Source organism: Amia ocellicauda, chromosome 12, assembly GCF_036373705.1.
Source record: "Amia ocellicauda isolate fAmiCal2 chromosome 12, fAmiCal2.hap1, whole genome shotgun sequence".
NCBI classification, from domain to species: Eukaryota; Metazoa; Chordata; class Actinopteri; order Amiiformes; family Amiidae; genus Amia; species Amia ocellicauda.
Genome location: NC_089861.1, coordinates 27,428,529 through 27,550,424, shown reverse-complemented (window position 1 = coordinate 27,550,424; position 121,896 = coordinate 27,428,529). Strand labels below are relative to the sequence as shown.

Sequence of the window (121,896 nt, the reverse complement as noted above, 5' to 3'; positions counted from 1 at the left end):
GTCCAATGCATTTAAAATTAAATCCAAGACGGACAATGTATTTGACAAAAGAATATAACAAAACGAAACCAAAAAACCCCTAAACAATTAGTGATTTAAAAACAACTAAATCTTTAAAAACAATTAAGATTCATTTTTAAAATCGTTTTAAAAACAATCATCCATAAAATAGTTAAAAGATCTTGGACTCGGGCTCCAGCAGGGGGAGATGACCGTCCCCAGAGGTGGGTCCCATCATGGGATCCTGAGCTCCCCCAGATCTTGTATATGCCAGTTCTTATAGGCTTCCTCCTTGCCCCTCTGATGGACCTCCAGATTGACGTAGTCCCTCACAAGCACCATGCCCCGCTGCGCGATGACAATCGGGTCCAGCTCCTGCTTATTGAATAGACAGATGTTCCGTCCCTCCCACAGGGCCTGCTTCACTGCGCAGACGACACGCCACCAGCACCTCAGGGTGGAAGATGTTAATCCCCTGGCAGGACCATATAAGATCTGCTGGGCGGTCGCCCGCGCAGGAACGGCAAACCTGTGGAAGCCGCCCTCCTGCAGTACCATGCCAGTCCACCAGAGCACTAGGCAAGAGAGGGAGAGGTACCCTTACCCTGCTGCTGTATAGGGTGGGGTTGGACTAAAGCACCCACCGCTGCTGTCAGTCAATCACGCCCTCACGCTTTGGAGGAGAAATCACAAAATACAAGGGGCTTAAATGGATTTCAGAAAATAATCACTTAACATTTTCAGGGGGGCTGAGATGGTCTAGAATCGCCAATGGTCAGAAAGTGCCAGTCATGAGTAGATCAGACTGGGGCGGTAAGAAAAAAAGAAGGATCCTCACTCCCAGGACACACAGACCCACCCAGACTTGGGCTGCTCCACCCCAGCACCCTCCCCCCACCGCCTCAGAGGATGCTGCAGGTGAGGGTTAGGAAGCGTCTAAGATAGTACCTGCTATTGGGGCCACAGCAGCTCCAGGACAGTCAGCATTGGGCTCAGCCTACCCGAGAAGAGGGGAAGAGAATATCAAGTTAAAATTCAGAGTGAACTCTCCAGGCCACCGTGTCCCCTCTGGCAGGATTATTTTATCCAAGTGGCAAACCAGATATCCCAGTATAAACACATAATGACCCTGGGCTCTGCACTGTCAGTTATTTTCTCTCTCAGCACTAGTTCTAAGATGAACGAGATTCCAATAGAAAATCATCATGTGTGCAGAGCCCCCCCACCCACTGCCCAGTCTCTACAGAGAGACTAACAATTTCAGGCTCCAGCACGATTACCTGCCCCACAGACCACAATACAATCCACCCCCACACAAGACCCATGCACTCTCTCAGGGACTAGCTGGTGAGTTTACCATCACAAAGCTGCCCTCCTGCAGTACCATGCCAGTCCACCAGAGCACTAGGCAAGAGAGGGAGAGGTACCCTTACCCTGCTGCTGTATAGGGTGGGGTTGGACTAAAGCACCCCCTCACTGGTATTTAGTCTCAAAAGTTCAAGCCTTTTCACAGCAATTCACAATGAGCTAGATAGCTTCATCACTGGACTGTGCACCCCCCCCCCTCCCCCCAGAAATACTGCCATCAACTGTACAAGATGGCACCAACCAGCCTACCCCCATTAAGTGTTGAATGCATCTGAAGAAACCCACCTCATACACGGGGCAGCTTCCCCTCTTTTATTTTAAAAATAAAAGCCAAAACCAGTCATCTATGCCCCCAACCATGTCTCCACAGTCTGATCAGCGCTTTGGGGACTTCAGTTGCAATGAGACAAATCTGCCATCCACAAGAGTAATGGGCCGACACCTAGATCATCCTTTCAAACTGGACATGGAGCAGGAACGCACCCCATCCTTCAAACAGAAACCCCAACCCAGAGGCTCTATTGGGCGGTTCCTCCGATTTAATTTTAAAAACACGACCAACCAAGGTCTACCAGCCTACCTGCTCTATTCCCATGGAATCAACACCTGCAGCATCAGGACCCCTCATGGCACAGTCATCCCAGGAGAATGCCCGTGTAAAAGGCAAGTCCAGTTTAGCTCTGAACACCATATCTACAGCACCATTCCCAGGATGACATCTGCCCCAATACAGCTACAATCACAACTCCCCCCCCCCCCCCAGCACTGGAGTGTCAGATGCCATCGTTTCAGATTAAATGTATGCATCAGAGATCAGGCATATGCTTGTCTTTGGTATAAATTCATCATCAACGCTTCACACTCCACCTGTGGTACCGGCCCGTCTGCTCAGAATCTGGCAAAGGAGTTTCTTAAAGAGCAGATTTGGCAAGAGAGAGTTCAGTGTTCGTCAGCACAGCACTGTAGGGACCTTTTGCAAACGGGATTAAATAATGATTAATTTTCTAATGGGAAAGAATTTGTTCTTGGGGAGGTTTGGTAGAATTGTGAATTTGGCAGGTTAACGAGTGGTGGATTAACAAGAGTGAACCTGTAGATATTAAACAGCAGCAGCTTCAGACTGCTCAGTACATTATCCTCGGCTAGCTGCAATAGTCCATTATGGACTGTGTGTTTCTTGTAGTACGTGCGTGTATGTTACACTCTCAATTGATAAGAGATTTCTCCAAACTAAGGTCTATGCTCTCAAAACAATTAACACAGCCATCTGATCCCTTGACATAGTAAGCAGAGCTAACAGTAACTTTATGCTGGGTTTTCACACAAATTACAAAAGATGCACATAGCATGTCCCCCCCAAACACAAACAAAACTCTACATGAAGTTCAACTTTCAGTTCAAATTTGCCATCTTGTCAGATTCACATGGCATGTGCTCAATTGCCATCAAATTGGTTAGTACAGCACACAAAACAGGAAGTGCAATTTGCTCAATTGTTCACACAGCAAATCAACACTTTGCGATGTATAAAATAAGTCCCTCCATGAAATCCCTAGAGCCTGAACAAAACAATGGAAGAGCCCGGAGAAAGTTGGAAGACGAGGTGCAAGAATGAGAGGAGCTAGTGTTGGTGGGGAAGGAAGAGGGCACAGAAGAAGGATATCAAATGAGTTGAGAGCAACTAATTGACCAGGTCTTCAACCATGGATTGGTCAGCATGCCACGGTCAACGTCCCTTGTCAACGTGGAGGCAACATTACCATCTGTGCTGCAATCTCGAATGGGGTAGTGGCCAACAATGCCATCTTGGGGCCATACAATACAGCAAGAGATCAGAGACCAACTTGTGCCCCCTTAGTCATTTCTGATGAGCGGGGGGCTGCAATACTACAGTCACAAAATATTTTTGCAGCAACGCACGTCAGTCTTGTAACGGTAATCTGCATTCTTGTACTATGTGACACTTATTAATGGGATCAAAAGAAATAGTTTTATTGTTTAAAAGTATTTTACATTACAAATAAAAACAATTCAAATTTTTAATACTTATGATTAAAAACTTTTTAAAATCAATTCTTAAAATCACTTAACATTTTTAAAATCTTTGTGATTTAACAAGAACAAAAAAAACTTACCTTTAAATAAACAAGTCAAATACATTGATAATAACTGAAAATGCACTGGACAAAATAAAAAAACAATTAAAAAGGTAAAAATAAAAAACAAACAAAAAGGTCCAATGCATTTAAAATTAAATCCAAAAAGGACAATGTATTTGACAAAAAAAAATAGAACAAAACTAAACCAAAAAAACCCTAAACAATTAGTGTTTTAAAAACAACTAAATCTTTAAAAACAGTTTAAAATTCATTCTTAAAAGTCATTTTAAAAGCAATCATTCATAAAATGGTTAAAAGATCTTGGACTCGGGCTCCAGCAGGGGGAACTGACCGTCCCCGGCGGTGGGTCCCATCATGAGATCCTGAGCTCCCCCAGATCTTGTATGTGCCAGTTCTTATAGGCTTCCTCCTTGCCCCTCTGATGGACCTCCAGATTGACGTAGTCCCTCACAAGCACCATGCCCCTCCGCGCGATGACAATCGGGTCCAGCTCCTGCTTGTTGAATAGACCTTCACTGCGCAGACGACACGCCACCAGCACCTCAGGGTGGATGATGATAATCCCCTGGCCGGACCGTACAGGATCTGCTGGGCGGTCGCCCGCGCAGGAACGGCAAACCTGTGGAGGAACGGAGAAAACAGGAGCCAGACCCTGTGGGCGGAGGGGCACTCACTAAAGATGTGAGCCTCCGTCTCCTTCTCCAGGCAACCCTTATAGGGGCAGGTGTCATAAGGAGCTATGCCCCTTCTGTGCATGAACACTCGGGTGGGGAGACACCGACTCACAGCCATCCAGGAGACATCTTTCTGCGTATTCGTGAGGCAAACGTGCGTAGCGTTAGCCCAGATAAACCGGCAGGTTTCGGGAGGGAAATCTTCTATCCGGCTGGTCTCCTGGGTAGATCTCATCTGGCTACAGATGGTCTTATAATCCCAGGAGGCCAGCACGACTTTATGGAGGCCTACTTCGAGCGCAAAGGCTCGGAGCGCCCTGTAGAACGGCGGGGGATCCCACGAGTGCGGCCTGGTGTTATCCATGGCGCAGAGGCCGAATGGTCTCAGGCTGCTGGCAAAATAAAAGCGGTTCATGAAACTCACTTTCTTGCCAGCAGCCTGGATGTTCTTGACCACATAGGCCAGCCCCTGCGCCTTTATCAGCCGCACAACGTCCGGGACCCCCCTGCCTCCATCCAGGGTACCCTTCACCATCTGCACTCTTTTCAGCCTCTCCTTTTTGCTCCCCCAGACAAACCGAAATATAATTCGGGTCACTAGTTTTGCGATGACCTTGTCTGGGGGGAAGATCATTCCTACGTAGAGGAGTATCGGGAAGAGGATGGCCTTTACGACCAGCACCTTACCAGCCATCGTCAAGGTCCTTGTGCTCCAGCCGTGGATCTTCCTTTGGACCTTCGATATGGCCTCCTCCCAGCTCCGGGAGCCCGTGTTGGTCCCGCCGATCGTGATCCCCAGAACCTTGATAGACGGCTTCATAGGGAACACGGTCGGCGGGCCCCGGCCGACAGGCCATGCCCCGGAGAGGTAGACCTCGCTCTTGGCCTTGTTCACAGCGGCCCCCGTCGCCCTGCAGAAGCCGTCCAGCAGTTCCTCGACCCTGGCCACGGATGGAGCGTCCGTGCAGACCACGGCCACGTCGTCCATATAGGCCAGGGCCTTCAGTTGCTCTCCGCCGGAACCCGGGAGATGGAAACCTGTCACCCGGACGTCCCGGCGGATCGCCTGCATGAACGGCTCCAAGCAGAGGACGTACAGCAGGGCCGACAGGGGACAACCCTGCCGGACCCCCGACCTGACCGGAAATGGTTCGGTCAGGTGGCGGTTCACAAGGACCCTGCTGCTTAGACCGCTGTAGATGATCTTAACCCACTTCCTCAGGCCAAGAGCGAGACCCATCCTCTCCATGACGAGCTGCAGGTATTCGTGGCCCACTCTGTCGAAGGCTTTCTCCTGGTCCAAGCTGATTAGGACCAGGGGAAGCCCTCTCTCGTTCGAGTAGGCCACGACATCCCTGAGCAGCATGGCGTTGTCGGCCGCCGATCTCCCCCGGGCACCACAGACCCGGTTGGGACCCACGACTTGAGGGAGTGGCCGCTGCAGCCGTAGCGTCAGTGCTTTGGCCAGTATCTTGTAGTCGGTGCACAGGAGGCTGACCGGCCGCCAGTTCCTCAGATCTTTTTGGTCTCCCTTCTTGTGAAGAAGGGAGAGGATACTCTTCTTCATAGAAGGGGCCAATCTGCCCTCTCTGTACATCGACCCCAAGACCTGGGCCAGATCTTCTTTAAGCACCTCCCAAAAGATCTTATAGAACTCAGCAGGGATCCCGTCGGGACCCGGTGTCCTTCCAGAGTTAAGACTCTTTATCACCTGGGAGAGTTCAGTGGTGGTGATCTCTGGATCCTCCTCCTCCTCCTCGTCCCCCTTTTTGCGGGACTCCAACAGGGACAGAAAGTGATGGATCAGATTTTGATCCACCACCTTCTGATCGTACAACTCCCTGTAGAAATCCCGCACCACTGTCTCAACAGCCTCTCTGCCCTCCACCTCTTGCCCCGAGGAGTCGATCATGGAGGACATTGCAGGCCGCCTCTCCTTCGTTTTCTTGAAGAAGAAGCGGCTGCATTTCTCATCGTCCTCCATGATGCGGACCCTGGAAAGGACCTTGATCTTCTCTTGCTCCTCCCGATAGAGGGCGGAGAGACTCAGTTTGACCCCGGCCACCTCCTCAGCTAGGTCGAAGCCTCTGAGCTGTAAAAGTCTCAGGCGCTGGAGGCGGGCGTTTAGATGGGAATATCTCGCCCGCCTCTCACGAGCTTTCCGTTTCCCCAGCTGAATGAAGTAGCCCTTGGTCCTTTTCTTCACCATCTCCCACCACTCTATGGGAGAATCAAAAAGGTCCTTCAGGGTCCTCCACTCCTCGAGACGTCTGCTAAAGGTCTTAATCACACGAGGGTCATCGAGCAGGGAGGTGTTGAGCTTCCAGACCCCAGGCCCCGACTCCCGTGTGCTCGGGATGAGCACCTCTGTCGTCAGGAGCCTGTGGTCTGAAAAGAAGACCGCCTCCGAAGACATGGCGGTCCTCTCCAGTGGCTTACTGAGGAGGACGAGATCTATCCTGGAGAAGGAGGAGCCAGAAGAACTCACCCAGGTGAACAAGGGGACCAGGTCCTGACCTGCGTCGCAGAGTTCAAAGTCCTCCACGAACGCAGCGAGGTCCCTGCTGGATCTATCGTTGCGGGGCTTACTCCGGTCTACATCCCTCAGAGCACAGTTGAAATCACCTGAAATGATAACTGGCAAGGTGCCGATCAGGAGCGGGCGTAGCTGAGGGAGAAAGAGGACTCTCTCTCTCTGGCTGGTGGGGGCATAGACATTGACCAGCCTCAATACAGCCCCCTTGTATTTAAAATCGAGGCTGGCCAGTCTGCCCGCCTCTATAACCTTAAATGTTTTTACCACTATGAAGGGGTTTTTCAGGAGTACGGCAATCCCGTCCGCTCGGGACACATTGGACCCCGACCAGAAGGATTCTCCTAGGGTCCAAGTGTCCCGGAGATCTTTATATTCTTTTTGGAACGGGATGCCGCACTCCTGCAAACAAATAATGTCTGCCTTCATTCCAGCCAGAGAGTTTAAAACATCGGTCCTCTTTTTCACCTCAGCAATGCTCCTCACATTTATTGATATAATAATTAATGCCATGATGGCTGTGAGGGCAATTACCCGCTCCGTAACAATCATGTAAAGAAACCTTTCTCTTCCCCACTCCTCTCTTCTCCCTCACCTAGCTTAGCGCTAGCACCCATCATTTCAATCATTTGCCTCACCGCTTGATCCTCTAGGAAGACTATGGGGGGGGCTCGGCTCCCGCCACCCGGTAAGGCTGGCGAAACTCCACTGGGCTCAGGGCCCGTGGTGCTGGAGGTTCTCCCTGGTTCCTTTGTGGCCGAGGCCCGACGAGCAGATGGCAGGGCAGAGGCTTTATGTACAACTGGGGAGAAAACTGTGTAGACCCCGCTAGTTGTTCTTTTGACTAATGGTGGGGGAGGGGGGGGGGTCTCTCCCTTTCCGGCTGTCTGCCGCCGCAGGCCTCCTCCCCCAGCGCCAGTGACCTTACCATTACGTCCCTAAGGTCTTTATGGGAAAGGACACTGGCGCCGACTCTCGTCTCTTGAGGACCTGCGGCTCTCCCACTTCTGCCGGGAGGGCATACCTGAAACAAGTGCAATGTTTTTAAGATCGTGACAAATACTCGGATGTGAAATAGTCGTATTATACAGCGTACTTAAACCACCAGCTCGTCAGAAGACAATAGTGCGATCAAATTCCGCCTGTAGCCAAGACGTAGTAAATACCCATGATGCCCCGCAAACATTTCCATAACCACGCCCAGCACCACTCTGGCGTCACAGCGGTAGCAGCGCCGGCTCGCTTCGAGTTGTAGAGGCGCAGCGCCGCCGTGCACAACACGGAGGACACGGAGAGAAGCAGACATGAGCCCTGATGCTTTAAGCGGGTGTACAACAGGCACATAACTGCAAACATTACGTGCAGACATGTTTACAAACTACTGAAATTACTACACATTAAGTGTAGACTAATTTTGATTTCATCGTACGTATGATTTTAAACGGCCAGACAAATCACTTTACATTTCAACGTTATACTGCCGACTGAATGGGGTTTTAGACATGAACACACCTAGCTCTTCTAACCAAGAACACAGAGATCGCTTTGAAGAAAAAAACAATCCCATTCATTTCGCTCTGGCCTATAATTGAACCCGTACTTTATCTTCTACTGTGGCAGTTTACCAGGATTGTAGTTTTTTAATATTCTTGCTACTTTGATTAAAACTGAAAGTTATCATACTTGATCTTGATAGCCTATTGGAAGTAATTAAAATACGGTATTGGCCTATAGGTTATAAGAACTGTACCTCAGGCCATCTGCAGCGCCTCCCCACAGACCAATAAGGCTGCTGTATTCAATCACTTACACTGACTGCGCCCATTTAAAATGCTTTGAAGTGCAGAGATGTGCACTGCACCGGTCCTTTAATCACAAGAGCGGCAATGATGTGCAAGCCAAGCAAACCATGGGAATGAAAGTAGCAAATACAACTGATTTCTAATGAAGCCCTTTAGAAACCCTCCTGTCAAGTATCAAGCCGCAATGCACATCAAGTGCCGCTTTCACCGGCTCACACACGCCTCTCATTGGCCTACAGCGACATCCCCACTACAACACACATTGGAACAAATCGTGCAATACCAGAACCATGATCAAACTCGGCGAATAACCTAAATTAAACCATAAGAATTCAACTTCAATCAAATCATAATCGCACAATATACACAAATAAAGAACACATGTATGTTTTTCATTTTGGTATAGCATAGACAATGTCCAGCATGGATTACCCATTTTTTTCCTCCCTTCATATACCAGTAATGTGATCTATACAAGTGATAGGTAGATTGATAGATTTAAATGTAATCTGGAAATGTAGGAAAGTGTGATTACGGTTTATTGGTTCAGTTTTTTGCTCTCTGTATCCTATCCTTTTGGTTTGTTCCATCAAAGGAAAGGTGGGTATACACTCACCTAAAGGATTATTAGGAACACCATACTAATACTGTGTTTGACCCCCTTTCGCCTTCAGAACTGCCTTAATTCTACGTGGCATTGATTCAACAAGGTGCTGAAAGCATTCTTTAGAAATGTTGGCTCATATTGATAGGATAGCATCTTGCAGTTGATGGAGATTTGTGGGATGCACATCCAGGGCACGAAGCTCCCGTTCCACCACATCCCAAAGATGCTCTATTGGGTTGAGATCTGGTGACTGTGGGGGCCAGTTTAGTACAGTGAACTCATTGTCATGTTCAAGAAACCAATTTGAAATGATTCGACCTTTGTGACATGGTGCATTATCCTGCTGGAAGTAGCCATCAGAGGATGGGTACATGGTGGTCATAAAGGGATGGACATGGTCAGAAACAATGCTCAGGTAGGCCGTGGCATTTAAACGATGCCCAATTGGCACTAAGGGGCCTAAAGTGTGCCAAGAAAACATCCCCCACACCATTACACCACCACCGCCAGCCTGCACAGTGGTAACAAGGCATGATGGATCCATGTTCTCATTCTGTTTACGCCAAATTCTGACTCTACCATCTGAATGTCTCAACAGAATTCGAGACTTATCAGACCAGGCAACATTTTTCCAGTCTTCAACTGTCCAATTTTGGTGAGCCTCTTTTTCCTATTTGTAGTGGAGATGAGTGGTACCCGGTGGGGTCTTCTGCTGTTGTAGCCCATCCGCCTCAAGGTTGTACGTGTTGTGGCTTCACAAATGCTTTGCTGCATACCTCGGTTGTAACGAGTGCTTATTTCAGTCAAAGTTGCTCTTCTATCAGCTAGAATCAGTCGGCCCATTCTCCTCTGACCTCTAGCATCAACAAGGCATTTTCGCCCACAGGACTGCCGCATACTGGATGTTTTTCCCTTTTCACACCATTCTTTGTAAACCCTAGAAATGGTTGTGCGTGAAAATCCCAGTAACTGAGCAGATTGTGAAATACTCAGACCGGCCCGTCTGGCACCAACAACCATGCCACGCTCAAAATTGCTTAAATCACCTTTCTTTCCCATTCAGACATTCAGTTTGGAGTTCAGGAGATTGTCTTGATCAGGACCACACCCCTAAATGCATTGAAGCAACTGCCATGTGATTGGTTGGTTAGATAAATGCATTAATGAGAAATTGAACAGGTTTTCCTAATAATCCTTTAGGTGAGTGTATAAGGCCCAAGGTTAAGAGCAGAGGGGGGCATTTAGTGATGGAGACTGTCATACAGGAGGTTGTATACATCTGCTGAGTTTTGATGAACGGTTTACTCCAGTGGTTATTATCAAAGTGTAGAGTAACTTTATTTAAAATTAGTGTGTGATATATATATATTACACTTTTTATTGGCTTTGGTTTATTTTCATTTTATGTTTGTACCTGATGCCTTGCTGGCTATACTCCAATAAACAGTTCCTGGTTTATGGATTCACTACCAACCTTGTCTTTTTGAATGATCATTCTACCACCTTGGCTGCTCAACCACACTGAGAGATGATGTAATTGACTGAGGAACGTGTCTCATGTTCAACTTCCTACTACTCGTAACAGAAAAAATTAAAATGCACACAGAAGCGTCTCTGCATGCCAACCCTAGTGGCCGACACTGGAGAAAGTACCCCCAACAACTTGCACACCTACACCCAAAACACTAATGTAAATGCAACTGAAAAAGAAAGCATGAGGTCCGAAGGGCCTTACACCACAAAACTCTCCTTACTCTACCTCCAGACAGCCACACCAACAAGACCTGAAAAAACAAGAATATTCAACAAAGTAAGCAAATGGTTTCCAAACTTCCACCCAAGATCGCTCCACAAATCAAATGAAGAGGACTACACTTGATCACCGCCAAAACACATCTAATATTGTAACACATCTTTTACTCCCTTCCTTGCAAAACGGGTTCTGAATCTCGGTGCTGTTCAGCCTTGTCCTAACACTCAGTACTGCTGTCTGCTCTCTGAACAAGCTGTCACTTTTCACAAACAATACATTACAGCACCTACTTCTTTTAACACATATCCAAGACTATTTATTAAATTAATATTACAAACATTACATTTACTCACAATATGTACGTCTCCTTATTCAATTACCACTGATTTGTTCACGTAAGCTCTTTTTGATTCTCTACCCACACGCTTGTTTACACAATATTTCGCAGTTTGTAAGGGAAGGTTTGCAAATCAATAGACTTTAACTGTCATTGTCAATCACCATTCTGCTGGAGCCTGAGTCCAAGTGCTTGCAAATTCATGTTTTTACTTGCGTTTTAACATTATTTTAAATTAAATTACTTGTTTTAAAAGGCATTCGTTTTTCTTGTGTTTTGATTGTTTGGTGGTTTTGTTTTTTTATTTTGTCTAATGCATTGACCACTTGTATTACTTTAAATGCATCAGATTGTTTTCTTTTTCTTCCTTTGAGGTTTTGTTTTTTTATTTATCTGATACATGATTTACTGTAAAATGTCAATGCATTCGACCGTTTTGTTAAATTGTTGTTTTGGCAGTTTGCCCCCTTTACACATTTACTTGTTTTGATTGCTTTAATGCATTTGTTTATTGAGTTCATTTTGCATTTTGGTTTGGAATCACTTTTAGGATTTTAGATATGATTTTAGAATTCTTTTTTTTTTAATCATAAATATTAAAATGTGATTTGTTTTTTGTAATGTAAAATACTATAACAAAATAAACAATAAATAGTCCTCTCTCTCCACCGGGATGGGAACATTCTTTTACATGTCTCTCTCTATGACCGTTCTGGCCCACAGATTTGTTATTTTTTTGTGTACTTCCTGTGTCCTATATTATTTTTTTCACATTTGATAAGATAACATATTACTAGTTGTTTAGTTCAACCAGCTTAACACAATACACACTCCCAAGGGTAATATACGACCCATAGAGGGGCTGGGGGTGCAGTGGGGCTTCTGTGGAAGTATCACAGCAGGGAAAAGGGATTTAAAAAAATCCATAATAAAAACATGTGGTACCTGTAGGGGATCTGAGAGCAGAAGGGGATGCTGAGGGAGAAGGAGGCCCCGCCATGAAACACATCTAGGAGTGGCTGTCTGTCCCCTGAGTTGTACACATTGTAGTACCTGAAAGACAGACAGACAGACACATTAACACACTGCAATAGCAGACAGAGGGAGGACATTAATATGAAGACCAACACAAACAGCTACACAAACTATCTGACTGAGACACTCACTGCTGCAGAAGTCTGCAGGAACACTGAGTCTGAGGAGCAAGTGGTACACTGATAAAGAAATGTCCTTCATTTAAGGTATCTGTGTTACAAACCCTGTGACATTGGGAGCATTCTTTCTCCTTTGCATCAAAATTATTACAGTAATTTCCCACATGATTGGCAAAATGTACAACAGAAATGAAATTTTGTCAACTCACATGATTTACTAAAAACCTTACTAAAACAATGTTTTGTATCTGGGACTACTCTCCCAAACAGTTTGTTAGTTATTTGAAGTAGATCTACTACAGCAACACCAGTAAGGGAATGCCTCATGGCAAATGTCATAACCATTAATAGTGCCTCTGCTTTGGTTGTATTACCAAAGTCACATACATTAAAATTCAGGTCTGGATTTGACCCCAGCATATGTAAGGGATCATTTGAACCAGGATCTATTTCTGAATTTAGCGCTGTTCCAGATGACACGTATTCCTGATCACTGTCTGATTCATGATCACTGTCTGATGATACGTCTTTTTGTTCAGTATCTGAATGATCAAACACACCAAGAAGGTCTTGAATATTTACTTCAAAAGCAAATCGTTCATTGTGGCTGTAAGTTGTGCTGTCTTCTGTTCCAGCATGTATCTTTAAAATATGTATTTTAAAAGTTTACTTGTTACAATTTGTTTGGGGGGACAGAATAGATTTCGCATAACACCTTGGCTTGTTTAAAAAATTATCTGTATTGTATATTTTCATTATTTAACCTGGAATAAGGATTCCCTCTTAATATTTATTTGATTCATTTACTATAATATACTGCTTATTACCATTTACTGTTGTGCTTAAGTGATGATGTATTAAATGCATATATTATGCATTCCTAGATTGTAAAGTCATGCTGTTTTATATGTCTCTATTTCTTACCGTAGAATAACAGTTTCCTGAGAATCTCCCACTACCTGCTCAGATTTATCCTCAGTCTGTCAAATAAATGCAGAATACATTACTTCTATAACAGTAATAACATTATCTAATGTGTTAATTTAGGGGGACTGGGTTCATGTATTTGTAATTTGTAAATAGCAATTAATATATAATGCATACCAAAGACACTTGTGATGAAGAAGCAAAATCTCGTCTTCTTTCATGCAGTCCTTGTGTTGAGCGAGGCCTGCAATCTTCTGCTCCAGGTTCTAAATATCTTTTATATTTCAAGGCCTTTCCATTTTTCAGTTCTGCTGATACAAACATATTTGTGTTTGTTTTCTCTGGACAATTATCAATAACAAGAAAAACAATAATAATCATTATATAATAAAAAGTACTTCAAGATTAAAAACGAAATATTACCAAAACGGATTTGAAAAACGTAAAGTGTTATATGGTGATGAATTTATCCTCAATAGTGAATACAAATCACACTTTAAAGTTAAAATAGCATGAAATAAAGCTAAAGGATTTATGTTTTAAAACAATACCCTATACTTTTTAGTTAATAATGTTATCATTCATTTTAGTAAACACCGTCTCGAGATGTCGAAACCGCTGCCCGTCCTCGCATCTCTGCGCGTGCGCCGTTGCATCTTTTGCAGTTCAGATTTGAACAGGTGCGCGAGAGATCGTGGCATTTTCTGGTTGGTTCATCTTCGCTAAACTAAGGTACGTTATCTTACCTCTATGTAATGGTATTTAAAAATAACGAAACATTGCCAAAGATCATTGTTAAAATGGTAATTTTGTCTGTTTTGTTATTTAGGATGTTCGCTTTATTAAAATACATGGAAGACGATGTATGAGCTGCAGTACCTGCGTCTTTTATTCGAGACTTTAAACCGAAGACAACCAATGATTTTGACAAGAAGAAGATTTACCAGATTTACTGGACTGAATGCGGGCAAAATCTTCCATAGGATAAGCACAAATTTAAGCAACACCTTCTAACTTCTAACTTCTATTATAAAGGGCAAATTCTATTACTGTCAGGTAAGGATATTACATGCTAATATTATAATAGCCTAACGATGTAAAAACAAATCTAAAATATTTTTAAAAGTGGGTTAAAAAAAAGTTGTAGCATACAATGTATACACTTTGTTCAGAAAATTTCAAGTGAAATAACTGTTCATGCTATATTGAACACTGTTACATATATAAAGTGATAAAGTATTACTCACTATTTATCCGTTGATTATAACCATTTCCAAATGATAAGAAGGATTTTTAGAAGCAGATTTCCAGTGGAAAATGAATCCATGTTCCCAAGATGAATCATGATGAAGGCATTGAAGAAAATGAATGCATTAAAAATGTGGGTGTAGAAATAAACGCAATAAAACATTCAATGGTATGTATCTAAAAATGTGTGTGTGTGTGTATAGGCCTGACATCTATCTATCTATCTATCTATCTATCTATCTATCTATCTATCTATCTATCTATCATGCATATATACACCAATCAACCATAACATTATGAACACCTGCCTAATATTGTGTAGGTCCCCCTTTGCCGCCAAAACAGCCCTGACGTGTCGAGGCATGGACTCCACTAGACCTCTGAAGGTGTGCTGTGGTATCTGGCACCAAGATGTTAGCAGCAGATCCTTTAAGTCCTGTAAGTTGCGAGTTGGGGCCTCCATGGATCGGACTTGTTTGTCCAGCATATCTCACAGATGCTGGATTGGATTGAGATCTGGGGAATTTGGAGGCCAAGTCAACAACTTGAATTCGTTGTTGTGTTCCTTAAACCATTCCTGAACCATTTTTGCTTTTTGGCGGGGTGCATTATCCTGCTGAAAGAGGCCAGTGCCATCAGGGAATACCGTTTCCATGAAAGGGTGTAAATGGTCTGCAACAATGCTTAGGTACGTGTCAAAGTCACATCCACATGAATGGCAGGACCCAAGGTTTCCCAGCAGAACATTGCCCAAAGCATCACATTGCCTCCGCCGGCTTGTCTTCTTCCCATAGTGCATCCTGGTGCCATGTGTTCTCCTGGTAAGCGACGCACAGGCACCCGGCCATCCACGTGATGTAAAAGAAAACGTGATTCATCAGACCAAGCCACCTTCTTCCATTGCTCCGTGGTCCAGTTCTGATGCTCACATGCCCATTGTAGGCGCTTTCGGCAGTGGTCATAATGTTATGGCTGATCGTGTATATATGCATAGTGTGTAACAAGTTGGAAATATCTGTATATAAATTCCACTTGAATTGAATTAAAATATGTATGAACCATAAATATCTGTTTACAGAACAATGTTTGTGTAGCATATTATATATTACATAGGCCTACTATTTGGAAAATAATGTGACGAGGCCCATTGCATCAGAAGAAATACAGTTCCACCAAAGACTCAGTCAACTGCAGTACCCAGCACCACAGGAGTTGCTGTTGTGAAGTGAGACTGGGATTACCCTGCAATTTTAAGCCCTCTCTGCATGGGTGGTGCTCAGCCACAATGTAATGTTTGTATATTACACATCGTGACTGTCACTGTTGTATCCCACACATCCCGCAATTCACAAGCTCACCACCTGAGGTCATCATCACCGGAATACTAAACGCTCACATTCCCCAGCAATCAGCCACTTAACATTCCTCGGCAGCATGTGCACTTGTTCCATCTTCCTCAACTCCCATTGGACCAGCACTCTCCTTCACTGCCCTCTGCTACACATATATAAACCCCCCTGTGACTCCCATTCTCTGCTCAGTCTTGTCTTTGTTCCTGTTGCATGGCGATGTAGTCCCTTTGTTGTTATTGTTGACGGCCTCCACGTGTAACGCGACCCCCCCGATTCTCCCTACCAGCCCGTTCGTCTGATCATTGACCCCCTGCTTGCCTTATCGACCACGACTTCTGGATTTCCCTGGACATTGCATTAGTTTGCCGGCATTGATCCCAGCCTGTTCCTGACTACCTCTCACTCTGCACCTGGGTTCCCCACAATGGCAGTCTTTCGTTCCGGTGACCAAGGTTTCTTTGTTTTTCTCCCTAGATTGCTTTCACCAGTGGCTAACCGAGAAAAGCATTGTTGAGGACGAGCTAAAAAAATACGACCGTGAATTAGGGCAATAGGTATCTGAAAAAATCATGGATATTGTACGAGGATCAAGGAAAATAATGACCACCCAAAATCATGCACTATACTTTTACTGGAAAAACTTGGCAGTCGTTAAGTAACCTGATTAAAACTGTTTATATTAGAAAGTTTCCAACATGGTTTTAACTGTTTATAAAATATGAATTAATGTTGCTCCAATCTTAATTATAATGGCAGTAAAAAATAATCCATAAAATTTGAATGAATTAAAAAAAAAAAAACCATCGTATTCAGTTTTAAATTCTTATGATGCAAACCATTGCAAACAATATTGTATTTAATGTTCTAGCAGTGAAATATTGCCAATATGGCAAAAAACAAATGCAAGATATACAAAGATATAGAACTCATGGAATGTAACTTATAACTTTCATTGTTGTTTCTATTGTAGGTATTACTTTTATTTAGTGGAGTATTAAATATAGTGGTTACTATTAAGCAGATAGGCTATGCAAAGGCTATACATGTGTTCTTTATTTGTGTATATTGTGCGATTATGATTTGATTGAAGTTGAATTGTTATGGTTTAATTTAGGTTATTCGCCGAGTTTGATCATGGTTCTGGTATTGCACGATTTGTTCCAATGTGTGTTGTAGTGGGGATGTCGCTGTAGGCCAATGAGAGGCGTGTGTGAGCCGGTGAAAGCGGCACTGGATGTGCATTGCGGCTTGATACTTGACAGGAGGGTTTCTAAAGGGCTTCATTAGAAATCAGTTGTATTTGCTACTTTCATTCCCATGGTTTGCTTGGCTTGCACATCATTGCCGCTCTTGTGATTAAAGGACCGGTGCAGTGCACATCTCTGCACTTCAAAGCATTTTAAATGGGCGCAGTCAGTGTAAGTGATTGAATACAGCAGCCTTATTGGTCTGTGGGGAGGCGCTGCAGACGGCCTGCCCTGTGTAAAGGGGTCGAATATGAGGGATTATACGGGCTTGTTTAATTGGATCATAATCAGCAGATGACAATGCTTGAAGTGGTTGCTGCACCTGTGTAAGAGGGAGGAATGGTCAGACGGCGCACAGCGTCAGGGACCGCGCAGACAGGCAGGTGCGGGAGCGCAGACGCGCCGGGACGCGGTGACTGAGAGGCGTCTGCAGCAGCGCCGCTCACTGCCTTGTGTGGCTGCTGAGCTAGAGAGCGACTGCATCGCTGCATTACTGCGGGAGTTTGGTGCGAAACTACTGATAGCCTTGAGGAGGCAGCTGGGTGAGAACAATCTGATCCGGGAGTTTGACTGGCGCTGTAGTTAGTCTGCGCTACCGCTGATATGAACTTGTAGCCCCGTCGGCAGTGGACGTGTGTGTCTGGGTTTCTCGCAAACCCCGTTGTGGGCTGGGTTTCTGACTGTAAATTTAGATTGTATTGATGGGGATATGTGGATGTTTGTTTGTTTATTTATGAAGCATAAAGCTATTTAAGTGGGATTAGATTAAACTGCATTTTGTTTAGAGTTTGTGTTGGGGAAAATGTTTATAATGGTGTGATGTATTGGTGTGACTTATTTATTGTGAGGTGAAACGATTGTTCTCTTTTATTATATACATTTCAGGTTTAATAAAAGTAACCACAATAATACTCAATAAGTACAATCCTAACTAGAATGCTAATTGTCTGCATGTGAAAGTATGTTTCAGTACTATACGAGTTGTATGTGTTGTACTGCTATAGTAAGTACTATAGTAAATTGCAAGGTACTACAGTATAATATAGTATACATTATACTACAGTATTTGTTGTAGTACCGTAGTGTGTACTATCATGCATTGCAAGGCTGTACAGTATAATATACAGTATTTTATGTAGTACTAGTAAATACTTTAATGTCACAAGGCACTATAGTAAATACTCTACTATCTTACAGTATATCACATGTTGTAACGGAGCACTATCTGTATATCAAGTTACCCCGGTATAATGTAACTTAAAAAGTTTGTATATATAGTTTGTATTAAAACGGTGTATATATAGTATTTGTCGTACTACTATCGGAAGTATAGTACATTGCAACGTATTGGAGTATAATATAGTATACAGTAAGCCATAGTATTTCCAATAGTACTTTAATAAATACTATAGTATAGCCCAAGGTACAACAGTATACTGTTGTATAGAGCACTACCCTAGTAGTCGATTAGTTACGCTGTATGTCACGATTTTATTAAACTGATTTGTGTCACGATCTTAAAAACATTGCACTTGTTTCAGGTATCCGAGTGGTGCAGACTAGGTTATTATGCAGATTATCGCGCGTTGCATGTTGGGTATAAAAGCATTTGCGAGTGTTCGAAAGGTTCTTGATCGTTCTGATGAAGCGCATGCGATTCCTACAGGCGTCCGTAGTGTCATATGAACTTGATGCGCTTGCGTGTTGAGTTCGTAGGTGTTGTTTACGAGTCCCACCCTGGACCCACTCGCTCTGTCCGGAGACGGGACTCTGTGAGCGCGGAGGGCTCGGTATCGCTTCTCGGCCTTTTGGCTAAGATCAAGTGTAGTATCTGTTCTTATCAGTTTAATATCTGATACGTCCCCTATATGGGGACCATATATTAAATTGATTTTTGGCGCAGGGAGATGGGATAGGGGCTTGCTCCGCCCACTCCACGCATCGGCCTGGTATTGCAGTGTCTCCAGGAACGGTGCACCCCCCGGGGAACGAGCTGGTTTAACGACAGACTGACAGCGGGACAGAGGAGAGGGCTGCCCTCGATGTAATTCAGTTTCATTTTTTGAATGTGTAACGTTTGAACACAGGACAATTTTCATGTTTGTTTACAATGTATAATAGATAAATGTGTGTGTGTGTATACACGAGCTGTCGCCATATGTGACACTCCCTTCAGAGTGTGAAAGCTCTGAGAAATGAAGGCTCAGAAATGGGCTGGACCAGAACGGCAGGGGAGGACACTGCTGTAAATCAAACCTCAGTGAGACTACATTACAGCCATGCATACTGTGCACTTCACAACGACCATTACAGTTGTTCTCAAATGATTGGACTCATTTCTCCAATCTAACGTTTATGCTCTCACAACCATTAACACAGCCATTGAAAAACGCTCATTTAGCAACACGGCCAAATTACATAACGAAATGAAGTGCTGCTTTCTTTTCAGAGAACACTTTATAAACGGGTATTTTCATCAAAACTACAGAAATGTCATCTATTGATTTAGATCTATCCATACAGGAATACTAATGGTAAAACACATTTATCTGAAAGTTCCACAATCCTAAACTGATTAAGCTTTTTTCCATAATGTGTGGAAGTGTTTTTGTTTACTGTAAGTGAAATGGCTTCTCCTCACAATTTTGGAAATGCAATATGTAATTTCAGTCTCTTATGTGGTAGGTTTGTCAATTTTGATCTGAAAATTGTACAGGTTTGTGTGTGAAGACCACAAATTCCAATTTACTGTTGTAACCAAGGCTGGATGAATACATTAATTTCTTGTCTGTCAGACCAGAGTTTAATTGTTTTTAAAGATTTAGTTGTTTTTAAAACACTAATTGTTTAGGTTTTTTTTGGTTTAGTTTTGTTCTAATTTTTTTTGTCAAATACATTGTCCGTTTTGGATTTAATTTTAAATGCATTGGACCTTTTTAATTGTTTTTTTATTTTGTCCAGTGCATTTTCAGTTATTATCAATGTATTTGACTTGTTTATTTAAAGGTAAGTTTTTTTTTGTTCTTGTTAAATCACAAAGATTTTAAAAATGTTAAGTGATTTTAAGAATTGATTTTAAAAAGTTTTTAATCATAAGTATTAAAAATTTGAATTGTTTTTATTTGTAATGTAAAATACTTTTAAACAATAAAACAGTATTTCTTTTGATCCCATTAATAAGTGTCACATAGTACAAGAATGCAGATTACCGTTACAAGACTGACGTGCGTTGCTGCAAAAATATTTTGTGACTGTAGTATTGCAGCCCCCCGCTCATCAGAGACCAACTTGTGCCCCCTTAGTCATTTCTGATCTCTTGCTGTATTGTATGGCCCCAAGATGGCATTGTTGGCCACTACCCCATTCGAGATTGCAGCACAGATGGTAATGTTGCCTCCACGTTGACAAGGGACGTTGACCGTGGCATGCTGACCAATCCATGGTTGAAGACCTGGTCAATTAGTTGCTCTCGACTCATTTGATATCCTTCTTCTGTGCCCTCTTCCTTCCCCACCTACACTAGCTCCTCTCATTCTTGCACCTCGTCTTCCAACTTTCTCCGGGCTCTTCCATTGTTTTGTTCAGGCTCTAGGGATTTCATGGAGGGACTTATTTTATACATCGCAAAGTGTTGATTTGCTGTGTGAACAATTGAGCAAATTGCACTTCCTGTTTTGTGTGCTGTACTAACCAATTTGATGGCAATTGAGCACATGCCATGTGAGTTTGACAAGATGGCAAATTTGAACTGAAAGTTGAACTTCATGTAGAGTTTTGTTTGTGTTTGGGGGGGAAATGCTATGTGCATCTTTTGTAATTTGTGTGAAAACCCAGCATAAAGTTACTGTTAGCTCTGCTTACTATGTCAAGGGATCAGATGGCTGTGTTAATTGTTTTGAGAGCATAGACCTTAGTTTGGAGAAATCTCTTATCAATTGAGAGTGTAACATACACGCACGTACTACAAGAAACACACAGTCCATAATGGACTATTGCAGCTAGCCGAGGATAATGTACTGAGCAGTCTGAAGCTGCTGCTGTTTAATATCTACAGGTTCACTCTTGTTAATCCACCACTCGTTAACCTGCCAAATTCACAATTCTACCAAACCTCCCCAAGAACAAATTCTTTCCCATTAGAAAATTAATCATTATTTAATCCCGTTTGCAAAAGGTCCCTGCAGTGCTGTGCTGACGAACACTGAACTCTCTCTTGCCAAATCTGCTCTTTAAGAAACTCCTTTGCCAGATTCTGAGCAGACGGGCCGGTACCACAGGTGGAGTGTGAAGCGTTGATGATGAATTTAAACCAAAGACAAGCATATGCCTGATCTCTGATGCATACATTTAATCTGAAACGATGGCATCTGACACTCCAGTGCTGGGGGGGGAGTTGTGATTGTAGCTGTATTGGGGCAGATGTCATCCTGGGAATGGTGCTGTCGAAATGGTGTTCAGAGCTAAACTGGACTTGCCTTTTACACGGGCATTCTCCTGGGACGACTGTGCCATGAGGGGTCCTGATGCTGCAGGTGTTGATTCCATGGGAATAGAGCAGGTAGGCTGGTAGACCTTGGTTGGTCGTGTTTTTAAAATTAAATCGGAGGAACCGCCCCATAGAGCCTCTGGGTTGGGGTTTCTGTTTGAAGGATGGGGTGTGTTTCTGCTCCATGTCCAGTTTGAAAGGATGATCTGGGTGTCGGCCCATTACTCTTGTGGATGGCAGATTTGTCTCATTGCAACTGAAGTCCCCAAAGCGCTGATCAGACATGGTTGGGGGCAGAGATGACTGGTTTTGGCTTTTATTTTTAAGGTCTATGGAAGTGCTTGTAACTAATGAAGCCCTGTTGATGTTCTCAGGTCCAGCACTGCCCGGTCTGCTGCTGTAGCTGCCCCGTGCATGAGGTGGGTTTCTTCAGATGCATTCAACACTTAATGGGGGTAGGCTGGTTGGTGCCATCTTGTACAGTTGATGGCAGTATTTCTGGGGGAGGTGGGGGGGTGCACAGTCCAGTGATGAAGCTATCTAGCTCATTGTGAATTGCTGTGAAAAGGCTTGAACTTTTGAGACTAAATACCAGTGAGGGGGTGCTTTAGTCCAACCCCACCCTATACAGCAGCAGGGTAAGGGTACCTCTCCCTCTCTTGCCTAGTGCTCTGGTGGACTGGCATGGTACTGCAGGAGGGTGGCTTTGTGATGGTAAACTCACCAGCTAGTCCCTGAGAGAGTGCATGGGTCTTGTGTGGGGGTGGATTGTATTGTGGTCTGTGGGGCAGGTAATCGTGCTGGAGCCTGAAATTGTTAGTCTCTCTGTAGAGACTGGGCAGTGGGTGGGGGGGCTCTGCACACATGATGATTTTCTATTGGAATCTCGTTCGTCTTAGAACTCGTGCTGAGAGAGAAAATAACTGACAGTGCAGAGCCCAGGGTCATTATGTGTTTATACTGGGATATCTGGTTTGCCACTTGGATAAAATAATCCTGCCAGAGGGGACACGGTGGCCTGGAGAGTTCACTCTGAATTTTAACTTGATATTCTCTTCCCCTCTTCTCGGGTAGGCTGAGCCCAATGCTGACTGTCCTGGAGCTGCTGTGGCCCCAATAGCAGGTACTATCTTAGACGCTTCCTAACCCTCACCTGCAGCATCCTCTGAGGCGGTGGGGGGAGGGTGCTGGGGTGGAGCAGCCCAAGTCTGGGTGGGTCTGTGTGTCCTGGGAGTGAGGATCCTTCTTTTTTTCCTTACCGCCCCAGTCTGATCTACTCATGACTGGCACTTTCTGACCATTGGCGATTCTAGACCATCTCAGCCCCCCTGAAAATGTTAAGTGATTATTTTCTGAAATCCATTTAAGCCCCTTGTATTTTGTGATTTCTCCTCCAAAGCGTGAGGGTGTGATTGACTGACAGCAGCGGTGGGTGTAAACAATTGGCAAACTCTCCTATCATCCACTCAGCAGCGTCGTGGTTGCTGATCGTTTTGTGATTGGTTGAACCACACAGAGGGGAATTGCGTGCAGTGCAGACAGATGGCTTAGGGACTGTGAACGTGAAAGTCGCACAGGTGAGCTGTGATCTAGATGGGTATTCTCTAATGTTCGAGAATACATTTGCATGTGTTATTGTGAATAGAGAGGCTCGGGTGTGGGGGGTGGGGAAATAATAATCTTTTACGATTTAAATAACGTTAATGTAACCTCCGTTCACAAGCTGGGAATGCAATTATCTACAAAGACTAGGTGAGCTCTTCAGTCAAAAAGTATTCACATATCGATTGATGCATAAATAATTATCAGCACCAGAACTTTTGGTGTGTGGTTGTTATTATACACAGATCAGCCATCAAATGCGGTGCGAGGACAGATGAGGAAAGCCTTAAGGTGGAGTTCAGCATGAAATAAAATGCTTAAGGCGCAACAGTCTAGCAAAACTCGCTGCATTGCGATAAATCACGGGGGGAAAGTTTGTATTTGTTTTTAATTGACTACATGCTGCTTGCCAGGTGGCAACAATTCATATTTGCAACTCACCCTGCCTTCAAAATACTCGCCAGGGGCGATCAGGTGACCTTAATTTCCAGTCCTGTTCCTCGTTCCATGTCTAAGGTAGTGAGTAATATAGTTCATATGGCTAAAAAGGACCAAGTGTGAAAACAGTATATTTTGTTAAATCCATTTAATTCCTTATTGAAATTATATGAAATTAGCATACATAAACCATAAATTATAATAGTGCAAAATGCAAAGCATATAATTTTATATTGTTAATGACCAAAATACCATTATTACTTATTATATACATAGCTATTAATTTGTATTAACTGGTGGTCTGTGTTCCCAAAGAACAATCGTGTGAATGGTAAGTGGACTGAGACCACATCACATATGAAGTGGACCAGAAATAGATCCGAGTCCTCTTTCAAGGCTAGGCTCACAAGTAACTATCCAAGTTATTCAGTAGATTGGAATGCATCAAGGGGTGTTGAAACAAGCTAGTATCATTCCAGTTATGATACAACTGTACTTGTATTATAGGGATGCTATCTTTACAACTCGTTGTTGGAGGTGCAAAAATCGTTGCACCCTTTTACAAAGAAACTTTATACCCTTGGTAAGTGTATTGCTCTATTGAGAAAAGGTAGTATCATTCCAGTCATGGGTCCCTGAAGAAACCCTCTTAAATTGATGAAAACGGCAGCACAGGAGTTGTTGCAAATGGAAAAGAAGTCTTTTAATCAGGCCGGCCCGGAAGAACAGAGCGAACACGAGGCGGTCTCGGGTTCAAACGGCTTTTCTTACAGGTATCTTCCGGGTTTGCATTTTTAAACCGTTCTAAACAAAAGGTGCATAATGTCCAATCAGCAGAGGGCAGTGTCTCGGATGTGCATGTGGATTGGCTCAGCCCTTGCTTCTTTACTTCCTCTTCCTCCTTTGGAGGGTGGAGTTACCAAGCATCGGGGCCAAGCATCATCATGTCACCGCTTCCTCCGCATACCATACTGGGATATGCAAAGGACTGTGAGAGAGTGGTTCAATGCGTTTTGCACGTGGAACCAGAAAAGTGGGTGTGCAGGGGGAGAGAGAGAGAGAACTATACAACATTTAAATATTCCATTCAAATAAATGTGTGTGTGACATATATTCCACTTGAATATTTATGCAGAGCTGATATGTCATTTATTGTATTTAAATTTGACCTCAGGTCTTTCAGTCCCCTTCACATTTAAAATATTTATTTTCTAGTAAATGGTCTGTTTGCTTGGGATTGTTTGTACAAGGCGAGGGAGGAGGAGGAGGGAGTGGCCACTGGTGAAGTGGGAGAGAGAGAGGGGGATGGAGAGGCCACAGATGGGGAGAGCGAGAGCAGGCACCAGGTGAGAAAGTTAGCAGGTAATCCAGACAAGTGATATGAAAAAATTGTGGTGTTTTTGTGTTGGGGAATGTTACATCTCACATTCTCATTGGGGGCTGAGCCCTGCTGAGGGTCAAATCCTAGAATTGCCCCCCTCTCTGACCCTCTGCCTCACAGACCCTGTGGGTGTGGGGGGTGGTAGGAGGTGGGCTGTTTCTGGGGGACTGATCAGAGACCTGCTATTCTGTTCTGTTCCCTTTGCCCTGGCAGGACCCTGCAGCTGCTCTCACCTGGACCCTCTGGCTGAGCTGGTGAGGATGTGGCTGAAACTGTTCGTTTGGAGTGGTTAGTCCTGGTCTTACTCTGGCTTATTTTGTATAAATGCTCTTCCAAATAGTCTTGTGGAGGGATGATCCTGTTTTACCGCCCCAGTCTGATGTCCATGACTGTTAGGTACTCTGACCACAGTCTCTCTGTGTTAATGTTTCTCCCCCACTGTCTTCCCGAAGTCAGTGATCAGTCTGGTGACTGACTGGTACTACTGTAACCCCACAGACGCCAAGCCGCTCCAGTGTTGCCAAAGCTTACATTTTTCTTTTTACAGATGCCACCCCAGGAAGGGGACAGAACATTGTAATTTTAAGTAAAACCAAAATGTCCAAATCCACTTTAGACATGGTTGTGATGACTTCCTCCTTCGCCGCAGGTCTGTCATCGCTGCCAGTTGACGCTTGGGCCCCGGGGAATGCGTCCTCTTCAGCCCACAGCTCAACTCACAGATGAGGTCCTGACTTCTGCTGCTCCGGTTTGCTTGTTACAGCCCACTCTCGTCTCGGTCCCCGTGATGAAACCCGCACAAGTCTTAAGCCCAGGACACACCAGCGCGCTTAGCTTCACCTCCCTATGTGCCCGTAACACAAAATACCACTGTAGTTGCCTCTGAATCCCTCTAATGACCCTCCTTTCTCAGTCCCTCTTCCTTCTCCCTGTCTCTAAAACGAAAGCCGACGCCGATGAGCCTTGAGACCCTGCCCGGCCAGCCGGATAACTGCTGTCACCTCTGCGTGTGTTCCTGTCCATTCCTCCGGACGTCTCTTTGCACATACGCACTCGTGGAGGATGTGGCCATCTCGATCACCAACTGTGTTGGGAAAGTCTTTGATTTGTGAATCGGTACATTCCTTGCGGTCCACAGAGCCTCCCTGAGGCAGTTGAGGACAATCCAGAGCCACGCATAGTCTTGACTCGGGTAGCGGAAGTGGCTCGCCCCGTACAGCACCAGTCGTGCGTCCAGCACTCCACCTAGCAGGAACAGCTGCGTGATTGGTGCTGTCCAGTAAGCCCTGGCAGCAGCGCACTCCCAGAGCAGATGGATTTGGATGCTTTACAGCCCTGAAAAGGGCATCTAGGGGTCTTGTACAAATTCCGGGAGTGCATTACGGTTCTGACCGGCAGGATCCCATGGGCCACGAATTAGCTGAGGTCTGTTCAGCAGGGCAGGATGGGTCGCGTTTCTCCACACCGCCCGGGTATCTCCTACCGTAAGCCCTCTTATTGGACACAATTGCACTCTCCCCTGCACAAAAATAAAACCTTTCCTATGGTCAGTTAAAATGTCCACAGTGCAGGACTCCATCTCTTGTTCCTTTTAAAAAAAAAAGCTTTACAATCAGATAAAAGCATAGAAGGTCAAAGGACAACGGGACAGAGACGAGCTTCAAGTGCTGAAGATTAAACCCTGGAATGTACCGTGCCAAAAAAAAAAAAAACTCTTTTGACACCGAAGAGATGCACAAGCACAGGTGCACAGACGCATACTTTATCATTTAAAAACATGTACAAATCTGGTAGGCACTTCCTCCCCCCTGTTAAAATACCCTCTACACACCAACTCCTTTTGTAATCTCTCCCACTTTGACCCCCACAGAAAATGAAAGACCTGACAGTTTAAAGCAATTAAAACCGACCTGGGAGGCAGACAAACTGGGGAAATGTGTAATAAAATGGGTAAAATCATGGCTTTAACAAACCTTCCCCTCCATTGTCAATCATCGTAATCCCCCAAAAATCCACCTTTCTCTTCACCTTGTTCACCACCACCCCCTCCCAGGTCTGAGCACCCCTCCCCTGTGCATCAAACTGAACCCCCGAGGATTGTCATTGCGTCAGTCTGGACGGTCATAGTCAACCCTGCGGTCTCTGTGCTTGTCCACATCCCAAACAACATCAGGTCAGGCTTGTCCTTGTTCAGCTTGGCCCCCGAGGCCAGGCTGGACCTGACGGTTGCTTGATAAAAGGTCAGTACATAAAACATTCACGTCGTCCATATGTAAAACACATTTCACATCCTGTCCTCCACTCCCCGGAATACCCAACCCACTGATCACTGTGTCCCTTCTCAAACTCTGTGGCAGGGGCTCGATGCTGCCGATAAACGGGAGAGAGGATAACGGGCAGCCTTGACGGACACCGCAGTTGACTGGCACTGCTTTGGACAGAAACCCGTTAATGATTTATCCTGCTGTCAATATCCCGGTAGAGCATTCCCACCCAGGCTAGGAACCTGTTAGGAAAGCCCATCTTTCGCAGTACAGCTAACATGTACTGGTGCGAGACCCGATCGTAAGCCTTTTCAAAATCTAAATTTAACACTAATTCCTCCGTCTATCGCAAAACAGATGGCATCTCTGACCAGCAACGGGCTGTCAGTGATCCTCCGCCCCGGCACTCCACAGGTTTGATCCGGTTGCATCACATCCTCTAAAACTGTCCTCATCCTCCGGGTTAATAGTTTGGTAAAAAGTTGTATACAAAAGCTTGACAATGACTATCTGGCAACCTGTCAAAAACCTCAAATTCCTTAAGTCAGCAAGTCCGAAGCTAAAACATCCCATCGGAAGGCTGTCTACTCCTGGAGCCTTGCCAGTGTTGAAGGTGCGGAGGCTGTCAGTCAGTTAGTCCAAGGTCAAATCAGCAGTTAAAAAATGACGCGTCCCCTACACTCGATTCTAAAAACCCTAAAACTTCAGTCATGCTGGCTACTAAAACGTCCTTGGTCCCGATAAAACTCCTCTGCGACCCCCAACATCTCTGGAGTGGTAGAGGCCACAGATCTGTCCTTTCCGTCAGACCAGTCATTAGTCCCCTGCTACTTAAAATCTTCTTTAAAAAATAAAATACCTTGAGCACTTCTCCCCCTCCTCTACCTCCCCCACCCTACTCCTAAAAATATCCCCCCCAACTATGTGCTTCAAAGAACGTGCTCAACTCCTCTCTCACCTCTCTAATCTTGGCCATAAAATCAAACCCTTCCTCCCGCAACAATACCTATTCAGGCGCCTCTGAAGCCCCCTAGCCATCCTCCTCGAAATCGTAAAAGGTCTGCCATTCCCTATATCTGTCCCTATACTGCTCCACTGAAATCTTGTCAAATCTTGGGGCCTGTGGCCAATCCCCCTTGTGCCATACGAAACCGACCTCCTGTGGTTAATAAACTTAAAACAGTCCACGAGTTTAAAATCCTTACAAAATTCTGCCTAGCAGAAACCACTGCATGATTGGCGTGGTTTCTCTCCAGAAAGCCCTGGCAGTGGCGCACTCCCAGAGCAGATGGAGGATGGATTCGTCTGCCCCACAGCCCTGAAAAGGACATCTAGGGGTCTTGCACAGCTTCCAGGAGTGCATCACGGCTCTGACCGGCAGGATCCCATGGACAAAAAGAGACAATTTCCTGTGGTCAGTTAAAATGTCCACAGTGCATGACTCCATATCACCTTTTTTAATAAAATTCTTTAGGATCAAATAAAAACAAGGCAAATTAAAAGACACAGGGACAGACAACGGGACAGGGATGAGTTTCAAGTGTCGAAGATAAGACCCCAGAAAGTACCGTGCGAAAAAGGAGGCTTTGGATACCGACGAGACACACAAGGACAGGTGCACAGACACATACTTTATCATTAAAAACCGGTAAATATCTGGTAGGTAAAGTAATGGCTTTTACAATTAAAACCTTGCCCTCTATCGTCAGCTTGCGTAATCTCCAAAAGCCCACTTTGGTCTTTACTTTGTTCACCACCCCCTCCCAGGTCCAACCACCCCTGCCCTGTGCATCAAACTGCACCCCGAGGATCTTCATTGCATCAGTCCGGACAGTCCTAGTCAATCCTGCCGTCTCTGTCCTCGTCCACGTCCCAAACAACAAGTCACACTTGTCCTTGTTCAGCTTGGCCCCTGAGGCCAAGCTGAACCTGTCGGTCGCGTCAAGAGTCCTGTGGATAGATAAAAGGTCGGTACATAAAACGTTTATACATCCTGTCCTCCACTCCCCGGAATACCCAACCCACTGATCACTTTGTCCCTTCTCAAACACTGCGCCAGGGGCTCGATGCTGCAGATGAACAGAAGAGATGATAACGGACAGCCTTGACGGACACCGCAGTTGACTTGTACTGCTTTGGACAGAAACCCATTAATGATTGTCCTGCTCTCAATATCCCGGTAGAGCAGACCCACCAAGGCTAAGAACCTGTCAGGAAAGCCCATCTTTCTCAGTACAGCAAACATGTACTGGTGCGAGACCCAATCATAAGCTTTCTCAAAGTTTAAATTTAACACTGCTAGACAGATTCCTCTGTCTCTCGCAAAACAGATGGTGTCTCTGACCAGCAACAGGCTGTCTGTGATTCTCTGCCCCGGCACTCCACAGGTTTGATCTGGGCGGATCACGTCCTCTAAAACCGTCCTCATCCTCAGGGTCAGCAGTTTACTAAAAAGTTTAAAATCCTGATTTAAAAGGGTGATCGGTCGCCAATTTTTCAGGTCCGACCGATCACGTTTCTTATATAAAAGCCTGACTATCCCTAATCTAAAACTATCTGGTAACCGGTCTAAAACCTCAAATTCTTTAAAAACGGTCAGGAAGTCCGAAGCTAAAACGTCCCAAAAGGTCTGATAAAACTCCAGCGTAAGGCCGTCCACTCCTGGAGCCTTACCTGTCTTGAAGGTCCGGAGACTGACCGTCAATTCCTTCGTTAAAACTGACACATCCCCTACACTCGACTCTAAAACCCCTAAAATTTCGGTCATGCTGGCTGCTAAAACGTCCTTGGTGCCAAACAGGTCAGTATAAAACTCCTCTGCGACCGCCAACATCTCAGGTGTGGTGGAGGCCGCAGAGCCGTCCCTTCTCGTCAGCCCGGTCATCAGTCCCCCGCTACCTAAAATCTTCTTAAAGAAAAACCGTGAGCACTTCTCCCCCTCTTCTATCTCCCTCACCCTACTCTTAAAAATAATCCCCCAACTAGGTTCATTAAAAACAGTGCTCATCTCCTCTCTGAGCTCTCTAATCTCTGTCATAAAATCAAAACCCCCCTCCCTCAATCGAAAAGACCTATTGAGGCGCCTCTGAAGCCCCCTAACGACCCTTCTGTCTCTTTCCCTCTTCTTTCTCCCTGCCTCTAAAAAGAAAGTCTTGGTCCTACCCTTCACCATCTCCCACCACTGTGCTCTGGTGTCAAAGAAGTCATATAAGGTCTGCCACTCCCTATATCTGTCCCTGTATTTTTCCACTACAACCTTGTCATCCATTAGGGAAGAGTTCAACTTCCATATCCCACGCCCCACCAAAAAATTAGAGGAAAGGTCCAGTGTGCAGGAGAACAGCTGGTGGTCGGAAAAGAAAACCGGAGTCAGAGAAACTGCAGTGCAGGAAAACCCACGAGCGAACATAAAATCAATGCAGAGCTCTACCCACTCGTACCACCGAGGACCCCTTCACCAACACATGCTTGTTCTTAATGAGAACGGCCACTACGTCAGACCGATTCTCATCAGAGCCACTCCACAGGGATGGACCGTGAGGCCACAGCTCCTCCAGCTTGGTATGTCTGGAGCGAAAAGGGATCCCACATTCCTGTAGGAAAATCACGTCTGCTTGAACCCCTGCAAGATAGGTCAAGACTGACTGTGCTCTCACCGGTGACTTCACACTATGCACATTGATAGTCACCACACTCAACGCCATGAGAATGAGAAATAAAAACATTGTAACCAAAAAAAGCCAAGACCTTTGGAGTGGTCTTTCTTCTGTCGTGTTGACGTCTTGGGAGACTCATCTTTGTGGCTGCACCAGGGTCTACAAACGTCCTCTCATTCGGAGATGAGGAGGGGAATACCTTTGAATCATCGGATCCCGAGACCGAGTCCACCTCTAGTGGTGCGGGGATCTTTCCCGGACCAGCGGGTCTTTTCCTATCAATCAAGGGCTCAGAATCTGAATCGGACAAAACGTCCTGTCCTGTCCTCGCTTCATTGCCGTCCCAGACCCACCGGCTTCACCAGAGTCAGCCACCACCGTTCCACTGAGGGCCGGTGGGAGAGATCGATCGAAAGCCTCCCCCTCATCCGAACTGGAAGAGGGAGAGTCGCTATCCGAAATCGAACCAATGAGCTGGCCACCCCCACCGTCCGCTCTACTGGTCGCCACCTCCATCTCCGCACCAACCGGGATACTGGGTGGGAGATTCAAACTAACCAGCTCCTCCCCCTCGTTAGAGGGTTCAGAGCCGGCAGTTGGGCCACCATTTTGTTTGTCGGGTTCTTGGAGTTCGGATTCCACTGTGGGCTCCTGCTCCACCACCACATCTCTAGCTGCCTCTACTAGTCGACATACCTTCATTTTATTTGTGAAAGACATCGCAAAACAAATGCCCGGTCTCTCCACACAGATTGCACGCCCGTTCGTTAGTGCAGTCAGCATAGCCATGGCCAACCTCCCTGCACTTGCCACACCCCAGCTTCTCGCAGGCATCAGCCAAATGTCCGTGCTCCCCACACTTCCTGCACAGCTTTGGCTCACCCTGGTAAAACACAAGGCCCCTATTCATCCCCAGCAGAATTTGGGAGGGGATCGCCTTCAGTCCACCAAATTCTGCCGGGTCCGGCCTTTGCTGGATCAACACCCTCCACGCACAGTTCCAAATACCATCCACGTCCACCACCTTCTGCGACTTCCCTTTCACCATACAAAACCGTCGCAGCCATACCTCTATCTTCCGACGTCACGCACTCATTAAACATTCGAACAATCACAGTTTTCACAGACGCATCAGACAAACGCTCCAAACTAAACATTCGCAACAGTCCAACATCCTTACAATTCCCCACTCCAAAACTCACTCAAAAGTTGTGCTGAACGAAAACTCACATCAAAACCCTCCCCTCTTGGCAACACCACTAAACAATTAATATCTGTGGGCTTGAATTGCAAGGCTTGCTGCAGGACTTTCCTTGAAAAGTCAAGCCTTGACAACTCGCACCCCCCACCCCCATGTTTAACAGAGGAGAAACGCACACAGAAGTACCTACGCATGCCGACCCTAGTGGCCGACATGACGGAAAGTACTCCCAACACAAAACCTTACAACAAGAAAAAACACTACAGAAGAAGTAACAAAGAAGAACCCATGGGCCCCGGAGGGCCTTAACCCACACGAAACACTCCTCACTCCGCCTCCAGCACAGCACCCACAACACCTAACTGTGAGAAAACACAAGAACATGCAAAAGAACCAAAACACTCCACTCCGGATCGCTTTCAAAGACAAATGCAAAAAAGACTATATTTTTGCAGCAACGCACGTCAGTCTTGTAACGGTAATCTGTATTCTTGTACTATGTGGACACTTATTAATGGGATCAAAAGAAATACGGTTTTATTGTTTAAAGTATTTTACATTTAACAAATAAAAACAATTCAAATTTTTAATACTTTTTTAAAATACAATTCTTAAGATCAATTAAAATTTTAAAAATCTTTGTGATTTAACGAAAATAAAATACTTAATTTCAAATAAACTAGTGCACAAAACAACAAAACAAACGTGATTAAAGCAAAACTGCTACCAATAAAAGTCAAATACATTGAAAATAACTGAAAATGCACTGGACAATATAAAGGAACAATTAAAAAGGTAAAAATAAAAAACAAAAAAGGTCCAATGCATTTAAAATTAAATCCAAAACGGACAATGTATTTGACAAAAAAATATAACAAAACTAAACCAAAAAACCCTTAAACAATTAGTGATTTAAAAACAACTAAATCTTTAAAAACAGTTAAGATTCATTTTAAAAGTCCTTTTAAAAACAATCATCCATAAACTGGTTAAAAGATCTTGGACTCGGGCTCCAGCAGGGGGAACTGACCGTCCCCGGAGGTGGGTCCCATCATGGGATCCTGAGCTCCCCCAGATCTTGTATATGCCAGTTCTTATAGGCTTCCTCCTTGCCCCTCTGATGGACCTCCAGATTGACGTAGTCCCTCACGAGCACCATGCCCCTCCGCGCGATGACAATCGGGTCCAGCTCCTGCTTATTGAATAGACAGATGTTCCGTCCCTCCCACAGGGCCTGCTTCACTGCGCAGACGACACGCCACCAGCACCTCAGGGTGGAAGATGTTAGTCCCCTGGCAGGACCGTACAAGATCTGCTGGGCGGTCGCCGCGCAGGAACGGCAAACCTGTGGTGGAACGGAGAAAACAGGAGCCAGACCCTGTAGGCGGAGGGGCAATCTCTAAAGATGTGAGCCTCCGTCTCCTTCCCCAGGCAACCCTTATAGGGGCAGGTGTCATAAGGAGCTATGCCCCTTCTGTGCATGAACACTTGGGTGGGGAGACGCCGACTCACAGCCATCCAGGAGACATCTTTCTGCGTATTCGTGAGGCAAACGTGCGTAGCGTTAGCCCAGGTAAACCGGCAGGTTTCGGGAGGGAAATCTTCTATCCGGCTGGTCTCCTGGGTAGATCTCATCTGGCTACAGATGGTCTTATAATCCCAGGAGGCCAGCACGACTTTATGGAGGCCTACTTTGAGCACAAAGGCTCGGAGCGCCCTGTAGAACGGCGGGGGATCCCACGAGTGCGGCCTGGTGTTATCCATGGCGCAGAGGCCGAATGGTCTCAGGCTGCTGGCAAAATAAAAGCGGTTCATAAAACTCACTTTCTTGCCAGCAGCCTGGATGTTCTTTACCACATAGGCCAGCCCCTGCGCCTTTATCAGCCGCACAACGTCCGGGACCCCCCTGCCTCCATCCAGGGTACCCTTCACCATCTGTACACTTTTCAGCCTCTCCATTTTGCTCCCCCAGACAAACCGAAATATGATTCGGGTCACTAAATTTGCGATGACCTTGTCTGGGGGGAAGATCATTCCTACGTAGAGGAGTATCAGGAAGAGGATGGCCTTTACGACCAGCACCTTACCAGCCATCGTCAAGGTCCTTGTGCTCCAGCCTTGGATCTTCCTTTGGACCTTCGCTATGGCCTCCTCCCAGCTCCGGGTGCCCGTGTTGGTCCCGTCGATCGTGATCCCCAGAACCTTGATAGACGGCTTCACAGGGAACACGGTCGGCGGGCCCCGGCCGACAGGCCATGCCCTGGAGAGGTAGACCTCGCTCTTGGCCTTGTTGACAGCGGCCCCCGTCGCCCTGCAGAAACCGTCCAGCAGTTCCTCGACCCTGGCCACGGACGGAGCGTCCGTGCAGACCACGGCCACGTCGTCCGTATAGGCCAGGGCCTTCAGTTGCTCTCCGCCGGAACCCGGGAGATGGAAACCTGTCACCCGGACGTCCCGGCGGATCGCCTGCATGAACGGCTCCAAGCAGAGGACGTACAGCAGGGCCGACAGGGGACAACCCTGCCGGACCCCCGACCTGACCGGAAATGGTTCGGTCAGGTGGCGGTTCACAAGGACCCTGCTGCTTAGGCCGCTGTAGATGATCTTGACCCACTTCCTCAGGCCAAGAGCGAGACCCATCCTCTCCATGACGAGCTGCAGGTATTCGTGGCCCACTCTGTCGAAGGCTTTCTCCTGGTCCAAGCTGATTAGGACCAGGGGAAGCCCTCTCTCGTTCGAGTAGGCCACGACATCCCTGAGCAGCATGGCGTTGTCGGCCGCCGATCTCCCCCGGGCACCACAGACCTGGTCGGGACCCACGACTTGAGGGAGTGGCCGCTGCAGCCGGAGCGTCAGTGCTTTGGCCAGTATCTTGTAGTCGGTGCACAGGAGGCTGACTGGCCGCCAGTTCCTCAGATCTTTTTGGTCTCCCTTCTTGTGAAGAAGGGAGAGGATACTCTTCTTCATCGAAGGGGCCAATCTGCCCTCTCTGTACATTGACCCCAAGACCTGGGCCAGATCTTCTTTAAGCACCTCCCAAAAGATCTTATAGAACTCAGCAGGGATCCCGTCGGGACCCGGTGTCCTTCCAGAGTTTAGACTCTTTATCACCTGGGAGAGTTCAGTGGTGGTGATCTCTGGATCCTCCTCCTCCTCCTCGTCCCCCTCATTGCGGGACTCCAACAGGGACAGAAAGTGATGGATCAGATTTTGATCCACCACCTTCTGGTCGTACAACTCCCTGTAGAAATCCCGCACCACTGTCTCAACAGCCTCTCTGCCCTCCACCTCTTGCCCCGAGGAGTCGATCATGGAGGACATTGCAGGCCGCCTCTCCTTCGTTTTCTTGAAGAAGAAGCGGCTGCATTTCTCATCGTCCTCCATGATGCGGACCCTGGAAAGGACCTTGATCTTCTCTTGCTCCTCCCGATAGAGGGCGGAGAGACTCAGTTTGACCCGGGCCACCTCCTCAGCTAGGTCGAAGCCTCTGAGCTGTAAAAGACTCAGGCGCTGGAGGCGGGCGTTTATACTGTTTATTGGTTTAAGTATTTTACATTGCATAAAATAAAAACAATTCAATATTTAATACTTATGATTAAAATCGTTAAAATACCAATCCTTAAAATCACTTAAAATTTTTAAAATCTTGTGATTTTTAACCAAACTAAAACAATTAACTTTAAAATAAACGTGCTCAAATCAAATAAACAAAACGTGATAAAAGCAAAAAATTGCACACCAACAAAAGAGTCAGATACATTGAAAATAACTGAAAATGCATTGAACAAATTAAAAAAACAATTAAAAAGGAAAAAATAAAAAACAAACAAAAAAGGTCCAATGCATTTTAAATTAAACCCAAAACGGTCAATGTATCTGACAACAAAATATAACAAAACTCTACCAAAAACCCTAAACAATTGTGATTTAAAAACAACTAAATCTTTAAAAACAATTAAGATTCATTATTTAAGATCTTCTTTTAAAAACAATCATTCTTAAAATCTTTAAAAGATCTTTAAAAGATCTTGGACTCGGGCTCCAGCAGGGGGAACTAACCGTCCCCGGAGGTGGGTCCCATCATGGGATCCTGAGCTCCCCCAGATCTTGTATGCGCCAGTTCTTAAAGGCTTCCTCCTTGCCCCTCTGATGGACCTCCAGATTGACGTAGTCTTTTACAAACACCATGCCCCTCCGCGCGATGACGATCGGGTCCAGCTCCTGCTTATTGAACAAACAGATGTTCCGTCCCTCCCACAGTGCCTGCTTCACTGCGCAGACGACACGCCACCAGCACCTCAAGGTAGATGTAGAAATTCCCTTGGCTGGACCGTATAGGATCTGCTGGGCGGTCGCCCGCGCAGGAACGGCGAACCTGTGGAGGAACGGAGAAAACAGGAGCCAGACCCTGTGGGCGGAGGGGCACTCACTAAAGATGTGAGCCTCCGTCTCCTTCCCCAGGCAACCCTTATAGGGGCAGGTGTCATAAGGAGCTATGCCCCTTCTGTGCATGAACACTCGGGTGGGGAGACACCGACTCACAGCCATCCAGGAGACATCTTTCTGCGTGTTCGTGAGGCAAACGTGCGTAGCGTTAGCCCAGATAAACCGGCAGGTTTCGGGAGGGAAATCTTCTATCCGGCTGGTCTCCTGGGTAGATCTCATCTGACTACAGATGGTCTTATAATAGGTCGAAGCCTCTGAGCTGTAAAAGACTCAGGCGCTGGAGGCGGGCGTTTAGATGGGAATATCTCGCCCCTCCTCTCTCGAGCTTTCCGTTTCCCCAGCTGAATGAAGTAGCCCTTGGTTCTTTTCTTCACCATCTCCCACCACTCTATGGGAGAATCAAAAAGGTCCTTCAGGATCCTCCACTCCTCGAGGCGTCTGCTAAAGGTCTTAATCACACGAGGGTCATCGAGCAGAGAGGTGTTGAGCTTCCAGACCCCAGGCCCCGACTCCCGTGTGCTCGGAATGAGCACCTCTGTCGTCAGGAGCCTGTGGTCTGAAAAGAAGACCGCCTCCGAAGACATGGCGGTCCTCTCCAGTGGCTTACTGAGGAGGACGAGATCTATCCTGGAGAAGGAGGAGCCAGAAGAACTCACCCAGGTGAACAAGGGGACCAGGTCCCGACCTGCGTCGCAGAGTTCAAAGTCCTCCACGAACGCAGCGAGGTCCCTGCTGGATCTATCGTTGCGGGGCTTACTCCGGACTACATCCCTCAGAGCACAGTTGAAATCACCTGAAATGATAACTGGCAAGGTGCCGATCAGGAGTGGGCGTAGCTGAGGGAGAAAGAGGACTCTCTCTCTCTGGCTGGTGGGGGCATAGACATTGACCAGCCTCAATACAGCCCCCTTGTATTTAAAATCGAGGCTGGCCAGTCTGCCCGCCTCTATAACCTTAAATGTTTTTACTGTTAAGAAGGGGTTTTTCAGGAGTACGGCAATCCCGTCCGCTCAGCACACATTGGACCCCGACCAGAAGGATTCTCTCAGGGTCCAAGTGTCCCGGAGATCTTTATATTCTTTTTGGAACGGGATGCCGCACTCCTGCAAACAAATAATATCTACCTTCATTCCAGCCAGAGAGTTTAAAACATCGGTCCTCTTTTTCACCTCAGCAATGCTCCTCACATTTATTGAAATAATGGTTAATGCCATAATGGCTGTGAGGGCAATTACCCGCTCCGTAACAATCATGTAAAGAAACCTTTCTCTTCCCCACTCCTCTCTTCTCCCTCACCTAGCTTAGCGCTAGCACCCATCATTTCAATCATTTGCCTCACCGCTTGATCCTCTAGGAAGACTATGGGGGGGGCTCGGCTCCCGCCACCCGGTAAGGCTGGCGAAACTCCACTGGGCTCAGGGCCCGTGGTGCTGGAGGTTCTCCCTGGTTCCTTTGAGGCCGAGGCCCGACGAACAGATGGCAGGGCAGAGGCTTTATGTACAACTGGGGAGAAAACTGTGTAGACCCCGCTAGTTGTTCTTTTAACTAATGGTGGGGGAGGGGGTGGTCTCTCCCTTCCTGGCTGTCTGCCGCCGCAGGCCTCCTCCCCCAGCGCCAGTGACCTTACCATCACGTCCCTGATGTCTTTCTGGGAAAGGACACTGGCGCCGACTCTCATCTCCTGAGGACCTGCGGCTCTCCCACTACTGCCGGGAGGGCACACCTGACCCCTCCCCTGGGAGAGTCTCAGTTGTGGGGCAGGAGGAATGTTATTTCTAGGGGGCCTCTCGTCCACCAGGCTGCCCACTCGGGGCAGTGGAGAAGGCCCACTACTCTCCTCTCCGGAGTCAGAGTGGGGCGTGTAGAAATTAGAGGGAGAGGACTCTGCAGCGGGGGAGGAGCCAGCAGGGGGAGGAGAATGGATCCTTTTTTTCATCATACCCCCCCTACCCATGCTCCTCTTCTCTGCCCTCCTTCTCTTCCCTGCTACCACTGTCCACTCCCCCTCCCCCCCCCTTGGCTTGCACATCATTGCCGCTCTTGTGATTAAAGGACCGGTGCAGTGCACATCTCTGCACTTCAAAGCATTTTAAATGGGCGCAGTCAGTGTAAGTGATTGAATACAGCAGCCTTATTGGTCTGTGGGGAGGCGCTGCAGACGGCCTGAGGTACAGTTCTTATAACCTATAGGCCAATACCGTATTTTAATTACTTCCAATAGGCTATCAAGATCAAGTATGATAACTTTCAGTTTTAATCAAAGTAGCAAGAATATTAAAAAAACTACAATCCTGGTAAACTGCCACAGTAGAAGATAAAGTACGGGTTCAATTATAGGCCAGAGCGAAATGAATGGGATTGTTTTTTCTTCAAAGCGATCTCTGTGTTCTTGGTTAGAAGAGCTAGGTGTGTTCGTGTCTAAAACCCCATTCAGTCGGCAGTATAACGTTGAAATGTAAAGTGATTTGTCTGGCCGTTTAAAATCATACGTACGATGAAATCAAAATTAGTCTACACTTAATGTGTAGTAATTTCAGTAGTTTGTAAACATGTCTGCACGTAATGTTTGCAGTTATGTGCCTGTTGTTCACCCGCTTAAAGCATCAGGGCTCATGTCTGCTTCTCTCCGTGTCCTGCGTGTTGTGCACGGCGGCGCTGCGCCTCTACAGCTCGAAGCGAGCCGGCGCTGCTACCGCTGTGACGCCAGAGTGGTGCTGGGCGTGGTTATGGACATGTTTGCGGGGCATCATGGGTATTTACTACGTCTTGGCTACGGGCGGAATTTGATCGCACTATTGTCTTCTGACGAGCTGGTGGTTTAAGTACGCTGTATAATACGACTATTTCACATCCGAGTATTTGTCACGATCTTAAAAACATTGCACTTGTTTCAGGTATCCGAGTGGTGCAGACTAGGTTATTATGCAGATTATCGCGCGTTGCATGTTGGGTATAAAAGCATTTGCGAGTGTTCGAAAGGTTCTTGATCGTTCTGATGAAGCGCATGCGATTCCTACAGGCGTCCGTAGTGTCATATGAACTTGATGCGCTTGCGTGTTGAGTTCGTAGGTGTTGTTTACGAGTCCCACCCTGGACCCACTCGCTCTGTCCGGAGACGGGACTCTGTGAGCGCGGAGGGCTCGGTATCGCTTCTCGGCCTTTTGGCTAAGATCAAGTGTAGTATCTGTTCTTATCAGTTTAATATCTGATACGTCCCCTATATGGGGACCATATATTAAATTGATTTTTGGCGCAGGGAGATGGGATAGGGGCTTGCTCCGCCCACTCCACGCATCGGCCTGGTATTGCAGTGTCTCCAGGAACGGTGCACCCCCCGGGGAACGAGCTGGTTTAACGACAGACTGACAGCGGGACAGAGGAGAGGGCTGCCCTCGATGTAATTCAGTTTCATTTTTTGAATGTGTAACGTTTGAACACAGGACAATTTTCATGTTTGTTTACAATGTATAATAGATAAATGTGTGTGTGTGTATACACGAGCTGTCGCCATATGTGACACTCCCTTCAGAGTGTGAAAGCTCTGAGAAATGAAGGCTCAGAAATGGGCTGGACCAGAACGGCAGGGGAGGACACTGCTGTAAATCAAACCTCAGTGAGACTACATTACAGCCATGCATACTGTGCACTTCACAACGACCATTACAGTTGTTCTCAAATGATTGGACTCATTTCTCCAATCTAACGTTTATGCTCTCACAACCATTAACACAGCCATTGAAAAACGCTCATTTAGCAACACGGCCAAATTACATAACGAAATGAAGTGCTGCTTTCTTTTCAGAGAACACTTTATAAACGGGTATTTTCATCAAAACTACAGAAATGTCATCTATTGATTTAGATCTATCCATACAGGAATACTAATGGTAAAACACATTTATCTGAAAGTTCCACAATCCTAAACTGATTAAGCTTTTTTCCATAATGTGTGGAAGTGTTTTTGTTTACTGTAAGTGAAATGGCTTCTCCTCACAATTTTGGAAATGCAATATGTAATTTCAGTCTCTTATGTGGTAGGTTTGTCAATTTTGATCTGAAAATTGTACAGGTTTGTGTGTGAAGACCACAAATTCCAATTTACTGTTGTAACCAAGGCTGGATGAATACATTAATTTCTTGTCTGTCAGACCAGAGTTTAATTGTTTTTAAAGATTTAGTTGTTTTTAAAACACTAATTGTTTAGGTTTTTTTTGGTTTAGTTTTGTTCTAATTTTTTTTGTCAAATACATTGTCCGTTTTGGATTTAATTTTAAATGCATTGGACCTTTTTAATTGTTTTTTTATTTTGTCCAGTGCATTTTCAGTTATTATCAATGTATTTGACTTGTTTATTGAAAGGTAAGTTTTTTTTTGTTCTTGTTAAATCACAAAGATTTTAAAAATGTTAAGTGATTTTAAGAATTGATTTTAAAAAGTTTTTAATCATAAGTATTAAAAATTTGAATTGTTTTTATTTGTAATGTAAAATACTTTTAAACAATAAAACAGTATTTCTTTTGATCCCATTAATAAGTGTCACATAGTACAAGAATGCAGATTACCGTTACAAGACTGACGTGCGTTGCTGCAAAAATATTTTGTGACTGTAGTATTGCAGCCCCCCGCTCATCAGAGACCAACTTGTGCCCCCTTAGTCATTTCTGATCTCTTGCTGTATTGTATGGCCCCAAGATGGCATTGTTGGCCACTACCCCATTCGAGATTGCAGCACAGATGGTAATGTTGCCTCCACGTTGACAAGGGACGTTGACCGTGGCATGCTGACCAATCCATGGTTGAAGACCTGGTCAATTAGTTGCTCTCGACTCATTTGATATCCTTCTTCTGTGCCCTCTTCCTTCCCCACCTACACTAGCTCCTCTCATTCTTGCACCTCGTCTTCCAACTTTCTCCGGGCTCTTCCATTGTTTTGTTCAGGCTCTAGGGATTTCATGGAGGGACTTATTTTATACATCGCAAAGTGTTGATTTGCTGTGTGAACAATTGAGCAAATTGCACTTCCTGTTTTGTGTGCTGTACTAACCAATTTGATGGCAATTGAGCACATGCCATGTGAGTTTGACAAGATGGCAAATTTGAACTGAAAGTTGAACTTCATGTAGAGTTTTGTTTGTGTTTGGGGGGGGAAATGCTATGTGCATCTTTTGTAATTTGTGTGAAAACCCAGCATAAAGTTACTGTTAGCTCTGCTTACTATGTCAAGGGATCAGATGGCTGTGTTAATTGTTTTGAGAGCATAGACCTTAGTTTGGAGAAATCTCTTATCAATTGAGAGTGTAACATACACGCACGTACTACAAGAAACACACAGTCCATAATGGACTATTGCAGCTAGCCGAGGATAATGTACTGAGCAGTCTGAAGCTGCTGCTGTTTAATATCTACAGGTTCACTCTTGTTTATCCACCACTCGTTAACCTGCCAAATTCACTATTCTACCAAACCTCCCCAAGAACAAATTCTTTCCCATTAGAAAATGAATCATTATTTAATCCCGTTTGCAAAAGGTCCCTGCAGTGCTGTGCTGATGAACACTGAACTCTCTCTTGTCAAATCTGCTCTTTAAGAAACTCCTTTGCCAGATTCTGAGCAGACGGGCCGGTACCACAGGTGGAGTGTGAAGCGTTGACGATGAATTTATACCAAAGACAAGCATATGCCTGATCTCTGATGCATACATTTAATCTGAAACGATGGCATCTGACACTCCAGTGCTGGGGGGGGAGTTGTGATTGTAGCTGTATTGGGGCAGATGTCATCCTGGGAATGGTGCTGTGGAAATGGTGTTCAGAGCTAAACTGGACTTGCCTTTTACATGGGCATTCTCCTGGGAGGAACCGCCCCATAGAGCCTCTGGGTTGGGGTTTCTGTTTGAAGGATGGGGTGTGTTTCTGCTCCATGTCCAGTTTGAAAGGATGATCTGGGTGTCGGCCAATTACTCTTGTGGATGGCAGATTTGTCTCATTGCAACTGAAGTCCCCAAAGTGCTGATCAGACTGTGGAGACATGGTTGGGGGCAGAGATGACTGGTTTTGGCTTTTATTTTTAGGGTCTATGGAAGTGCTTGTAACTAATGTAGCCCTGTTGATGTTCTCAGGTCCAGCACTGCCCGGTCTGCTGCTGTAGCTGCCCCGTGCATGAGGTGGGTTTCTTCAGATGCATTCAACACTTAATGGGGGTAGGCTGGTTGGTGCCATCTTGTACAGTTGATGGCAGTATTTCTGGGGGGAGGTGGGGGGTGCACAGTCCAGTGATGAAGCTATCTAGCTCATTGTGAATTGCTGTGAAAAGGCTTGAACTTTTGAGACTAAATACCAGTGAGGGGGTGCTTTAGTCCAACCCCACCCTATACAGCAGCAGGGTAAGGGTACCTCTCCCTCTCTTGCCTAGTGCTCTGGTGGACTGGCATGGTACTGCAGGAGGGCGGCTTTGTGATGGTAAACTCACCAGCTAGTCCCTGAGAGAGTGCATGGGTCTTGTGTGGGGGTGGATTGTATTGTGGTCTGTGGGGCAGGTAATCGTGCTGGAGCCTGAAATTGTTAGTCTCTCTGTAGAGACTGGGCAGTGGGTGGGGGGGCTCTGCACACATGATGATTTTCTATTGGAATCTCGTTCGTCTTAGAACTCGTGCTGAGCGAGAAAATAACTGACAGTGCAGAGCCCAGGGTCATTATGTGTTTATACTGGGATATCTGGTTTGCCACTTGGATAAAATAATCCTGCCAGAGGGGACACGGTGGCCTGGAGAGTTCACTCTGAATTTTAACTTGATATTCTCTTCCCCTCTTCTCGGGTAGGCTGAGCCCAATGCTGACTGTCCTGGAGCTGCTGTGGCCCCAATAGCACGTACTATCTTAGACGCTTCCTAACCCTCACCTGCAGCATCCTCTGAGGCGGTGGGGGGAGGGTGCTGGGGTGGAGCAGCCCAAGTCTGGGTGGGTCTGTGTGTCCTGGGAGTGAGGATCCTTCTTTTTTTCTTACCGCCCCAGTCTGATCTACTCATGACTGGCACTTTCTGACCATTGGCGATTCTAGACCATCTCAGCCCCCCTGAAAATGTTAAGTGATTATTTTCTGAAATCCATTTAAGCCCCTTGTATTTTGTGATTTCTCCTCCAAAGCGTGAGGGCGTGATTGACTGACAGCAGCGGTGGGTGTAAACAATTGGCAAACTCTCCTATCATCCACTCAGCAGCGTCGTGGTTGCTGATCGTTTTGCGATTGGTTGAACCACACAGAGGGGAATTGCGTGCAGTGCAGACAGATGGCTTGGGGACTGTGAATGTGAAAGTCGCACAGGTGAGCTGTGATCTAGATGGGTATTCTCTAATGTTCGAGAATACATTTGCATGTGTTATTGTGAATAGAGAGGCTCGGGTGGGGGGGGTGGGGAAATATTAATCTTTTACGATTTAAATAACGTTAATGTAACCTCCGTTCACAAGCTGGGAATGCAATTATCTACAAAGACTAGGTGAGCTCTTCAGTCAAAAAGTATTCACATATCGATTGATGCATAAATAATTATCAGCACCAGAACTTTTGGTGTGTGGTTGTTATTATACACAGATCAGCCATCAAATGCGGTGCGAGGACAGATGAGGAAAGCCTTAAGGTGGAGTTCAGCATGAAATAAAATGCTTAAGGCGCAACAGTCTAGCAAAACTCGCTGCATTGCGATAAATCACGGGGGGAAGGTTTGTATTTGTTTTTAATTGACTACATGCTGCTTGCCAGGTGGCAACAATTCCTTTATTGCAACTCACCCTGCCTTCAAAATACTCGCCAGGGGCGATCAGGCGACCTTAATTTCCAGTCCTGTTCCTCGTTCCATGTCTAAGGTAGTGAGTAATATAGTTCATATGGCTAAAAAGGACCAAGTGTGAAAACAGTATATTTTGTTAAATCCATTTAATTCCTTATTGAAATTATATGAAATTAGCATACATAAACCATAAATTATAATAGTGCAAAATGCAAAGCATATAATTTTATATTGTTAATGACCAAAATACCATTATTACTTATTATATACATAGCTATTAATTTGTATTAACTGGTGGTCTGTGTTCCCAAAGAACAATCGTGTGAATGGTAAGTGGACTGAGACCACATCACATATGAAGTGGACCAGAAATAGATCCGAGTCCTCTTTCAAGGCTAGGCTCACAAGTAACTATCCAAGTTATTCAGTAGATTGGAATGCATCAAGGGGTGTTGAAACAAGCTAGTATCATTCCAGTTATGATACAACTGTACTTGTATTATAGGGATGCTATCTTTACAACTCGTTGTTGGAGGTGCAAAAATCGTTGCACCCTTTTACAAAGAAACTTTATACCCTTGGTAAGTGTATTGCTCTATTGAGAAAAGGTAGTATCATTCCAGTCATGGGTCCCTGACGAAACCCTCTTAAATTGATGAAAACGGCAGCGCAGGAGTTGTTGCAAATGGAAAAGAAGTCTTTTAATCAGGCCGGCCCGGAAGAACAGAGCGAACACGAGGCGGTCTCGGGTTCAAACGGCTTTTCTTACAGGTATCTTCCGGGTTTGCATTTTTAAACCGTTCTAAACAAAAGGTGCATAATGTCCAATCAGCAGAGGGCAGTGTCTCGGATGTGCATGTGGATTGGCTCAGCCCTTGCTTCTTTACTTCCTCTTCCTCCTTTGGAGGGTGGAGTTACCAAGCATCAGGGCCAAGCATCATCATGTCACCGCTTCCTCCGCATACCATACTGGGATATGCAAAGGACTGTGAGAGAGTGGTTCAATGCGTTTTGCACGTGGAACCAGAAAAGTGGGTGTGCAGGGGGAGAGAGAGAGAGAGAGAGAGAACTATACAACATTTAAATATTCCATTCAAATAAATGTGTGTGTGACATATATTCCACTTGAATATTTATGCAGAGCTGATATGTCATTTATTGTATTTAAATTTGACCTCAGGTCTTTCAGTCCCCTTCACATTTAAAATACTTATTTTCTAGTAAATACTGTTTATTGGGTTAAGTATTTTACATTGCATGAATAAAAACAATTCAATATTTAATACTTATGATTAAAATCGTTAAAATACCAATCCTTAAAATCACTTAAAAATTTTAAAATCTTTGTGATTTTTAACAAAACTAAAACAATTAACTTTAAAATAAACGTGCTCAAATCAAATAAACAAAACGTGATAAAAGCAAAAATTGCACACCAACAAAAAAGTCAAATACATTGAAAATAACTGAAAATGCATTAGACAAAATAAAGAAACAATTAAAAAGGAAAAAACAAAAAACAAACAAAAAAAGTCTAATGCATTTTAAATTAAACCCAAAACGGTCAATGTATTTGACAACAAAATATAACAAAACTATACCTAAAAAGCCCTAAACAATGTGATTTAAAAACAACTAAATCTTTAAAAACAATTAAGATTCGTTATTTAAAATCTTCTTTTAAAAACAATCATTCATAAAATCTTTAAAAGATCTTGGACTCGGGCTCCAGCAGGGGGAACTGACCGTCCCCGGAGGTGGGTCCCATCATGGGATCCTGAGCTCCCCCAGATCTTGTATGCGCCAGTTCTTATAGGCTTCCTCCTTGCCCCTCTGATGGACCTCCAGATTGACGTAGTCTTTTACAAACACCATGCCCCTCCGCGCGATGACGATCGGGTCCAGCTCCTGCTTATTGAACAAACAGATGTTCCGTCCCTCCCACAGTGCCTGTTTCACTGCGCAGACGACACGCCACCAGCACCTCAAGGTAGATGTAGAGATTCCCTTGGCTGGACCGTATAGGATCTGCTGGGCGGTCGCCCGCGCAGGAACGGCGAACCTGCGGAGGAATGGAGAAAACAGGAGCCAGACCCTGTGGGCGGAGGGGCACTCACTAAAGATGTGAGCCTCCGTCTCCTTCCCCAAGCAACCCTTATAGGGGCAGGTGTCATAAGGAGCTATGCCCCTTCTGTGCATGAACACTCGGGTGGGGAGACACCGACTCACAGCCATCCAGGAGACATCTTTCTGCGTATTCGTGAGGCAAACGTGCGTAGCGTTAGCCCAGATAAACCGGCAGGTTTCGGGAGGGAAATCTTCTATCCGGCTGGTCTCCTGGGCAGATCTCATCTGACTACAGATGGTCTTGTAATCCCAGGAGGCCAGCACGACTTTATGGAGGCCTACTTCGAGCGCAAAGGCTCGGAGCGCCCTGTAGAACGGCGGGGGATCCCACGAGTGCGGCCTGGTGTTATCCATGGCGCAGAGGCCGAATGGTCTCAGGCTGCTGGCAAAATAAAAGCGGTTCATGAAACTCACTTTCTTGCCAGCAGCCTGGATGTTCTTGACCACATAGGCCAGCCCCTGCGCCTTTATCAGCCGCACAACGTCCGGGACCCCCCTACCTCCATCCAGGGTACCCTTCACCATCTGCACTCTTTTCAGCCTCTCCATTTTGCTCCCCCAGACAAACCGAAATATAATTCGGGTCACTAGTTTTGCGATACCCTTGTCTGGGGGGAAGATCATTCCTACGTAGAGGAGTATCGGGAAGAAGATGGCCTTTACGACCAGCACCTTACCAGCCATCGTCAAGGTCCTTGTGCTCCAGCCGTGGATCTTCTTTTGGACCTTTGCTATGGCCTCCTCCCAGCTCCGGGTGCCCGTGTTGGTCCCGTCGATCGTGATCCCCAGAACCTTAATAAACGGCTTCACAGGGAACACGGTCGGCGGGCCCCGGCCGACAGGCCATGCCCTGGAGAGGTAGACCTCGCTCTTGGCCTTGTTCACAGCGGCCCCCGTCGCCCTGCAGAAGCCGTCCAGCAGTTCCTCGACCCTGGCCACGGACGGAGCGTCCGTGCAGACCACGGCCACGTCGTCCATATAGGCCAGGGCCTTCAGTTGCTCTCCGCCGGAACCCGGGAGATGGAAACCTGTCACCCGGACGTCCCGGCGGATCGCCTGCATGAACGGCTCCAAGCAGAGGACGTACAGCAGGGCCGACAGGGGACAACCCTGCCGGACCCCCGACCTGACCGGAAATGGTTCGGTCAGGTGGCGGTTCACAAGGACCCTGCTGCTTAGGCCGCTGTAGATGATCTTGACCCACTTCCTCAGGCCAAGAGCGAGACCCATCCTCTCCATGACGAGCTGCAGGTATTCGTGGCCCACTCTGTCGAAGGCTTTCTCCTGGTCCAAGCTGATTAGGACCAGGGGAAGCCCTCTCTCGTTCGAGTAGGCCACGACATCCCTGAGCAGCATGGCGTTGTCGGCCGCCGATCTCCCCCGGGCACCACAGACCTGGTCGGGACCCACGACTTGAGGGAGTGGCCGCTGCAGCCGGAGCGTCAGTGCTTTGGCCAGTATCTTGTAGTCGGTGCACAGGAGGCTGACTGGCCGCCAGTTCCTCAGATCTTTCGTGTCTCCCTTCTTGTGAAGAAGGGAGAGGATACTCTTCTTCATCGAAGGGGCCAATCTGCCCTCTCTGTACATCGACCCCAGGACCTGGCCCAGATCTTCCTTAAGCACCTCCCAAAAGATCTTATAGAACTCAGCAGGGATCCCATCGGGACCCGGTGTCCTTCCAGAGTTAAGACTCTTTATCACCTGGGAGAGTTCAGTGGTGGTGATCTCTGGATCCTCCTCCTCCTCCTCGTCCCCCTCATTGCGGGACTCCAACAGGGACAGAAAGTGATGGATCAGATTTTGATCCACCACCTTCTGGTCGTACAACTCCCTGTAGAAATCCCGCACCACTGTCTCAACAGCCTCTCTGCCCTCCACCTCTTGCCCCGAGGAGTCGATCATGGAGGACATTGCAGGCCGCCTCTCCTTCGTTTTCTTGAAGAAGAAGCGGCTGCATTTCTCATCGTCCTCCATGATGCGGACCCTGGAAAGGACCTTGATCTTTTCTTGCTCCTCCCGATAGAGGGCGGAGAGACTCAGTTTGACCCGGGCCACCTCCTCAGCTAGGTCGAAGCCTCTGAGCTGTAAAAGACTTTCCGTTTCCCCAGCTGAATGAAGTAGCCCTTGGTTCTTTTCTTCATCATCTCCCACCACTCTATGGGAGAATCAAAAAGGTCCTTCAGGGTCCTCCACTCCTCGAGGCGTCTGCTAAAGGTCTTAATCACACGAGGGTCATCGAGCAGAGAGGTGTTGAGCTTCCAGACCCCAGGCCCCGACTCCCGTGTGCTCGGAATGAGCACCTCTGTCGTCAGGAGCCTGTGGTCTGAAAAGAAGACCGCCTCCGAAGACATGGCGGTCCTCTCCAGTGGCTTGCTGAGGAGGACGAGATCTATCCTGGAGAAGGAGGAGCCAGAAGAACTCACCCAGGTGAACAAGGGGACCAGGTCCCGACCTGCGTCGCAGAGTTCAAAGTCCTCCACGAACGCAGCGAGGTCCCTGCTGGATCTATCGTTGCGGGGCTTACTCCGGTCTACATCCCTCAGAGCACAGTTGAAATCACCTGAAATGATAACTGGCAAGGTGCCGATCAGGAGCGGGCGTAGCTGAGGGAGAAAGAGGACTCTCTCTCTCTGGCTGGTGGGGGCATAGACATTGACCAGCCTCAATACAGCCCCCTTGTATTTAAAATCGAGGCTGGCCAGTCTGCCCGCCTCTATTACCTTAAATGTTTTCACAGTTAAGAAGGGGTTTTTCAGGAGTACGGCAATCCCGTCCGCTCGGGACACATTGGACCCCGACCAGAAGGATTCTCCTAGGGTCCAAGTGTCCCGGAGATCTTTATATTCTTTTTGGAACGGGATGCCGCACTCCTGTAAACAAATAATGTCTGCCTTCATTCCAGCCAGAGAGTTTAAAACATCGGTCCTCTTTTTCACCTCAGCAATGCTCCTCACATTAATTGAAATAATGGTTAATGCCATAATGGCTGTGAGGGCAATTACCCGCTCCGTAACAATCATGTAAAGAAACCTTTCTCTTCCCCACTCCTCTCTTCTCCCTCACCTAGCTTAGCGCTAGCACCCATCATTTCAATCATTTGCCTCACCGCTTGATCCTCTAGGAAGACTATGGGGGGGGCTCGGCTCCCGCCACCCGGTAAGGCGGGCAAAACTCCAATGGGCTCAGAGCCCGTGGTGCTGGAGGTTCTCCCTGGTTCCTTTGAGGCCGAGGCCCGACGAACAGATGGCAGGGCAGAGGCTTTATGTACAACTGGGGAGAAAACTGTGTAGACCCCGCTAGTTGTTCTTTTAACTAATGGTGGGGGAGGGGGTGGTCTCTCCCTTCCCGGCTGTCTGCCGCCGCAGGCCTCCTCCCCCAGCGCCAGTGACCTTGCCATCACGTCCCTGATGTCTTTCTGGGAAAGGACACTGGCGCCGACTCTCGTCTCCTGAGGACCTGCGGCTCTCCCACTACTGCCGGGAGGGCATACCTGACCCCTCCCCTGGGAGAGTCTCAGTTGTGGGGCAGGAGGAATGTTATTTCTAGGGGGCCTCTCATCTACCAGGCTGCCCACTCGGGGCAGTGGAGAAGGCCCACCACTCTCCTCTCCGGAGTCAGAGTGGGGCGTATAGAAATTAGAGGGAGGGGACTCTGGAGCGGGGGAGGAGCCGGCAGGGGGGGGAGAATCTGCAGAATGAATCCTTTTTTTCATCATACCCCCCGTACCCATGCTCCTCTTCTCAGCCCTCCTTCTCTTCCCCGCTACCACTGTCCACTCTCCCTCTGCCTCCACTTCTGACCCAGAGTCAGAGAGGGAGCCTATGAGGCTCCTGAGGATTGTTTCCTCTCTACCCCCATCTTGGGGTATCACCTTTGGAGGAGCCTCCGCTTGATGTTCTCTCTCTCCACCACCCCCGAGGGCCCGCGCCCTATTTGCATAGGAGGAGGGACAATTCCTAAAGAGGTGCCCTCCCCCACCGCACAGGTTGCAGGCCCTCTCCTGCTTGCAGGCCCTGGTCTGATGTTCCCCGCCGCAGACCTTGCACTTTTTTATTTGCACCATTTATTTTCTAGTAAATGGTCTGTTTGCTTGGGATTGTTTGTACAAAGCGAGGGAGGAGGAGGAGGGAGTGACCACTGGTGAAGTGGGAGAGAGAGAGGGGGATGGAGAGGCCACAGATGGGGAGAGCGAGAGCAAGCACCAGGTGAGAAAGTTAGCAGGTAATCCAGACAAGTGATATGAAAAAATTGTGGTGTTTTTGTGTTGGGGAATGTTACATCTCACATTCTCATTGGGGGCTGAGCCCTGCTGAGGGTCAAATCCTAGAATTGCCCCCCTCTCTGACCCTCTGCCTCACAGACCCTGTGGGTGTGGGGGGTGGTAGGAGGTGGGCTGTTTCTGGGGGACTGATCAGAGACCTGCTATTCTGTTCTGTTCCCTTTGCCCTGGCAGGACCCTGCAGCTGCTCTCACCTGGACCCTCTGGCTGAGCTGGTGAGGATGTGGCTGAAACTGTTCGTTTGGAGTGGTTAGTCCTGGTCTTACTCTGGCTTATTTTGTATAAATGCTCTTCCAAATAGTCTTGTGGAGGGATGATCCTGTTTTACCGCCCCAGTCTGATGTCAATGACTGTTAGGTACTCTGACCACAGTCTCTCTATGTTAATGTTTCTCCCCCACTGTCTTCCCGAAGTCAGTGATCAGTCTGGTGACTGACTGGTACTACTCTAACCCCACAGACGCCAAGCCGCTCCAGTGTTGCCAAAGCTTACATTTTTTTTTTTTTTTACAGATGCCACCCCAGGAAGGGGACGGAACATTGTAATTTTAAGTAAAACCAAAATGTCCAAATCCACTTTAGACATGGTTGTGATGACTTCCTCCTTTGCCGCAGGTCTGTCATCGCTGCCAGTTGACGCTTGGGCCCCGGGGAATGCGTCCTCTTCAGCCCACAGCTCAACTCACAGATGAGGTCCTGACTTCTGCTGCTCCGGTTTGCTTGTTACAGCCCACTCTCGTCTCGGTCCCCGTGATGAAACCCGCACAAGTCTTAAGCCCAGGACACACCAGCGCGCTTAGCTTCACCTCCCTATGTGCCCGTAACACAAAATACCACTGTAGGTGCCTCTGAATCCCTCTAATGACCCTCCTTTCTCGGTCCCTCTTTCTTCTCCCTGTCTCTAAAACGAAAGCCGACGCCGATGAACCTTGAGACCCTGCCCGGCCAGCCGGATAACTGCTGTGACCTCTGCGTGTGTTCCTGTCCATTCCTCCGGACGTCTCTTTGCACATACGCACTCGTGGAGGATGTGGCCATCTCGATCACCAACTGTGTTGGGAAAGTCTTTGATTTGTGAATCGGTACATTCCTTGCGGTCCACAGAGCCTCCCTGAGGCAGTTGAGGACAATCCAGAGCCACGCATAGTCTTGACTCGGGTAGCGGAAGTGGCTCGCCCCGTACAGCACCAGTCGTGCGTCCAGCACTCCACCTAGCAGGAACGGCTGCGTGATTGGTGCTGTCCAGTAAGCCCTGGCAGCAGCGCACTCCCAGAGCAGATGGATTTGGATGCTTTACAGCCCTGAAAAGGGCATCTAGGGGTCTTGTACAAATTCCGGGAGTGCATTACGGTTCTGACCGGCAGGATCCCATGGGCCACGAATTAGCCGAGGTCTGTTCAGCAGGGCAGGATGGGTCGCGTTTCTCCACAACGCCCGGGTATCTCCTACCGTAAGCCCTCTTATTGGACACAATTGCACTCTCCCCTGCACAAAAATAAAACCTTTCCTATGGTCAGTTAAAATGTCCACAGTGCAGGACTCCATCTCTTGTTCCTTTTAAAAAAAAGCTTTACAATCAGATAAAAGCATAGAAGGTCAAAGGACAACGGGACAGAGACGAGCTTCAAGTGCTGAAGATGAAACCCTGGAATGTACCGTGCCAAAAAAAAATAAAACTCTTTTGACCCTCTACACACCAACTCCTTTTGTAATCTCTCCCACTTTGACCCCCACAGAAAATGAAAGACCTGACAGTTTAAAGCAATTAAAACCGACCTGGGAGGCAGACAAACTGGGGAAATGTGTAATAAAATGGGTAAAATCATGGCTTTAACAAACCTTCCCCTCCATTGTCAATCATCGTAATCCCCCAAAAATCCACCTTTCTCTTCACCTTGTTCACCACCACCCCCTCCCAGGTCTGAGCACCCCTCCCCTGTGCATCAAACTGAACCCCCGAGGATTGTCATCGCGTCAGTCTGGACGGTCATAGTCAACCCTGCGGTCTCTGTGCTTGTCCACATCCCAAACAACATCAGGTCAGGCTTGTCCTTGTTCAGCTTGGCCCCCGAGGCCAGGCTGGACCTGACGGTTGCTTGATAAAAGGTCAGTACATAAAACATTCACGTCGTCCATATGTAAAACACATTTCACATCCTGTCCTCCACTCCCCGGAATACCCAACCCACTGATCACTGTGTCCCTTCTCAAACTCTGTGGCAGGGGCTCGATGCTGCCGATAAACGGGAGAGAGGATAACGGGCAGCCTTGACGGACACCGCAGTTGACTGGCACTGCTTTGGACAGAAACCCGTTAATGATTTATCCTGCTGTCAATATCCCGGTAGAGCATTCCCACCCAGGCTAGGAACCTGTTAGGAAAGCCCATCTTTCGCAGTACAGCTAACATGTACTGGTGCGAGACCCGATCGTAAGCCTTTTCAAAATCTAAATTTAACACTAATTCCTCTGTCTATCGCAAAACAGATGGCATCTCTGACCAGCAACGGGCTGTCAGTGATCCTCCGCCCCGGCACTCCACAGGTTTGATCCGGTTGCATCACATCCTCTAAAACTGTCCTCATCCTCCGGGTTAATAGTTTGGTAAAAAGTTGTATACAAAAGCTTGACAATGACTATCTGGCAACCTGTCAAAAACCTCAAATTCCTTAAGTCAGCAAGTCCGAAGCTAAAACATCCCATCGGAAGGCTGTCTACTCCTGGAGCCTTGCCAGTGTTGAAGGTGCGGAGGCTGTCAGTCAGTTAGTCCAAGGTCAAATCAGCAGTTAAAAAACGACGCGTCCCCTACACTCGATTCTAAAAACCCTAAAACATCAGTCATGCTGGCTACTAAAACGTCCTTGGTCCCGATAAAACTCCTCTGCGACCCCCAACATCTCTGGAGTGGTAGAGGCCACAGATCTGTCCTTTCCGTCAGACCAGTCATTAGTCCCCTGCTACTTAAAATCTTCTTTAAAAAATAAAATACCTTGAGCACTTCTCCCCCTCCTCTACCTCCCCACCCTACTCCTAAAAATATCCCCCCCAACTATGTGCTTCAAAGATCGTGCTCAACTCCTCTCTCACCTCTCTAATCTTGGCCATAAAATCAAACCCTTCCTCCCGCAACAATACCTATTCAGGCGCCTCTGAAGCCCCCTAGCCATCCTCCTCGAAATCGTAAAAGGTCTGCCATTCCCTATATCTGTCCCTATACTGCTCCACTGAAATCTTGTCAAATCTTGGGGCCTGTGACCAATCCCCCTTGTGCCATACGAAACCGACCTCCTGTGGTTAATAAACTTAAAACAGTCCACGAGTTTAAAATCCTTACAAAATTCTGCCTAGCAGAAACCACTGCATGATTGGCGTGGTTTCTCTCCAGAAAGCCCTGGCAGTGGCGCACTCCCAGAGCAGATGGAGGATGGATTCGTCTGCCCCACAGCCCTGAAAAGGACATCTAGGGGTCTTGCACAGCTTCCAGGAGTGCATCACGGCTCTGACCGGCAGGATCCCATGGGCCACCAACCAACTGAAGTCCTTGTGTCTGTTCAGCTGGGCAGGATGGGTCACGTTCCTCCACATCACACGGGTCTCGCCTATTGTGAGCCCTCTTATTGGACACATTTGTTCTTTCCCTGCACAAAAAGAGACAATTTCCTGTGGTCAGTTAAAATGTCCACAGTGCATGACTCCATATCACCTTTTTTTAATAATATTCTTTAGGATCAAATAAAAACACGGCAAATTAAAAGACACAGGGACAGACAACGGGACAGGGATGAGTTTCAAGTGTCGAAGATAAGACCCCAGAAAGTACCGTGCGAAAAAGGAGGCTTTGGATACCGACGAGACACACAAGGACAGGTGCACAGACACATACTTTATCATTAAAAACCGGTAAATATCTGGTAGGCCTTTCCCCCCATTAAAAACTCCTCGACACACAACCTCCCTCCGCAATCTCTCCCACTTAGACCCCCATAGAAAATAAAAGACCAAACGGTTTAAAACTGTTAAAACAGACCTGGGAGGCATAAAAACCATAGAATAGTGCAATAAAATGGGTAAAGTAATGGCTTTTACAATTAAAACCTTGCCCTCTATCGTCAGCTTGCGTAATCTCCAAAAGCCCACTTTGGTCTTTACTTTGTTCACCACCCCCTCCCAGGTCCAACCACCCCTGCCCTGTGCATCAAACTGCACCCCGAGGATCTTCATTGCATCAGTCCGGACAGTCCTAGTCAATCCTGCCGTCTCTGTCCTCGTCCACGTCCCAAACAACAAGTCACACTTGTCCTTGTTCAGCTTGGCCCCTGAGGCCAAGCTGAACCTGTCGGTCGCGTCAAGAGTCCTGTGGATAGATAAAAGGTCGGTACATAAAACGTTTATACATCCTGTCCTCCACTCCCCGGAATACCCAACCCACTGATCACTTTGTCCCTTCTCAAACACTGCGCCAGGGGCTCGATGCTGCAGATGAACAGAAGAGATGATAACGGACAGCCTTGACGGACACCGCAGTTGACTTGTACTGCTTTGGACAGAAACCCATTAATGATTATCCTGCTCTCAATATCCCGGTAGAGCAGACCCACCAAGGCTAGGAACCTGTCAGGAAAGCCCATCTTTCTCAGTACAGCAAACATGTACTGGTGCGAGACCCAATCATAAGCTTTCTCAAAGTTTAAATTTAACACTGCTAGACAGATTCCTCTGTCTCTCGCAAAACAGATGGTGTCTCTGACCAGCAACAGGCTGTCTGTGATTCTCTGCCCCGGCACTCCACAGGTTTGATCTGGGCGGATCACGTCCTCTAAAACCGTCCTCATCCTCAGGGTCAGCAGTTTACTAAAAAGTTTAAAATCCTGATTTAAAAGGGTGATCGGTCGCCAATTTTTCAGGTCCGACCGATCATGTTTCTTATATAAAAGCCTGACTATCCCTAATCTAAAACTATCTGGTAACCGGTCTAAAACCTCAAATTCTTTAAAAACGGTCAGGAAGTCCGAAGCTAAAACGTCCCAAAAGGTCTGATCAAACTCCGTCCACTCCTGGAGCCTTACCTGTCTTGAAGGTCCGGAGACTGACCGTCAATTCCTTCGTTAAAACTGACACATCCCCTACACTCGACTCTAAAACCCCTAAAATTTCGGTCATGCTGGCTGCTAAAACGTCCTTGGTGCCAAACAGGTCAGTATAAAACTCCTCTGCGACCGCCAACATCTCAGGGGTGGTGGAGGCCGCAGAGCCGTCCCTTCTCGTCAGCCCGGTCATCAGTCCCCCGCTACCTAAAATCATCTTAAAGAAAAACCGTGAGCACTTCTCCCCCTCTTCTATCTCCCTCACCCTACTCTTAAAAATAATCCCCCAACTAGGTTCATTAAAAACAGTGCTCATCTCCTCTCTAATCTCTGTCATAAAATCAAAACCCCCCTCCCTCAATCGAAAAGACCTATTGAGGCGCCTCTGAAGCCCCCTAACGACCCTTCTGTCTCTTTCCCTCTTCTTTCTCCCTGCCTCTAAAAAGAAAGTCTTGGTCCTACCCTTCACCATCTCCCACCACTGTGCTCTGGTGTCAAAGAAGTCATATAAGGTCTGCCACTCCCTATATCTGTCCCTGTATTTTTCCACTACAACCTTGTCATCCATTAGGGAAGAGTTCAACTTCCATATCCCACGCCCCACCGAAAAATTTGAGGAAAGGTCCAGTGTGCAGGAGAACAGCTGGTGGTCGGAAAAGAAAACCGGAGTCAGAGAAACTGCAGTGCAGGAAAACCCACGAGCGAACATAAAATCAATGCAGAGCTCTACCCACTCGTACCACCGAGGACCCCTTCACCAACACATGCTTGTTCTTAATGAGAACGGCCACTACGTCAGACCGATTCTCATCAGAGCCACTCCACAGGGATGGACCGTGAGGCCACAGCTCCTCCAGCTTGGTATGTCTGGAGCGAAAAGGGATCCCACATTCCTGTAGGAAAATCACGTCTGCTTGAACCCCTGCAAGATAGGTCAAGACTGACTGTGCTCTCACCGGTGACTTCACACTATGCACATTGATAGTCACCACACTCAACGCCATGAGAATGAGAAATAAAAACATTGTAACCAAAAAAAGCCAAGACCTTTGGAGTGGTCTTTCTTCTGTCGTGTTGACCGTCTTGGGAGACTCATCTTTGTGGCTGCACCAGGGTCTACAAATGTCCTCAAATTCGGAGATGAGGAGGGGAATACCTTTGAATCATCGGATCCCGAGACAGAGTCCACCTCTAGTGGTGCGGGGATCTTTCCCGGACCAGCGGGTCTTTTCCTATCAATCAAGGGCTCAGAATCTGAATCAGACAAAATGTCCTGTCCTCTCTTCATTGCCGTCCCAGACCCACCGGCTTCACCAGAGTCAGCCACCACCGTTCCACTGAGGGCCGGTGGGAGAGAGAGATCGAAAGCCTCCCCCTCATCCGAACTGGAAGAGGGAGAGTCACTATCCGAAATCGAACCAATGAGCTGGCCACCCCCACCGTCCGCTCTACTGGTCGCCACCTCAATCTCCGCACCAACCGGGATACTGGGTGGGAGATTCAAACTAACCAGCTCCTCCCCCTCGTTAGAGGGTTCAGAGCCGGCAGTTGGGCCACCATTTTGTTTGTCGGGTTCTTGGAGTTCGGATTCCACTGTGGGCTCCTGCTCCACCACCACATCTCTAGCTGCCTCTACTAGTCGACATACCTTCATTTTATTTGAGAAAGACATCGCAAAACAAATGCCCGGTCTCTCCACACAGATTGCACGCCCGTTCGTTAGTGCAGTCAGCATAGCCATGGCCAACCTCCCTGCACTTGCCACACCCCAGCTTCTCGCAGGCATCAGCCAAATGTCCGTGCTCCCCACACTTCCTGCACAGCTTTGGCTCACCCTGGTAAAACACAAGGCCCCTATTCATCCCCAGCAGAATTTGGGAGGGGATCGCCTTCAGTCCACCAAATTCTGCCGGGTCCGGCCTTTGCTGGATCAACACCCTCCACGCACAGTTCCAAATACCATCCACGTCCACCACCTTCTGCGACTTCCCTTTCACCATACAAAACCGTCGCAGCCATACCTCTATCTTCCGACGTCACGCACTCATTAAACATTCGAACAATCACAGTTTTCACAGACGCATCAGACAAACGCTCCAAACTAAACATTCGCAACAGTCCAACATCCTTACAATTCCCCACTCCAAAACTCACTCAAAAGTTGTGCTGAACGAAAACTCACATCAAAACCCTCCCCTCTTGGCAACACCACTAAACAATTAATATCTGTGGGCTTGAATTGCAAGGCTTGCTGCAGGACTTTCCTTGAAAAGTCAAGCCTTGACAACTCGCACCCCCCACCCCCATGTTTAACAGAGGAGAAACGCACACAGAAGTACCTACGCATGCCGACCCTAGTGGCCGACATGACGGAAAGTACTCCCAACACAAAACCTTACAACAAGAAAAAACACTACAGAAGAAGTAACAAAGAAGAACCCATGGGCCCCGGAGGGCCTTAACCCACACGAAACACTCCTCACTCCGCCTCCAGCACAGCACCCACAACACCTAACTGTGAGAAAACACAAGAACATGCAAAAGAACCAAAACACTCCACTCCGGATCGCTTTCAAAGACAAATGCAAAAAAGACTATATTTTTGCAGCAACGCACGTCAGTCTTGTAACGGTAATCTGTATTCTTGTACTATGTGGACACTTATTAATGGGATCAAAAGAAATACGGTTTTATTGTTTTAAAGTATTTTACATTTAACAAATAAAAACAATTCAAATTTTTAATACTTTTTTAAAATACAATTCTTAAGATCAATTAAAATTTTTAAAATCTTTGTGATTTAACGAAAATAAAATACTTAATTTCAAATAAACTAGTGCACAAAACAACAAAACAAACGTGATTAAAGCAAAACTGCTACCAATAAAAGTCAAATACATTGAAAATAACTGAAAATGCACTGGACAATATAAAGGAACAATTAAAAAGGTAAAAATAAAAAACAAAAAAGGTCCAATGCATTTAAAATTGAATCCAAAACGGACAATGTATTTGACAAAAAATATAACAAAACTAAACCAAAAAACCCTTAAACAATTAGTGATTTAAAAACAACTAAATCTTTAAAAACAGTTAAGATTCATTTTAAAAGTCCTTTTAAAAACAATCATCCATAAACTGGTTAAAAGATCTTGGACTCGGGCTCCAGCAGGGGGAACTGACCGTCCCCGGAGGTGGGTCCCATCATGGGATCCTGAGCTCCCCCAGATCTTGTATATGCCAGTTCTTATAGGCTTCCTCCTTGCCCCTCTGATGGACCTCCAGATTGACATAGTCCCTCACGAGCACCATGCCCCTCCGCGCGATGACAATCGGGTCCAGCTCCTGCTTATTGAATAGACAGATGTTCCGTCCCTCCCACAGGGCCTGCTTCACTGCGCAGACGACACGCCACCAGCACCTCAGGGTGGAAGATGTTAGTCCCCTGGGAGGACCGTACAAGATCTGCTGGGCGGTCGCCGCGCAGGAACGGCAAACCTGTGGAGGCACGGAGAAAACAGGAGCCAGACCCTGTAGGCGGAGGGGCAATCTGTAAAGATGTGAGCCTCCGTCTCCTTCCCCAGGCAACCCTTATAGGGGCAGGTGTCATAAGGAGCTATGCCCCTTCTGTGCATGAACACTTGGGTGGGGAGACGCCGACTCACAGCCATCCAGGAGACATCTTTCTGCGTATTCGTGAGGCAAACATGCGTAGCGTTAGCCCAGGTAAACCGGCAGGTTTCGGGAGGGAAATCTTCTATCCGGCTGGTCTCCTGGGTAGATCTCATCTGGCTACAGATGGTCTTATAATCCCAGGAGGCCAGCACGACTTTATGGAGGCCTACTTTGAGCACAAAGGCTCGGAGCGCCCTGTAGAACGGCGGGGGATCCCACGAGTGCGGCCTGGTGTTATCCATGGCGCAGAGGCCGAATGGTCTCAGGCTGCTGGCAAAATAAAAGCGGTTCATAAAACTCACTTTCTTGCCAGCAGCCTGGATGTTCTTGACCACATAGGCCAGCCCCTGTGCCTTTATCAGCCGCACAACGTCCGGGACCCCCCTGCCTCCATCCAGGGTACCCTTCACCATCTGCATTCTTTTCAGCCTCTCCATTTTGCTCCCCCAGACAAACCGAAATATAATTCGGGTCACTAGTTTTGCGATGACCTTGTCTGGGGGGAAGATCATTCCTACGTAGAGGAGTATCGGGAAGAGGATGGCCTTTACGACCAGCACCTTACCAGCCATCTTCAAGGTCCTTGTGCTCCAGCCGTGGATCTTCTTTTGGACCTTAGATATGGCCTCCTCCCAGCTCCGGGTGCCCGTGTTGGTCCCGTCGATCGTGATCCCTAGAACCTTGATAAACGGCTTCACTGGGAACACGGTCGGCGGGCCCCGGCCGACAGGCCATGCCCTGGAGAGGTAGACCTCGCTCTTGGCCTTATTGACAACGGCCCCTGTCGCCCTGCAGAAGCCGTCCAGCAGTTCCTCGACCCTGGCCACGGACGTAGCGTCCGTGCAAACCACGGCCACGTCGTCCATGTAGGCCAGGGCCTCAGTTGCTCTCCGCCGGAACCCGGGAGATGGAAACCTGTCACCCGGACGTCCCGGCGGATCGCCTGCATGAACGGCTCTAGACAGAGGACGTACAGCAGGGCCGACAGGGGACAACCCTGCCGGACCCCCGACCTGACCGGAAATGGTTCGGTCAGGTGGCGGTTCACAAGGACCCTGCTGCTTAGGCCGCTGTAGATGATCTTAACCCACTTCCTCAGGCCAAGAGCGAGACCCATCCTCTCCATAACGAGCTGCAGGTATTCATGGCCCACTCTGTCGAAGGCTTTCTCCTGGTCCAAGCTGATTAGGACCAGGGGAAGCCCTCTCTCATTCGAGTAGGCCACGACATCCCTGAGCAGCATGGCGTTGTCGGCCGCCGATCTCCCCCGGGCACCACAGACCCGGTCGGGACCCACGACTTGAGGGAGTGGCCGCTGCAGCCGGAGCGTCAGTGCTTTGGCCAGTATCTTGTAGTCGGTGCACAGGAGGCTGACCGGCCGCCAGTTCCTCAGATCTTTTTGGTCTCCCTTCTTGTGAAGAAGGGAGAGGATACTCTTCTTCATAGAAGGGGCAAATCTGCCCTCTCTGTACATCGACCCCTGGGCCAGATCTTCTTTAAGCACCTCCCAAAAGATCTTATAGAACTCAGCAGGGATCCCGTCGGGACCCGGTGTCCTTCCAGAGTTAAGACTCTTTATCACCTGGGAGAGTTCAGTGGTGGTGATCTCTGGATCCTCCTCCTCCTCCTCGTCCCCCTCATTGCGGGACTCCAACAGGGACAGAAAGTGATGGATCAGATTTTGATCCACCACCTTCTGATCGTACAACTCCCTGTAGAAATCCCGCACCACTGTCTCAACAGCCTCTCTGCCCTCCACCTCTTGCCCCGAGGAGTCGATCATGGAGGACATTGCAGGCCGCCTCTCCTTCGTTTTCTTGAAGAAGAAGCGGCTGCATTTCTCATCGTCCTCCATGATGCGGACCCTGGAAAGGACCTTGATCTTCTCTTGCTCCTCCCGATAGAGGGCGGAGAGACTCAGTTTGACCCGGGCCACCTCCTCAGCTAGGTCGAAGCCTCTGAGCTGTAAAAGACTCAGGCGCTGGAGGCGGGCATTTAGATGGGAATATCTCGCCCGCCTCTCACGAGCTTTCCGTTTCCCTAGCTGAATGAAGTAGCCCTTGGTCCTTTTCTTCACCATCTCCCACCACTCTATGGGAGAATCAAAAAGGTCCTTCAGGGTCCTCCACTCCTCGAGGCATCTGCTAAAGGTCTTAATAACACGAGGGTCATCGAGCAGGGAGGTGTTGAGCTTCCCGACCCCAGGCCCCGACTCCTCCGAAGACATGGCGGTCCTCTCCAGTGGCTTACTGAGGAGGACGAGATCTATCCTGGAGAAGGAGGAGCCAGAAGAACTCACCCAGGTGAACAAGGGGACCAGGTCCCGACCTGCGTCGCAGAGTTCAAAGTCCTCCACGAACGCAGCGAGGTCCCTGCTGGATCTATCGTTGCGGGGCTTACTCCGGTCTACATCCCTCAGAGCACAGTTGAAATCACCTGAAATGATAACTGGCAAGGTGCCGATCAGGAGCGGGCGTAGCTGAGGGAGAAAGAGGACTCTCTCTCTCTGGCTGGTGGGGGCATAGACATTGACCAGCCTCAATACAGCCCCCTTGTATTTAAAATCGAGGCTGGCCAGTCTGCCCGCCTCTATAACCTTAAATGTTTTTACCACTATGAAGGGGTTTTTCAGGAGTACGGCAATCCCGTCCGCTCGGGACACATTGGACCCCGACCAGAAGGATTCTCCTAGGGTCCAAGTGTCCCGGAGATCTTTATATTCTTTTTGGAACGGGATGCCGCACTCCTGCAAACAAATAATGTCCGCCTTCATTCCAGCCAGAGAGTTTAAAACATCGGTCCTCTTTTTCACCTCAGCAATGCTCCTCACATTTATTGATATAATAATTAATGCCATGATGGCTGTGAGGGCAATTACCCGCTCCGTAACAATCATGTAAAGAAACCTTTCTCTTCCCCACTCCTCTCTTCTCCCTCACCTAGCTTAGCGCTAGCACCCATCATTTCAATCATTTGCCTCACCGCTTGATCCTCTAGGAAGACTATGGGGGGGGCTCGGCTCCCGCCACCCGGTAAGGCTGGCGAAACTCCACTGGGCTCAGGGCCCGTGGTGCTGGAGGTTCTCCCTGGTTCCTTTGTGGCCGAGGCCCGACGAGCAGATGGCAGGGCAGAGGCTTTATGTACAACTGGGGAGAAAACTGTGTAGACCCCGCTAGTTGTTCTTTTGACTAATGGTGGGGGAGGGGGGGGGTCTCTCCCTTCCCGGCTGTCTGCCGCCGCAGGCCTCCTCCCCCAGCCGACTTTCGTCTCTTGAGGACCTGCGGCTCTCCCACTACTGCCGGGAGGGCATACCTGAAACAAGTGCAATGTTTTTAAGATCGTGACAAATACTCGGATGTGAAATAGTCGTATTATACAGCGTACTTAAACCACCAGCTCGTCAGAAGACAATAGTGCGATCTAATTCCGCCTGTAGCCAAGACGTAGTAAATACCCATGATGCCCCGCAAACATTTCCATAACCACGCCCAGCACCACTCTGGCATCACAGCGGTAGCAGCGCCGGCTCGCTTCGAGCTGTAGAGGCGCAGTGCCGCCGTGCACAACACGGAGGACACGGAGAGAAGCAGACATGAGCCCTGATGCTTTAAGCGGGTGTACAACAGGCACATAACTGCAAACATTACGTGCAGACATGTTTACAAACTACTGAAATTACTACACATTAAGTGTAGACTAATTTTGATTTCATCGTACGTATGATTTTAAACGGCCAGACAAATCACTTTACATTTCAACGTTATACTGCCGACTGAATGGGGTTTTAGACACGAACACACCTAGCTCTTCTAACCAAGAACACAGAGATCGCTTTGAAGAAAAAACAATCCCATTCATTTCGCTCTGGCCTATAATTGAACCCGTACTTTATCTTCTACTGTGGCAGTTTACCAGGATTGTAGTTTTTTAATATTCTTGCTACTTTGATTAAAACTGAAAGTTATCATACTTGATCTTGATAGCCTATTGGAAGTAATTAAAATACGGTATTGGCCTATAGGTTATAAGAACTGTACCTCAGGCCGTCTGCAGCGCCTCCCCACAGACCAATAAGGCTGCTGTATTCAATCACTTACACTGACTGCGCCCATTTAAAATGCTTTGAAGTGCAGAGATGTGCACTGCACCGGTCCTTTAATCACAAGAGCGGCAATGATGTGCAAGCCAAGCAAACCATGGGAATGAAAGTAGCAAATACAACTGATTTCTAATGAAGCGACATCCCCACTACAACACACATTGGAACAAATCGTGCAATACCAGAACCATGATCAAACTCGGCGAATAACCTAAATTAAACCATAACAATTCAACTTCAATCAAATCATAATCGCACAATAAACACAAATAAAGAACACATGTATGTTTTTCATTTTGGTATAGCATAGACAATGTCCAGCATGGATTACCCATTTTTTTCCTCCCTTCATATACCAGTAATGTGATCTATACAAGTGATAGGTAGATTGATAGATTTAAATGTAATCTGGAACTGTAGGAAAGTGTGATTACGGTTTATTGGTTCAGTTTTTTGCTCTCTGTATCCTATCCTTTTGGTTTGTTCCATCAAAGGAAAGGTGGGTATACACTCACCTAAAGGATTATTAGGAACACCATACTAATACTGTGTTTGACCCCCTTTCGCCTTCAGAACTGCCTTAATTCTACGTGGCATTGATTCAACAAGGTGCTGAAAGCATTCTTTAGAAATGTTGGCCCATATTGATAGGATAGCATCTTGCAGTTGATGGAGATTTGTGGGATGCACATCCAGGGCACGAAGCTCCCGTTCCACCACATCCCAAAGATGCTCTATTGGGTTGAGATCTGGTGACTGTGGGGGCCAGTTTAGTACAGTGAACTCATTGTCATGTTCAAGAAACCAATTTGAAATGATTCGACCTTTGTGACATGGTGCATTATCCTGCTGGAAGTAGCCATCAGAGGATGGGTACATGGTGGTCATAAAGGGATGGACATGGTCAGAAACAATGCTCAGGTAGGCCGTGGCATTTAAACGATGCCCAATTGGCACTAAGGGGCCTAAAGTGTGCCAAGAAAACATCCCCCACACCATTACACCACCACCACCAGCCTGCACAGTGGTAACAAGGCATGATGGATCCATGTTCTCATTCTGTTTACGCCAAATTCTGACTCTACCATCTGAATGTCTCAACAGAATTCGAGACTTATCAGACCAGGCAACATTTTTCCAGTCTTCAACTGTCCAATTTTGGTGAGCCTCTTTTTCCTATTTGTAGTGGAGATGAGTGGTACCCGGTGGGGTCTTCTGCTGTTGTAGCCCATCCGCCTCAAGGTTGTACGTGTTGTGGCTTCACAAATGCTTTGCTGCATACCTCGGTTGTAACGAGTGCTTATTTCAGTCAAAGTTGCTCTTCTATCAGCTAGAATCAGTCGGCCCATTCTCCTCTGACCTCTAGCATCAACAAGGCATTTTTGCCCACAGGACTGCCGCATACTAGATGTTTTTCCCTTTTCACACCATTCTTTGTAAACCCTAGAAATGGTTGTGCGTGAAAATCCCAGTAACTGAGCAGATTGTGAAATACTCAGACCGGCCCGTCTGGCACCAACAACCATGCCACGCTCAAAATTGCTTAAATCACCTTTCTCTCCCATTCAGACATTCAGTTTGGAGTTCAGGAGATTGTCTTGATCAGGACCACACCCCTAAATGCATTGAAGCAACTGCCATGTGATTGGTTGGTTAGATAAATGCATTAATGAGAAATTGAACAGGTGTTCCTAATAATCCTTTAGGTGAGTGTATAAGGCCCAAGGTTAAGAGCAGAGGGGGGCATTTAGTGATGGAGACTGTCATACAGGAGGTTGTATACATCTGCTGAGTTTTGATGAACGGTTTACTCCAGTGGTTATTATCAAAGTGTAGAGTAACTTTATTTAAAATTAGTGTGTGATATATATATATTACTCTTTTTATTGGCTTTGGTTTATTTTCATTTTATGTTTGTACCTGATGCCTTGCTGGCTATACTCCAATAAACAGTTCCTGGTTTATGGATTCACTACCAACCTTGTCTTTTTGAATGATCATTCTACCACCTTGGCTGCTCAACCACACTGAGAGATGATGTAATTGACTGAGGAACGTGTCTCATGTTCAACTTCCTACTACTCGTAACAGAAAAAATTAAAATGCACACAGAAGTGTATCTGCATGCCAACCCTAGTGGCCGACACTGGAGAAAGTACCCCCAACAACTTGCACACCTACACCCAAAACACTAATGTAAATGCAACTGAAAAAGAAAGCATGAGGTCCGAAGGGCCTTACACCACAAAACTCTCCTTACTCTACCTCCAGACAGCCACACCAACAAGACCTGAAAAAACAAGAATATTCAACAAAGTAAGCAAATGGTTTCCAAACTTCCACCCAAGATCGCTCCACAAATCAAATGAAGAGGACTACACTTGATCACCACCAAAACACATCTAATATTGTAACACATCTTTTACTCCCTTCCTTGCAAAACGGGTTCCTTGATCTGAATCTCTGTGCTGTTCAGCCTTGTCCTAACACTCAGTACTGCTGTCTGCTCTCTGAACAAGCTGTCACTTTTCACAAACAATACATTACAGCACCTACTTCTTTTAACACATATCCAAGACTATTTATTAAATTAATATTACAAACATTACATTTACTCACAATATGTACGTCTCCTTATTCAATTACCACTGATTTGTTCACGTAAGCTCTTTTTGATTCTCTACCCACACGCTTGTTTACACAATATTTCGCAGTTTGTAAGGGAAGGTTTGCAAATCAATAGACTTTAACTGTCATTGTCAATCACCATTCTGCTGGAGCCTGAGTCCAAGTGCTTGCAAATTCATGTTTTTACTTGCGTTTTAACATTATTTTAAATTAAATTACTTGTTTTAAAAGGCATTCGTTTTTCTTGTGTTTTGATTGTTTGGTGGTTTTGTTTTTTTATTTTGTCTAATGCATTGACCACTTGTATTACTTTAAATGCATCAGATTGTTTTCTTTTTCTTCCTTTGAGGTTTTGTTTTTTTATTTATCTGATACATGATTTACTGTAAAATGTCAATGCATTCGACTGTTTTGTTAAATTGTTGTTTTGGCAGTTTGCCCCCTTTACACATTTACTTGTTTTGATTGCTTTAATGCATTTGTTTATTGAGTTCATTTTGCATTTTGGTTTGGAATCACTTTTAGGATTTTAGATATGATTTTAGAATTCTTTTTTTTTTAATCATAAATATTAAAATGTGATTTGTTTTTTGTAATGTAAAATACTATAACAAAATAAACAATAAATAGTCCTCTCTCTCCACCGGGATGGGAACATTCTTTTACATGTCTCTCTCTATGACCGTTCTGGCCCACAGATTTGTTATTTTTTTGTGTACTTCCTGTGTCCTATATTATTTTTTTCACATTTGATAAGATAACATATTACTAGTTGTTTAGTTCAACCAGCTTAACACAATACACACTCCCAAGGGTAATATACGACCCATAGAGGGGCTGGGGGTGCAGTGGGGCTTCTGTGGAAGTATCACAGCAGGGAAAAGGGATTTAAAAAAATCCATAATAAAAACATGTGGTACCTGTAGGGGATCTGAGAGCAGAAGGGGATGCTGAGGGAGAAGGAGGCCCCGCCATGAAACACATCTAGGAGTGGCTGTCTGTCCCCTGAGTTGTACACATTGTAGTACCTGAAAGACAGACAGACAGACACATTAACACACTGCAATAGCAGACAGAGGGAGGACATTAATATGAAGACCAACACAAACAGCTACACAAACTATCTGACTGAGACACTCACTGCTGCAGAAGTCTGCAGGAACACTGAGTCTGAGGAGCAAGTGGTACACTGATAAAGAAATGTCCTTCATTTAAGGTATCTGTGTTACAAACCCTGTGACATTGGGAGCATTCTTTCTCCTTTGCATCAAAATTATTACAGTAATTTCCCACATGATTGGCAAAATGTACAACAGAAATGAAATTTTGTCAACTCACATGATTTACTAAAAACCTTACTAAAACAATGTTTTGTATCTGGGACTACTCTCCCAAACAGTTTGTTAGTTATTTGAAGTAGATCTACTACAGCAACACCAGTAAGGGAATGCCTCATGGCAAATGTCATAACCATTAATAGTGCCTCTGCTTTGGTTGTATTACCAAAGTCACATACATTAAAATTCAGGTCTGGATTTGACCCCAGCATATGTAAGGGATCATTTGAACCAGGATCTATTTCTGAATTTAGCGCTGTTCCAGATGACACGTATTCCTGATCACTGTCTGATTCATGATCACTGTCTGATGATACGTCTTTTTGTTCAGTATCTGAATGATCAAACACACCAAGAAGGTCTTGAATATTTACTTCAAAAGCAAATCGTTCATTGTGGCTGTAAGTTGTGCTGTCTTCTGTTCCAGCATGTATCTTTAAAATATGTATTTTAAAAGTTTACTTGTTACAATTTGTTTGGGGGGACAGAATAGATTTCGCATAACACCTTGGCTTGTTTAAAAAATTATCTGTATTGTATATTTTCATTATTTAACCTGGAATAAGGATTCCCTCTTAATATTTATTTGATTCATTTACTATAATATACTGCTTATTACCATTTACTGTTGTGCTTAAGTGATGATGTAATAAATGCATATATTATGCATTCCTAGATTGTAAAGTCATGCTGTTTTATATGTCTCTATTTCTTACCGTAGAATAACAGTTTCCTGAGAATCTCCCACTACCTGCTCAGATTTATCCTCAGTCTGTCAAATAAATGCAGAATACATTACTTCTATAACAGTAATAACATTATCTAATGTGTTAATTTAGGGGGACTGGGTTCATGTATTTGTAATTTGTAAATAGCAATTAATATATAATGCATACCAAAGACACTTGTGATGAAGAAGCAAAATCTCGTCTTCTTTCATGCAGTCCTTGTGTTGAGCGAGGCCTGCAATCTTCTGCTCCAGGTTCTAAATATCTTTTATATTTCAAGGCCTTTCCATTTTTCAGTTCTGCTGATACAAACATATTTGTGTTTGTTTTCTCTGGACAATTATCAATAACAAGAAAAACAATAATAATCATTATATAATAAAAAGTACTTCAAGATTAAAAACGAAATATTACCAAAACGGATTTGTAAAACGTAAAGTGTTATATGGTGATGAATTTATCCTCAATAGTGAATACAAATCACACTTTAAAGTTAAAATAGCATGAAATAAAGCTAAAGGATTTATGTTTTAAAACAATACCCTATACTTTTTAGTTAATAATGTTATCATTCATTTTAGTAAACACCGTCTCGAGATGTCGAAACCGCTGCCCGTCCTCGCATCTCTGCGCGTGCGCCGTTGCATCTTTTGCAGGTCAGATTTGAACAGGTGCGCGAGAGATCGTGGCATTTTCTGGTTGGTTCATCTTCGCTAAACTAAGGTACGTTATCTTACCTCTATGTAATGGTATTTAAAAATAACGAAACATTGCCAAAGATCATTGTTAAAATGGTAATTTTGTCTGTTTTGTTATTTAGGATGTTCGCTTTATTAAAATACATGGAAGACGATGTATGAGCTGCAGTACCTGCGTCTTTTATTCGAGACTTTAAACCGAAGACAACCAATGATTTTGACAAGAAGAAGATTTACCAGATTTACTGGACTGAATGCGGGCAAAATCTTCCATAGGATAAGCACAAATTTAAGCAACACCTTCTAACTTCTAACTTCTATTATAAAGGGCAAATTCTATTACTGTCAGGTAAGGATATTACATGCTAATATTATAATAGCCTAACGATTTAAAAACAAATCTAAAATATTTTTAAAAGTGGGATAAAAAAAAGTTGTAGCATATAATGTATACACTTTGTTCAGAAAATTTCAAGTGAAATAACTGTTCATGCTATATTGAACACTGTTACATATATAAAGTGATAAAGTATTACTCACTATTTATCCGTTGATTATAACCATTTCCAAATGATAAGAAGGATTTTAAGAAGCAGATTTCCAGTGGAAAATGAATCCATGTTCCCAAGATGAATCAAGATGAATGCATTGAAAAATGTGGGTGTAGAAATAAACGCAATAAAACATTCAATGGTATGTATCTAAAAATGTGTGTGTGTGTGTATAGGCCTGACATCTATCTATCTATCTATCTATCTATCTATCTATCTATCTATCTATCATGTATATATACACCAATCAACCATAACATTATGAACACCTGCCTAATATTGTGTAGGTCCCCCTTTGCCGCCAAAACAGCCCTGACGTGTCGAGGCATGGACTCCACTAGACCTCTGAAGGTGTGCTGTGGTATCTGGCACCAAGATGTTAGCAGCAGTCCTGTAAGTTGCGAGGTGGGGCCTCCATGGATCGGACTTGTTTGTCCAGCATATCTCACAGATGCTCGATTGGATTGAGATCTGGGGAATTTGGAGGCCAAGTCAACAACTTGAATTCGTTGTTGTGTTCCTTAAACCATTCCTGAATCATTTTTGCTTTTTGGCGGGGTGCATTATCCTGCTGAAAGAGGCCAGTGCCATCAGGGAATACCGTTTCCATGAAAGGGTGTAAATGGTCTGCAACAATGCTTAGGTACGTGTCAAAGTCACATCCACATGAATGGCAGGACCCAAGGTTTCCCAGCAGAACATTGCCCAAAGCATCACATTGCCTCCGCCGGCTTGTCTTCTTCCCATAGTGCATCCTGGTGCCATGTGTTCTCCAGGTAAGCGACGCACAGGCACCCGGCCATCCACGTGATGTAAAAGAAAACGTGATTCATCAGACCAAGCCACCTTCTTCCATTGCTCCGTGGTCCAGTTCTGATGCTCACATGCCCATTGTAGGCGCTTCCGCAGTGGTCATAATGTTATGGCTGATCGTGTATATATGCATAGTGTGTAACAAGTTGGAAATATCTGTATATAAATTCCACTTGAATTGAATTAAAATATGTATGAACCATAAATATCTGTTTACAGAACAATGTTTGTGTAGCATATTATATATTACATAGGCCTACTATTTGGAAAATAATGTGACGAGGCCCATTGCATCAGAAGAAATACAGTTCCACCAAAGACTCAGTCAACTGCAGTACCCAGCACCACAGGAGTTGCTGTTGTGAAGTGAGACTGGGATTACCCTGCAATTTTAAGCCCTCTCTGCATGGGTGGTGCTCAGCCACAATGTAATGTTTGTATATTACACATCGTGACTGTCACTGTTGTATCCCACACATCCCGCAATTCACAAGCTCACCACCTGAGGTCATCATCACCGGAATACTAAACGCTCACATTCCCCAGCAATCAGCCACTTAACATTCCTCGGCAGCATGTGCACTTGTTCCATCTTCCTCAACTCCCATTGGACCAGCACTCTCCTTCACTGCCCTCTGCTACACATATATAAACCCCCCTGTGACTCCCATTCTCTGCTCAGTCTTGTCTTTGTTCCTGTTGCATGGCGATGTAGTCCCTTTGTTGTTATTGTTGACGGCCTCCACGTGTAACGCGACCCCCCCGATTCTCCCTACCAGCCCGTTCGTCTGATCATTGACCCCCTGCTTGCCTTATCGACCACGACTTCTGGATTTCCCTGGACATTGCATTAGTTTGCCGGCATTGATCCCAGCCTGTTCCTGACTACCTCTCACTCTGCACCTGGGTTCCCCACAATGGCAGTCTTTCGTTCCGGTGACCAAGGTTTCTTTGTTTTTCTCCCTAGATTGCTTTCACCAGTGGCTAACCGAGAAAAGCATTGTTGAGGACGAGCTAAAAAAATACGACCGTGAATTAGGGCAATAGGTATCTGAAAAAATCATGGATATTGTACGAGGATCAAGGAAAATAATGACCACCCAAAATCATGCACTATACTTTTACTGGAAAAACTTGGCAGTCGTTAAGTAACCTGATTAAAACTGTTTATATTAGTAAGTTTCCAACATGGTTTTAACTGTTTATAAAATATGAATTAATGTTGCTCCAATCTTAATTATAATGGCAGTAAAAAATAATCCATAAAATTTGAATGAATTAAAAAAAAAAAAAAAACCCATCGTATTCAGTTTTAAATTCTTATGATGCAAACCATTGCAAACAATATTGTATTTAATGTTCTAGCAGTGAAATATTGCCAATATGGCAAAAAACAAATGCAAGATATACAAAGATATAGAACTCATGGAATGTAACTTATAACTTTCATTGTTGTTTCTATTGTAGGTATTACTTTTATTTAGTGGAATATTAAATATAGTGGTTACTATTAAGCAGATAGGCTATACATGTGTTCTTTATTTGTGTATATTGTGCGATTATGATTTGATTGAAGTTGAATTGTTATGGTTTAATTTAGGTTATTCGCCGAGTTTGATCATGGTTCTGGTATTGCACGATTTGTTCCAATGTGTGTTGTAGTGGGGATGTCGCTGTAGGCCAATGAGAGGCGTGTGTGAGCCGGTGAAAGCGGCACTGGATGTGCATTGCGGCTTGATACTTGACAGGAGGATTTCTAAAGGGCTTCATTAGAAATCAGTTGTATTTGCTACTTTCATTCCCATGGTTTGCTTGGCTTGCACATCATTGCCGCTCTTGTGATTAAAGGACCGGTGCAGTGCACATCTCTGCACTTCAAAGCATTTTAAATGGGCGCAGTCAGTGTAAGTGATTGAATACAGCAGCCTTATTGGTCTGTGGGGAGGCGCTGCAGACGGCCTGCCCTGTGTAAAGGGGTCGAATATGAGGGATTATACGGGCTTGTTTAATTGGATCATAATCAGCAGATGACAATGCTTGAAGTGGTTGCTGCACCTGTGTAAGAGGGAGGAATGGTCAGACGGCGCACAGCGTCAGGGACCGCGCAGACAGGCAGGTGCGGGAGCGCAGACGCGCCGGGACGCGGTGACTGAGAGGCGTCTGCAGCAGCGCCGCTCACTGCCTTGTGTGGCTGCTGAGCTAGAGAGCGACTGCATCGCTGCATTACTGCGGGAGTTTGGTGCGAAACTACTGATAGCCTTGAGGAGGCAGCTGGGTGAGAACAATCTGATCCGGGAGTTTGACTGGCGCTGTAGTTAGTCTGCGCTACCGCTGATATGAACTTGTAGCCCCGTCGGCAGTGGACGTGTGTGTCTGGGTTTCTCGCAAACCCCGTTGTGGGCTGGGTTTCTGACTGTAAATTTAGATTGTATTGATGGGGATATGTGGATGTTTGTTTGTTTATTTATGAAGCATAAAGCTATTTAAGTGGGATTAGATTAAACTGCATTTTGTTTAGAGTTTGTGTTGGGGAAAATGTTTATAATGGTGTGATGTATTGGTGTGACTTATTTATTGTGAGGTGAAACGATTGTTCTCTTTTATTATATACATTTCAGGTTTAATAAAAGTAACCACAATAATACTCAATAAGTACAATCCTAACTAGAATGCTAATTGTCTGCATGTGAAAGTATGTTTCAGTACTATACGAGTTGTATGTGTTGTACTGCTATAGTAAGTACTATAGTAAATTGCAAGGTACTACAGTATAATATAGTATACATTATACTACAGTATTTGTTGTAGTACCGTAGTGTGTACTATCATGCATTGCAAGGCTGTACAGTATAATATACAGTATTTTATGTAGTACTAGTAAATACTTTAATGTCACAAGGCACTATAGTAAATACTCTACTATCTTACAGTATATCACATGTTGTAACGGAGCACTATCTGTATATCAAGTTACCCCGGTATAATGTAACTTAAAAAGTTTGTATATATAGTTTGTATTAAAACGGTGTATATATAGTATTTGTCGTACTACTATCGGAAGTATAGTACATTGCAACGTATTGGAGTATAATATAGTATACAGTAAGCCATAGTATTTCCAATAGTACTTTAATAAATACTATAGTATAGCCCAAGGTACAACAGTATACTGTTGTATAGAGCACTACCCTAGTAGTCGATTAGTTACGCTGTATGTCACGATTTTATTAAACTGATTTGTGTCACGATCTTAAAAACATTGCACTTGTTTCAGGTATCCGAGTGGTGCAGACTAGGTTATTATGCAGATTATCGCGCGTTGCATGTTGGGTATAAAAGCATTTGCGAGTGTTCGAAAGGTTCTTGATCGTTCTGATGAAGCGCATGCGATTCCTACAGGCGTCCGTAGTGTCATATGAACTTGATGCGCTTGCGTGTTGAGTTCGTAGGTGTTGTTTACGAGTCCCACCCTGGACCCACTCGCTCTGTCCGGAGACGGGACTCTGTGAGCGCGGAGGGCTCGGTATCGCTTCTCGGCCTTTTGGCTAAGATCAAGTGTAGTATCTGTTCTTATCAGTTTAATATCTGATACGTCCCCTATATGGGGACCATATATTAAATTGATTTTTGGCGCAGGGAGATGGGATAGGGGCTTGCTCCGCCCACTCCACGCATCGGCCTGGTATTGCAGTGTCTCCAGGAACGGTGCACCCCCCGGGGAACGAGCTGGTTTAACGACAGACTGACAGCGGGACAGAGGAGAGGGCTGCCCTCGATGTAATTCAGTTTCATTTTTTGAATGTGTAACGTTTGAACACAGGACAATTTTCATGTTTGTTTACAATGTATAATAGATAAATGTGTGTGTGTGTATACACGAGCTGTCGCCATATGTGACACTCCCTTCAGAGTGTGAAAGCTCTGAGAAATGAAGGCTCAGAAATGGGCTGGACCAGAACGGCAGGGGAGGACACTGCTGTAAATCAAACCTCAGTGAGACTACATTACAGCCATGCATACTGTGCACTTCACAACGACCATTACAGTTGTTCTCAAATGATTGGACTCATTTCTCCAATCTAACGTTTATGCTCTCACAACCATTAACACAGCCATTGAAAAACGCTCATTTAGCAACACGGCCAAATTACATAACGAAATGAAGTGCTGCTTTCTTTTCAGAGAACACTTTATAAACGGGTATTTTCATCAAAACTACAGAAATGTCATCTATTGATTTAGATCTATCCATACAGGAATACTAATGGTAAAACACATTTATCTGAAAGTTCCACAATCCTAAACTGATTAAGCTTTTTTCCATAATGTGTGGAAGTGTTTTTGTTTACTGTAAGTGAAATGGCTTCTCCTCACAATTTTGGAAATGCAATATGTAATTTCAGTCTCTTATGTGGTAGGTTTGTCAATTTTGATCTGAAAATTGTACAGGTTTGTGTGTGAAGACCACAAATTCCAATTTACTGTTGTAACCAAGGCTGGATGAATACATTAATTTCTTGTCTGTCAGACCAGAGTTTAATTGTTTTTAAAGATTTAGTTGTTTTTAAAACACTAATTGTTTAGGGTTTTTTTGGTTTAGTTCTAATTTTTTTTGTCAAATACATTGTCCGTTTTGGATTTAATTTTAAATGCATTGGACCTTTTTAATTGTTTTTTTATTTTGTCCAGTGCATTTTCAGTTATTATCAATGTATTTGACTTGTTTATTGAAAGGTAAGTTTTTTTTTGTTCTTGTTAAATCACAAAGATTTTAAAAATGTTAAGTGATTTTAAGAATTGATTTTAAAAAGTTTTTAATCATAAGTATTAAAAATTTGAATTGTTTTTATTTGTAATGTAAAATACTTTTAAACAATAAAACAGTATTTCTTTTGATCCCATTAATAAGTGTCACATAGTACAAGAATGCAGATTACCGTTACAAGACTGACGTGCGTTGCTGCAAAAATATTTTGTGACTGTAGTATTGCAGCCCCCCGCTCATCAGAGACCAACTTGTGCCCCCTTAGTCATTTCTGATCTCTTGCTGTATTGTATGGCCCCAAGATGGCATTGTTGGCCACTACCCCATTCGAGATTGCAGCACAGATGGTAATGTTGCCTCCACGTTGACAAGGGACGTTGACCGTGGCATGCTGACCAATCCATGGTTGAAGACCTGGTCAATTAGTTGCTCTCGACTCATTTGATATCCTTCTTCTGTGCCCTCTTCCTTCCCCACCTACACTAGCTCCTCTCATTCTTGCACCTCGTCTTCCAACTTTCTCCGGGCTCTTCCATTGTTTTGTTCAGGCTCTAGGGATTTCATGGAGGGACTTATTTTATACATCGCAAAGTGTTGATTTGCTGTGTGAACAATTGAGCAAATTGCACTTCCTGTTTTGTGTGCTGTACTAACCAATTTGATGGCAATTGAGCACATGCCATGTGAGTTTGACAAGATGGCAAATTTGAACTGAAAGTTGAACTTCATGTAGAGTTTTGTTTGTGTTTGGGGGGGAAATGCTATGTGCATCTTTTGTAATTTGTGTGAAAACCCAGCATAAAGTTACTGTTAGCTCTGCTTACTATGTCAAGGGATCAGATGGCTGTGTTAATTGTTTTGAGAGCATAGACCTTAGTTTGGAGAAATCTCTTATCAATTGAGAGTGTAACATACACGCACGTACTACAAGAAACACACAGTCCATAATGGACTATTGCAGCTAGCCGAGGATAATGTACTGAGCAGTCTGAAGCTGCTGCTGTTTAATATCTACAGGTTCACTCTTGTTTATCCACCACTCGTTAACCTGCCAAATTCACAATTCTACCAAACCTCCCCAAGAACAAATTCTTTCCCATTAGAAAATTAATCATTATTTAATCCCATTTGCAAAAGGTCCCTGCAGTGCTGTGCTGACGAACACTGAACTCTCTCTTGCCAAATCTGCTCTTTAAGAAACTCCTTTGCCAGATTCTGAGCAGACGGGCCGGTACCACAGGTGGAGTGTGAAGCGTTGATGATGAATTTAAACCAAAGACAAGCATATGCCTGATCTCTGATGCATACATTTAATCTGAAACGATGGCATCTGACACTCCAGTGCTGGGGGGGGGGAGTTGTGATTGTAGCTGTATTGGGGCAGATGTCATCCTGGGAATGGTGCTGTCGAAATGGTGTTCAGAGCTAAACTGGACTTGCCTTTTACACGGGCATTCTCCTGGGAGGAACCGCCCCATAGAGCCTCTGGGTTGGGGTTTCTGTTTGAAGGATGGGGTGTGTTTCTGCTCCATGTCCAGTTTGAAAGGATGATCTGGGTGTCGGCCAATTACTCTTGTGGATGGCAGATTTGTCTCATTGCAACTGAAGTCCCCAAAGTGCTGATCAGACTGTGGAGACATGGTTGGGGGCAGAGATGACTGGTTTTGGCTATTATTTTTAGGGTCTATGGAAGTGCTTGTAACTAATGTAGCCCTGTTGATGTTCTCAGGTCCAGCACTGCCCGGTCTGCTGCTGTAGCTGCCCCGTGCATGAGGTGGGTTTCTTCAGATGCATTCAACACTTAATGGGGGTAGGCTGGTTGGTGCCATCTTGTACAGTTGATGGCAGTATTTCTGGGGGGAGGTGGGGGGTGCACAGTCCAGTGATGAAGCTATCTAGCTCATTGTGAATTGCTGTGAAAAGGCTTGAGCTTTTGAGACTAAATACCAGTGAGGGGGTGCTTTAGTCCAACCCCACCCTATACAGCAGCAGGGTAAGGGTACCTCTCCCTCTCTTGCCTAGTGCTCTGGTGGACTGGCATGGTACTGCAGGAGGGCGGCTTTGTGATGGTAAACTCACCAGCTAGTCCCTGAGAGAGTGCATGGGTCTTGTGTGGGGGTGGATTGTATTGTGGTCTGTGGGGCAGGTAATCGTGCTGGAGCCTGAAATTGTTACTCTCTCTGTAGAGACTGGGCAGTGGGTGGGGGGGCTCTGCACACATGATGATTTTCTATTGGAATCTCGTTCGTCTTAGAACTCGTGCTGAGAGAGAAAATAACTGACAGTGCAGAGCCCAGGGTCATTATGTGTTTATACTGGGATATCTGGTTTGCCACTTGGATAAAATAATCCTGCCAGAGGGGACACGGTGGCCTGGAGAGTTCACTCTGAATTTTAACTTGATATTCTCTTCCCCTCTTCTCGGGTAGGCTGAGCCCAATGCTGACTGTCCTGGAGCTGCTGTGGCCCCAATAGCACGTACTATCTTAGACGCTTCCTAACCCTCACCTGCAGCATCCTCTGAGGCGGTGGGGGGAGGGTGCTGGGGTGGAGCAGCCCAAGTCTGGGTGGGTCTGTGTGTCCTGGGAGTGAGGATCCTTCTTTTTTTCCTTACCGCCCCAGTCTGATCTACTCATGACTGGCACTTTCTGACCATTGGCGATTCTAGACCATCTCAGCCCCCCTGAAAATGTTAAGTGATTATTTTCTGAAATCCATTTAAGCCCCTTGTATTTTGTGATTTCTCCTCCAAAGCGTGAGGGCGTGATTGACTGACAGCAGCGGTGGGTGTAAACAATTGGCAAACTCTCCTATCATCCACTCAGCAGCGTCGTGGTTGCTGATCGTTTTGCGATTGGTTGAACCACACAGAGGGGAATTGCGTGCAGTGCAGACAGATGGCTTGGGGACTGTGAATGTGAAAGTCGCACAGGTGAGCTGTGATCTAGATGGGTATTCTCTAATGTTCGAGAATACATTTGCATGTGTTATTGTGAATAGAGAGGCTCGGGTGGGGGGGGTGGGGAAATATTAATCTTACGATTTAAATAACGTTAATGTAACCTCCGTTCACAAGCTGGGAATGCAATTATCTACAAAGACTAGGTGAGCTCTTCAGTCAAAAAGTATTCACATATCGATTGATGCATAAATAATTATCAGCACCAGAACTTTTGGTGTGTGGTTGTTATTATACACAGATCAGCCATCAAATGCGGTGCGAGGACAGATGAGGAAAGCCTTAAGGTGGAGTTCAGCATGAAATAAAATGCTTAAGGCGCAACAGTCTAGCAAAACTCGCTGCATTGCGATAAATCACAGGGGGAAAGTTTGTATTTGTTTTTAATTGACTACATGCTGCTTGCCAGGTGGCAACAATTAATATTTGCAACTCACCCTGCCTTCAAAATACTCGCCAGGGGCGATCAGGTGACCTTAATTTCCAGTCCTGTTCCTCGTTCCATGTCTAAGGTAGTGAGTAATATAGTTCATATGGCTAAAAAGGACCAAGTGTGAAAACAGTATATTTTGTTAAATCCATTTAATTCCTTATTGAAATTATATGAAATTAGCATACATAAACCATAAATTATAATAGTGCAAAATGCAAAGCATATAATTTTATATTGTTAATGACCAAAATACCATTATTACTTATTATATACATAGCTATTAATTTGTATTAACTGGTGGTCTGTGTTCCCAAAGAACAATCGTGTGAATGGTAAGTGGACTGAGACCACATCACATATGAAGTGGACCAGAAATAGATCCGAGTCCTCTTTCAAGGCTAGGCTCACAAGTAACTATCCAAGTTATTCAGTAGATTGGAATGCATCAAGGGGTGTTGAAACAAGCTAGTATCATTCCAGTTATGATACAACTGTACTTGTATTATAGGGATGCTATCTTTACAACTCGTTGTTGGAGGTGCAAAAATCGTTGCACCCTTTTACAAAGAAACTTTATACCCTTGGTAAGTGTATTGCTCTATTGAGAAAAGGTAGCATCATTCCAGTCATGGGTCCCTGAAGAAACCCTCTTAAATTGATGAAAACGGCAGCACAGGAGTTGTTGCAAATGGAAAAGAAGTCTTTTAATCAGGCCGGCCCGGAAGAACAGAGCGAACACGAGGCGGTCTCGGGTTCAAACGGCTTTTCTTACAGGTATCTTCCGGGTTTGCATTTTTAAACCGTTCTAAACAAAAGGTGCATAATGTCCAATCAGCAGAGGGCAGTGTCTCGGATGTGCATGTGGATTGGCTCAGCCCTTGCTTCCTTACTTCCTCTTCCTCCTTTGGAGGGTGGAGTTACCAAGCATCGGGGCCAAGCATCATCATGTCACCGCTTCCTCCGCATACCATACTGGGATATGCAAAGGACTGTGAGAGAGTGGTTCAATGCGTTTTGCACGTGGAACCAGAAAAGTGGGTGTGCAGGGGGAGAGAGAGAGAGAGAGAGAGAACTATACAACATTTAAATATTCCATTCAAAGAAATGTGTGTGTGACATATATTCCACTTGAATATTTATGCAGAGCTGATATGTCATTTATTGTATTTAAATTTGACCTCAGGTCTTTCAGTCCCCTTCACATTTAAAATATTTATTTTCTAGTAAATGGTCTGTTTGCTTGGGATTGTTTGTACAAAGCGAGGGGGGAGGAGGAGGAGGGAGTGGCCACTGGTGAAGTGGGAGAGAGAGAGGGGGATGGAGAGGCCACAGATGGGGAGAGCGAGAGCAAGCACCAGGTGAGAAAGTTAGCAGGTAATCCAGACAAGTGATATGAAAAAATTGTGGTGTTTTTGTGTTGGGGAATGTTACATCTCACATTCTCATTGGGGGCTGAGCCCTGCTGAGGGTCAAATCCTAGAATTGCCCCCCTCTCTGACCCTCTGCCTCACAGACCCTGTGGGTGTGGGGGGTGGTAGGAGGTGGGCTGTTTCTGGGGGACTGATCAGAGACCTGCTATTCTGTTCTGTTCCCTTTGCCCTGGCAGGACCCTGCAGCTGCTCTCACCTGGACCCTCTGGCTGAGCTGGTGAGGATGTGGCTGAAACTGTTCGTTTGGAGTGGTTAGTCCTGGTCTTACTCTGGCTTATTTTGTATAAATGCTCTTCCAAATAGTCTTGTGGAGGGATGATCCTGTTTTACCGCCCCAGTCTGATGTCAATGACTGTTAGGTACTCTGACCACAGTCTCTCTGTGTTAATGTTTCTCCCCCACTGTCTTCCCGAAGTCAGTGATCAGTCTGGTGACTGACTGGTACTACTCTAACCCCACAGACGCCAAGCCGCTCCAGTGTTGCCAAAGCTTACATTTTTCTTTTTACAGATGCCACCCCAGGAAGGGGACGGAACATTGTAATTTTAAGTAAAACCAAAATGTCCAAATCCACTTTAGACATGGTTGTGATGACTTCCTCCTTCGCCGCAGGTCTGTCATCGCTGCCAGTTGACGCTTGGGCCCCAGGGAATGCGTCCTCTTCAGCCCACAGCTCAACTCACAGATGAGGTCCTGACTTCTGCTGCTCCGGTTTGCTTGTTACAGCCCACTCTCGTCTCGGTCCCCGTGATGAAACCCGCACAAGTCTTAAGCCCAGGACACACCAGCGCGCTTAGCTTCACCTCCCTATGTGCCCGTAACACAAAATACCACTGTAGTTGCCTCTGAATCCCTCTTATGACCCTCCTTTCTCAGTCCCTCTTCCTTCTCCCTGTCTCTAAAACGAAAGCCGACGCCGATGAGCCTTGAGACCCTGCCCGGCCAGCCGGATAACTGCTGTGACCTCTGCGTGTGTTCCTGTCCATTCCTCCGGACGTCTCTTTGCACATACGCACTCGTGGAGGATGTGGCCATCTCGATCACCAACTGTGTTGGGAAAGTCTTTGATTTGTGAATCGGTACATTCCTTGCGGTCCACAGAGCCTCCCTGAGGCAGTTGAGGACAATCCAGAGCCACGCATAGTCTTGACTCGGGTAGCGGAAGTGGCTCGCCCCGTACAGCACCAGTCGTGCGTCCAGCACTCCACCTAGCAGGAACGGCTGCGTGATTGGTGCTGTCCAGTAAGCCCTGGCAGCAGCGCACTCCCAGAGCAGATGGATTTGGATGCTTTACAGCCCTGAAAAGGGCATCTAGGGGTCTTGTACAAATTCTGGGAGTGCATTACGGTTCTGACCGGCAGGATCCCATGGGCCACGAATTAGCTGAGGTCTGTTCAGCAGGGCAGGATGGGTCGCGTTTCTCCACACCGCCCGGGTATCTCCTACCGTAAGCCCTCTTATTGGACACAATTGCACTCTCCCCTGCACAAAAATAAAACCTTTCCTATGGTCAGTTAAAATGTCCACAGTGCAGGACTCCATCTCTTGTTCCTTTTAAAAAAAAGCTTTACAATCAGATAAAAGCATAGAAGGTCAAAGGACAACGGGACAGAGACGAGCTTCAAGTGCTGAAGATTAAACCCTGGAATGTACCATGCCAAAAAAAAAAAAAACTCTTTTGACACCGAAGAGGTGCACAGACGCATACTTTATCATTTAAAAACATGTACAAATCTGGTAGGCACTTCCTCCCCCCTGTTAAAAAACCTCTACACACCAACTCCTTTTGTAATCTCTCCCACTTTGACCCCCACAGAAAATGAAAGACCTGACAGTTTAAAGCAATTAAAACCGACCTGGGAGGCAGACAAACTGGGGAAATGTGTAATAAAATGGGTAAAATCATGGCTTTAACAAACCTTCCCCTCCATTGTCAATCATCGTAATCCCCCAAAAATCCACCTTTCTCTTCACCTTGTTCACCACCACCCCCTCCCAGGTCTGAGCACCCCTCCCCTGTGCATCAAACTGAACCCCCGAGGATTGTCATCGCGTCAGTCTGGACGGTCATAGTCAACCCTGCGGTCTCTGTGCTTGTCCACATCCCAAACAACATCAGGTCAGGCTTGTCCTTGTTCAGCTTGGCCCCCGAGGCCAGGCTGGACCTGACGGTTGCTTGATAAAAGGTCAGTACATAAAACATTCACGTCGTCCATATGTAAAACACATTTCACATCCTGTCCTCCACTCCCCGGAATACCCAACCCACTGATCACTGTGTCCCTTCTCAAACTCTGTGGCAGGGGCTCGATGCTGCCGATAAACGGGAGAGAGGATAACGGGCAGCCTTGACGGACACCGCAGTTGACTGGCACTGCTTTGGACAGAAACCCGTTAATGATTTATCCTGCTGTCAATATCCCGGTAGAGCATTCCCACCCAGGCTAGGAACCTGTTAGGAAAGCCCATCTTTCACAGTACAGCTAACATGTACTGGTGCGAGACCCGATCGTAAGCCTTTTCAAAATCTAAATTTAACACTAATTCCTCTGTCTCTCGCAAAACAGATGGCATCTCTGACCAGCAACGGGCTGTCAGTGATCCTCTGCCCCGGCACTCCACAGGTTTGATCCGGTTGCATCACATCCTCTAAAACTGTCCTCATCCTCCAGGTTAATAGTTTGGTAAAAAGTTGTATACAAAAGCTTGACAATGACTATCCGGCAACCTGTCAAAAACCTCAAATTCCTTAAGTCAGCAAGTCCGAAGCTAAAACATCCCATCGGAAGGCTGTCTACTCCTGGAGCCTTGCCAGTGTTGAAGGTGCGGAGGCTGTCAGTCAGTTAGTCCAAGGTCAAATCAGCAGTTAAAAAACGACGCGTCCCCTACACTCGATTCTAAAAACCCTAAAACATCAGTCATGCTGGCTACTAAAACGTCCTTGGTCCCGATAAAACTCCTCTGCGACCCCCAACATCTCTGGAGTGGTAGAGGCCACAGATCTGTCCTTTCCGTCAGACCAGTCATTAGTCCCCTGCTACTTAAAATCTTCTTTAAAAAATAAAATACCTTGAGCACTTCTCCCCCTCCTCTACCTCCCCCACCCTACTCCTAAAAATATCCCCCCCAACTATGTGCTTCAAAGAACGTGCTCAACTCCTCTCTCACCTCTCTAATCTTGGCCATAAAATCAAACCCTTCCTCCCGCAACAATACCTATTCAGGCGCCTCTGAAGCCCCCTAGCCATCCTCCTCGAAATCGTAAAAGGTCTGCCATTCCCTATATCTGTCCCTATACTGCTCCACTGAAATCTTGTCAAATCTTGGGGCCTGTGGCCAATCCCCCTTGTGCCATACGAAACCGGCCTCCTGTGGTTAATAAACTTAAAACAGTCCACGAGTTTAAAATCCTTACAAAATTCTGCCTAGCAGAAACCACTGCATGATTGGCGTGGTTTCTCTCCAGAAAGCCCTGGCAGTGGCGCACTCCCAGAGCAGATGGAGGATGGATTCGTCTGCCCCACAGCCCTGAAAAGGACATCTAGGGGTCTTGCACAGCTTCCAGGAGTGCATCACGGCTCTGACCGGCAGGATCCCATGGACAAAAAGAGACAATTTCCTGTGGTCAGTTAAAATGTCCACAGTGCATGACTCCATATCACCTTTTTTTAATAAAATTCTTTAGGATCAAATAAAAACAAGGCAAATAAAAGACACAGGGACAGACAACGGGACAGGGATGAGTTTCAAGTGTCGAAGATAAGACCCCAGAAAGTACCGTGCGAAAAAGGAGGCTTTGGATACCGACGAGACACACAAGGACAGGTGCACAGACACATACTTTATCATTAAAAACCGGTAAATATCTGGTAGGCCTTTCCCCCCTTTAAAAACTCCTCGACACACAACCTCCCTCCGCAATCTCTCCCACTTAGACCCCCATAGAAAATAAAAGACCAAACGGTTTAAAACTGTTAAAACAGACCTGGGAGGCATAAAAACCATAGAATAGTGCAATAAAATGGGTAAAGTAATGGCTTTTACAATTAAAACCTTGCCCTCTATCGTCAGCTTGCGTAATCTCCAAAAGCCCACTTTGGTCTTTACTTTGTTCACCACCCCCTCCCAGGTCCAACCACCCCTGCCCTGTGCATCAAACTGCACCCCGAGGATCTTCATTGCATCAGTCCGGACAGTCCTAGTCAATCCTGCCGTCTCTGTCCTCGTCCACGTCCCAAACAACAAGTCACACTTGTCCTTGAACCTGTCGGTCGCGTCAAGAGTCCTGTGGATAGATAAAAGGTCGGTACATAAAACGTTTATACATCCTGTCCTCCACTCCCCGGAATACCCAACCCACTGATCACTTTGTCCCTTCTCAAACACTGCGCCAGGGGCTCGATGCTGCAGATGAACAGAAGAGATGATAACGGACAGCCTTGACGGACACCGCAGTTGACTTGTACTGCTTTGGACAGAAACCCATTAATGATTATCCTGCTCTCAATATCCCGGTAGAGCAGACCCACCAAGGCTAGGAACCTGTCAGGAAAGCCCATCTTTCTCAGTACAGCAAACATGTACTGGTGCGAGACCCAATCATAAGCTTTCTCAAAGTTTAAATTTAACACTGCTAGACAGATTCCTCTGTCTCTCTCAAAACAGATGGTGTCTCTGACCAGCAACAGGCTGTCTGTGATTCTCTGCCCTGGCACTCCACAGGTTTGATCTGGGCGGATCACGTCCTCTAAAACCGTCCTCATCCTCAGGGTCAGCAGTTTACTAAAAAGTTTAAAATCCTGATTTAAAAGGGTGATCGGTCAACCAATTTTTCAGGTCCGACCGATCACGTTTCTTATATAAAAGCCTGACTATCCCTAATCTAAAACTATCTGGTAACCGGTCTAAAACCTCAAATTCTTTAAAAACGGTCAGGAAGTCCGAAGCTAAAACGTCCCAAAAGGTCTGATAAAACTCCAGCGTAAGGCCGTCCACTCCTGGAGCCTTACCTGTCTTGAAGGTCCGGAGACTGACCGTCAATTCCTTCGTTAAAACTGACACATCCCCTACACTCGACTCTAAAACCCCTAAAATTTCGGTCATGCTGGCTGCTAAAACGTCCTTGGTGCCAAACAGGTCAGTATAAAACTCCTCTGCGACCGCCAACATCTCAGGGGTGGTGGAGGCCGCAGAGCCGTCCCTTCTCGTCAGCCCGGTCATCAGTCCCCCGCTACCTAAAATCTTCTTAAAGAAAAACCGTGAGCACTTCTCCCCCTCTTCTATCTCCCTCACCCTACTCTTAAAAATAATCCCCCAACTAGGTTCATTAAAAACAGTGCTCATCTCCTCTCTGAGCTCTCTAATCTCTGTCATAAAATCAAAACCCCCCTCCCTCAATCGAAAAGACCTATTGAGGCGCCTCTGAAGCCCCCTAACGACCCTTCTGTCTCTTTCCCTCTTCTTTCTCCCTGCCTCTAAAAAGAAAGTCTTGGTCCTACCCTTCACCATCTCCCACCACTGTGCTCTGGTGTCAAAGAAGTCATATAAGGTCTGCCACTCCCTATATCTGTCCCTGTATTTTTCCACTACAACCTTGTCATCCATTAGGGAAGAGTTCAACTTCCATATCCCACGCCCCACCGAAAAATTAGAGGAAAGGTCCAGTGTGCAGGAGAACAGCTGGTGGTCGGAAAAGAAAACCGGCGTCAGAGAAACTGCAGTGCAGGAAAACCCACGAGCGAACATAAAATCAATGCAGAGCTCTACCCACTCGTACCACCGAGGACCCCTTCACCAACACATGCTTGTTCTTAATGAGAACGGCCACTACGTCAGACCGATTCTCATCAGAGCCACTCCACAGGGATGGACCGTGAGGCCACAGCTCCTCCAGCTTGGTATGTCTGGAGCGAAAAGGGATCCCACATTCCTGTAGGAAAATCACGTCTGCTTGAACCCCTGCAAGATAGGTCAAGACTGACTGTGCTCTCACCGGTGACTTCACACTATGCACATTGATAGTCACCACACTCAACGCCATGAGAATGAGAAATAAAAACATTGTAACCAAAAAAAGCCAAGACCTTTGGAGTGGTCTTTCTTCTGTCGTGTTGACGTCTTGGGAGGGACGTCTCATCTTTGTGGCTGCACCAGGGTCTACAAACGTCCTCTCATTCGGAGATGAGGAGGGGAATACCTTTGAATCATCGGATCCCGAGACCGAGTCCACCTCTAGTGGTGCGGGGATCTTTCCCGGACCAGCGGGTCTTTTCCTATCAATCAAGGGCTCAGAATCTGAATCGGACAAAACGTCCTGTCCTGTCCTCGCTTCATTGCCGTCCCAGACCCACCGGCTTCACCAGAGTCAGCCACCACCGTTCCACTGAGGGCCGGTGGGAGAGATCGATCGAAAGCCTCCCCCTCATCCGAACTGGAAGAGGGAGAGTCGCTATCCGAAATCGAACCAATGAGCTGGCCACCCCCACCGTCCGCTCTACTGGTCGCCACCTCCATCTCCGCACCAACCGGGATACTGGGTGGGAGATTCAAACTAATCAGCTCCTCCCCCTCGTTAGAGGGTTCAGAGCCGGCAGTTGGGCCACCATTTTGTTTGTCGGGTTCTTGGAGTTCGGATTCCACATTGAGCACTGTGGGCTCCTGCTCCACCACCACATCTCTAGCTGCCTCTACTAGTCGACATACCTTCATTTTATTTGTGAAAGACATCGCAAAACAAATGCCCGGTCTCTCCACACAGATTGCACGCCCGTTCGTTAGTGCAGTCAGCATAGCCATGGCCAACCTCCCTGCACTTGCCACACCCCAGCTTCTCGCAGGCATCAGCCAAATGTCCGTGCTCCCCACACTTCCTGCACAGCTTTGGCTCACCCTGGTAAAACACAAGGCCCCTATTCATCCCCAGCAGAATTTGGGAGGGGATCGCCTTCAGTCCACCAAATTCTGCCGGGTCCGGCCTTTGCTGGATCAACACCCTCCACGCACAGTTCCAAATACCATCCACGTCCACCACCTTCTGCGACTTCCCTTTCACCATACAAAACCGTCGCAGCCATACCTTTATCTTCCGACGTCACGCACTCATTAAACATTCGAACAATCACAGTTTTCACAGACGCATTACATTACACAGTACTCCCAACACAAAACCTTACAACAAGAAAAAACACTACAGAAGAAGTAACAAAGAAGAACCCATGGGCCCCGGAGGGCCTTAACCCACACGAAACACTCCTCACTCCGCCTCCAGCACAGCACCCACAACACCTAACTGTGAGAAAACACAAGAACATGCAAAAGAACCAAAACACTCCACTCCGGATCGCTTTCAAAGACAAATGCAAAAAAGACTATATTTTTGCAGCAACGCACGTCAGTCTTGTAACGGTAATCTGTATTCTTGTACTATGTGGACACTTATTAATGGGATCAAAAGAAATACGGTTTTATTGTTTTAAAGTATTTTACATTTAACAAATAAAAACAATTCAAATTTTTAATACTTTTTTAAAATACAATTCTTAAGATCAATTAAAATTTTTAAAATCTTTGTGATTTAACGAAAATAAAATACTTAATTTCAAATAAACTAGTGCACAAAACAACAAAACAAACGTGATTAAAGCAAAACTGCTACCAATAAAAGTCAAATACATTGAAAATAACTGAAAATGCACTGGACAATATAAAGGAACAATTAAAAAGGTAAAAATAAAAAACAAACAAAAAAGGTCCAATGCATTTAAAATTAAATCCAAAACGGACAATGTATTTGACAAAAAAATATAACAAAACTAAACCAAAAAACCCTTAAACAATTAGTGATTTAAAAACAACTAAATCTTTAAAAACAGTTAAGATTCATTTTAAAAGTCCTTTTAAAAACAATCATCCATAAACTGGTTAAAAGATCTTGGACTCGGGCTCCAGCAGGGGGAACTGACCGTCCCCGGAGGTGGGTCCCATCATGGGATCCTGAGCTCCCCCAGATCTTGTATGCGCCAGTTCTTAAAGGCTTCCTCCTTGCCCCTCTGATGGACCTCCAGATTGGCGTAGTCTTTTACAAACACCATGCCCCTCCGCGCGATGACGATCGGGTCCAGCTCCTGCTTATTGAACAAACAGATGTTCCGTCCCTCCCACAGTGCCTGCTTCACTGCGCAGACGACACGCCACCAGCACCTCAAGGTAGATGTAGAAATTCCCTTGGCTGGACCGTATAGGATCTGCTGGGCGGTCGCCCGCGCAGGAATGGCGAACCTGTGGAGGAACGGAGAAAACAGGAGCCAGACCCTGTGGGCGGAGGGGCACTCACTAAAGATGTGAGCCTCCGTCTCCTTCCCCAAGCAACCCTTATAGGGGCAGGTGTCATAAGGAGCTATGCCCCTTCTGTGCATGAACACTCGGGTGGGGAGACACCGACTCACAGCCATCCAGTTGACATCTTTCTGCGTGTTCGTGAGGCAAACGTGCGTAGCGTTAGCCCAGATAAACCGGCAGGTTTCGGGAGGGAAATCTTCTATCCGGCTGGTCTCCTGGGCAGATCTCATCTGACTACAGATGGTCTTGTAATCCCAGGAGGCCAGCACGACTTTATGGAGGCCTACTTCGAGCGCAAAGGCTCGGAGCGCCCTGTAGAACGGCGGGGGATCCCACGAGTGCGGCCTGGTGTTATCCATGGCGCAGAGGCCGAATGGTCTCAGGCTGCTGGCAAAATAAAAGCGGTTCATGAAACTCACTTTCTTGCCAGCAGCCTGGATGTTCTTGACCACATAGGCCAGCCCCTGCGCCTTTATCAGCCGCACAACGTCCGGGACCCCCCTGCCTCCATCCAGGGTACCCTTCACCATCTGCACTCTTTTCAGCCTCTCCATTTTGCTCCCCCAGACAAACCGAAATATAATTCGGGTCACTAGTTTTGCGATAACCTTGTCTGGGGGGAAGATCATTCCTACGTAGAGGAGTATCGGGAAGAGGATGGCCTTTACGACCAGCACCTTACCAGCCATCGTCAAGGTCCTTGTGCTCCAGCCGTGGATCTTCCTTTGGACCTTTGCTATGGCCTCCTCCCAGCTCCGGGAGCCCGTGTTGGTCCCGTCGATCGTGATCCCCAGAACCTTGATAAACGGCTTCACAGGGAACACGGTCGGCGGGCTCCGGCCGACAGGCCATGCCCTGGAGAGGTAGACCTCGCTCTTGGCCTTGTTCACAGCGGCCCCCGTCGCCCTGCAGAAGCCGTCCAGCAGTTCCTCGACCCTGGCCACGGACGGAGCGTCCGTGCAGACCACGGCCACGTCGTCCATATAGGCCAGGGCCTTCAGTTGCTCTCCGCCGGAACCCGGGAGATGGAAACCTGTCACCCGGACGTCCCGGCGGATCGCCTGCATGAACGACTCCAAGCAGAGGACGTACAGCAGGGCCGACAGGGGGCAACCCTGCCGGACCCCCGACCTGACCGGAAATGGTTCGGTCAGGTGGCGGTTCACAAGGACCCTGCTGCTTAGGCCGCTGTAGATGATCTTGACCCACTTCCTCAGGCCAAGAGCGAGACCCATCCTCTCCATAACAAGCTGCAGGTATTCGTGGCCCACTCTGTCGAAGGCTTTCTCCTGGTCCAAGCTGATTAGGACCAGGGGAAGCCCTCTCTCGTTCGAGTAGGCCACGACATCCCTGAGCAGCATGGCGTTGTCGGCCGCCGATCTCCCCCGGGCACCACAGACCTGGTCGGGACCCACGACTTGAGGGAGTGGCCGCTGCAGCCGGAGCGTCAGTGCTTTGGCCAGTATCTTGTAGTCGGTGCACAGGAGGCTGACTGGCCGCCAGTTCCTCAGATCTTTCGGGTCTCCCTTCTTGTGAAGAAGGGAGAGGATACTTTTCTTCATCGAAGGGGCCAATCTGCCCTCTCTGTACATCGACCCCAGGACCTGGCCCAGATCTTCCTTAAGCACCTCCCAAAAGATCTTATAGAACTCAGCAGGGATCCCGTCGGGACCCAGTGTCCTTCCAGAGTTAAGACTCTTTATCACCTGGGAGAGTTCAGTGGTGGTGATCTCTGGATCCTCCTCCTCCTCCTCGTCCCCCTCATTGCGGGACTCCAACAGGGACAGAAAGTGATGGATCAGATTTTGATCCACCACCCTCTGGTCGTACAACTCCCTGTAGAAATCCCGCACCACTGTCTCAACAGCCTCTCTGCCCTCCACCTCTTGCCCCGAGGAGTCGATCATGGAGGACATTGCAGGCCGCCTCTCCTTCGTTTTCTTGAAGAAGAAGCGGCTGCATTTCTCATCGTCCTCCATGATGCGGACCCTGGAAAGGACCTTGATCTTTTCTTGCTCCTCCCGATAGAGGGCGGAGAGACTCAGTTTGACCCGGGCCACCTCCTCAGCTAGGTCGAAGCCTCTGAGCTGTAAAAGACTCAGGCGCTGGAGGCGGGCGTTTAGATGGGAATATCTCGCCCGCCTCTCGCGAGCTTTCCGTTTCCCCAGCTGAATGAAGTAGCCCTTGGTTCTTTTCTTCATCATCTCCCACCACTCTATGGGAGAATCAAAAAGGTCCTTCAGGGTCCTCCACTCCTCGAGGCGTCTGCTAAAGGTCTTAATCACACGAGGGTCATCGAGCAGAGAGGTGTTGAGCTTCCAGACCCCAGGCCCCGACTCCCGTGTGCTCGGAATGAGCACCTCTGTCGTCAGGAGCCTGTGGTCTGAAAAGAAGACCGCCTCCGAAGACATGGCGGTCCTCTCCAGTGGCTTGCTGAGGAGGACGAGATCTATCCTGGAGAAGGAGGAGCCAGAAGAACTCACCCAGGTGAACAAGGGGACCAGGTCCCGACCTGCGTCGCAGAGTTCAAAGTCCTCCACGAACGCAGCGAGGTCCCTGCTGGATCTATCGTTGCGGGGCTTACTCCGGTCTACATCCCTCAGAGCACAGTTGAAATCACCTGAAATGATAACTGGCAAGGTGCCGATCAGGAGCGGGCGTAGCTGAGGGAGAAAGAGGACTCTCTCTCTCTGGCTGGTGGGGGCATAGACATTGACCAGCCTCAATACAGCCCCCTTGTATTTAAAATCGAGGCTGGCCAGTCTGCCCGCCTCTATTACCTTAAATGTTTTCACAGTTAAGAAGGGGTTTTTCAGGAGTACGGCAATCCCGTCCGCTCGGGACACATTGGACCCCGACCAGAAGGATTCTCCTAGGGTCCAAGTGTCCCGGAGATCTTTATATTCTTTTTGGAACGGGATGCCGCACTCCTGCAAACAAATAATGTCTGCCTTCATTCCAGCCAGAGAGTTTAAAACATCGGTCCTCTTTTTCACCTCAGCAATGCTCCTCACATTAATTGAAATAATGGTTAATGCCATAATGGCTGTGAGGGCAATTACCCGCTCCGTAACAATCATGTAAAAGGTTTCTTCTCTTCCCCACTCCTCTCTTCTCCCTCACCTAGCTTAGCGCTAGCACCCATCATTTCAATCATTTGCCTCACCGCTTGATCCTCTAGGAAGACTATGGGGGGGGCTCGGCTCCCGCCACCCGGTAAGGCGGGCAAAACTCCACTGGGCTCAGGGCCCGTGGTGCTGGAGGTTCTCCCTGGTTCCTTTGAGGCCGAGGCCCGACGAACAGATGGCAGGGCAGAGGCTTTATGTACAACTGGGGAGAAAACTGTATAGACCCCGCTAGTTGTTCTTTTAACTAATGGTGGGGGAGGGGGTGGTCTCTCCCTTCCCGGCTGTCTGCCGCCGCAGGCCTCCTCCCCCAGCGCCAGTGACCTTGCCATCACGTCCCTGATGTCTTTCTGGGAAAGGACACTGGCGCCGACTCTCGTCTCCTGAGGACCTGCGGCTCTCCCACTACTGCCGGGAGGGCATACCTGACCCCTCCCCTGGGAGAGTCTCAGTTGTGGGGCAGGAGGAATGTTATTTCTAGGGGGCCTCTCATCTACCAGGCTGCCCACTCGGGGCAGTGGAGAAGGCCCACCACTCTCCTCTCCGGAGTCAGAGTGGGGCGTATAAAAATTAGAGGGAGGGGACTCTGGAGCGGGGGAGGAGCAGGCAGGGGGGGGAGAATCTGCAGAATGAATCCTTTTTTTCATCATACCCCCCCTACCCATGCTCCTCTTCTCAGCCCTCCTTCTCTTCCCCGCTACCACTGTCCACTCTCCCTCTGCCTCCACTTCTGACCCAGAGTCAGAGAGGGAGCCTATGAGGCTCCTGAGGATTGTTTCCTCTCTACCCCCATCTTGGGGTATCACCTTTGGAGGAGCCTCCGCTTGATTTTCTCTCTCTCCACCACCCCCGAGGGCCCGCGCCCTATTTGCATAGGAGGAGGGACAATTCCTAAAGAGGTGCCCTCCCCCACCGCACAGGTTGCAGGCCCTCTCCTGCTTGCAGGCCCTGGTCTGATGTTCCCCGCCGCAGACCTTGCACTTAACAACGGTACAGGCTGCGGCTAAATGACCCAGGGCCCCGCAGTTCCTACATAATTTGGGCATGCCATGATAAAAGACAAGCCCCCTATTTGCTCCTAAAACCACGGTGCTTGGTAGATGGCGTACTCCGCCGATGGCGGCCACTTCCACCTGCAGGCGCACCTGCCACCGCCGAGCACCGGTCCAGACCCCATCCTCATCATTAACTCTCCTGCTTTCAGACAGGATCTCACAGTGTCTCCTCAGCCATACTTCTACGTCGTACTCTGCCACTGCTTCGTTGTAAAACTGAATAGTTACAATTTTAATCTCTCTATCTGTCAGGGCGTCGACCACAAAGTCATTCAGGGGCATGCTGTCTTTTTTCTCCCTATACAGGTTCCAAAAACTCTCCAGCACTTGAGGGTTCTTAAAGCTCACCTCGAACACGTCCCTAGGTCCAGGCAGTTTTACCACACAGTTCAGCTCAGAAGGGGCAAAGCCCAGGCCCCTCTGCAGCACGGACCTGCTGAACTCCAGCCGGGTGAGGGCCGCGGTCTCGGCTCCAGCCTCACGGCTGAAGCGCACCGCATTATGGCGCCTCACACCGGCGGTTCGCTGGGCCATGCTGCACTTTCCTACCTTGGAGAAGGGTCGGGAGGCTCTCAATCCGGAGGTCGGGGCAAGTCCACCTGGCTGGGGAGCAGCTTCCACCTCTGGGGCTCTTGCAGGGAGCGGGCCTTGCGGGGAGAAGTCCGGGCCCTGGCTGCAGGAGGCCTCCCTCAGGGACGTTGCCGATCGGCCTGGTCGGTCCCTGGAATCCGAGGCCTCTCCTGGATCCTGGCTGGTGACGTCAGCGGGGAGCAGTCCTGGTCAGGCCGGGCTCCGGGTAGATGGTCGGCCGGGCTTCTGGATGGGACCCACTCCGTGAGGAGTCCTCCGACCCCTCTGGCTAGGTCCCCTGTCGCTCCCGGTCCGTCCCAATCTCCACTCGCCTCGGCCTCCGGACCGCTCCAAGGACCCAGGACTCTGCAGCTCTGTCAACCGGCACCTCCCCGTCTCGTCTGGTCTGGCCTGATGGATCAGCTCCCTGCAAGGAAAAAAGAAAGACTGTCAAGTACAGTTCAAAAGCCCCCTGCTGGACAAAGGTTTCTCTCGCTATTGGAGGGAAACCCGAGTCCAAGATCTTTTAAAGATCTTTTAAAGATTTTAAGAATGATTGTCTTTAAAAGAAGATTTTAAATAATGAATCTTAATTGTTTTTAAAGATTTAGTTGTTTTTAAATCACACTGTTTAGGGTTTTTGGTAGAGTTTTGTTATATTTTTTTGTCAAATACATTGACCGTTTTGGGTTTAATTTAAAATGCATTAGACTTTTTTGTTTGTTTTTTATTTTTACTTTTTAATTGTTTTTTTAATTTGTTTAATGCATTTTCTGTTATTTTCAATGTATTTGACTCTTTTGTTGGTGTGCAATTTTTTTGCTTTTATCACGTTTTGTTTATTTGATTTGAGCACGTTTATTTTAAAGTTTATTGTTTTAGTTTTGTTAAAAAAATCACAAGATTTTAAAAATTTTAAGTGATTTTAAGAATTGATATTCTAAATGATTTTAATCACAAGCATTAAAATTGAAATTGTTTTATTTTAAGAAATGTAAAAATACTAAACCTAATAAACAGTATTTATCAGTTTAATATCTGATACGTCCTCTATATGGGGACCATATATTAAATTGATTTTTGGCGCAGGGAGATGGGATAGGGGCTTGCTCCGCCCACTCCACGCATCGGCCTGGTATTGCAGTGTCTCCAGGAACGGTGCACCCCCCGGGGAACGAGCTGGTTTAACGACAGACTGACAGCGGGACAGAGGAGAGGGCTGCCCTCGATGTAATTCAGTTTCATTTTTTGAATGTGTAACGTTTGAACACAGGACAATTTTCATGTTTGTTTACAATGTATAATAGATAAATGTGTGTGTGTGTGTGTGTGTGTATACACGAGCTGTCGCCATATGTGACACTCCCTTCAGAGTGTGAAAGCTCTGAGAAATGAAGGCTCAGAAATGGGCTGGACCAGAACGGCAGGGGAGGACACTGCTGTAAATCAAACCTCAGTGAGACTACATTACAGCCATGCATACTGTGCACTTCACAACGACCATTACAGTTGTTCTCAAATGATTGGACTCATTTCTCCAATCTAACGTTTATGCTCTCACAACCATTAACACAGCCATTGAAAAACGCTCATTTAGCAACACGGCCAAATTACATAACGAAATGAAGTGCTGCTTTCTTTTCAGAGAACACTTTATAAACGGGTATTTTCATCAAAACTACAGAAATGTCATCTATTGATTTAGATCTATCCATACAGGAATACTAATGGTAAAACACATTTATCTGAAAGTTCCACAATCCTAAACTGATTAAGCTTTTTTCCATAATGTGTGGAAGTGTTTTTGTTTACTGTAAGTGAAATGGCTTCTCCTCACAATTTTGGAAATGCAATATGTAATTTCAGTCTCTTATGTGGTAGGTTTGTCAATTTTGATCTGAAAATTGTACAGGTTTGTGTGTGAAGACCACAAATTGCAATTTACTGTTGTAACCAAGGCTGGATGAATACATTAATTTCTTGTCTGTCAGGCCAGAGTTTAATTGTTTTTAAAGATTTAGTTGTTTTTAAAACACTAATTGTTTAGGGTTTTTTTGGTTTAGTTTTGTTCTATTTTTTTTTGTCAAATACATTGTCCGTTTTGGATTTAATTTTAAATGCATTGGACCTTTTTAATTGTTTTTTTTATTTTGTCCAGTGCATTTTCAGTTATTATCAATGTATTTGACTTGTTTATTGAAAGGTAAGTTTTTTTTTGTTCTTGTTAAATCACAAAGATTTTAAAAATGTTAAGTGATTTTAAGAATTGATTTAAAAAAGTTTTTAATCATAAGTATTAAAAATTTGAATTGTTTTTATTTGTAATGTAAAATACTTTTAAACAATAAAACAGTATTTCTTTTGATCCCATTAATAAGTGTCACATAGTACAAGAATGCAGATTACCGTTACAAGACTGACGTGCGTTGCTGCAAAAATATTTTGTGACTGTAGTATTGCAGCCCCCCGCTCATCAGAGACCAACTTGTGCCCCCTTAGTCATTTCTGATCTCTTGCTGTATTGTATGGCCCCAAGATGGCATTGTTGGCCACTACCCCATTCGAGATTGCAGCACAGATGGTAATGTTGCCTCCACGTTGACAAGGGACGTTGACCGTGGCATGCTGACCAATCCATGGTTGAAGACCTGGTCAATTAGTTGCTCTCAACTCATTTGATATCCTTCTTCTGTGCCCTCTTCCTTCCCCACCTACACTAGCTCCTCTCATTCTTGCACCTCGTCTTCCAACTTTCTCCGGGCTCTTCCATTGTTTTGTTCAGGCTCTAGGGATTTCATGGAGGGACTTATTTTATACATCGCAAAGTGTTGATTTGCTGTGTGAACAATTGAGCAAATTGCACTTCCTGTTTTGTGTGCTGTACTAACCAATTTGATGGCAATTGAGCACATGCCATGTGAGTTTGACAAGATGGCAAATTTGAACTGAAAGTTGAACTTCATGTAGAGTTTTGTTTGTGTTTGGGGGGGAAATGCTATGTGCATCTTTTGTAATTTGTGTGAAAACCCAGCATAAAGTTACTGTTAGCTCTGCTTACTATGTCAAGGGATCAGATGGCTGTGTTAATTGTTTTGAGAGCATAGACCTTAGTTTGGAGAAATCTCTTATCAATTGAGAGTGTAACATACACGCACGTACTACAAGAAACACACAGTCCATAATGGACTATTGCAGCTAGCCGAGGATAATGTACTGAGCAGTCTGAAGCTGCTGCTGTTTAATATCTACAGGTTCACTCTTGTTTATCCACCACTCGTTAACCTGCCAAATTCACAATTCTACCAAACCTCCCCAAGAACAAATTCTTTCCCATTAGAAAATTAATCATTATTTAATCCCGTTTGCAAAAGGTCCCTGCAGTGCTGTGCTGACGAACACTGAACTCTCTCTTGCCAAATCTGCTCTTTAAGAAACTCCTTTGCCAGATTCTGAGCAGACGGGCCGGTACCACAGGTGGAGTGTGAAGCGTTGATGATGAATTTAAACCAAAGACAAGCATATGCCTGATCTCTGATGCATACATTTAATCTGAAACGATGGCATCTGACACTCCAGTGCTGGGGGGGGGGGAGTTGTGATTGTAGCTGTATTGGGGCAGATGTCATCCTGGGAATGGTGCTGTCGAAATGGTGTTCAGAGCTAAACTGGACTTGCCTTTTACACGGGCATTCTCCTGGGACGACTGTGCCATGAGGGGTCCTGATGCTGCAGGTGTTGATTCCATGGGAATAGAGCAGGTAGGCTGGTAGACCTTGGTTGGTCGTGTTTTTAAAATTAAATCGGAGGAACCACCCCATAGAGCCTCTGGGTTGGGGTTTCTGTTTGAAGGATGGGGTGTGTTTCTGCTCCATGTCCAGTTTGAAAGGATGATCTGGGTGTCGGCCCATTACTCTTGTGGATGGCAGATTTGTCTCATTGCAACTGAAGTCCCCAAAGTGCTGATCAGACTGTGGAGACATGGTTGGGGGCAGAGATGACTGGTTTTGGCTTTTATTTTTAAGGTCTATGGAAGTGCTTGTAACTAATGAAGCCCTGTTGATGTTCTCAGGTCCAGCACTGCTGTAGCTGTCCCGTGCATGAGGTGGGTTTCTTCAGATGCATTCAACACTTAATGGGGGTAGGCTGGTTGGTGCCATCTTGTACAGTTGATGGCAGTATTTCTGGGGGGAGGGGGGGGTGCACAGTCCAGTGATGAAGCTATCTAGCTCATTGTGAATTGCTGTGAAAAGGCTTGAACTTTTGAGACTAAATACCAGTGAGGGGGTGCTTTAGTCCAACCCCACCCTATACAGCAGCAGGGTAAGGGTACCTCTCCTTCTCTTGCCTAGTGCTCTGGTGGACTGGCATGGTACTGCAGGAGGGCAGCTTTGTGATGGTAAACTCACCAGCTAGTCCCTGAGAGAGTGCATGGGTCTTGTGTGGGGGTGGATTGTATTGTGGTCTGTGGGGCAGGTAATCGTGCTGGAGCCTGAAATTGTTAGTCTCTCTGTAGAGACTGGGCAGTGGGTGGGGGGGCTCTGCACACATGATGATTTTCTATTGGAATCTCGTTCGTCTTAGAACTCGTGCTGAGAGAGAAAATAACTGACAGTGCAGAGCCCAGGGTCATTATGTGTTTATACTGGGATATCTGGTTTGCCACTTGGATAAAATAATCCTGCCAGAGGGGACACGGTGGCCTGGAGAGTTCACTCTGAATTTTAACTTGATATTCTCTTCCCCTCTTCTCGGGTAGGCTGAGCCCAATGCTGACTGTCCTGGAGCTGCTGTGGCCCCAATAGCAGGTACTATCTTAGACGCTTCCTAACCCTCACCTGCAGCATCCTCTGAGGCGGTGGGGGGAGGGTGCTGGGGTGGAGCAGCCCAAGTCTGGGTGGGTCTGTGTGTCCTGGGAGTGAGGATCCTTCTTTTTTTCTTACCGCCCCAGTCTGATCTACTCATGACTGGCACTTTCTGACCATTGGTGATTCTAGACCATCTCAGCCCCCCTGAAAATGTTAAGTGATTATTTTCTGAAATCCATTTAAGCCCCTTGTATTTTGTGTTTTCTCCTCCAAAGCGTGAGGGCGTGATTGACTGACAGCAGCGGTGGGTGTAAACAATTGGCAAACTCTCCTATCATCCACTCAGCAGCGTCGTGGTTGCTGATCGTTTTGTGATTGGTTGAACCACACAGAGGGGAATTGCGTGCAGTGCAGACAGATGGCTTAGGGACTGTGAACGTGAAAGTCGCACAGGTGAGCTGTGATCTAGATGGGTATTCTCTAATGATCGAGAATACATTTGCATGTGTTATTGTGAATAGAGAGGCTCGGGTGGGAGGGGTGGGGAAATAATAATCTTTTACGATTTAAATAACGTTAATGTAACCTCCGTTCACAAGCTGGGAATGCAATTATCTACAAAGACTAGGTGAGCTCTTCAGTCAAAAAGTATTCACATATCGATTGATGCATAAATAATTATCAGCACCAGAACTTTTGGTGTGTGGTTGTTATTATACACAGATCAGCCATCAAATGCGGTGCGAGGACAGATGAGGAAAGCCTTAAGGTGGAGTTCAGCATGAAATAAAATGCTTAAGGCGCAACAGTCTAGCAAAACTCGCTGCATTGCGATAAATCACAGGGGGAAAGTTTGTATTTGTTTTTAATTGACTACATGCTGCTTGCCAGGTGGCAACAATTAATATTTGCAACTCACCCTGCCTTCAAAATACTCGCCAGGGGCGATCAGGTGACCTTAATTTCCAGTCCTGTTCCTCGTTCCATGTCTAAGGTAGTGAGTAATATAGTTCATATGGCTAAAAAGGACCAAGTGTGAAAACAGTATATTTTGTTAAATCCATTTAATTCCTTATTGAAATTATATGAAATTAGCATACATAAACCATAAATTATAATAGTGCAAAATGCAAAGCATATAATTTTATATTGTTAATGACCAAAATACCATTATTACTTATTATATACATAGCTATTAATTTGTATTAACTGGTGGTCTGTGTTCCCAAAGAACAATCGTGTGAATGGTAAGTGGACTGAGACCACATCACATATGAAGTGGACCAGAAATAGATCCGAGTCCTCTTTCAAGGCTAGGCTCACAAGTAACTATCCAAGTTATTCAGTAGATTGGAATGCATCAAGGGGTGTTGAAACAAGCTAGTATCATTCCAGTTATGATACAACTGTACTTGTATTATAGGGATGCTATCTTTACAACTCGTTGTTGGAGGTGCAAAAATCGTTACACCCTTTTACAAAGAAACTTTATACCCTTGGTAAGTGTATTGCTCTATTGAGAAAAGGTAGTATCATTCCAGTCATGGGTCCCTGAAGAAACCCTCTTAAATTGATGAAAACGGCAGCACAGGAGTTGTTGCAAATGGAAAAGAAGTCTTTTAATCAGGCCGGCCCGGAAGAACAGAGCGAACACGAGGCGGTCTCGGGTTCAAACGGCTTTTCTTACAGATATCTTCTGGGTTTGCATTTTTAAACCGTTCTAAACAAAAGGTGCATAATGTCCAATCAGCAGAGGGCAGTGTCTCGGATGTGCATGTGGATTGGCTCAGCCCTTGCTTCTTTACTTCCTCTTCCTCCTTTGGAGGGTGGAGTTACCAAGCATCGGGGCCAAGCATCATCATGTCACCGCTTCCTCCGCATACCATACTGGGATATGCAAAGGACTGTGAGAGAGTGGTTCAATGCGTTTTGCACGAGGAACCAGAAAAGTGGGTGTGCAGTGGGAGAGAGAGAGAGAGAGAGAACTATACAACATTTAAATATTCCATTCAAAGAAATGTGTGTGTGACATATATTCCACTTGAATATTTATGCAGAGCTGATATGTCATTTATTGTATTTAAATTTGACCTCAGGTCTTTCAGTCCCCTTCACATTTAAAATATGTATTTTCTAGTAAATGGTCTGTTTGCTTGGGATTATTTGTACAAAGCGAGGGAGGAGGAGGAGGGAGTGGCCACTGGTGAAGTGGGAGAGAGAGAGGGGGATGGAGAGGCCACAGATGGGGAGAGCGAGAGCAAGCACCAGGTGAGAAAGTTAGCAGGTAATCCAGACAAGTGATATGAAAAAATTGTGGTGTTTTTGTGTTGGGGAATGTTACATCTCACATTCTCATTGGGGGCTGAGCCCTGCTGAGGGTCAAATCCTAGAATTGCCCCCCTCTCTGACCCTCTGCCTCACAGACCCTGTGGGTGTGGGGGGTGGTAGGAGGTGGGCTGTTTCTGGGGGACTGATCAGAGACCTGCTATTCTGTTCTGTTCCCTTTGCCCTGGCAGGACCCTGCAGCTGCTCTCACCTGGACCCTCTGGCTGAGCTGGTGAGGATGTGGCTGAAACTGTTCGTTTGGAGTGGTTAGTCCTGGTCTTACTCTGGCTTATTTTGTATAAATGCTCTTCCAAATAGTCTTGTGGAGGGATGATCCTGTTTTACCGCCCCAGTCTGATGTCCATGACTGTTAGGTACTCTGACCACAGTCTCTCTGTGTTAATGTTTCTCCCCCACTGTCTTCCCGAAGTCAGTGATCAGTCTGGTGACTGACTGGTACTACTCTAACCCCACAGACGCCAAGCCGCTCCAGTGTTGCCAAAGCTTACATTTTTCTTTTTACAGATGCCACCCCAGGAAGGGGACAGAACATTGTAATTTTAAGTAAAAACAAAAAGTCCAAATCCACTTTAGACATGGTTGTGATGACTTCCTCCTTCGCCGCAGGTCTGTCATCGCTGCCAGTTGACGCTTGGGCCCCGGGGCATGCGTCCTCTTCAGCCCACAGCTCAACTCACAGATGAGGTCCTGACTTCTGCTGCTCCGGTTTGCTTGTTACAGCCCACTCTCGTCTCGGTCCCCGTGATGAAACCCGCACAAGTCTTAAGCCCAGGACACACCAGCGCGCTTAGCTTCACCTCCCTATGTGCCTCAAGAAGAATGTGTAACTCCTCTCACCTTCTCTAATCTCATTAGTAAAATCAAATCCACCCTCCCGTAACACAAAATACCACTGTAGGTGCCTCTGAATCCCTCTAATGACCCTCCTTTCTCGGTCCCTCTTCCTTCTCCCTGTCTCTAAAACGAAAGCCGACGCCGATGAGCCTTGAGACCCTGCCCGGCCAGCCGGATAACTGCTGTGACCTCTGCGTGTGTTCCTGTCCATTCCTCCGGACGTCTCTTTGCACATACGCACTCGTGGAGGATGTGGCCATCTCGATCACCAACTGTGTTGGGAAAGTCTTTGATTTGTGAATCGGTACATTCCTTGCGGTCCACAGAGCCTCCCTGAGGCAGTTGAGGACAATCCAGAGCCACGCATAGTCTTGACTCGGGTAGCGGAAGTGGCTCGCCCCGTACAGCACCAGTCGTGCGTCCAGCACTCCACCTAGCAGGAACGGCTGCGTGATTGGTGCTGTCCAGTAAGCCCTGGCAGCAGCGCACTCCCAGAGCAGATGGATTTGGATGCTTTACAGCCCTGAAAAGGGCATCTAGGGGTCTTGTACAAATTCCGGGAGTGCATTACGGTTCTGACCGGCAGGATCCCATGGGCCACGAATTAGCTGAGGTCTGTTCAGCAGGGCAGGATGGGTCGCGTTTCTCCACACCGCCCGGGTATCTCCTACCGTAAGCCCTCTTATTGGACACAATTGCACTCTCCCCTGCACAAAAATAAAACCTTTCCTATGGTCAGTTAAAATGTCCACAGTGCAGGACTCCATCTCTTGTTCCTTTTAAAAAAAAAAAAAAAAAAAAAGCTTTACAATCAGATAAAAGCATAGAAGGTCAAAGGACAACGGGACAGAGATGAGCTTCAAGTGCTGAAGATTAAACCCTGGAAAGTACCGTGCAAAAAAAAAAAAAGGACAGGTGCACAGACGCATACTTTATCATTTAAAAATATGTACAAATCTGGTAGGCACTTCCTCCCCCCTGTTAAAAAACCCTCTACACACCAACTCCTTTTGTAATCTCTCCCACTTTGACCCCCACAGAAAATAAAAGACCAAACGGTTTAAAACCGTTAAAACAGACCTGGGAGGCATAAAAACCCATAGAATAGTGCAATAAAATGGGTAAAGTAATGGCTTTTATAATTAAAACCTTGCCCTCTATCGTCAGCTTGCGTAATCCCCAAAAGCCCACTTTGGTCTTTACTTTGTTCACCACCCCCTCCCAGGTCCGACCACCCCTCCCCTGTGCATCAAACTGCACCCCGAGGATCTTCATTGCGTCAGTCCGGACAGTCATAGTCAATCCTGCCGTCTCGGTCCTCATCCACGTCCCAAACAACAAGTCACACTTGTCCTTGTTCAGCTTGGCCCCTGAGGCCAAGCTGAACCTGTCGGTCGCGTCAAGAGTCCTGTGGATAGATAAAAGGTCGGTACATAAAACGTTCACATCATCCATATATAAAACACATTTTACATCCTGTCCTCGACTCCCCGGAATACCCAACCCACTGATCACTTTGTCCCTTCTCAAACACTGTGCCAGGGGCTCGATGCTGCACATGAACAGAAGAGATGATAACGGACAGCCTTGACGGACACCGCAGTTGACTTGTACTGCTTTGGACAGAAACCCGTTAATGATTATCCTGCTCTCAATATCCCGGTAGAGCAGACCCACCCAGGCTAGGAACCTGTCAGGAAAGCTCATCTTTCGCAGTACAGCAAACATGTACTGGTGCGAGACCCAATCATAAGCTTTCTCAAAGTTTAAATTTAACACTGCTAGACAGATTCCTCTGTCTCTCGCAAAACAGATGGTGTCTCTGACCAGCAACAGGCTGTCTGTGATTCTCTGCCCCGGCACTCCACAGGTTTGATCTGGGCGGATCACGTCCTCTAAAACCGTCCTCATCCTCAGGGTCAGCAGTTTACTAAAAAGTTTAAAATGCTGATTTAAAAGGGTGATCGGTCGCCAATTTTTCAGGTCCGACCGATCATGTTTCTTATATAAAAGCCTGACTATCCCTAATCTAAAACTATCTGGTAACCGGTCTAAAACCTCAAATTCTTTAAAAACGGTCAGGAAGTCCGAAGCTAAAATGTCCCAAAAGGTCTGATATAAAACTCCAGCGTAAGGCCGTCCACTCCTGGAGCCTTACCTGTCTTGAAGGTCCGGAGACTGACCGTCAATTCCTTCGTTAAAACTGACATGTCCCCTACACTCGACTCTAAAACCCCTAAAACTTCGGTCATGCTGGCTGCTAAAACGTCCTTGGTGCCAAACAGGTCAGTATAAAACTCCTCTGCGACCGCCAACATCTCAGGGGTGGTGGAGGCCGCAGAGCCGTCCCTTCTCGTCAGCCCGGTCATCAGTCCCCCGCTACCTAAAATCTTCTTAAAGAAAAACCGTGAGCACTTCTCCCCCTCTTCTATCTCCCTCACCCTACTCTTAAAAATAATCCCCCAACTAGGTTCATTAAAAACAGTGCTCATCTCCACTCTAATCTCTGTCATAAAATCAAAACCCCCCTCCCTCAATCGAAAAGACCTATTGAGGCGCCTCTGAAGCCCCCTAACGACCCTTCTGTCTCTTTCCCTCTTCTTTCTCCCTGCCTCTAAAAAGAAAGTCTTGGTCCTACCCTTCACCATCTCCCACCACTGTGCTCTGGTGTCAAAGAAGTCATATAAGGTCTGCCACTCCCTATATCTGTCCCTGTATTTTTCCACTACAACCTTGTCATCCATTAGGGAAGAGTTCAACTTCCATATCCCACGCCCCACCGAAAAATTTGAGGAAAGGTCCAGTGTGCAGGAGAACAGCTGGTGGTCGGAAAAGAAAACCGGAGTCAGAGAAACTGCAGTGCAGGAAAACCCACGAGCGAACATAAAATCAATGCAGAGCTCTACCCACTCGTACCACCGAGGACCCCTTCACCAACACATGCTTGTTCTTAATGAGAACGGCCACTACGTCAGACCGATTCTCATCAGAGCCACTCCACAGGGATGGACCGTGAGGCCACAGCTCCTCCAGCTTGGTATGTCTGGAGCGAAAAGGGATCCCACATTCCTGTAGGAAAATCACGTCTGCTTGAACCCCTGCAAGATAGGTCAAGACTGACTGTGCTCTCACCGGTGACTTCACACTATGCACATTGATACTGTTTTATTGGGTGTAGTATTTTACATTTTCATAAAAAAAACAATTCAAATTTTTAATACTTGTGATTAAAATCTTTTAAAATCAATTCTTAAAATCACTTAACATTTTTAAAATCTTTGTGATTTTAACGAAAAACAAAACAATTAACTTAAAATAAACGTGCACAAAACAACAAAACAAATGTGATTAAAGCAAAACTGCTCACCAACATAAAAGTCAAATACATTGAAAATAACTGAAAATGCATTGGACAAAATAAAGAAACAATTAAAAGGTAAAAATAAAAAAAAACAAAAAAGGTCCAATGCATTTAAAATTAAATCCAAGACGGACAATGTATTTGACAAAAGAATATAACAAAACGAAACCAAAAAACCCCTAAACAATTAGTGATTTAAAAACAACTAAATCTTTAAATACAATTAAGATTCATTTTTAAAATCGTTTTAAAAACAATCATCCATAAAATAGTTAAAAGATCTTGGACTCGGGCTCCAGCAGGGGGAGATGACCGTCCCCGGAGGTGGGTCCCATCATGGGATCCTGAGCTCCCCCAGATCTTGTATATGCCAGTTCTTATAGGCTTCCTCCTTGCCCCTCTGATGGACCTCCAGATTGACGTAGTCCCTCACAAGCACCATGCCCCGCTGCGCGATGACAATCGGGTCCAGCTCCTGCTTATTGAATAGACAGATGTTCCGTCCCTCCCACAGGGCCTGCTTCACTGCGCAGACGACACGCCACCAGCACCTCAGGGTGGAAGATGTTAATCCCCTGGCAGGACCATATAAGATCTGCTGGGCGGTCGCCCGCGCAGGAACGGCAAACCTGTGGAAGCCGCCCTCCTGCAGTACCATGCCAGTCCACCAGAGCACTAGGCAAGAGAGGGAGAGGTACCCTTACCCTGCTGCTGTATAGGGTGGGGTTGGACTAAAGCACCCACCGCTGCTGTCAGTCAATCACGCCCTCACGCTTTGGAGGAGAAATCACAAAATACAAGGGGCTTAAATGGATTTCAGAAAATAATCACTTAACATTTTCAGGGGGGCTGAGATGGTCTAGAATCGCCAATGGTCAGAAAGTGCCAGTCATGAGTAGATCAGACTGGGGCGGTAAGAAAAAAAGAAGGATCCTCACTCCCAGGACACACAGACCCACCCAGACTTGGGCTGCTCCACCCCAGCACCCTCCCCCCACCGCCTCAGAGGATGCTGCAGGTGAGGGTTAGGAAGCGTCTAAGATAGTACCTGCTATTGGGGCCACAGCAGCTCCAGGACAGTCAGCATTGGGCTCAGCCTACCCGAGAAGAGGGGAAGAGAATATCAAGTTAAAATTCAGAGTGAACTCTCCAGGCCACCGTGTCCCCTCTGGCAGGATTATTTTATCCAAGTGGCAAACCAGATATCCCAGTATAAACACATAATGACCCTGGGCTCTGCACTGTCAGTTATTTTCTCTCTCAGCACTAGTTCTAAGACGAACGAGATTCCAATAGAAAATCATCATGTGTGCAGAGCCCCCCCACCCACTGCCCAGTCTCTACAGAGAGACTAACAATTTCAGGCTCCAGCACGATTACCTGCCCCACAGACCACAATACAATCCACCCCCACACAAGACCCATGCACTCTCTCAGGGACTAGCTGGTGAGTTTACCATCACAAAGCTGCCCTCCTGCAGTACCATGCCAGTCCACCAGAGCACTAGGCAAGAGAGGGAGAGGTACCCTTACCCTGCTGCTGTATAGGGTGGGGTTGGACTAAAGCACCCCCTCACTGGTATTTAGTCTCAAAAGTTCAAGCCTTTTCACAGCAATTCACAATGAGCTAGATAGCTTCATCACTGGACTGTGCACCCCCCCCCCCCTCCCCCCAGAAATACTGCCATCAACTGTACAAGATGGCACCAACCAGCCTACCCCCATTAAGTGTTGAATGCATCTGAAGAAACCCACCTCATGCACGGGGCAGCTTCCCCTCTTTTATTTTAAAAATAAAAGCCAAAACCAGTCATCTATGCCCCCAACCATGTCTCCACAGTCTGATCAGCGCTTTGGGGACTTCAGTTGCAATGAGACAAATCTGCCATCCACAAGAGTAATGGGCCGACACCTAGATCATCCTTTCAAACTGGACATGGAGCAGGAACGCACCCCATCCTTCAAACAGAAACCCCAACCCAGAGGCTCTATTGGGCGGTTCCTCCGATTTAATTTTAAAAACACGACCAACCAAGGTCTACCAGCCTACCTGCTCTATTCCCATGGAATCAACACCTGCAGCATCAGGACCCCTCATGGCACAGTCATCCCAGGAGAATGCCCGTGTAAAAGGCAAGTCCAGTTTAGCTCTGAACACCATATCTACAGCACCATTCCCAGGATGACATCTGCCCCAATACAGCTACAATCACAACTCCCCCCCCCCCCCAGCACTGGAGTGTCAGATGCCATCGTTTCAGATTAAATGTATGCATCAGAGATCAGGCATATGCTTGTCTTTGGTATAAATTCATCATCAACGCTTCACACTCCACCTGTGGTACCGGCCCGTCTGCTCAGAATCTGGCAAAGGAGTTTCTTAAAGAGCAGATTTGGCAAGAGAGAGTTCAGTGTTCGTCAGCACAGCACTGTAGGGACCTTTTGCAAACGGGATTAAATAATGATTAATTTTCTAATGGGAAAGAATTTGTTCTTGGGGAGGTTTGGTAGAATTGTGAATTTGGCAGGTTAACGAGTGGTGGATTAACAAGAGTGAACCTGTAGATATTAAACAGCAGCAGCTTCAGACTGCTCAGTACATTATCCTCGGCTAGCTGCAATAGTCCATTATGGACTGTGTGTTTCTTGTAGTACGTGCGTGTATGTTACACTCTCAATTGATAAGAGATTTCTCCAAACTAAGGTCTATGCTCTCAAAACAATTAACACAGCCATCTGATCCCTTGACATAGTAAGCAGAGCTAACAGTAACTTTATGCTGGGTTTTCACACAAATTACAAAAGATGCACATAGCATTTCCCCCCCAAACACAAACAAAACTCTACATGAAGTTCAACTTTCAGTTCAAATTTGCCATCTTGTCAGATTCACATGGCATGTGCTCAATTGCCATCAAATTGGTTAGTACAGCACACAAAACAGGAAGTGCAATTTGCTCAATTGTTCACACAGCAAATCAACACTTTGCGATGTATAAAATAAGTCCCTCCATGAAATCCCTAGAGCCTGAACAAAACAATGGAAGAGCCCGGAGAAAGTTGGAAGACGAGGTGCAAGAATGAGAGGAGCTAGTGTAGGTGGGGAAGGAAGAGGGCACAGAAGAAGGATATCAAATGAGTTGAGAGCAACTAATTGACCAGGTCTTCAACCATGGATTGGTCAGCATGCCACGGTCAACGTCCCTTGTCAACGTGGAGGCAACATTACCATCTGTGCTGCAATCTCGAATGGGGTAGTGGCCAACAATGCCATCTTGGGGCCATACAATACAGCAAGAGATCAGAGACCAACTTGTGCCCCCTTAGTCATTTCTGATGAGCGGGGGGCTGCAATACTACAGTCACAAAATATTTTTGCAGCAACGCACGTCAGTCTTGTAACGGTAATCTGCATTCTTGTACTATGTGACACTTATTAATGGGATCAAAAGAAATAGTTTTATTGTTTAAAAGTATTTTACATTACAAATAAAAACAATTCAAATTTTTAATACTTATGATTAAAAACTTTTTAAAATCAATTCTTAAAATCACTTAACATTTTTAAAATCTTTGTGATTTAACAAGAACAAAAAAAACTTACCTTTAAATAAACAAGTCAAATACATTGATAATAACTGAAAATGCACTGGACAAAATAAAAAAACAATTAAAAAGGTAAAAATAAAAAACAAACAAAAAGGTCCAATGCATTTAAAATTAAATCCAAAAAGGACAATGTATTTGACAAAAAAAAATAGAACAAAACTAAACCAAAAAAACCCTAAACAATTAGTGTTTTAAAAACAACTAAATCTTTAAAAACAGTTTAAAATTCATTCTTAAAAGTCATTTTAAAAGCAATCATTCATAAAATGGTTAAAAGATCTTGGACTCGGGCTCCAGCAGGGGGAACTGACCGTCCCCGGCGGTGGGTCCCATCATGAGATCCTGAGCTCCCCCAGATCTTGTATGTGCCAGTTCTTATAGGCTTCCTCCTTGCCCCTCTGATGGACCTCCAGATTGACGTAGTCCCTCACAAGCACCATGCCCCTCCGCGCGATGACAATCGGGTCCAGCTCCTGCTTGTTGAATAGACAGATGTTCCGTCCCTCCCACAGTGCCTGCTTCACTGCGCAGACGACACGCCACCAGCACCTCAGGGTGGATGATGATAATCCCCTGGCCGGACCGTACAGGATCTGCTGGGCGGTCGCCCGCGCAGGAACGGCAAACCTGTGGAGGAACGGAGAAAACAGGAGCCAGACCCTGTGGGCGGAGGGGCACTCACTAAAGATGTGAGCCTCCGTCTCCTTCTCCAGGCAACCCTTATAGGGGCAGGTGTCATAAGGAGCTATGCCCCTTCTGTGCATGAACACTCGGGTGGGGAGACACCGACTCACAGCCATCCAGGAGACATCTTTCTGCGTATTCGTGAGGCAAACGTGCGTAGCGTTAGCCCAGATAAACCGGCAGGTTTCGGGAGGGAAATCTTCTATCCGGCTGGTCTCCTGGGTAGATCTCATCTGGCTACAGATGGTCTTATAATCCCAGGAGGCCAGCACGACTTTATGGAGGCCTACTTCGAGCGCAAAGGCTCGGAGCGCCCTGTAGAACGGCGGGGGATCCCACGAGTGCGGCCTGGTGTTATCCATGGCGCAGAGGCCGAATGGTCTCAGGCTGCTGGCAAAATAAAAGCGGTTCATGAAACTCACTTTCTTGCCAGCAGCCTGGATGTTCTTGACCACATAGGCCAGCCCCTGCGCCTTTATCAGCCGCACAACGTCCGGGACCCCCCTGCCTCCATCCAGGGTACCCTTCACCATCTGCACTCTTTTCAGCCTCTCCTTTTTGCTCCCCCAGACAAACCGAAATATAATTCGGGTCACTAGTTTTGCGATGACCTTGTCTGGGGGGAAGATCATTCCTACGTAGAGGAGTATCGGGAAGAGGATGGCCTTTACGACCAGCACCTTACCAGCCATCGTCAAGGTCCTTGTGCTCCAGCCGTGGATCTTCCTTTGGACCTTCGATATGGCCTCCTCCCAGCTCCGGGAGCCCGTGTTGGTCCCGCCGATCGTGATCCCCAGAACCTTGATAGACGGCTTCATAGGGAACACGGTCGGCGGGCCCCGGCCGACAGGCCATGCCCCGGAGAGGTAGACCTCGCTCTTGGCCTTGTTCACAGCGGCCCCCGTCGCCCTGCAGAAGCCGTCCAGCAGTTCCTCGACCCTGGCCACGGATGGAGCGTCCGTGCAGACCACGGCCACGTCGTCCATATAGGCCAGGGCCTTCAGTTGCTCTCCGCCGGAACCCGGGAGATGGAAACCTGTCACCCGGACGTCCCGGCGGATCGCCTGCATGAACGGCTCCAAGCAGAGGACGTACAGCAGGGCCGACAGGGGACAACCCTGCCGGACCCCCGACCTGACCGGAAATGGTTCGGTCAGGTGGCGGTTCACAAGGACCCTGCTGCTTAGACCGCTGTAGATGATCTTAACCCACTTCCTCAGGCCAAGAGCGAGACCCATCCTCTCCATGACGAGCTGCAGGTATTCGTGGCCCACTCTGTCGATGGCTTTCTCCTGGTCCAAGCTGATTAGGACCAGGGGAAGCCCTCTCTCGTTCGAGTAGGCCACGACATCCCTGAGCAGCATGGCGTTGTCGGCCGCCGATCTCCCCTGGGCACCACAGACCCGGTTGGGACCCACGACTTGAGGGAGTGGCCGCTGCAGCCGTAGCGTCAGTGCTTTGGCCAGTATCTTGTAGTCGGTGCACAGGAGGCTGACCGGCCGCCAGTTCCTCAGATCTTTTTGGTCTCCCTTCTTGTGAAGAAGGGAGAGGATACTCTTCTTCATAGAAGGGGCCAATCTGCCCTCTCTGTACATCGACCCCAAGACCTGGGCCAGATCTTCTTTAAGCACCTCCCAAAAGATCTTATAGAACTCAGCAGGGATCCCGTCGGGACCCGGTGTCCTTCCAGAGTTAAGACTCTTTATCACCTGGGAGAGTTCAGTGGTGGTGATCTCTGGATCCTCCTCCTCCTCCTCGTCCCCCTTTTTGCGGGACTCCAACAGGGACAGAAAGTGATGGATCAGATTTTGATCCACCACCTTCTGATCGTACAACTCCCTGTAGAAATCCCGCACCACTGTCTCAACAGCCTCTCTGCCCTCCACCTCTTGCCCCGAGGAGTCGATCATGGAGGACATTGCAGGCCGCCTCTCCTTCGTTTTCTTGAAGAAGAAGCGGCTGCATTTCTCATCGTCCTCCATGATGCGGACCCTGGAAAGGACCTTGATCTTCTCTTGCTCCTCCCGATAGAGGGCGGAGAGACTCAGTTTGACCCCGGCCACCTCCTCAGCTAGGTCGAAGCCTCTGAGCTGTAAAAGTCTCAGGCGCTGGAGGCGGGCGTTTAGATGGGAATATCTCGCCCGCCTCTCACGAGCTTTCCGTTTCCCCAGCTGAATGAAGTAGCCCTTGGTCCTTTTCTTCACCATCTCCCACCACTCTATGGGAGAATCAAAAAGGTCCTTCAGGGTCCTCCACTCCTCGAGACGTCTGCTAAAGGTCTTAATCACACGAGGGTCATCGAGCAGGGAGGTGTTGAGCTTTCAGACCCCAGGCCCCGACTCCCGTGTGCTCGGGATGAGCACCTCTGTCGTCAGGAGCCTGTGGTCTGAAAAGAAGACCGCCTCCGAAGACATGGCGGTCCTCTCCAGTGGCTTACTGAGGAGGACGAGATCTATCCTGGAGAAGGAGGAGCCAGAAGAACTCACCCAGGTGAACAAGGGGACCAGGTCCCGACCTGCGTCGCAGAGTTCAAAGTCCTCCACGAACGCAGCGAGGTCCCTGCTGGATCTATCGTTGCGGGGCTTACTCCGGTCTACATCCCTCAGAGCACAGTTGAAATCACCTGAAATGATAACTGGCAAGGTGCCGATCAGGAGCGGGCGTAGCTGAGGGAGAAAGAGGACTCTCTCTCTCTGGCTGGTGGGGGCATAGACATTGACCAGCCTCAATACAGCCCCCTTGTATTTAAAATCGAGGCTGGCCAGTCTGCCCGCCTCTATAACCTTAAATGTTTTTACCACTATGAAGGGGTTTTTCAGGAGTACGGCAATCCCGTCCGCTCGGGACACATTGGACCCCGACCAGAAGGATTCTCCTAGGGTCCAAGTGTCCCGGAGATCTTTATATTCTTTTTGGAACGGGATGCCGCACTCCTGCAAACAAATAATGTCCGCCTTCATTCCAGCCAGAGAGTTTAAAACATCGGTCCTCTTTTTCACCTCAGCAATGCTCCTCACATTTATTGATATAATAATTAATGCCATGATGGCTGTGAGGGCAATTACCCGCTCCGTAACAATCATGTAAAGAAACCTTTCTCTTCCCCACTCCTCTCTTCTCCCTCACCTAGCTTAGCGCTAGCACCCATCATTTCAATCATTTGCCTCACCGCTTGATCCTCTAGGAAGACTATGGGGGGGGCTCGGCTCCCGCCACCCGGTAAGGCTGGCGAAACTCCACTGGGCTCAGGGCCCGTGGTGCTGGAGGTTCTCCCTGGTTCCTTTGTGGCCGAGGCCCGACGAGCAGATGGCAGGGCAGAGGCTTTATGTACAACTGGGGAGAAAACTGTGTAGACCCCGCTAGTTGTTCTTTTGACTAATGGTGGGGGAGGGGGGGGGTCTCTCCCTTTCCGACTGTCTGCCGCCGCAGGCCTCCTCCCCCAGCGCCAGTGACCTTACCATTACGTCCCTAAGGTCTTTATGGGAAAGGACACTGGCGCCGACTCTCGTCTCTTGAGGACCTGCGGCTCTCCCACTTCTGCCGGGAGGGCATACCTGAAACAAGTGCAATGTTTTTAAGATCGTGACAAATACTCGGATGTGAAATAGTCGTATTATACAGCGTACTTAAACCACCAGCTCGTCAGAAGACAATAGTGCGATCAAATTCCGCCTGTAGCCAAGACGTAGTAAATACCCATGATGCCCCGCAAACATTTCCATAACCACGCCCAGCACCACTCTGGCGTCACAGCGGTAGCAGCGCCGGCTCGCTTCGAGTTGTAGAGGCGCAGCGCCGCCGTGCACAACACGGAGGACACGGAGAGAAGCAGACATGAGCCCTGATGCTTTAAGCGGGTGTACAACAGGCACATAACTGCAAACATTACGTGCAGACATGTTTACAAACTACTGAAATTACTACACATTAAGTGTAGACTAATTTTGATTTCATCGTACGTATGATTTTAAACGGCCAGACAAATCACTTTACATTTCAACGTTATACTGCCGACTGAATGGGGTTTTAGACATGAACACACCTAGCTCTTCTAACCAAGAACACAGAGATCGCTTTGAAGAAAAAACAATCCCATTCATTTCGCTCTGGCCTATAATTGAACCCGTACTTTATCTTCTACTGTGGCAGTTTACCAGGATTGTAGTTTTTTAATATTCTTGCTACTTTGATTAAAACTGAAAGTTATCATACTTGATCTTGATAGCCTATTGGAAGTAATTAAAATACGGTATTGGCCTATAGGTTATAAGAACTGTACCTCAGGCCATCTGCAGCGCCTCCCCACAGACCAATAAGGCTGCTGTATTCAATCACTTACACTGACTGCGCCCATTTAAAATGCTTTGAAGTGCAGAGATGGGCACTGCACCGGTCCTTTAATCACAAGAGCGGCAATGATGTGCAAGCCAAGCAAACCATGGGAATGAAAGTAGCAAATACAACTGATTTCTAATGAAGCCCTTTAGAAACCCTCCTGTCAAGTATCAAGCCGCAATGCACATCAAGTGCCGCTTTCACCGGCTCACACACGCCTCTCATTGGCCTACAGCGACATCCCCACTACAACACACATTGGAACAAATCGTGCAATACCAGAACCATGATCAAACTCGGCGAATAACCTAAATTAAACCATAAGAATTCAACTTCAATCAAATCATAATCGCACAATAAACACAAAGAAAGAACACATGTATGTTTTTCATTTTGGTATAGCATAGACAATGTCCAGCATGGATTACCCATTTTTTTCCTCCCTTCATATACCAGTAATGTGATCTATACAAGTGATAGGTAGATTGATAGATTTAAATGTAATCTGGAACTGTAGGAAAGTGTGATTACGGTTTATTGGTTCAGTTTTTTGCTCTCTGTATCCTATCCTTTTGGTTTGTTCCATCAAAGGAAAGGTGGGTATACACTCACCTAAAGGATTATTAGGAACACCATACTAATACTGTGTTTGACCCCCTTTCGCCTTCAGAACTGCCTTAATTCTACGTGGCATTGATTCAACAAGGTGCTGAAAGCATTCTTTAGAAATGTTGGCTCATATTGATAGGATAGCATCTTGCAGTTGATGGAGATTTGTGGGATGCACATCCAGGGCACGAAGCTCCCGTTCCACCACATCCCAAAGATGCTCTATTGGGTTGAGATCTGGTGACTGTGGGGGCCAGTTTAGTACAGTGAACTCATTGTCATGTTCAAGAAACCAATTTGAAATGATTCGACCTTTGTGACATGGTGCATTATCCTGCTGGAAGTAGCCATCAGAGGATGGGTACATGGTGGTCATAAAGGGATGGACATGGTCAGAAACAATGCTCAGGTAGGCCGTGGCATTTAAACGATGCCCAATTGGCACTAAGGGGCCTAAAGTGTGCCAAGAAAACATCCCCCACACCATTACACCACCACCGCCAGCCTGCACAGTGGTAACAAGGCATGATGGATCCATGTTCTCATTCTGTTTACGCCAAATTCTGACTCTACCATCTGAATGTCTCAACAGAATTCGAGACTTATCAGACCAGGCAACATTTTTCCAGTCTTCAACTGTCCAATTTTGGTGAGCCTCTTTTTCCTATTTGTAGTGGAGATGAGTGGTACCCGGTGGGGTCTTCTGCTGTTGTAGCCCATCCGCCTCAAGGTTGTACGTGTTGTGGCTTCACAAATGCTTTGCTGCATACCTCGGTTGTAACGAGTGCTTATTTCAGTCAAAGTTGCTCTTCTATCAGCTAGAATCAGTCGGCCCATTCTCCTCTGACCTCTAGCATCAACAAGGCATTTTCGCCCACAGGACTGCCGCATACTGGATGTTTTTCCCTTTTCACACCATTCTTTGTAAACCCTAGAAATGGTTTTGCGTGAAAATCCCAGTAACTGAGCAGATTGTGAAATACTCAGACCGGCCCGTCTGGCACCAACAACCATGCCACGCTCAAAATTGCTTAAATCACCTTTCTTTCCCATTCAGACATTCAGTTTGGAGTTCAGGAGATTGTCTTAATCAGGACCACACCCCTAAATGCATTGAAGCAACTGCCATGTGATTGGTTGGTTAGATAAATGCATTAATGAGAAATTGAACAGGTGTTCCTAATAATCCTTTAGGTGAGTGTATAAGGCCCAAGGTTAAGAGCAGAGGGGGGCATTTAGTGATGGAGACTGTCATACAGGAGGTTGTATACATCTGCTGAGTTTTGATGAACGGTTTACTCCAGTGGTTATTATCAAAGTGTAGAGTAACTTTATTTAAAATTAGTGTGTGATATATATATATATTACACTTTTTATTGGCTTTGGTTTATTTTCATTTTATGTTTGTACCTGATGCCTTGCTGGCTATACTCCAATAAACAGTTCCTGGTTTATGGATTCACTACCAACCTTGTCTTTTTGAATGATCATTCTACCACCTTGGCTGCTCAACCACACTGAGAGATGATGTAATTGACTGAGGAACGTGTCTCATGTTCAACTTCCTACTACTCGTAACAGAAAAAATTAAAATGCACACAGAAGCGTCTCTGCATGCCAACCCTAGTGGCCGACACTGGAGAAAGTACCCCCAACAACTTGCACACCTACACCCAAAACACTAATGTAAATGCAACTGAAAAAGAAAGCATGAGGTCCGAAGGGCCTTACACCACAAAACTCTCCTTACTCTACCTCCAGACAGCCACACCAACAAGACCTGAAAAAACAAGAATATTCAACAAAGTAAGCAAATGGTTTCCAAACTTCCACCCAAGATCGCTCCACAAATCAAATGAAGAGGACTACACTTGATCACCGCCAAAACACATCTAATATTGTAACACATCTTTTACTCCCTTCCTTGCAAAACGGGTTCTGAATCTCGGTGCTGTTCTGCCTTGTCCTAACACTCAGTACTGCTGTCTGCTCTCTGAACAAGCTGTCACTTTTCACAAACAATACATTACAGCACCTACTTCTTTTAACACATATCCAAGACTATTTATTAAATTAATATTACAAACATTACATTTACTCACAATATGTACGTCTCCTTATTCAATTACCACTGATTTGTTCACGTAAGCTCTTTTTGATTCTCTACCCACACGCTTGTTTACACAATATTTCGCAGTTTGTAAGGGAAGGTTTGCAAATCAATAGACTTTAACTGTCATTGTCAATCACCATTCTGCTGGAGCCTGAGTCCAAGTGCTTGCAAATTCATGTTTTTACTTGCGTTTTAACATTATTTTAAATTAAATTACTTGTTTTAAAAGGCATTCGTTTTTCTTGTGTTTTGATTGTTTGGTGGTTTTGTTTTTTTATTTTGTCTAATGCATTGACCACTTGTATTACTTTAAATGCATCAGATTGTTTTCTTTTTCTTCCTTTGAGGTTTTGTTTTTTTATTTATCTGATACATGATTTACTGTAAAATGTCAATGCATTCGACTGTTTTGTTAAATTGTTGTTTTGGCAGTTTGCCCCCTTTACACATTTACTTGTTTTGATTGCTTTAATGCATTTGTTTATTGAGTTCATTTTGCATTTTGGTTTGGAATCACTTTTAGGATTTTAGATATGATTTTAGAATTCTTTTTTTTTTAATCATAAATATTAAAATGTGATTTGTTTTTTGTAATGTAAAATACTATAACAAAATAAACAATAAATAGTCCTCTCTCTCCACCGGGATGGGAACATTCTTTTACATGTCTCTCTCTATGACCGTTCTGGCCCACAGATTTGTTATTTTTTTGTGTACTTCCTGTGTCCTATATTATTTTTTTCACATTTGATAAGATAACATATTACTAGTTGTTTAGTTCAACCAGCTTAACACAATACACACTCCCAAGGGTAATATACGACCCATAGAGGGGCTGGGGGTGCAGTGGGGCTTCTGTGGAAGTATCACAGCAGGGAAAAGGGATTTAAAAAAATCCATAATAAAAACATGTGGTACCTGTAGGGGATCTGAGAGCAGAAGGGGATGCTGAGGGAGAAGGAGGCCCCGCCATGAAACACATCTAGGAGTGGCTGTCTGTCCCCTGAGTTGTACACATTGTAGTACCTGAAAGACAGACAGACAGACACATTAACACACTGCAATAGCAGACAGAGGGAGGACATTAATATGAAGACCAACACAAACAGCTACACAAACTATCTGACTGAGACACTCACTGCTGCAGAAGTCTGCAGGAACACTGAGTCTGAGGAGCAAGTGGTACACTGATAAAGAAATGTCCTTCATTTAAGGTATCTGTGTTACAAACCCTGTGACATTGGGAGCATTCTTTCTCCTTTGCATCAAAATTATTACAGTAATTTCCCACATGATTGGCAAAATGTACAACAGAAATGAAATTTTGTCAACTCACATGATTTACTAAAAACCTTACTAAAACAATGTTTTGTATCTGGGACTACTCTCCCAAACAGTTTGTTAGTTATTTGAAGTAGATCTACTACAGCAACACCAGTAAGGGAATGCCTCATGGCAAATGTCATAACCATTAATAGTGCCTCTGCTTTGGTTGTATTACCAAAGTCACATACATTAAAATTCAGGTCTGGATTTGACCCCAGCATATGTAAGGGATCATTTGAACCAGGATCTATTTCTGAATTTAGCGCTGTTCCAGATGACACGTATTCCTGATCACTGTCTGATTCATGATCACTGTCTGATGATACGTCTTTTTGTTCAGTATCTGAATGATCAAACACACCAAGAAGGTCTTGAATATTTACTTCAAAAGCAAATCGTTCATTGTGGCTGTAAGTTGTGCTGTCTTCTGTTCCAGCATGTATCTTTAAAATATGTATTTTAAAAGTTTACTTGTTACAATTTGTTTGGGGGGACAGAATAGATTTCGCATAACACCTTGGCTTGTTTAAAAAATTATCTGTATTGTATATTTTCATTATTTAACCTGGAATAAGGATTCCCTCTTAATATTTATTTGATTCATTTACTATAATATACTGCTTATTACCATTTACTGTTGTGCTTAAGTGATGATGTAATAAATGCATATATTATGCATTCCTAGATTGTAAAGTCATGCTGTTTTATATGTCTCTATTTCTTACCGTAGAATAACAGTTTCCTGAGAATCTCCCACTACCTGCTCAGATTTATCCTCAGTCTGTCAAATAAATGCAGAATACATTACTTCTATAACAGTAATAACATTATCTAATGTGTTAATTTAGGGGGACTGGGTTCATGTATTTGTAATTTGTAAATAGCAATTAATATATAATGCATACCAAAGACACTTGTGATGAAGAAGCAAAATCTCGTCTTCTTTCATGCAGTCCTTGTGTTGAGCGAGGCCTGCAATCTTCTGCTCCAGGTTCTAAATATCTTTTATATTTCAAGGCCTTTCCATTTTTCAGTTCTGCTGATACAAACATATTTGTGTTTGTTTTCTCTGGACAATTATCAATAACAAGAAAAACAATAATAATCATTATATAATAAAAAGTACTTCAAGATTAAAAACGAAATATTACCAAAACGGATTTGTAAAACGTAAAGTGTTATATGGTGATGAATTTATCCTCAATAGTGAATACAAATCACACTTTAAAGTTAAAATAGCATGAAATAAAGCTAAAGGATTTATGTTTTAAAACAATACCCTATACTTTTTAGTTAATAATGTTATCATTCATTTTAGTAAACACCGTCTCGAGATGTCGAAACCGCTGCCCGTCCTCGCATCTCTGCGCGTGCGCCGTTGCATCTTTTGCAGTTCAGATTTGAACAGGTGCGCGAGAGATCGTGGCATTTTCTGGTTGGTTCATCTTCGCTAAACTAAGGTACGTTATCTTATCTCTATGTAATGGTATTTAAAAATAACGAAACATTGCCAAAGATCATTGTTAAAATGGTAATTTTGTCTGTTTTGTTATTTAGGATGTTCGCTTTATTAAAATACATGGAAGACGATGTATGAGCTGCAGTACCTGCGTCTTTTATTCGAGACTTTAAACCGAAGACAACCAATGATTTTGACAAGAAGAAGATTTACCAGATTTACTGGACTGAATGCGGGCAAAATCTTCCATAGGATAAGCACAAATTTAAGCAACACCTTCTAACTTCTAACTTCTATTATAAAGGGCAAATTCTATTACTGTCAGGTAAGGATATTACATGCTAATATTATAATAGCCTAACGATGTAAAAACAAATCTAAAATATTTTTAAAAGTGGGTTAAAAAAAAGTTGTAGCATACAATGTATACACTTTGTTCAGAAAATTTCAAGTGAAATAACTGTTCATGCTATATTGAACACTGTTACATATATAAAGTGATAAAGTATTACTCACTATTTATCCGTTGATTATAACCATTTCCAAATGATAAGAAGGATTTTTAGAAGCAGATTTCCAGTGGAAAATGAATCCATGTTCCCAAGATGAATCATGATGAAGGCATTGAAGAAAATGAATGCATTAAAAATGTGGGTGTAGAAATAAACGCAATAAAACATTCAATGGTATGTATCTAAAAATGTGTGTGTGTGTGTATAGGCCTGACATCTATCTATCTATCTATCTATCTATCTATCTATCTATCTATCATGCATATATACACCAATCAACCATAACATTATGAACACCTGCCTAATATTGTGTAGGTCCCCCTTTGCCGCCAAAACAGCCCTGACGTGTCGAGGCATGGACTCCACTAGACCTCTGAAGGTGTGCTGTGGTATCTGGCACCAAGATGTTAGCAGCAGATCCTTTAAGTCCTGTAAGTTGCGAGTTGGGGCCTCCATGGATCGGACTTGTTTGTCCAGCATATCTCACAGATGCTGGATTGGATTGAGATCTGGGGAATTTGGAGGCCAAGTCAACAACTTGAATTCGTTGTTGTGTTCCTTAAACCATTCCTGAACCATTTTTGCTTTTTGGCGGGGTGCATTATCCTGCTGAAAGAGGCCAGTGCCATCAGGGAATACCGTTTCCATGAAAGGGTGTAAATGGTCTGCAACAATGCTTAGGTACGTGTCAAAGTCACATCCACATGAATGGCAGGACCCAAGGTTTCCCAGCAGAACATTGCCCAAAGCATCACATTGCCTCCGCCGGCTTGTCTTCTTCCCATAGTGCATCCTGGTGCCATGTGTTCTCCTGGTAAGCGACGCACAGGCACCCGGCCATCCACGTGATGTAAAAGAAAACGTGATTCATCAGACCAAGCCACCTTCTTCCATTGCTCCGTGGTCCAGTTCTGATGCTCACATGCCCATTGTAGGCGCTTTCGGCAGTGGTCATAATGTTATGGCTGATCGTGTATATATGCATAGTGTGTAACAAGTTGGAAATATCTGTATATAAATTCCACTTGAATTGAATTAAAATATGTATGAACCATAAATATCTGTTTACAGAACAATGTTTGTGTAGCATATTATATATTACATAGGCCTACTATTTGGAAAATAATGTGACGAGGCCCATTGCATCAGAAGAAATACAGTTCCACCAAAGACTCAGTCAACTGCAGTACCCAGCACCACAGGAGTTGCTGTTGTGAAGTGAGACTGGGATTACCCTGCAATTTTAAGCCCTCTCTGCATGGGTGGTGCTCAGCCACAATGTAATGTTTGTATATTACACATCGTGACTGTCACTGTTGTATCCCACACATCCCGCAATTCACAAGCTCACCACCTGAGGTCATCATCACCGGAATACTAAACGCTCACATTCCCCAGCAATCAGCCACTTAACATTCCTCGGCAGCATGTGCACTTGTTCCATCTTCCTCAACTCCCATTGGACCAGCACTCTCCTTCACTGCCCTCTGCTACACATATATAAACCCCCCTGTGACTCCCATTCTCTGCTCAGTCTTGTCTTTGTTCCTGTTGCATGGCGATGTAGTCCCTTTGTTGTTATTGTTGACGGCCTCCACGTGTAACGCGACCCCCCCGATTCTCCCTACCAGCCCGTTCGTCTGATCATTGACCCCCTGCTTGCCTTATCGACCACGACTTCTGGATTTCCCTGGACATTGCATTAGTTTGCCGGCATTGATCCCAGCCTGTTCCTGACTACCTCTCACTCTGCACCTGGGTTCCCCACAATGGCAGTCTTTCGTTCCGGTGACCAAGGTTTCTTTGTTTTTCTCCCTAGATTGCTTTCACCAGTGGCTAACCGAGAAAAGCATTGTTGAGGACGAGCTAAAAAAATACCACCGTGAATTAGGGCAATAGGTATCTGAAAAAATCATGGATATTGTACGAGGATCAAGAAAAATAATGACCACCCAAAATCATGCACTATACTTTTACTGGAAAAACTTGGCAGTCGTTAAGTAACCTGATTAAAACTGTTTATATTAGTAAGTTTCCAACATGGTTTTAACTGTTTATAAAATATGAATTAATGTTGCTCCAATCTTAATTATAATGGCAGTAAAAAATAATCCATAAAATTTGAATGAATTAAAAAAAAAAAAAACCATCGTATTCAGTTTTAAATTCTTATGATGCAAACCATTGCAAACAATATTGTATTTAATGTTCTAGCAGTGAAATATTGCCAATATGGCAAAAAACAAATGCAAGATATACAAAGATATAGAACTCATGGAATGTAACTTATAACTTTCATTGTTGTTTCTATTGTAGGTATTACTTTTATTTAGTGGAATATTAAATATAGTGGTTACTATTAAGCAGATAGGCTATACATGTGTTCTTTATTTGTGTATATTGTGCGATTATGATTTGATTGAAGTTGAATTGTTATGGTTTAATTTAGGTTATTCGCCGAGTTTGATCATGGTTCTGGTATTGCACGATTTGTTCCAATGTGTGTTGTAGTGGGGATGTCGCTGTAGGCCAATGAGAGGCGTGTGTGAGCCGGTGAAAGCGGCACTGGATGTGCATTGCGGCTTGATACTTGACAGGAGGGTTTCTAAAGGGCTTCATTAGAAATCAGTTGTATTTGCTACTTTCATTCCCATGGTTTGCTTGGCTTGCACATCATTGCCGCTCTTGTGATTAAAGGACCGGTGCAGTGCACATCTCTGCACTTCAAAGCATTTTAAATGGGCGCAGTCAGTGTAAGTGATTGAATACAGCAGCCTTATTGGTCTGTGGGGAGGCGCTGCAGACGGCCTGCCCTGTGTAAAGGGGTCG

General features: G+C 46.1%; 13 non-coding genes and 1 pseudogene across 13 annotated transcripts; 11 read left to right on the top strand and 3 right to left on the bottom strand.

Moving 5' to 3' along the window:
- Nucleotides 1-1,484: 1,484 nt before the first annotated feature.
- Nucleotides 1,485-1,550, bottom strand: LOC136765497 (small nucleolar RNA SNORD29). Its single transcript, XR_010821686.1, has one exon. It is a non-coding gene; the product is annotated as a small nucleolar RNA SNORD29 (small nucleolar RNA).
- Nucleotides 1,551-18,914: 17,364 nt separating this feature from the next.
- On the top strand, nucleotides 18,915-19,105 carry LOC136765216 (U2 spliceosomal RNA). The gene has a single exon (XR_010821415.1). It is a non-coding gene; the product is annotated as a U2 spliceosomal RNA (small nuclear RNA).
- Nucleotides 19,106-22,129: 3,024 nt separating this feature from the next.
- Nucleotides 22,130-22,195, top strand: LOC136765496 (small nucleolar RNA SNORD29). The gene has a single exon (XR_010821685.1). It is a non-coding gene; the product is annotated as a small nucleolar RNA SNORD29 (small nucleolar RNA).
- A 3,176-nt stretch (nucleotides 22,196-25,371) lies between these two features.
- Nucleotides 25,372-25,440, top strand: LOC136765507 (small nucleolar RNA SNORD31). Its single transcript, XR_010821696.1, has one exon. It is a non-coding gene; the product is annotated as a small nucleolar RNA SNORD31 (small nucleolar RNA).
- A 586-nt stretch (nucleotides 25,441-26,026) lies between these two features.
- On the bottom strand, nucleotides 26,027-27,609 carry LOC136765037 (uncharacterized; annotated as a pseudogene).
- A 12,132-nt stretch (nucleotides 27,610-39,741) lies between these two features.
- On the top strand, nucleotides 39,742-39,932 carry LOC136765204 (U2 spliceosomal RNA). Its single transcript, XR_010821404.1, has one exon. It is a non-coding gene; the product is annotated as a U2 spliceosomal RNA (small nuclear RNA).
- A 2,929-nt stretch (nucleotides 39,933-42,861) lies between these two features.
- On the top strand, nucleotides 42,862-42,927 carry LOC136765495 (small nucleolar RNA SNORD29). The gene has a single exon (XR_010821684.1). It is a non-coding gene; the product is annotated as a small nucleolar RNA SNORD29 (small nucleolar RNA).
- An 8,164-nt stretch (nucleotides 42,928-51,091) lies between these two features.
- Nucleotides 51,092-51,160, top strand: LOC136765515 (small nucleolar RNA SNORD31). Its single transcript, XR_010821704.1, has one exon. It is a non-coding gene; the product is annotated as a small nucleolar RNA SNORD31 (small nucleolar RNA).
- A 22,765-nt stretch (nucleotides 51,161-73,925) lies between these two features.
- Nucleotides 73,926-74,116, top strand: LOC136765192 (U2 spliceosomal RNA). The gene has a single exon (XR_010821393.1). It is a non-coding gene; the product is annotated as a U2 spliceosomal RNA (small nuclear RNA).
- Nucleotides 74,117-80,292: 6,176 nt separating this feature from the next.
- LOC136765514 (small nucleolar RNA SNORD31) lies at nucleotides 80,293-80,361 on the top strand. The gene has a single exon (XR_010821703.1). It is a non-coding gene; the product is annotated as a small nucleolar RNA SNORD31 (small nucleolar RNA).
- A 13,687-nt stretch (nucleotides 80,362-94,048) lies between these two features.
- LOC136765261 (U2 spliceosomal RNA) lies at nucleotides 94,049-94,243 on the top strand. Its single transcript, XR_010821459.1, has one exon. It is a non-coding gene; the product is annotated as a U2 spliceosomal RNA (small nuclear RNA).
- Nucleotides 94,244-97,277: 3,034 nt separating this feature from the next.
- LOC136765494 (small nucleolar RNA SNORD29) lies at nucleotides 97,278-97,343 on the top strand. The gene has a single exon (XR_010821683.1). It is a non-coding gene; the product is annotated as a small nucleolar RNA SNORD29 (small nucleolar RNA).
- Nucleotides 97,344-100,524: 3,181 nt separating this feature from the next.
- On the top strand, nucleotides 100,525-100,593 carry LOC136765506 (small nucleolar RNA SNORD31). The gene has a single exon (XR_010821695.1). It is a non-coding gene; the product is annotated as a small nucleolar RNA SNORD31 (small nucleolar RNA).
- A 5,411-nt stretch (nucleotides 100,594-106,004) lies between these two features.
- On the bottom strand, nucleotides 106,005-106,070 carry LOC136765493 (small nucleolar RNA SNORD29). Its single transcript, XR_010821682.1, has one exon. It is a non-coding gene; the product is annotated as a small nucleolar RNA SNORD29 (small nucleolar RNA).
- Between the last annotated feature and the right edge of the window lie 15,826 nt (nucleotides 106,071-121,896).